This window comes from Arvicanthis niloticus, chromosome 6 (genome assembly GCF_011762505.2).
Source record: "Arvicanthis niloticus isolate mArvNil1 chromosome 6, mArvNil1.pat.X, whole genome shotgun sequence".
Lineage (NCBI taxonomy): Eukaryota > Metazoa > Chordata > Mammalia > Rodentia > Muridae > Arvicanthis > Arvicanthis niloticus.
The window spans coordinates 42,895,905-43,039,133 of record NC_047663.1 but is presented as its reverse complement, the minus strand read 5'-3'; the positions used below and the strand labels follow the sequence as shown (position 1 = coordinate 43,039,133).

Here is a 143,229-nt window from a genome sequence, read left to right as displayed (position 1 = left end):
GTTGATAAAATGCTTGCTGTACAAGCATCAGGACCAGAGTTCAACACCCAGAAAGGCTGCACTTATAATCCTAGCATTGGGGAGACAGAGACAAGAGGATTGGGTATCCCAGGTTCCAATAAGAGGACCTGTCATAAAAAAAAAAAAAACAATAAATAAATAGAAGCAGAACAAAGTTTTATGGACCACCAGGAAGGGCAAGCAGTTCTCCATTAACAGTGACTACAGTGATGTCACAAGTAAGTGGAGGCTTGATCCAGATCCTAAGCCAGAGAGGAACGCAGCAGTGGGAATTAGGATACTAGCTGTGGATTAGGTATCGGTTGCATTGATGCTGATTTGTCTGAGTTTGAGTACTGTGGGTACTTCAGAGGGTCCCTCTGTCAGGAAACACACAGTGAGGGTTTTAGGGGACAAGGCATAGTGCCTGTAACTTACTTTAGAAGATTCTATAGAGAGGATGATACAACCAGCAAGGCAAAGTGTTAACAACGGGAAGGTTGGAAGCTCTGTGTACCTTTCTATAAGAAATCACTTCTAGGGCTGGGGAGACGGCTCAGCGGTTAACAGCACTGCAGCTCTTCCAGGGGATCCAGGTTCTATTCTTGGCCACCTGTGTACTGCATGCATGTGGTTGGTACACAGACATACACACAGGCAAAACACCATGCCACAAACAAAATAATAAAAATTTAATAATGTCATACGAAATGATTTCCGGTGCTAGAGAGATGGCTCGGAGGTTAAGAGCACCATCTGCTCTTACAAAGGTCCAGAGTTCAATTCCCAGCAACCCCATAGTGGCTCATAACCATCTATAGTGAGAACTGGTGCCCTCTTCTGGCCTGGAGGCATACAAGCAGGCAAACTGCTGTATACCTAGAAAGAAATCTTTTAAAAAAGAAGTGATTTCCAAATAAAAAGCTAAAAATTGCATCTCATACAGATATGTTGTGGTGGCACATATCTTTAATCTCAGCGCTCAAGAGGCAGAGGTAGGTGGATTTCTCTGAGTTCAAGGCCAGTCAGGTCTATATAGTGAGTTCCAGGCTAGCCAGGACGACATAGTGAATTCCAGGCTAGCCAGGGCTACATAGTGAGATCCTGTCTCGAAAAGTAAAAGAGAAACAGTGGTAGCAATAGAGGCTGAGGGGAAACAGAGGGCAGTGATTAGCTTTGGAGCATCGAGGGGAGACTTCCTGGACAGGCGCGGGGTGGGCTCCTGGGACGAGCAGAAGGGTGAATGTAGGGTTGGGAGCACAGGTAAGGGAGGGAGGACTTCATTCTTTTGGAAGAACCCCGAGGTTCACACAAGTGAATTCAAATCTCAGGTCACTGGTCAGAAGACCCGCAGGATTCCCCAGGATCATTTGGCCCTGTGCCTTCTCTCCCTTCCCCATCGCTTCTCCAGCACCAGCACCTAGTGGTGGCGAGGCCACTCCCTCCCCAGAACACTTTGATCGGTATAGATTCCTACCTGAGCAAATAAAACCCAGAGATTGTGGTTCCCTCTGGCCCAGATCACCTGCCAAACAACCTGTGTGCCCAGTGGCTGGGTCCCCTTTTCATCCCCTCTGCTGGCTGCACAGCCAGTTCTGCTGAGAGACAGACTAGGGCTCAAACAAACACTGCTGTCTAAGAGCAGGGTGGGCTGGATGAGCACACCTCAGCAGGGCGAAGAGGTGACCAGTGCCCCACAGTCTCTTGAGACTGGGCTATGAAGCTCTGAATTTCACTTGGCCGTGTCTTTTTATTCTGAAACTTACAGAGTTTCCGAGTTCACTCAGACGAAGACAACCCCGAGAGAATCAGGCAGATTATTAAAAGAGCCATTGAAGATGCTGACTGGATCATGAACAAGGTAAATGGCTCTGGCCTTGGCTTGTGCACTGGAATGGAGATGCTGCAACACCCTTGGCCATTAGGGAGCGATTGTACATCATAGTTGAAAACGAAGGCACCTGCCCTCCTCCCAAGTAGGAGGATAATCTCTTACGATTGCTTCCCCCTCCCTCCCCCCCCAAGGTGAAAGGGTCACCCTTAATATTGAAAGACCAATCACTGCCAGGCAGTGCTGAGTGAGCTGACCTGGGCACAGGGACTGTTGTGTTTCCCTGAAAAGACAGCTCTTCTGTCCAGCATGGCATAGCCGTATCTGGCTTAGAGGGAGGCTGTCTTGGGGGTGGTGTCTTAGTTTGCTCTCTGTTACTGTGATTAAAACGCAGACAGAAACCTCTTTAGGGCAGGAAAGGGTTTATCTGGTTTACAGGCTACAGTCCATCTCCAAGGGAAGCTAAGGCAGGGACTGGAGCAGGCCACAGAGGAAGCCTGCTTGGTTCCCATGGCTCCCTCAGCTACCTTATTCACCCCTGGACCACCTGCCTGGGACTAGGCTGCAGTCTAGGACTAACACCTAGACTGTAGGTGGGAAAAGGCAGTCAGGAATGTGCAGAACTGGAGTGTACCAGCAGATCCTTGTCCTCCTAACTCAGATGCTCCAGATGTAGGACTTAAAGTCTACTTTGTAAAAACCAGATTTTGACAGGGCATTGACCTCAGTGATAGATTGCTTGCCTAGTACAGAAGCCCCTGGGGCTGACAGAAAAAAAAAAAATCCCTGACAGAAAAACAATCAAAAAGAGAGAAAAAGAAAACTTCAGTGATTGGCTGGAGACCCTGGGCTTCTGAGGGTCTCCTCTGCCTGGAACTTTTCTCCTGCAAACAAGATTCAGAATAAGGACAAGCTCTGGTGAGCTCCATGCTCAGTCCCAGCGCCCTCAGCCTCCCAGCCTTCCTCCCAAGAGCCCCTCAGCTTTTCCAATAAAGAAGAAGAGTCTAGGCACCAACTTAGGACAGGACAGTGAAGGGCTTCCCGGTGGAGTCTCACCACCTCCCAGAAACCACTGCGGGGATGGGAAGACCTGTGTGACACAACAGAGCCCTCCTCCATGGCTTCTCTCACCTATTTCTCATCTCTCTGTCTTGCAGTATAAGAAGCAAAACTGAGTATCTGGAGCTCACAGTGCAGCGCCCTGGAGACTCTTGGAACTGAGAAACATCTCTGATTTTGGAACTAAGGAGCAGCATCAGTTCCAGAATATTCTTTGACCTTGTTGGCTGAAAGCAAGAAATCCTCGCTGACATTTGGTCAGGTGGCTCTCATCATTGCCACCATGTCTCCAGCATCTTTTATGTCTGCTTTTCCAGACAGAAACGATATGCAATTTGGGGAGAATTTGGTGTTCTTTTGCTTCTTCTCTGTGTTTCTCATTTTTGCCTATCTCTTCTTTTACTTTGCTCTGAAGGCAATTAATTTATTCTGGAGGTCCCGTTACCCACCTCCAAGCCCCAGAAGAGATGTCCCCTCAGATGACCACCTGTATAGAAAGAAAAGAGTAGGCTTGAGAACCAGGCAGGTATGGATCTGAATCCCAGCTTCTGTCAGGTGCCTCCTGGGTGAGCCTGGGTGAGGTGACAGTGATGTGCCTCACACCAGCTTCATGCACAGGGACTTTGCCAGGAAGCCGCTGCGCTGCCCTTCCCCAGCTCCTCGTCCTGTTCAGTGACTCATCTGTGAGTTTGTCTTGTCCCCTCTCAGAGTCCCAGGAGCTCTCTTATCTGTGCCATGCTGTGTCTGTCAGTCTGTTACGTAGCTGCTCCTCCTGACAGTCCCTCCCAACATGCTCCAGGCAGAAGCCCTGGCCCTTGAGGTGGGGAAACACCTACCACACGAGACCAGCAAAAAGGTGCAAGTGGTCAATGTAGACACCAGCAGGTCCAGGCTTCTGTGCTCCACAGTGTGTCCTCACAGGAGAGGAGAGCGGGTCCAAGGAGAAGTGGCCCAAATGGGCGAAGTAGCCAGAAGATGCAGAGAAGCCACACTGGGAGTTGAATATCCATGGGGCACTCAGTCAGCAGGATGAGCTAGCGCCTGCCTGTGTCCTTGCAGTTATGCGAGATGATGTGACCTCTGTCTTTGCAGAAGTGACTGACAGTCCTGAAGCAGGTGTGTCCATTTGTGAAGCTCACAGTTTTCTTCCTCTTCTTTCTATTTATTCAGACAGGATCTCATTGTGTACCCTGGCAGGCCGTGAACTTTTGAACTTTCAGCAGTCTTTCTGTCTAGGCCTCCAAGCACCTAGATACAGGTTTGCCATAACACCTACAATTGCTGCTGCTGCTGCCTCTTGTTGTTCTCTTCCTGCTGTTCCTCCTCTTCCTCTTCCTCCTCTTCCTCATCTTCTTCCTCCTCCTCCTTCTTCTTATTATATTTTTATTTATTTGTATGTATACACATGTGAGAATATGCAAACCATGATAAATGTTTGAGTCAGGACAATTTGCAGGAGGCATTCACTTCTTCCTCTGTGTGAGTCCTAGAGATTGAACTCGGGTGGACAGGCTTGGTGGCAAACGCCTTTATCTGCTGAGTTATCTGTTGGCTCTCATTATTTCTTCTTTAAAAAAAAGAGAAGATTTTTATTTATGTGTGTATACCACGTGTGTACAGGTGCCCTCAGAGGCCAGAGGACATTGGGCTCCTTGGAACTGAAGTTACAGGCAGTGTGAGCTGTCTGATGTAAGTGCTGAGAAGTAAATCTGAATCTTCTGCCAACAGGTAGCGCTCACCGCTGAACCTTCTCTCTAGCCCCGTATTATTTCTTCTTGACTGCTATTCTCTGAGTAGGACTGTTCCCTCACCACATGCTGTCAAACAGCGCTAAGGATTAGGGTGAGTCAGGCACCCACTTGCCAGGAAGGATCTTTCCTCAGAGATGACCAGGCCCACAGGTTTGCCCTCCCAGATGACTGCAAGGCCCAGGCACCTCCATCCCCGCTGCTGTCATCCAGCCCATCTGAGCCCAGGGACCAAGCCTCACTTTTTGGTAATCGCAGGTGTGGAGTAGCTGCCTGTGCCACCACGCCTGGCCCTAGGCAGAGTTGTTCATTAGAATGGGGCTGAGGAGAAAGAACTCACACTGACTTGAGGAACTGGGGCTGCCACTCACACAGAGTGAGTGCATGAGAGGTGTGGGGTCCCTTTGTTATGAGGGTGGTTTCAGAGGACAAGATACAAGTCAGTGGCCAGGTTGTCCCTATGGCATTAGATATCAACCTATATCTAGTGGGATGTCCCTTATGGTAAAATAAGGGCTGGGAGACAGGCTTATTTCACTTATTGAAAGCGAGGGAAAAAAACTAAGTGAGTCTCCATGAATGTGTTCCTATTATTTTATCCCTCTCCAAGGTGTCTTCTCCAGTCTTGTGTGTGTGTGTGTGTGTATGTGTGTGTGCACATATATATGCAAGTTCCTGTGTATACACCTACACAACACAACTGATGTTGAGTTATCTCCTCTATTGCTCGCTGCTTGACATTTTGAGACAGGGTCTCTCCCTGAGCCTACAGGTCACTGGTTGACTAGACTGGCTAGGCAGCAGATTCCGGGGATCTAACTCTTGCTCTCTCCTGCCACACACACACCACCCAGGCTTCAGGTGTGTGCCAGTGAGCCAGCTTTTATGTGGGCATGGGGGGGGGGGGAGTCTGAACTCAGATCTTAATCATCTCGCTGAGCTGTCATCCCCAGCCTCCCCTTCTTGTTCCTAAGGAAGTGGTAGCAGGTGGAAATCTGACTTCAGAGCTGCTTTGGATTGCTGGCCCCACCCGACGGGATGGGGACAAGAGCAGTGGCATGGGCTCTGTCTGCAGACAGTGGCAGCATCAGTTTGACTTGGAAATGACAGTGTGGAGAAGACACCCTCCCCAGGCATGTTAAATTAGCATAAGACTGAAGTCAGCAGAACAGTGGCCAGTGATGGCTGCCCGAGTGCCAGAAGCCAGGCACAGATGGGGCAATATCTGGTGCCAGCCTTCCCTAGGTGCTCTTCTCACAGGGTGTGGACATTCTGCTTCTTTAATATGAACTTCTACTCGTCCTGGCTATTGAGATAAGTGTAACAAGTAGAATCCAGGAGCACCCCCCCCCTTTGTTCGGTTAATAAGAAATCTAATTCTCTCTGGTTTTCTTCCAATATTGGCCATGGAATTTAGTGAGAGTGGTGTGTAGGGAAGCCAGTTACTGTGTCTCCTGTGGTTTTGAGGGCTTTAGTTGAAGATTGTAACGTGACCTCATGGTAAACAAAGCCACTCTATCAAGCAATAGATATAATTGGCTCCTTCAAGACTTAGCTCCTAAGGGGCTGGCAAGATGGTTCCAACAGGTACAGGCACTGCTGTGCAAACCTGATGACCCCAGTTCGATCCCCTGATTCTGTGTTAAGGAGCAAAGAAAAAAACCAATGCCTCTCACCTCCACATGAGAACCATGGCACACATGTACCCGCATTAACATATCATGCACATACACAATGATGACCATAAAAACAATAGCAGTAATGTAAAGCATACACTATCATGAGGCTGGAGCCATAGCTCAGTAGCTAAGAGCACCTACTGCTCTGGCATTGACCAGAGTTAAATCCACATCTGGTAGCTCACACCTGTTGTAACCCCAGTTCCAGAGGGACCTAACACCTCTGACCCCAGCAGCCACCTCCACTCAGGTGCACATACCCACACACATACAAATAATTTAGAAAATTATCAAAAGATAAAGGAATTAATTATACAGCATGCATATACCAGTGTGTACCAGCGCTCCTAGTTTTATTATAAATGACTAGCCCAGGTACAGTGAGTCCCCCAAAGCAATCTCTTACAACACCTTGGTTAGTAATGTAACTAAGACTTAGACAATCATCAGTTTTGGAGGAACTCAGCAAGAGATGCAGCCCAGGGAGCTAGGGAGATGGCTCAGAGATCAAGCACACTGGCTGCTCTTCCAGAGGTCCTGAGTTAAATTCCCAGCAACCACACGGTGGCTCATAACCATCTGTAATGAGATCTGGTGCCCTCTTCTGGCCTGTGTGCATCCATGCAGACAGAATGCTGTATATGTAATAAGAAAATCTTGGCGTGTGTGTGTGTGGGGGGGGGGGGGAGGGAGGTGGGGGGGGGATAGGGGGAGGGTACTCAACTAGAGCCTGGACTGGGTATTTATTTATTTATTATCTATGTATCTGTCTGTTTATTTTTATTGAGTGTTTTATGCACCAAAGTGCTCAGGCCATCAGGCTTGGTGGTAAGTGCCTTTATCCACTAAGCCATCTCACTGGCCAGAGCTTTGTAATCTCCTATATCAATTTGCCTGACTTAGTAGCCATTCCATTGATGTCCCTTGAAGTGAGTTATTGCCACCTATTTAGGGACTTGTACTGCCCGAAGGTGCAGTAAGGTTAGATCTTACTGCTTTATTGGGGGAAACTTTGGCCATCAACATTTCCCTTTTCACCCAAACAGCGGTGTGGGCTAAGTGCTAGGAGCCCACCCTCGGAACATTGAAGGCCATCTTTCTAATTGTGGGGCTCAAATAAATAAGGTCCATGAGCTCACTTTGGGGGCAGAGCTGTAAGGAGAGTGGGCATTGCCTCTGTGGCACAGTAGCAACACTAAGCACTTACTGTATACCTGGACTTTCCAATACCTTTTAAAGTAAAACTACTACTCTCTAACCCATTTAGCCTCTGATAACGGAAATGAACATCTCTAAGTCTGGTTGATCTGGAATGGGTTTGCTCACTGATCTTTACACACTGGTGTCTACAGGGGTCCACAGAGGTTGGGAACTTGGTATCTGGATTTCTAGTTTGACACACTTACAGTGTAATGTTGGGAACAGTCAACAGGAGGATTGGTACTTTGTCAGTCCCCAATAAGCCAGTGATGTCTAAACTGTCTGGATTTGGGGTCATCTCTGAGTTTCTATATGTTTCTGTATGTTGTCCCAAGGTTAGTCTGGAAACCTTGATAACTAGCTATTGTGTGTCTTTTCCTGGGGAGACACAAAGAACATCTTTTTATCTCAGAGAAAGAGAATGCAGACAGATCGAAGAAAGGACTCAGCTTGGCAAGCCGATGAACTTATCTGGGTTATGTACTGAAGTGTTACCAGAGTAGGTGTCCCATGCATGTTGTGATGCCCCTTTATAGCTCAACCAAATGATGGAGTAAGATACATGTTTCTGGGGACTTGGGATTCCCTTTTACTAGTTCTTTGTCATGTTGATAAAAGAAATTTTAAACAAAGGCAGAAGGAAGCTTGAGAGGAAAATGGCAGGGCAAAGTATAGTTGCTGGCAGAGACTTGGAGCACAGAAACGCATTACTTCCAAGTTAGGATCAGCAATGGAGGTCAGCAAGCAGCTGTGGGAAAGGAGGGTTCTTCAGAGAAGCGTGGGCAAGCATCCTTACCCAACTGTCTCAGGAGCATGGGCAGGTGAATCACCATTGGGAGGTCCCACTCTCAGTGGCTGTGATTGGAATCTCAGGGGTCTCGTCGATACCCTTCCTTCCTTGATGAAATGTTGATAAGTCCCCTCTTGCAATGGTCTAGTGGGATTATCACCAATACTCTGCTTCAGAATGATGACAGACGCGTTTGACCTGGAGGAGATACATTACACTAGCAGCCCCTGCTCTTGAACCATGCCACCTCTCCTATCCCCCGTCCCATGTACCCTGGGTCACTGGGTATAGTGTTTGTAAAAATGAAACATTAATCTGGATAGGTCCCAGTGTGGGGAAGTTAAGATCCCCAAAGCTAACCTAGTTTTCTGTTTTTGTTTTAAATGTATATAAGAGTGTAAAAGGCTTTTCTGAAGCTGGGACTTGTTCATTTGTTGTGGAAGTTTTCAGGTAAAAGACTAGACACTTACAGCTGCAACAAGTCTTCGTCACCCATCCCCAATAAACCAAAGGCAAGTTATTTCTTCAACCTAGAACTGACCTTAATACTTGCATGCAATTTAAACGGTATAAAAGCAAAAAAGGAGGAGGAGGGATGGGATAGAGGGTTAATGGGGAGGGGGGATGGGGAAAGGAGATAACCTCTGAAATGTAAATAAAATATTGAATAAAAAATGACAAAAAAAGAAAAGTCATAGTGCAAAGCAGAGGAAAGTTTAGTCAGGGTGGCCATGTTGGGAGGGACAGCAAATAAAGCAGCCTAGTTGTCATCAGCAAAAGAGACACATCTCCAAGCCCCGATGACACCAGCCTGAGGGATCCATTTTGGAGAACTCCACCCTGGCAAAACCTGTGGCTTTGACAAAGAAATGAAGGTCAGGGTGAGCCAAATATGAAGCATAGTTGAATTTATTAAAAGCAGGAGAAAAGGTGCTAGAAGGGGGAGAAGGAAAGAACCTGAAAGGAGAGTGGCTTCCCGGGGTCGGGGGAGATGTCTTTCCAGTGGGGATAGATGGAGGACTTTGGTGGCTCTGAGGTTACATCTTTAAAAGTTAAGAACCCCTCCCCCCTTTGCCCTTTAACACTGCTTAAAGAGTGTACCTTGCAACATGGCTAAAACTTAAATAATTTCAGTTGAGCATAGTGGTGCATATCTTTGGTTGCAGCACTTGGGAGGCAGAGGCAGGTGGATCTGTGAGTCCTGCCTCTCAATGACCTCAAGTCCATCTTCAGGATGCTGACATGAGATTACTTTCCAGTCAGTGTCCAGAGGTGTGCATAACTGAGCAGTTGAAGTCAAGATGTGGTCCAGCCCATCATTGACTTAGCTCTGTTCTGCAAGGTGATCCAATAGGTTGTGGTTAATCAGTCAATCATCTGTTCATTGTTAAGAGTTCAGACACTGTGTGTGTGTGTGTGTTTGTGTGTGTGTGTGTGTGTGTGTGTGTGTGTGTGTGTAGTCTGTCTTTAAAAAAGTCACTCTTCCTGGAACTCACGATGATTCAAGAGGAAAAGTTAAGGATAGTAATGTATCTCTCTGCCTCCAAAATCCAGACACTAAATGAAACAGAGATGCCAGGCTTTTATTAGTATAACTAACATAACCTGGGGTCATAGGCTCTACCCCCAAGAAGCCAGGTTTGACCACCTGTCCTCCAGAAGCAAACAGCCAAACCCTAGCAAAAATCAGAAGATAGAAACTAGAGATATGTCATAGTGGTTAAGGGTGCTTGCTGCTCTTTCCAGAAGACCTGAGTTTGGTTCCACAACCCATATCAGGCAACTCACAATCACCCATAACTCCAGTTCTGATGCCCTCTTCTGGCCTCTGTGACTACCTGTGCGTATGTACACACCTTAGAAAATTAGAAACAACAACAACAAAAATCTTTGAAAAGCAGAGTACAGCTGGGTTGCCTCATTCCTGAGTGATCACTTAGATGCTGTCTTCCGTGATTTATTGGTTTAATTATGCTCTTTCTTCTACCCAGTTACACAGCAGTGCAAAGCTTCATTTTCTCCCTCAGACCTCCTGAATGTGGTCCCATTTTAGGGTATCCGGATGGTCTTACAAAGTAAAAACAAATTAGGTGTGGTGGCCCATGCTTATAATCTCAGCCCTTGGGACGTTAAAGCAGGAAGATCAAGAAGTTCAAGCATAGCCTGGGCTACACAAGACCCTGACTGAACTAACAGCAAAAGGAAAATAATCTCAGCCCTTGGGACGTTAAAGCAGGAAGATCAAGAAGTTCAAGCATAGCCTGGGCTACACAAGACCCTGACTGAACTAACAGCAAAAGGAAAACAACCAAACTCAGCAGTACAAGGTGTTTTGAGGACTTACTCATTTTTTTATGTTATGTATGTGAATGTTTGCCTGTGTGTATACCTATACACCACCAGCATGTCTGGTGCTCACAGAAGCCAGAAAAGGACATCAGATTCACTGGAAATGGAGTTACAGACCATCCTGAGCCACCGTGTGGGTGCTGGAAAAGAACTGAACCCTGGTCCTGTGTGAAAGCAGCCAGCACTCTTAATCTCTAAGCTATCTCTCCCGTCCTAGTGTAAGGTGTTTTAAAAGCAAAACCAGTTGAGTTTAGAGCCCTGACTTACAGAGACTGGACTCCCATCGGTGGCAGCACAAGGTTCTGGATCTCATGCTGACAGGTCTCAGCTGGATTGTTCTAGGATTATAAGGGACCACACAGTGAAACCACCAAACTAGACCTCTCATGGGTAAAAAGAAAGGTTTATTGGGGACCGAACTACCTCTGGGTGGGGACAGAGAGAAAAGCAAAATGGTGAAAGGCAAGCAGATTTTGTATGACAGTCAGCAAAGGTGGGGGACTTTGAGAGATACAGGCATTATTGACCAGGAACTAGATGTTTTTGCCTGAGGTAGTTGACCCTTGTGGTAGATAAGGAAAGATCCTGGCAGATAATGGATTAAGGGAGGTTCCTGGCAAACCGAAACCTACCTTTTGTCTTATGTTTTTCTGACCAAAATTCTTCAATATAGAAAGTTTGTCACCAGCACTGCCATTGAGTCAGTGTGTGTGTGTGTGTGTGTAACTTTGGACCTGATAGCAATCAAGAAATTACTTTCCCCAAAGGCTGTTCAGAGGTTATGAAAACAGACAGACAGGTTTGTGGGAAATGAGAGCCAGTGTGGAAAGGAAGATGAGACAGAGACAGGAAAAAAATATAAAAATAAACCACAGCAAGGGACTTTCACATGCCACCTTAACCCAGGATGACCAGTCTTAGGGAGGTCTGCCTTTTGCCACCTCTTGACTTGAACACAGCAGGGCTATGGTATTCTAACTTGTAGGACATTTGATAGCAAGATCCAAAAGGGACAAATCCGGTACCCCAACTCCAACATCACAGGCCAGCATCTTGTGACCTAACTTGAGTGGGAATTAAGAGAGAAGAGGAAAGAATTCCAGAAAAAAAGTGGGATGTGTTCTTTCTACTCAGCCAGAGTCTAGAAACTCCGGGCTCCAGGGACACAAGCTTTGGAGTCTGCCTCTACGGTTCAGATCTCCTGTGGAGTCTGCTGCTATGGTTCAGATCTCCAGCTCTAGGAATTCCCCAGCTACCAAGAAAGGCAAGAAAAGGGTGTGGCTTATGCACTTTGTTATCTGGAAAGAGGGAAAGGGACCGGTGGGGTAGAGGGAGGAAGGAAGGGGGAGAAAGATATGGATCACCTGCCTTTGCTTCTCCCAGCATGGGACTTCTGAGGGAATTTCCTTGGGACCCATAGTCCAAATATTCTAATGAAAGGAGGGGCACTAATGTCACTCTCCTGCTGGGGACATTACAACCCTACTCTGGGGAAGAGCACACCAGGGAGGTTGCTTAGCTGCTGGAGGAGATGGTGTCTGGAGGCCTGAGGTCTAGTGCATCGAACCTGCCCTGTCATCATGTCCCACACCCACCAGAATCACCAGATGGTCCCGAATGCCAGAGAATCATGTGATCATGTGATCATCCCAGTGATCACAGAAACAAAAAATGGAAGCTACAGTACCAGCAGCCAAGCAAAGGCTTAATTAGAAATAGGACTAAGGAAGAAGATACAGCATGGGGCTGCTGCTGACAGCAAGGTGGCCAGAGGAGGGCTAGGACTTTGGGGACTGGCTAGGACTTTATAAACTTCCTTTCTCATGGTGGGACTTTCTCATGTAAGATGGGTCAATGGCCATCTTGTCCCTGAAGACATCATAGTGCCATCCTGTACCTAGTTGGGTTTTCCCTTGTGATATGATATCAGGAAATAGAGGCAGATGTGCATCATACATTGCTTACTAAGGAGGAGAGAAACTCAATGGTTAGAGCGCTCAGTGGATTAAGGGCGTGAGAACTTTGCCTCTTGTTCCTGCAAGTGTCTCTGTTCCTGTTTTATCAGTACTTAGAGTTTTGATGTAGTATCAAGAACACTATCTGGAAGCTGAGGCAAGAAGTTGCAAGTAGCTCAAACCCAGCCTAGATTACAGTTACTTTCTATAAAATAAGCTACTATGTAGCAAGCTTACTTCTATTATAATTAATTAACTAACTAACTAATTAATTAATTAATCAATCAGGGGTTTCAAGACTGTTTCTTTGTGTGTACCCCTGGCTGTCCTAGAACTTGCTCTGTAGACCAGGCTGGCCTCCAACTTGGAGATCTACCTGCCTCCTGAATTCTGGGTGTGCCACCACCACCTGGCAAGATTTATTCTTTATTTTAAAAGTATGAGTGTTTGGCTCGTATGCATGTTAAGTGTGCCAAGTTTGTGAAGGGCCTGACTATAGCTACAGACAGTTGTGAGCCACCATGTGTATTCTGGGAACGGAAGCTGAGCCCTCTGCTAAGAGCAACAAGTGCTTATAACTGCTGAGTCATTTCTCTATCCTCTATTTATTGTTTTTAAGTGACATTTTATTTATAATAATAACAATAAAATAATAAAATAACTGTTACTGTTATTGTTGTTGTGCTCCTGTAATCCCAGCCAACACTTGGAAGTAGAAGTAGGAAAATCAAGAGTTCAAGGTTATCCTCAATTACATGGTATCACTTGTCTGTCTCAACCTGCCAGCTTCCAATAATGACACAAACACTTCCTGGCTTTTTAAGGTGAGTGGGAGCTAGGATTTTTGTTTTCCTGTTCTTTTTAAATTATTTTAAAAGAAAATTTATATTTATATTTATTTATGTATATATGTGTGTGCCTGTATGTCTAAATGGATGCTACTTGCATTTAGGTGCCCACAGAGGCCAAAGAGGGCATCAGGTCCCTTGGAACTGGAGTAATAGGTAATTGTGATCCACCACGTGGGTGCTGGGAACCACATGTGGTTCTCTGGAAGAGCAGCAAATGCTCTTAACCAGTAACCATCTTTCCAGAATGTAATGTTGATTTTTTTTTTTTACTTTTATGTATGTGTGTGCCTACATTTCTGTATGTCCACCAAATGTGTGCAGGTGCTCGCAGAAGCCAGGAGAGGGCGCCAGTTCTCTGAACTCTGGTCCTCCAGAGGTACACTAAATGCTCTTAACCACCGATCCCCCTCTTAGACCCTTCCTGTGTTTTCTGAAATGCTAAGACTGGTGTAGAGTATTTTGGGTCCTACCTCTATTGTCAGAACATGTCACAGCACTAGTGTAGCTGCAAGGGGGGAAAACAGACTCTATGGCTTGAGGAAGGCGTGAAATGCACATATAATGAAGAGAGGTGGCAGTAGGGCCACTTTGGCCATCTACCACACATGGTGAGCAGGGGAGCCATTTCGAGACGAGTAGAAATAGGACACTTTAGTCAGTCCTTAGGCACTGGGTGAGGGAACAACTATTTTGGAAGCAACACTGAAGTACAACATTAAAAACACTCCCCCCATCTCAACTCTAAGAGAATCTACTTTAACAATCTTGGGTCAGGACTTAAATAAAAGATAGAGGGTCTTAGGCTGATTTAGAACCAATGAGCTTTCTGCTTCTGGCTCCTGAATGCTAGGATTACACGTGTACACACCATGTCTGTCTAAGAAAAGACAAATATCAGTGGTGGCAGGGACAGAGGTATAGTTCCACACAGCCACTCACAGCAGCGCCAGAGTTCTTTACAGAGATCTTCATTCAAACAAACCTAGAATTCTTAGCAGAAGAGAATTTTAGGACAAGCCAAGTATGAAGCAGAGTTAGGGTTCATTAAGACACTCCTGCTATCCCCCCAAGACAGGGTTTCTCTGTGTAGCCCTGGAATTTGCTTTGTAGACCAGGCTGGCCTTGAACTCAGAGAGCTGTGTCTGCCTCTGCCTCCAGAGTGCTGGCACTAAAGGAATGCACTACTGTAGCCAGATCATTCAGACCTTTTTAATGTTTTAGGTTAAGGGAAAATAGACGCCAGGAAGAAAGTAGGGAGAGTTGCTTACTGTTCCCATGGCCTGCTTGCTGTTATGAAGTGTACCATGGAGGCAGTGGGAATAAGAGGAGGATACCTGGGGGCATGCCAAGGTGTCCCACTGAGAAATCTCGCCCCGTGACAGACCTAGTATAAGGGAGGTTTATTGTCAGGGAAGGTAGTAGATCGGGGGCCTGGAGAAGGGGTAGAGGCAGACAGCGCCATGAGGGCAGAGAAAGCAGGGATAAAGGACAGAAAGATAGAGGCTTGTGGGAACAGAGAGAGAGAATGAGGGAGGGGAGAGAAACAGAAGGAAGGAGGGAGGGAGGGGGAAAGAGAGAGTGAGAGGTAGGTGGGACAGGGAAGCAAGCAGTCCTCTTTATAAGCTGCCACACCTGGCTAGCGCCTGGCAGGCAAGGATGGCAGGTGATGACACCAGCTTTTGCTAGGTCACTGTTAGGAGGAGCCTAGCAGAATTGTCTGTAAGCCAACACTTGGGAGGCACAGGCCAGAAGATCAAAAGATCACAGCACACAGATGGTACCCATACATGCAGACAAAACCACTCACATACATAAAGTGAAAATAAACAAATATTTTTAAAAAACCTATGAAATCTTTATTTCTTATAAATCTAGTACCTTCTTTCTACCCCTAACTCAGTAAGACCTGGTACAAAAGAGAACAATTTCTTAGAAAGAAATTTAAAGTGATACTGTGTAGCCACTTAGTTTTTTTTTTTTTTAATAAAGTGATAATCCATCCATTTCTCCAAGCTGTAATCTGTTGTAAAACCAAGATCATAGGACAAATCAAAGTATTTATTATGATTATTTTCTCATTATTATTGAGACAGAGTCTTATGCATTCCAGGCTCTTCTCAGCCCTTCTGTGTAGCTAAGGAAGACCCACTTGCTGCTTTAGCTACATGGGATCCTAGGAACAAGCCTTCCTAGCTTATGGTGAGGACATGAAATGTATGGCTTCTACGTGAACACACATAAGGCTTAGTCAACAGGGGAAACTATAAACTGAAGTTCCCAGAAAAGAAAAGCCACACCTATGTTAAAGATTCTCCAAGATTGATCAACTGATTAACTTATGGAGTTTGGGGTGTTAACAATCCAGAACAATTAATTAGCTTATCTTTCTTAATGGCCCTTGATAGCCGTTGGTTGCCCAGCTCTGTCTAAGCTGACAACTTCGTCATTCTCAGGTAAAACTTCTGAAATGTGTTCTTAGTATTAACTTCTACCAACCCCAAAGCTAAGAATGCCATCAGATAGCATTAACCAGGGTTGGTGTTTCTGCCCTGGTGTAACCTGCCGGCCAGATCCTGTCGTCTGTGTATTTAGAAAATGCCTTGATTTGTGAGTTTCTTTTGCTCTATAACTATACAAATGCCATGGCATTTGTGATGACCTGCATCCCTGGGCCATGGTCACTTACATTTGGCTCACGGATAAATTGTCTTTTATTCCCTTTGAGACTAGAGTGGTGTTTTGTGTCCACTGGGGCTACACTAGTGGACTGAGGAGAGTGAGGAGAGTGACTGAGGATCAGGTTCACTCCTGGCAGTGAACCTGAGGATGAAGGCTTTCTCTTAAAGGGCTCAGCAGCTGTGGCTGTGACCACTAGGTGGCAGCATGGAGGTGGCTTTGGCATTTGTGGCTGAAGATGGAATCCTGAGTTGGATTGAGAAAAGAAAAATGAGAGGATCTGGACCTCAGTGCCTACTGACCATCTGAGTCCAACCACTGCTGGTCCCACGTGGGGAAGCATAGTGTATTTAGGTGCCAGGTTGTCTGGGGGAATCACCCTGTCGAGCAAATACTTTAGAGTAGGATATATGAGTGGGGAAATTCTTTAAAAATACTAATGTCACACTTGCTTAGAACTGGAGTTACAGACAGTTGTGAGCAGCAATGTGGATGCTGGAATTTCCAACTAATTAATAAAAACATGTAATTAAAAAAAACAGATAAATTGTCCCCTCACCCTGCCCCCCCCCCCATATACCCTGTAATTTTGAACCAGTTAACTTCAAATTTCCCTAAGAAACATCCAAGGGTATCAGAATATTCTCCTCAGGGAGTGCAAATAGTGGAGTACCACTCTGCAATCCAAAAAAAAACTTGCTATATGCATCACTTTAAAGAACCCCCAAAGGCATTGTGCTGAGTGAAAGGAGACATTCTCAGAAGGTCACATCTGCAGTGATCCCATTTCTGTGACCATTCTGAGAAGACTAAGCTACTACAATGGCCAGAGCTTGGGCCAGCAGGAAGGTGTGACTAAAAATATATAGCATGGGGCTGGAGAGATGGCTCAGCAGTTAAGAATGCCTACTGTTCTTGCAGAGGACCCAAGACCAGTTCCCAGGACCCAAATGTGGCCACTTATAATTGTTAGCTTCAAAGGAGACTCCAGTTCTTCAACTCCACAAGGCAGTGGAGAGAGAAGCGCAGTCTGGACTATGGCGGGACTTCTGGTAGTTAGATAGAAGCCAGCATTCCTCAGGAATTTGTGAAGCTGGTTCCCTTCTAAAGGAGCCAGCTCCCTCATCACTGACTGAAGGAATAAACAGATACCTGTGCTGCTTATCAGCGTAGCAAAGCATATGCTGGCCTCCAGCCTCTCTTAGCACCACAAGCACCTTTTATGCACTTCAAAGTTAATGTTAGTTAGCATCCTGGCCCTTCTTACCTCTCCCCTATCCCAAACCTCCTCAGCTAATGGGGCTTCCTTTCCTCTCCCAGCTACTCATTTTTCTTATATTCTCTACTGCTTTTGAGTCTCTCTGTTTCTCTATTGCTCCTTCTCACTGTCTCTGCTCTCTCTCTCTCTCTCTCTCTCTCTCTCTCTCTCTCTCTCTCTCTCTCTCTCTCTCTGTGTGTGTGTGTGTGTGTCTATGTGTCTGTGTGTCTGCGTGTGCTTTGTGTGTTGCTTCTCTCCTGGCTAGGTCCAGTCTGCTGGCCATGTACAATCTACTTCTTTTTTCTCTCTGTTCTAGACTCTTCCAGATGCTTCTGGATGTCTCTCTCATCCATAATAAAAACTTGCCCTGTAGCCTATGGGGTAGTCATGTTCTCTGTTTAAACATCTGGTACCCAAACCAGAGAGGGGCACAAATGGACCCCTTTCCAAGGGACTCACTTCTAGCCGAACCAAGTTGCTGGTGGGACTCTCCTAAGATTTGGATCATCTGTTTTGTCTGGATTCTGTTGTCAACTGTATTATAGTCAACTCTAAAGTTTAGAGTTCACCTCCTTAGCTGGTTCTTCGCTCCACCTGCTTTCTCTTGCTACTTAGGCAACTGTGACCTGGAGTTGCCTGCTCTATCTCCTCAGCTCCTGGGTCCTCCTTGCTCAGCTCCTTCTAGGATCTTACTTTGTCTCTAAAAAAAGCCACACCAAAGTTTCAGGCAGCTTCTCTAGCCCTATTGGCCATCTGTCACCAGGAAAGGGACACTTCTCCTTTGCAATTGGAGACATTTCTTTGTGACAAGTCCCTTGACTCTGCTTGGGGACACCCCAGATTGAAGCTCTTGTTGACACACCTCTCTCCCTCCCAGCCCGTTCTCAGCTCCCTCCAGGAGCTTGCTCTGTCTCTAACCTGTCTTCTCTAATTCCCTTTCCTCTTTGGACTTAGAGCATCCTTAAGCTTAAATGTATGCAAACAGCTCGGCCTCAGTATAGCCAATAGCCCAAGATGGCATGCTAGTTTTTCAAATTCTCATAGATTTTAACAATCTGGCACTGCACAAACAAATGGTGCCAATATCTCTTACTTATAAACCTTTTCTGCTCTCTACTCTCAAAATGGACTCTACCGGATTGAGTTAATATTAGTCACTGGGCCAGGAGCTGCCCTATGCCTTGCCCATCACCAGGGCCCTGGCCAATGTGGACACTGTTAGGTTGACCACCCTGCTCTGCCTCTCCAAGGCTGGTCAGTGCTTCTAAGTTCTAGCTACTTTTATCACATTCACAGCCTCAAAAGTTGAAATTTCCTTTGGTTGTTTTCTAAATATAGACTTAAAAATGCTACTCATTGCGCTGCAAATGTCTTTGACATATACGTGTGTGCATATGCATGTGTATTTCATATATATATATATATATTCATATATATATATATATGCATTTAGATCTCCAGCCCTCTGGAGGGAGGAAAGAGTGTTCATGCTTTTAACCCTGACTCATCTTTTTGAGGACTCAAGCTTTTGCTATGGCTCAAATGCATGAATCTACTCTCATTGTTTACAGATGCTAATAACTGCTTTTTCTGTAATGAGGATTCCAGTGCAGATTGAAGACAGTGGTCCTGCTAATACATCGAATACTTTTATCTTTTTTTTTTTTTTTTGTAAACTTTTAAAAAATCATATAAGTTTCAGGGAGTCACAACTTAGATTCATTTGTCACAGGTTAAAAGGACTCTAGGTAAGTATTCCTGTCAGTCAGCAGCTGACACTTTCTCGCCTACGGCCTATCCTCCCTGGTGGGTTCTCTTTTTCCCCTGTTTTTGGGACTCTTTCCACCCCACCAGGACCACAAGCCTGGAAATTTCAAGTATGTACCTGTTGTAGGATTTGAGAGCTCAGCTTGGATTATAACTAGTTAAATTTATTAAAACGGCAAGCAGGACAGCAGTCTCTGAGCCACACTAGAGGCTGCTGTGCAAAGGGTGGTGAAGGAGGAATGTTCAAAGGCAAAACCCACAAGAAGACCTTGAGTATCTGTACAGGCAGGATTAGGTCGTCAAGGCAACCTCAAAATAGCCCTTAAACGTCTCCACAAGCAGGTTACAGAAGCCAAAAATAATCAATTAGTCATATCACAACAAAGCGGATGGTCATGGCTCTCCATTTCTGGGTGAGGATCACTGAGTCAGGGTTACTGGGAGCTTATCTTCCAGGGACTGGAGTCAGAGACAAATGGCTGATGGGTACCAGAATGGATTCCTAGCATAAAATGGAACTTATTTGGCCATCACAGACCAAGATAGAGATTTTCTCCACAGCTCCTGAGCTTTACCTTCTATCCTAATCTATACCTGTCCCAGCAGATTTCCACTCAGCTGATAGACACAGTCCAGGAATCAAACTGCAGGATGCAAACTGCTCCAAAACAGCCTGCAACCTGCCAGCCTCAGGTGGTCCCACAGAACCAGCAACTCTTGTGCTTGCTGAAAATCTGATGTAAAACTAGTCTGGCCAGGCAGAAGGAAGGATTAAAGCCTTACATGAGATGGCGAAAACTCTATGGCTTCGAGGGGCCAACTCTTTTGCAGAGCTCTCATGTAAATCTCCCTGGACCCCTGTCTCTTATGTCGCCTTGGCCACTGATTTTTATACTCTTTGTAAGAATGATCGTTTCCTATCTTTTCAGATTATTTCAGGAAAGACTTGGTAAAAATCACCCAACAGTATGTAAACCACATGCTTCTGACATAATTTCCTCTGGTCTCTACCATTGCCTATCTGCCTAAGCTCCTTCTTTGGACCAGCATTCCAAACATCTTCAAAGTAGCCTGTGCTTTGCTACCTGAGGTGGTCCTGAAGAAAATCACATGTACCCAGCTATTGCTTGACTCCCTTTCCCAATCCTGGCCTTTGACGGGAATTCCAACCTTCCCGAGTCCTGACACCAGCGATCTGATCTCGGCTGAGAAGTTATAGAAGAGATTATGCTACCCCTTATCATCAACAAAAGGTTGGAATGTCAGATCCAAAGGAGACTCCAATTCCCCAAACTCCAAAAGGCAGCCCAGATTGTTACGGTTTAAGTGGACACCACAAAGTCACACCATGCAAGATCTCACAGGAGAAGTTTATTGGGGAGATTGGGGTGGTATACAGAGGCTACCTCAGAGAGAGGGTGGAAGGGGAGAAGGGTATGAGAAGAGGAAGCACTGGCTTTTTGTAAGGGGATGTAACATACACATGGGGAGGGCACAGGGTTCATGGTGACTCGTGGTGACAGGGGAAATGCATTGCGTCTCGGCAGATGGTGATTATGTGTCCTGCTGTCTTTAGGTTACTGAAGGTGAGCTTAGAGGTGGGGTTTTCCAACACAGATATCCAGAGATGGGCTCAACCTGGACAATAAGAGAATTTCCAGCATTACTCAAATGGCTATCTGTGGTGCCTACTAGCATAGGACATCCTAGCTTCCTGACTCCCTCAATACCACAAGTACCTGTTACACATTTCAAAATCCACGTGAACATCCTGGCTCTTCTTATCTCCGATATCCTAACCTCCCTCCAGCTCACGGCTTCCCCACTTTTTTTTCTCTGTATAGCCTTGGCTGTCCTGGAACTCACTCTGAAGACCAGGCTGGCCTCAAGCTCACAGATCAGCCTGCCTCTGCCTCTTGATTGTTGGCTTTAAAGCTGTGCATCACAATGTTTGGTTTGACTTTTTTTTTTTTTTTAAAGTTTTTCTGTTAATAGTCTTTGTTTTTGTTTTGAGTACACTGTCACTCTTTTCAGACACACCAGAAGAGGGCATTGGGTCCCATTACAGATGGTTTGTGCCACCATATGGTTGCTGGGAATTGAACTCAGGACCTCTGGAAGAGCAGTCAGTGCTCTTAACCACTGAGCCAGCTCTCCAGCCCCTGGTTTGACTTTCTAAAAAGAATGTCCAATTACCATCTTTTTCTGTGGTACTGAGGGTTAAGGCATCACACATGTTAGACAAGTGCCTTTCCCTGGGTTACCTCTCCTGTGCTATCAGCAAGATGGACTCCCTCTTGCCTCAGCCTCTTTCACAGCCCACGGAGAGGGACCAGGTTCCTTCTCTGTCTCTGGGGACTAAAAGAAGATGCATGAGCCTTTGCTAAGGACATGGATTTTTTTAATGCTTCTTTAAAGAAATTATATATTTGTCTTATGAGTCTAAAAACATTAGATATATTATAAGAATATGTTTTTGTTTTATTCTCAGGTGTGGGAATATGGGTCTGCTGCATAGCAGCTGACTATGATTTGCCTCATGCTTTAGCAGAAGAGTGATTTTGCCAGCTGCAGAGTTTCTGCAATTGTGTGATATTTGGAATTCTGGGGTCTTTTCAGAGGGTACATAAATTCTAGGGCCCTGAGAGGTGGGGTGGGTTATTTGTTGTTGTTGTTGTTTTTTGGTGGGTTGTTGCTTATTGGCTGATTGCTGTTGGTTGTTGTTTGTTAAGTAGCCATGCATGAAGAAGAAAGAGGAGGAGGAAAGAAGAAAAAAGAAAAAGAGGAGGAAGAGGAGGAGGAAGAGGAGGAAGAGGAGGAGGAAGAGGAGGAGGAGGAGAGGAAGAAGAAGAGGAGGAGGAGGAGGAGAGGAAGAAGAAGAGGAGGAGGAGGAGGAGAGGAAGAAGAAGAGGAGGAGGATGATGATGAGGAGGAGGAGAGGAAGAAGAAGAAGAAGAAGAAGAAGAAGAAGAAGAAGAAGAAGAAGAAGAAGAAGAAGAAGAAGAAGAAGAAGAAATAATTAGGTATCTAATTATCTTGATGGTAAAGATCAAATGTCCCCTAGGGAACTCAATGCCCCAATCAGCAGGAAGTAGCCTAATGATAACATCACCCTCTTTCCTTTCTATCCTGTTTTCTCTCCTATTTAGTGTCAGAGGGTTGAAAGGGTAGAAAAAGGATGGAGAAAGGTGTAAGAAAGAAGAACCCACAAAGTAGCAAAAGACAAGCTACATCTGGGTCTTCTGGGAAAGTAGCCAGCATTGTTATCAGCAGTCCTCTCTCCAGAATTTTAAATGCTACTTTTGCAGAGTCTGCAAAGAAAACAAAAGTTAGCAGGCAGCAGAGGAAATGGGAAAAAGAGAGAAAGAAGAACTCTAGAATGAAGTTTATAGGTTATATATATTCAAAACTTATCCCTGCCAGATGCTTGGCTTGAAGCTCTTACTTCAAACTTCTCCAAGAAGTGTTACCAGTGACCCTGGTTTCCAGATGGAAGAATCAAGGCCCAGAGAGATGAAGCAGTTCACTTAGGACCACACAGCTACTGAATAGTGGTGCTGGGATTGAATGAAAGGTCAATATCCAGGGACTGGAGAGATGGCTCAGCCATTGAGAGCACTTGTTTCTCCTGCAGAAGACCCAGGTTGGGTTCCCAGAACCCACGTGGTTGCTCACAACCATGTGGAACTCTACTTCTGCTCTCTTCACAGGCACCAGGCACACATGCAGTACTCATACATAAGTGTAGGTAAACACTCATGAACATAGTAAGTAAAAAATAAATTTAAAATAAAGTCAGTACCCAAAGAACCTGTGCCACACCACACCTCTCGTGCAATCCTTACACTGTGGGCCTTCTTTCTGTAGAGACTTGAGGCTTCTGTGTAGGTTCCTCTCCTTTTGACCTACAGGCTCCTCCTCTCTCCCGCTCTTGTTAAGCAATCCTAGGCTGGTATTCTGGTGGCTCTTGGGTGAGGTTTGGAAGGAATGAGTGTGGTGGTAGAAGTGGCAGCGAGCAAGTAAGGACTTTGATGGACAGGAGATGCCGATGTGGGCTTTGATGGACAGGAGATAGTTTTCTTCTGTTAAGCTTGTAGATCTCCTGTCTGGCATTATGGGCCACTGTTCCGTCTGGACAGGAGGGTTGGCTTCTGAGTCTGGAGGCTGGTAGCTGCAGCTTTACCATTGCTCTCCGACCTTCCTTCCTTCCTTCCAGTAGGTTGTCATTGCTTTTTTTTGGAGACAGTCTCTCTCATGTAGCCTCCAGACTGGCCTTGAACTCCTATAGCTCAAGACAACCTTGAATTTCTGGCCCTCTTGCTGCCACCTTCCAATATCTGGGATGATGGACATACAATCTATGCAGTGCCAAGGATCATAGCTGTGCTTCATGCAGGCTGGGCAAGCACTCTTCCAGCTGAGCTACACCCCCAACCCTTTCAGGTGGCTCTTTCCGCTCTCATTTCTTATAGTGGATCCTCTTCCTAAAATGCCAGAGCGAATTCGTTTGTATGAAGTCCTGGGTACAGAGTCTGTGGCCTTGTCCTCTCAGATGAGCCTCTTTAGAGGTTTGTTATGAAAGACTTTACTGGAGAACTGAGGAAATGGACTTAGGGGCAGGAAACCACGTGCTGAGTGTCTCGGGAGCTTCCCCTTGTCCTGTGGCTTTTCTGGAGACCCATAAAAGAAAAGTCTATTCACCTCCAAAAGAAAGGGAACTCACTGACCAATTAATGATACATTATAAGGGTTGTGGATGGGTGTGACTCACTGACAGTTATGAAAAATCCCACCCCCCCCAAATCATGTTTTTACCTCATCTTTAGCATGTCTAAAATCATCTACAGTTAGAATCTTGTGGTCAGGGGAGAGTCTTGTGACTCTTCTGTAAGAGGGAATTCGAGCCCAGTCAATACAACCTAGCTGTCCCTACATCTTTCTGTTTCTGTCTTTGCCATGACTGTGGGCTGAGGTCTGATGAGTCACCACAGCCACTGTTTATCACGATGGTGATGGTCATGTCTTGCCCCAGGAAGCAGCAACACTACTGTCCTTGAAATTAGGGGACAGAGCCTGCTTCTCTGCTTCACATTGGCTGGGGACCTGCCTAGAGTTAGGAACTCTCTAAAGGATCATAATCATCCAACAATCCTAGTCCAGTGAGTCTTCAGGCCACCTTGCCCCTTTCCCTGGCCATTCATTGACTATCTCTGTGTGAAAGCAACACAGGTTATTGTCCCCAGAGCAAACAAAAGGAAAACTGAAGCATCGAGATGCCGTAATGGGGTAGTCTGTGGCAAACATGTGAAGAACTAGAGAAAGACAGAAAAGTCCCAAGGAAGGTGGGATATTGTGAAATGATATTCCTGGTGAGACATGAACAAACATCCACTCGCCCAGATAAGGAACTGGTGACAAAGTATGAAGTCTACCAAAGTCCAACTTGGTGAAGCAATGACTTTTATTGAGATTACTCGCAGGAATATGGGTGAGGGGTTACTTATAGGAGCAGAAATGGCTCAAAGACAGCTGTGTCACTAGAGCCCACCCCAATATGGGTGACAGCTCACAAAAGCTGGGAACTTGGAGCACACTTTATAGCCTGCAGGCAGCTGAATGGTTGGACAGTGCCCCTTTCAGGTGGCTCAGTTTGTTTGAGCCTCCCGGCAGGCAGCTCAAATATCTTGGTTTCTTCTATGCTGCTTGGTTGGTATCTGCTTCTTTTCAGGCAGCTGGGATTGCCTGAGACTTTTCAGCCTGACTTGTCTAAGAGTGACTCTCAGCAGTTTTACTGTTTACTCTTAAACAGAGGGGGACTTGGTGAATCTAGTCAGTTTTAGGAACTTCCTGAAGCTCTTTTGTTGTTGTTGTTTACTTCCCATTTTACAGGGCTTCTCTGCAGGATGAACTGTTTGATTTCTCCTACGGCAGTTCTCAACCTGTGGGTTACAACCATCAGGGAACACATATTTCAGATAGTCTTGGGAACCCCCAACCATAAATCAATCTCTCTCTCTCTCTCTCTCTCTCTCTCTCTCTCTCTCTTTTAAAGACAGGGTTTCTTTGTGTAGCCCTGGCTGTCCTGGAACTCACTCTATAGACCAGGCTAGCCTCAAACTCATAAAGATCCAATAGCAGTCATGTTTACAGTCATAAAAAATGTGGGGAAGTACATTAGCCAGTACATCATACTCATACCCACTGGGGCCTGTGACTTCCATGGCCATAGAATTCATATAAGCTTCCAGTATTGATCTCTGTGGAAGAGAAATCCCTCTGTGGAACTGTCCTTAAGTCCAATGAGAAAGCCAATTTCTCTATAACTATTTGTGCCATTACTGCAGCAGCTGACCTAGCCTGTCTGGAACTTCCATCATGAAGCATGCAGAATCCACTTAAGCAGGATGTTGGGCTGTGATTCTCTCCGGCAACCTTAGTAGGACTGTTTGTTACTGTAAGAACTAGAGAACAGGAAGGGGGCACTTCCATCTCATACCTGATCTCTTTACTCCAAGTCCTGTAACCAAAGTCAGGAATCTTTGGCAATAGAATCTGGTCATGCAGTTCTGGAGGGCAGCCAACCGCAATGGCACTAGGCTTTACTGCTTTACAGGCCTCCAGGGCCTCGGTGGCACTAACTCCTAGGGAGGTGACTCATCCTTAATACGGGGATTGTTTTTAACAACAACAAAAACCTTTAGGATTTTTGGAACACCCGTTCTTACTCTTACAAGGCCCCCCTTGAAAATCAGTTTCTAAACTCTATTTTTTTTCTGGTGCACTTACCCATATTCTCAAATGTGTCCCTAAATCTGTAAAACACTAAAGGGATGGACACCTACATAGACACTCACATAGACAAACACACACACACAGACACACAATCATACCACACACACACACACATCATACCACACACACACACACACACACACACAGACACGCACACACAGAGACACGAACACATGCACATACAGACACACAACCTTTTTAGAGAATAGGCAGAACAATTCAAAGTCTTCAACTGCTGTCCTGTAATAAGAAGGGGGTTATGGAGACAGCCTTAGTGAAGCATACTGAAAGTCTGCCTGCTGGCTTCTGTTCTCAGCAAGCATCAGGTAACCTCGGAAGTTTGTATCTAAGGAGGTGCTAATGTAAATGGCTAGAAAAGCTGATATGTACAGCATGAAGAGATTTTACCTGTTTGTATTAACTATCTGGTTGTCTCATCTGGGGCCCTCACAGAAGCCTCCGTTTATTTCTTTCACCCCTGATGAACCTGATGGAGCTGCCTCTAGCTGATTAGTCTAGCCCAGGGCCAATGGAGGAGTAGTCACTTGTTTCTTGGCTATGTCTACACTCATTTCCTTGGTTGGGTGAATAATTGCTGCATCCGGGAGAGAAGTCAGCTGTCCATTTTTCAATCAAATTCCATATTACTTTATATTTCCGTTCACCTACTGTTGGGAAACCCTGCTACTTAAGGTCGTAGTCTACCATGTCTGGATAGCTCTTCTGAGTTTGCTAAGTGGAAACTTCCCTTTTCCAGCAGAGATTCCCCTTTTCTGATCTTATCTGGGGAGCCTGACTCCCACATCCTCTACCTGAGGAAGGTCACATAGTCCTTGAAAAAACCTACAGGTACAACCCCTGCCCCTGTAAGAACCCACCCAGCAAGTACCTGGGATTCCTGGGATGCCTCTCCATACAAATGAGGCATTCTCAGTACTATAAACTCTAGCCAGTGATTTACAGTCACCCTGAAAACTCCTCCCACTCTCCAAGGCTCATACTTAGCCTTTGTACGGCACTAGTAAAGTGTATGCATACAAGCTGTGCCTCTGAATATCTTCAGAGAAGAGCTTCGTGTAAAACAGCCCTAATACCGCAGCCAGACTGGGATCCAGCAGACCCCACCCATGCTGGGCTCGGCTTCATCCTTCCATCTGTGTACAGCAGCATCTGGACACCCCGGGGGAAAGCAGAACCTGGAACCACAACCTACTGATATTTATTGCCTTTGAAGCTCCTGGAAGCCACCAGAGACCAAGTCACACCTGCTTCCAGATTCACCAAAGCCTATTATCTTCAACAGTAACAGAAGACCAATAAATTCACAACTAAGTTACTGATGTTTAACAGAACTTACATTACAAAGATCACGTCCTACCATGGGACTCACCAAAGCCACTAAAACTGTATCTCAACCCTGAGGCCATTGATAAATTGGCCTTTTCCTCAACTCTTGGGATCAAAGTCAGGTTGTCAGGTTTGGTGGTAAGTACCCTTAACCTCTGAGCTATGTCTCCACTCCTGAAAATAGGTTTGTTTTTTGAGACATGGCCTCACTATGTAGCCTTGGCTAGCCTGAAACACCCTATGAATACAGGCTACATACTATGTAGTGGCGCACGCCTTTAATCCTAGCACTGGTGAGGCAGAGGCAGGTGGGTTTCTGTGGATTGGAGTCTAGTCTGAAAAGTTTTTAGTAAAAAGAAAAAGAAATGCCCCATGATATGGTATATATTCCTGAAAAGTAGCTCACAAAATTGAATGGGTAGCGAAAACAGTTGCTCTACAAAACCACAAAACCAACTTGCCTCATGGAGAAAAGGAAACAGAAGAGAAGGCAGCAAGCTGAACAACACTGATGAAATTAGGAAGATTTTTTTGGTCAACATTTCTTTAATATTAAAAAAACCTTTCTCCTTCCTTCATAGGACAATACCACAACTAGATGTCATATGCTGTAAAATGAAGCCTCCTGAACTATAATGGGTTACCTTAGAGTTATTGGCCAATGGGGTCCCATCGATTCCTAAAACATGTAGGCTACTGCCATTGCTATTAGTTACATCCAGACTTGATAGTAAAGGCCTATTGCTGAAAACACTCCATTCCTGAGTCACAGAACATGGAGAAATCTAACTGGTTCTCAGCTAGAAGCTTCATCCCATTGATTAGCTTTCGTAGTGCTGGAAAGTGCAAGGTATGCCACTGGACAGGAAAAGGAATTATCAGCCTCACACAGCTACGAGTTCCGTGAGTTACAACAGCAGCCTGTCTGACAAGACATACCCACTGGTGCAGTAGTGATACAGATGCTACCACAATAACCAATCATAAAACAAAACAAAACAAAACAAAACAAAACAAAACACCTTATCTATTTGTATGTATACAGCGATCTGCCTGCATGCATGCCTGCAGGCCAGAAGAGGGCACCAGATCTAATTACAGATGGTTATGAGTGGCCATGTGGTTTTTTTGGGAACTGAACTCAGGACCTCTGGAAGGGCAGACTGTGCTCTTAACCTCTGAGCCATCTCTCCAGCCCAACCAATCACCCTTTTAAAAGTTGGATCTAAAGCCGGCTTCAAGAGATAGAACCCAACTTTGACTCTGTTAATGAGATGAAGAATGTATGGCTGGGTAGGCCACAGGCATTAGGGGAAACCTACCATTATTCTGCTTAAAGCCACAAAACAGCTCCCAATGACTTACTGCTATAACATGATCAATTCATCATCCACCCTTCATTAGAGAAGCTGCTTCTTGGAGTAGATGGCAATCAACACAGAAACTCGTCAATGTGCAGAGAATGAGAGGCAGTGACACAGGCTCAGCCCTGTATGGGAGATCTGTGTCACATCCCTCCCCTGGAAACTCAGGGATCCATGTGGAAGAGGGAGCAGAGAGATTGTGAGAGGCAGAGATGGTGGATGACTTCAAAGAAACAATGCTTTCCAGATACAACAGGGCAGGTGCACATACAGACTCCCAGGGACTGTGTGTGATAGTGCACACAAGATCTACCCACACTCCAGCTGGACAAAATCTCAGTGTGGAGGAGGGAAGGGGAAAATGCTTCTCTCTCCTAGCTGGGAAGCTTGTGGCATTGAATTGCTCCTGGAAGAGGGAAAGTCAGTTTTCTTCAATGGAGTGACACCCAGTTGTTGTGTTTTATAAAAAGCCAAGGATATGTTTGACCAAACATGCTGAGGCATCTCTTCCCCACCTAGCAGGTACCAGCCATATGACAGGGGTCTAGTATAGAATAGAGTTTATTTGGAGGGCATGGGAAGGAGCGTTGAGAAGGAAGTAGAGGCAGAGAGAGAAGGGACACAGAAGGTTAGAGAGAGGAAGAGAGGAAGGGGCCAGTGGGAACGCATGGAGAGAAGGGGGAGAAAAGGGGTCAGGGAGAGAAGAGAGTCAGATCGAGACAAGGAGCAGAGAGAGCGAGGGGCCAAACAGCCCCTTCTATAGCAAGCCAGGACTACCTGGCTGTTACCAGGTAACTGTTGGGCAGAGCCTAGAAGGAATGTCAGCACTGATACTCTGTTATTGTTCTATGGCTGTGAAGAAAACACCATGACCAAGGCAATTTTATTTTTAAAAAGCATTTCATTGGTTGTTTGCTACCAGTTTTAGAGGGTCAGTTCATGATCGTCCTGGCAGGAAGCAGACAGGAAGGATCTTGGAGCTTTACATCTTGATCTGTGGGCAGCAGGCAGAGAGAGGGGGTGGGGGTACTGGGCTTGGTGTGGACTTTTGAAACCTTGAGGTCCACTGCTAGTGATACACCTCCTCCAAGATAGCACCTCCTAATCCTTCTAATCCTTGAACAGCCCTACTCTCTGGTGACTAACCACTTAAATACATGAGCCATGGTACCGTTCTTACTGAAACCCACATCTAGGGCATCAGCTACACTCCAGGGCAGGGCCATGCCCAGGTGTCATCAGATGATACAAATTGGACTTGACTTTTTTAAGAGAGAGAAAGATGAGAGAGAGAGAGAGAGAGAGAGAGAGAAAGAGAGAATGAAGTTGGGTGGGCTGTGAGGTAGAGGAAGGATCTGGGAGGAATTGGGCCGGGGGTATGGGGCATGAATATAACCAAAAACCTATTTTGTGTTTTTGGTTTTTGAGACATGTTTTTTCTGTGTAGCCCTGGCTGTCCTGGAACTTGCTCTGTAGACCACACTGGCCTTGAACTCAGAGATCCACGGGCCTCTGCCCAAAAAAACATTTCATGTAATTATTAAAGAATAAATAGAAACGTTGTTTAAAAAGAAACCAGTGAATGAAGCAGGAGGACGTAAGAGTTAAATATTAATTGCTGACTCAAAATTGGTACTTCTGGGCTGCAATGTAGCTCGGTGGTCAGGTATATATACCAGGCACAGCAGAGGTCCTGGTTCCATTCCAGCACTACAGGGGAGAGGAAGCTGGTACTTCCGATTTTATTCCAGTTGCTCCAGAGCAAGAGAAGGGCGTCCTGGCTATAACCTGGGTCCTTGCTAGTTGAGAGTCTCAGATATGGTTCACACACCTCCAATCCTCGGTTTTCTCATCAGTAGAATGGATTGGAGAGAGGGCAGTACAGAGAAACAGCCACAAGCACAGGTTGAAAGCCAGAGTACCCGCCCCACCAGCTTGTTTCTAATGCTCATCTCAATCCCTCAGGGACCTTGTTGGTGAGTCCCTACCTTAGACCTGTCAGTGGGACTCCAGGGCAGAGTTCCCAATGACCTTGTCTTTCTGGGTACCTGGAGCTGCCCCCAGCTCTGAGAGACAGGGAACTTCCTTTGGAGGTGAGCTTCTGACTCCCTTTCACCTTGGCTATCAGACCAAGGTTACCACCCGTGTCCCTTCTGTCGTCGTTCTTACCTCATTGGAATGTAATTAGAACCAAAGGTGTTCTGCTTTATCTTGCTTCCAGCTGCTACTTCTGCTGCTACCCATGTTTTTCAGATGTGTCATGCGATGCAGGCAAACACAAACACAAGACACACCTCCTCCTCCCCACCTCAGCCTCCTCTTTCTTCTGAGATAAGCCCTATGCTGCATAGGCTGATCATAAACTTAGTATATAGCCCAGTGCTTGCCTCATGCCTTCCTCAACCTCCCAAGTGCTGGAAATGCACTTGTACCTAATATTGTACTGGCTGGTTTTGTGCATCAACTAACTTGACACAAGCTAGAGTTGTCAGAGGGGAAGGAGCCTCAGTTAAGGAGATGCCTCCATGAAATCCAGCTGTAAGACATTTTTTCAGTTGGTGATCCATGGGGGAGGGACCAGCCCATTGTGGGTGGTGCCATCCCTGGGCTGGTAGTCTTGGGTTCTATAAGAAAGCAAGCTGAGCAAGCCAGGGGAAGCAATCTAGTAAGCAGCACCCCTCCATGGCCTCTGCATCAGCTCCTGTCTCCAGGATTCTGCCCTGGACAGCAGTGAAGAATGTGTGGAATGTAAGCCAAATAAACCCTTTCCTCTCCAACTAGCTTTTTGGTCATGGGGTTTCATCATAGCAATAGAAACCCTAGCCAAGACAAATACCATGGCAGGCTAGAACACCAGACTTCATAGTCAGTCATGGATTGCTGTGTGGATGAGATTGCATCTCAAGGCACCAGTTGCCTTGAAACCAACAGTGAGACGTAGAGGTTTTTGGGGAGCCTAATTTAAGAAGCTTGGAACTTTTCCAAGCTGTGCTTGGGGGGGGGGGGCTAGGAGGGGTCCCAAGATAAGCATGGTTCCAAGGGTAAAAACAGACAAAACAGACTCCATGTCTGGCCCAGTGACAGCCCATATCTCTAATTTCAGAGTTCCAAATCACAGTGAAGACAATCTTGAATTTGAAGCCATCTTGAAATGCATACAGAGATTCTGTCTCAAAAACAAACACACAAGCAAAGAAAACAAAATTTTCAAGTAAGCCGAAAGGACAGAGGCCTTTTGGTGGGAAGGCTGCCTTAACTAGAAGAGCTGTTTTCACCCCGTCTCCTTCCAAGAGGCTTCTGTGTTCATGGAGTCTGCTCTGGGGGCTATGCCAGGAACCAAAGTTCCCAAACCCTTTTCTAAATAGCAGAAGTCATTTAAAAAGCACATTGATTTTACAATTCCTTTAGTCAGTAAATTCTTATTATGAAACTTTCTTTTGTCATGATCCTGGACGTGATGCACATGACTGTCACCCCGGCACTCAGGAGGTGGAGGCAGACAATATGTAAGATAAATTCCTCTAGGGGAAGTTGCTTGGGAAAGAGGTACGTATATTGGTAACTCTGAAAGATATGGTGAAATTGCTGAACGTAAAGGATTGACCAATTATACTCTTGGTGGCAACATCTCAGAGCCTTGTCAAGACACGAATGTTCTGTTGTCTACGATGTTCCGTGTCTATTTGAATGATTACCTTGGTGGCCCCAACCTTTAATGGGTTCCCTTTAGTATTTTTGTCTGTTTGTGTTTGTTTTGAGGGTTTTTTTGTTTGTTTGTCTGTTTGTTTGTTTTTGAGATAGAGTTTCTTTGGCTGTCCTGGAACTCACTTCATAGACCAGGCTGGCCTCAAACTCACAAAGAGCTGCCTGCCTCTGCCTCCCGAGTGCTGGGATTAGATGTGTGTGCCACTACCACCCAGCAGGTCTTTTTTTAAATCATGGTTTGTTTATATTTTGTTTGGAATGTGTCCATGCATGTGTGCCCATGTGTGTCAGTGTGTCCGTGTCCGTGTGTGTGTGTGTGTGTGTGTGTGTGTATAAACATGCACAGAAATGTGTGTCATGTGCGTGAGTAGAGGCTCAGGAGTTGTGAGTCCCAGGGATGAGACTCAGGTCTGCAGGCTTAGAGGAAGGCACATTTATGCACTGAGATACCCACTATCGTGCCAGCCCTTCCCTTGCTCTTAAGGTAAAGAGGCATTAGCTAGGGTAGACTAGACTGCAGTATAGACGGAGTATACCAATCCTCGGTACTCCAGCTAAGACCTCCATCCAGAACAGCTGGCTCCTGAGCTCCCTGGCCTCTCTCCCAGCCAGCCTCTGCCTCTGGTACATTCACCTTTCATTTGGTTTTTCTGTAAGCTTGGTAGAGTGTTTTGAATCTAATTGCCTCATGCCTTGAAGGCTTTTTCCCCTGTCTGCTTCTTTAACCTCTTCCTTCTTTAACCTTTCTGCTGTAGGCTCAGTCATCATTTCCTCCAGAATCCTTCCTGAGTGCCCCTCGGGAGGTGAGCTTTTAGATGTGACTTACTTCTCCTGTAGGCCAAAGGCTCTTAGCTCTTTTCTTCTGCGGTCAGTGATGGGCCTCTCTTGCTGGCCTGTGAGATCCGAGAAGGTAGAGGTTCAGTCTATTTTTCTCTCTATATTTCTCCAAAGTCTACACTGTGTCTGGTGCTTAGTAGGCACTTTAGAAAAACTTACTACACACACACACACACACACACACACACACACACACACACGGACTTTTAGCTATTTTGTGGGTTCTTTTTTCCATCCTTCACCCCTTTATTTTTTCCCTTTCAATCTCCTAATAAAAGGTAGAAGGAAAGAAGAATTGGGGGCAAGGAGGGAGAGGGAGGGAAAGAGAGAGAGAGAGATCCCCGAATAAAGTCAGGGGTAGGAAGGTGGGGGACGATGCTGTTAGACTACTTCTTACTGATTAGGGCATTGAGTTCCTTGGGGCAAGTTTGATCTTCACTGTCAGGATATCTAATTTCTTCTTGTTTCTTCTTTGTGCATGACTACTTGACAAATGGCAACCAACAACAACCAACTAGCCACCAGCCACCAGCAACCCATACTGGGGCTCTAGCATGTATATCTCCTCTGAAAAGTCCCCAGAATTCGAAATAGCACACAACTGTAGACACTATCTGCAGCTGGAAAAATCGTGCCCCTGTTAGAGCACGAGGCAAATCATAGTCACTTGCTGTGAAGCAGTTCCACATCCCCACACCTGGGTTTAAAATGAAAACATATTCCCATAATATCTCTGTATTTTTTAAAAAAAGAAAACAAAATTCCCACTACAACACACACACACACACACACTGGACACAGGGTCTCTCTCCCTCTGGAACTCATGATCTAGCTCGACAAACTTAAATTCTGATCATCCTGTCTTTACCTTCCAAGTAGTAGAAACACAGGTATTACAGGTTCCTCTGTGCTTTTATTTATTTTGGGGGGCATGGTCATTCTGGAAAAGCAATCAGAGCTCTTAACGATGAGCCATGTCTCCAAGCTCTTATTATTAAATTTACAGATATTTTTCTAGATAATTTTTGGTTTTATACTGTTTTGTTGGAGAAGAAGAGGAGGAAGCAGAGGAGGAAGGAGGAGGAGGAGGGAGAAGGGGAAGGTAGAGGGCATGACAACCGATCCTTAAGTCCTTAAGTCCTTAAGTCTCCAGTTAACACAAGAAATGTCAAGGGAGACTCAGAGGGGTGGGGCAAGTGGTATATGAAAGGGAGATATGAGGAGGAATGCAGAGCTACAGGAAGCCAGCCTGTGGAAAGATGGGGTCATCCTGGTGACCTCATACTGTGACCACAGCCAGTGTCCGGAACAGGACCTCAGGCAGTTCCTTGGCTCCCAGCACGTCTGCCTTCTCCGTCAGACACAGTCTAATCTTTCAGTTTTCTTTTCTCTAAACTTCTCAAAGAGATGGCCACACCTCTCTTCCCTCTGTCTTGCAGACCTTCTTTTGACCCTACTTCTCCTCCACAGCAGTGACTCAGCTGCCAGGCACCCAGGCAGATGGTCCAACACCCAGACCCAAAGATGGGCTGCTTCCTCCAGCCCTTTCCCCTGGAGGACCTGAGAAATTGAGAACAAAGGGGAAGATCAAGTCTTAGTTTGAGAGTGGCAGCCGGTCTCGCGAGTCTTGAGCCTTCTTCTCTGTGCCTTCCCAGATTATGCTATATTGAGGAGAAGGACAGTGAGCCCTGTTCCCCTGACTTTACTCTTGGGATGCAGGTCAGCTAGTTAGTGTCGATCCAGGAATCTCTCCTGGATCCCAGGCTTCCTGGAAGCTTTGCCAGGCTGACTTGGCAGTGAAAGGTGACATTGTGTTCTAAGTTGGTCTTCAGTAGAGTGGCCAGCCATTCCAGGCTTTGGTACAGCTCAGTTGGGCTAGAACCCTGGGGCACAGGACTGGAGTCTTTTCAGGGATGGGGGCTCCATGACTTTCATCTTGTCCAGGCTGGTTTCTCATTTTGGTGTTGGGCTCCTGTGTGCACCTCGAGTTGTGGGTACCACAGGGACAGAAGCTCATCCTTGTCAGAGGGCTGCAGGTTTTCCTGGGTATTCTCCACTTCGCCAACTCCCTGCTCTGTTTACTCATCAGTGTGTCCAACCCCCCTGCCCAAGTAGAGGTGGGTAGTAATTCATTCCCAAGCCACAGCAGTGTGTGCCGAGGGCTGTGCACCCCACAAGGCATCTCTAAGCCCTGCACAGACGCATCACCACACCCGGAGCCAGGCTTGCATGCCAGTTCCTGGCAACCTTGGTGGTATGGGGCAGCAGTTGGCAGATCTTCCTCTGAGCAGAGCAGGCAGAGGATGGCTTTGTGACCCCAGCTCTGTAGCCCCACAGCAGGATAGCCTTGTGGCTGGAGGACAGAGTGCCGAGGGTGAGGATGGGGCTCATGAAGGGAGTATGGACTCAAGGGTTGGCTGTAGAGGACCCAGTGTTAACATCCGGAATAGCTTGTAGACCAGACTGGGCGGGCTCAAGGTCACATTGGTACCCAGACAGGCAAGGACCTAACCTAGAAGTTAGTGAGCATACTGGGAACCAAGTGAGATTGGCCACGAAGGTGCTGCCGAGCATTCTTGGCCCACCCAGCAGTGAGGCAGGGGGATGAGCAGTTTTATTTTATTTTTAATATGTGTATAAGTGTCTGGGTGTGAGTGTGTGCATGTGTATACAGTGCCCTCGACGTCCAGAAGAGGACATCAGATCTCCTGGAGATGGAATTACAAGTATTTGTGAGCCTCAGGATATGAGTGCTGGGAACCAAATTGATGATGGGATAGAAAGACAGGGGAAAAGATGGGAACATGGGAGAAGGGAGTACACACACACACACACACACACACACACACACACACACACACACCCCTCTCCATTGAGCCTCTCGACAGCTGAGAATCCAGACATCCAACACTGGGCTGGAGAGATGACTCAGTGGTTAAGAGTAAAGGCTTCCCAAGGACCTGGGTCCCAGCACCCACACGAACATTTACAACAGGGAGACAGTTCAGTGGTGGAGGTCATTTCACTCCTAAAAGGAGAAAAATTCCCAGAGTGGGTTATGGAGGGCTAGGTTGAAGATTCTAGCACTTGGCAGAGTTCTTTGTCCTTAGACCTGCTCTTTGATTGACAGATTTATGGATGGGGGACTTGTTCTATGGCTTTCCTAGAAAATCAGTTTCAGGCTCTCACCCTCAATGTACCACTTAACAAACAAAAGGGTTTTTTTTTTTTTGGGGGGGGGGCTTTGAGACAGGGTTTCTCTGTGTAGCCCTGGCTGTCCTGGAACTCACTCTGTAGACCAGGCTGGCCTCAAACTTGGAAATCTACCTGCCTCTGCCTCCCAAGTGCTGGGATTAAAGGCGTGCGCCACCACTGCCCGGCCAAACAAAAGTTTTAAAAATAACTCTGTGTGTGTGTGTGTGTGTGTGTGTGTGTGTTGAACTGAGTGCAGGTGCCTTGGGGACCAGAAGAGGGCACCAGATCCCCCAAACTGGAGTTACAGGTAGCTGTGAGCTGCTGGGTGTGAGTACAGGAACTGAACTCAGGTCTCAGTGCTCAGCTGTCTCTTCAGCTAATTCTGCAAGACAAAAACAGTGATGAGGAAAGAAACCAGGCAGCAGCACAACTGCCTGTCAGATTTCTGAATTCAGAACAACCTGCAAAGATTAGAGGGGCAAAGGGAAAGGCAGCAGCGGGCTTTGTTTCCAATCAAAGGCACTCCAAAGGGAAGACTGTTTGCTCCCTGCAAGACATCAAGGCTTGGCTGTTTGTTTTTTAAGATCTTTAAGGTTTTAATTTTCTCTGTTATACTTGAAGTGTTTTCCCGTGATCCTGTAGTGGTTTCAGAGTTTTAGGTCTTACCTTCTGGTCTTTGATCCATTTAAATGGATTTTTGCACCAAGTAAGTTTTGGTTTCTCTCTTCTAAGTATATCTACTTTTAGATACTAGTTTTATAAACTAGTATATATCTATATCTCGTTTTAGATACTAGTTTTATAAAGTAGTACATATCTAGATTTTTAAGCGCCATTTGCTGGAGGGGCTATCTGTCTTCCAGGATCATTTTTTTTTTATTACAATTTTACTTGTCTATCCTTCATGTGCATTGGTGTTTTGCCTTCGTGCATGCCTGTGTGAGGTTGTAAGAATCCTTCGAACAGGAGTTACAAGACAGTTGTGAGCTGCCGTGTGGGTGGTGGAAATTGAACCCAGGTCCTCTGGAAGAGCAACCAGTGCTCTCAACCTGTGAGCCCAGTCACCATAATCATTCTTATTGCTTCTTTTAGGAGTGGCTGTGTTATAGCTGTTGTGTTGCCATGGTTGCCAAAAGCTATTAGCACTGCTTTTCCGAGGCAGGACGGTGGGACTGTGAGCGAGGTTGCAAGGCCTTATATAGTGGCTGTAAAATTGTCATAGGAGAAATGCTAGTCGGCAAAGAAGAAGGCCGGAAAATCCCAGCTGATGATAAGAACTGACTTGGGTCTTTTAGGAAGGCATTGAGTTCACAAGGTGACCTGTGGCTCAGGATGACATCTAAGCACACAGCACCTAGGGTGGTGATTAAGATGCTAATGATACCTGTGATGCATGAAGTTACTACAAGTAACAAAACACCTGCCCTCCGTATCCAAACAACCCTGTCTGCTGTGGGTACTGGAAACCAAACTTAGGTCCCTGATGAAGAGCAAGTACCTAAACTGGTGAAACAGCTCTCCAGACCGTTCTAAATTCTTTTGCATTTCTTCCCCCACCCCTCAAAAGTATGCTTTATCTTTATTTTATTCTTTTATTGCCATTGTTATGTTTGTATATGTGTGTGTATGTGTGTGTGAGTGCAGGCACATGTGTGCATATGTGGTCAAAGGACGACTCTCTGGAATTGGTTCCTTTTTTCCCCTCATGGAATCTGGGAATTGAACTCAGGTCATCAAGCTTGTGCACTAAGTGCTTTTGGCTTCTGAGCCATTCTCATTGTCTTCAGAAGTATACTATACTTCAGAACAAACTGTCTGCTACCAACTCCAGGTCTCTGTCCCATTTCTTGTTCCAGGACAGAGAATCTGGTGCCTCCCTGAGGTGCTCATTGGCGCCCTCTCCCCCCCCCCCCCCCCGTTATCTGCTAATATCAACAGTATTCTCATGTTATTGGAGTTTTAGGGCAAAAGTGCCAACTCTGGGAGTTTCTAGGGACAAGGCTCAGCTGCCCATATTAAAGGGACTAGTAATGATGAAAAGTAGACACAGGACATTGAATCCACTGAGAAGAGGAACCGATAAAAGGTCCCAGTGACCGCAGGTTTATCTTCAGAGCACCGACATGAGCTGTAGGAAGAAATGGGCCAGGCCAAGGTCTACATGATCAAGATTCTAGCTCAAGCCTTGGTCAGGCTGATCACCACCCCAGTTCCTCGGCAGTGGGGCCTGAGAGAAACAAGCGTTTATTGCTTAAAGGGGGCGTGCTGAGTCCTAAAATGGTCATGCTTGTTTCAGGTGCAGCTTTCCCATCACCCACGATTCCCCTGATGCTGCTCCTTCGGGTAATTTCAGTTGCTGGTCATAAATATGTGTAGTATCTGTCCTGCTTTTAGAATCCAAGATGACCACAGGCTTGGGGTGATGTCTACGTGCCAGGACACGTACCTTTTAATTGCCTTATTGTAATTTCTAAGCACTGGGTTCTGAGTTTTCTAACAAGACTGCCGTGTTTCTTTGCATGCATGTGCAGGTGTATGTGTGTGGTTTAAATCCATATGGAATATATTTCACTTATTTGTATTAATAGCCTTTTAATTTAATAAACTTTACTATTAAAAAAACCTTGCAAATAAATAAAAACATCACACACCAAAATTAATCAGATCCAAAGTATATTTAGCTCAGGGAACCTCTATAAAGTTAGGCTAGGCATTTGAAATGGAAGCTATAAAGCTCCTATTATCGATACTTTTCTGGTATAAAATATATTCTATGCACTTATCTACCACTCTAACAAATCTGTGACAGGGTCAGAACTAAAACAGTAATTAGCTTTATAACTTCTTTCGTAGCATGTCCCCTCCCTCTGTTCAGCCCTTCTTCACCCCCTATATTTAACCTTTCTCATTTGCTCATGTTATACTGTACACACAGTCCCTCCTGATGCACTTATCACGGTTCCCAGTGTCTCTGAGGGCATGGTGGTCCCATAAGCCCAGCATTTGGGAGGCAGAGGCAGTTGGATTCTTGTGAATGAGGCTAGTAGCTTGGTTTACTCCAAGTTCTAAGCCAATCAGGGCTACAGAGTAAAATATTGTCTCAAAAAACTTAAATAAAATATGCACTTGTTGACTTATTTTTTTTTAAGAATTTTCTTCTGCAAATGATATTGTAAGGTGATTATTTTATTTCCTTTTATTGAAAGTACTTTTCTCATATAATATATCCTGATTTTGGTCCCCCTCCCCTCCCTCCTCAGCACTCAGGAGGGACCGAGTTTCTCCCGATCTCCGCTCCCATCCAGATCCACTCCCTGTCTGTCTCTCATTAGAAAAGAACAGGCTTCTAAGAGATAATAATAAAACATAACAAAATCAAATATAAGATAAAACAAGAACTATTACACTGAAGTTGGACGGGACAAACCAACGGAGGGGAAAGAGCCGAGGCACGAAGAGTAAGAGGCCGGCTTGTTCAAACACTCAGGATCCCATACAGACATTAAACTGGAAGCCATGAGACAAATGCGCCCGGTGCAGACCCGCGCAGAGCCTGTGCTTGCTGCTTCCTTTCTGAGTTCATGCTTGTTTGCTCCTGTTCATTTAGGGGGCCTCGTTTCCTTGATGCCCTCCATCCTCTCTGGCTCTTGCACGTTTTCTGCCTTCTGTTCCATGGGGTTTCCTGATCCCTGAAAGGAGGGATTTGGTGGGGCCATTCCATTTAGGGTGGAGTGTTTCAAAGTCTCTCACTCTCTTCATATCTTCATATCTGGCTCTGGGTCTCTGGTGCAGGTGGAAGCTTTTCTGATGATGGCCGAGCAAGGCACCAGTCTATGAGTCTAGCAGAATGTCATTAGGTGTCACTTATCACTACTTTTTTTTTTTTTTTTTTTTTTTTTTTTTTTTTTTAAGGCCAGTAGTATTTGGTTTTATTCTAGGTCCCTGAGCTATCTAGTCTCTGGTTCTTGATCACCTAAAACACTATCAAGTATGGCTTTCCATCTCCTGGAATGGATCTTAAGTCAAATCAAATATTATTGATTGGTATATTAGTCAGGGATTGTCTAGAGTAATATAATTTATAGAACATACACACACACATACACACAGATATATATGCATATATTTCTGCAACGGCTGGCTGTGGATACATACTATCCCCCCAAATGGTCCTTAATTTTAGCTTCTCTCCCCATATTCCCTCCCTCAACCCTCTCCCCTCCCACTTGATCCTCCAATCCAGTCCCGCCCCACCCCCCACCCCCATGAAGTACATTGTTTAGGTTTAAGAGTTTGAGATGGGAGCTGATAAGGTTAAACTCAAATCCACCAATGTCTGGCTCTAGGTCAGCATAGTTTGTTATTTCCTGCAGCCTTTTGGAGATGTCTTTGGGAAGACAAGTGCTCTCTCTGTTGGTGATTTTGATGTTATTGGCTGTGTTGAACTTTCTTGGTTTTCAAAACAGCAGAACCCCAAAGTGAGGGACTTCTCTTTCTCTATCCTTTCATTTCTCCTGTCTTTTTCCTCTCTGCATCCTATGTAGCCCAGGCTGGCCTCAAAGTTACCACAAGGATAATCTTGAATTTCTGATCCTTCAGCTTCCCGGACCTCCTGACTGCTGGGATTTCAAGTTCATCCACCCATGCCTGCCTAGTTTTATGTAGTGCTTGGGGTCAAGCCCAGGTCTTTGCATGTGCTAAGCAAACACTCTACAAAATGAGCCACAGCCCAGCCCCAAGTTTTACCTTTATTTGTTTGTTTGTGTGTGTGTGGGCATATACCTGCCATGCAGGTGTGGAGGTCAGAGGTCAGCTTGAGGAAGTTGATTCAATCTTTCTACCATGTGGGCCTGCAGATCAAACTCAGGATGCTAGGCTTAGTGGCAAGTGCCTTTGCCACTCACTGACCGTCTGGAAGCTCAGCTGTGCTATTTTTTTCTCTAAAAGCATACGAGTGGAGGTCAGAGGACAGCCACAGGAGGCTTTCTCCTTCCACCATTGCAGATCCCAGGAATCTAACAAACTTAGGTCAAAAGCTTTGACAGCAGCCATCTCCTCAGCCCAGAATTTAGTGAATAACAATAAAGTTACAAGCTATGCCAGATTTTCCATTTCTCTGAGCCTGACCTGGGGATGTTTTTTTGTGGTGTCCATTGGTCTGAGGCACTGGAGTCTTTGCCATGGCGATGCTTATGTCAACATCACACTCAGGACTGCATCTGACCTCACACACTCACTCAGAGCTCCCTCGGACCCTCACAACTGACAACAAAAGGAGGTCAAAGGGATACAGATTGGAAAGGAAGAAGTCAAAATATCACTATTTGCAGATGACATGATTGTATACTAAGTGACTCCAAAAATTCCACTAGAGAACTCCTAAACCTGATAAACAACTTCAGCAAAGTGGCTGGATATAAAATTAACTAAAAAACGAGACAGTTTTTAGAAAGGAGGGGGTATGTCAAACTTTCATTAAACCATTGCTTGCACATGAAATTGAGGAAAGGACTATTCTTCAAGGCAGGGTCTTCCAATCAAACCCAAAACTTTCTCTGGCTAATCTCACTAGCAAGCCAGCTTGCTCTGAAAACCCCATCTCTGGCCTACCAATGTCAGAATTATGGGTGGGTCACCACACCCAATGGGCATGCATTTCGGTTTCTGGGTCCAGTTTACTTGCTTGGGAAGCAAACATTTTAACTGAAACCATCTCCCAGTCCTCACGATTGATAGCCTAAGGCCAGCTAAGCCATGCTTAGCAAGATCTTGTCAGAAAGAGAGGGGAAGGGAGGGGAGGGGGATTTGATTCTGGGCTTCTTAGAACTCAAGGCAAGAACAGAAATGATGGCATGTAAATCTGTCATCAATTTAAAAATCCGGCAGAGCAGGAGGGGTGCATACTCTTTCAGAAGCACTTTTAGTGGGAGGAGCAAGCAGGCACTCAGCAGATTACTGGGATGTTAGACCCCACAGGTTCTTCACTTTTTTGTTTGTCTTTTCTTCAATTTCTTTAAGGGATTTTTTTCCCTTTCTTTCTTTCTTTCTTTCTTTCTTTCTTTCTTTCTTTCTTTCTTTCTTTCAGGACCTCTATCATCTTCATAAAGTTGGTTTTAAGGTCATTTTCTTGTGCTTCACCTGCATTGAAATGTTCAGGTCTTGCTTCTTGATTTCTGTTTCCTCTTTGGACTTTGTGGCATGCATTTTTGGCAGCCTTTTTGACCTCTGAACCACTAGGGAGTCTCTGACCAGGTTCGAGGCTGAACTTCTGGTAATTTGCCTGGCCTTTGGTACAGCAGAGGGGTCTTTGTTTTTCTGATGGGTGTGGCCTGCACCTGAGCAGCTGGAGTCTGTTCTTCTGACTGGTGTGGCCATGGGCAAGCCAGTGAGGTGGGAGCGGGGAGGTAGTAGAATAGGTCTGAGGGACCCAGATCTAGGGAGTGAGGCAGCTCAGGTGGCAGAGGTTCACTTACCTGCCCTTCTGACTGCGGTGACTTGAGCAGCTGGAGTCTGCCAGAATTGGGGACAGGGACCTAGTCAAGGAGTGGGCCGCCTCACAGATTCTCATGTGGCCCCTCTTGCCCAGAGGCCTGACTGACAAACTGTGGTTTGGTTTAGGCCTTACCATGGAAATGAGCCTGTGGCATCTAAGGAGGTCATTCACTTCTAAATGATCACCAACGCCTAGCATGGGCCCAAGGCTCAGACACTTTCAACATCAGTTCAGAGGTGGTATACCTCAACTTGACTTCCAGAAAGAGGAGCTTTGTGAAGATAATACAAGACACCCGAAACCCCCCAGGGAAGCTTCCTTCGGCTGCAGCTTGCACAATGCTGTGTTACCCCAGTGTGAGGCTGTGGAGAAAGAGAAAGTGAAAACACCAGCGTTGAAGGCAGTGCCCGGAGCAGAGGCTTCCGCTGGAGGGAATTCCCAGCCTGTTTATTTTGGCATTCCCACAGTGTACTCCTGCTGGGTAATGGAAAACAGCCAGGTCTGACATCTCTAGTAAGAGTCATCCCTCCTCAGAGGCAAACAACTCGGCTCTAGGCTTTCTTTTCACCCTGAGCAGCAGACAAGCTGGCCCACTGCAATGTTTGATTTTGTATTCAAAGACAGAGTGTTTCTAGGGCACTTTGGTTGGGATTCAACTTGCTTATTTTGTTGCCTTCTCTCCTGATTCTTTCCCAACTGCCGGTACTGTAACTGCCTATGCAAAGGCTCAGCACCACATCAACCCTTCTATGAATCCTTAAGGGCATTTGCAGGTGGTCTTCCAGTCTCTTTGTGTTAATAAGTTCTGCAGCTCACAAGGGAGGAGCACAGAATCAAAAACAGGTATTACATCTCTTGTTCCTAGCCTCGCCTCCCCCACCCCTTTCTTTCTCTTCCTCTGTTAGTATTGGGCACAGAATTTAGTTTATAGCTTCATGAACTAGCTATAAACCATCTCTTTTGAACTAGCAGCTGGAGAGATGGCTCAGTGATTAAGATCAAGGTTTGGTTCCCAGAACTCAGTGGCTCACAACTGCCTGTTATTCCAATTGTTCCAGGGGATCCGATACCCTCTTTAGATTCCTCTGGCACTGCACATATATGGTGCACACACATTAAATAAATAGCATTTTAAAAATACACGAGTATTAGCTGGGCAGTGCTTGTACACGCCTGCATCTCAGCGTGCTCAGGAGGCAGAGGCAGTCAGATCTTTGAGTTCAAGGCCAGCCTGGTCTACAGAGTGAGTTCCAGGACAGCCAGGGCTACACAGAGAAACTCTGTCTCTAAACAACAACAAAACACAAAACCAAATAAAATAAATAAAATAATGAGTAACTTGAGATGTCACTGCATATCCATATAACCAGATTGATGTGGCTAATTTAATCTTCTGGTCATCTGTACAAACTAAAAAAAATAAAATTTACTGGGACGATAGCTTAATAATTAGAGGAGCACTTACTTCTATTCCAGGGGAGGAGAACCCAAGTTTAGTTTCTAACACTCATACTGAGTGATTCACAACTGCCTGTAACTCCAGCTCCAGGGGATCCAACATCCTCTTGTGTTCTCCATTGGGTGCACACACACACACACACACACACACACACACACACACACACACAGGTCACATACATTAATATAGACATATTACATACACGCACTTACACACACTCCTGCGCAAAGCCATTGTGGTGGTGCACATCTGTAATATCAGCACTGATAGGTGGAGGTAGATCTCTGAGTTTGAGGCCAGCCTGGTCTACAGAGTAAGATCCAAGCTACCCAGTGCTACATAGTAAGACATGTCTAAATTTTTTTTAATGTAATTACATTTATATATCTATTTATGACATATGTATACACACATGCATAGTAACCACTGATCCATCACCCTGTATTCATCTCCCTGTCCCTGTCCATTTACTGGAAACAGAGTTTTACCATGTTGCCCTGGCTGGCCTGGAATACCTTATGTAGATTGGGTTGACCTTGAATTTGTGCCAGTCCTTCTGCCCTTGACTCCAGGGCACTGGAATTACAAGTGTGTGCCACCAAACCTTGCCCATCAGGGATGGAATCTTTACAGTGGTAGGGCCCAGGCACAGGTGCATTCTTAGCCTGCTGAGTGAGAGGCTGGGAGGAAGAGTGTCCTCTTCTACCTGAGACAGCTGGGCAGTTTCACAGTCAACAGGAGGTCATGTAGGGGCAGGGGCTATGCCCTTACCATCTACACCAAGTCAAAGATAGGGAGCAAATCCCCACTTAGTTTATGGGGCTGGGGCATTGTGCAGCAGCCCATGAAGTTCTGAGCATGGCAGCTCTGGGGTTTTCCATGTCTGCATGAGATATATGATTCACTTTTCTGTCTCATTTCCTTTCTGGACTCTTGGCTCCACTCTTGACTTGGTCTTTTAGAAAAAGAACACTTCTCGGAAATGGGCATCACTTGACCAAGCCACTTACAGGGAGTTGGATCTTCATTCATGCATGGATTAAATGCATTTAAAATAAGCTCCAAGTTACCAATAAAACATTAGTGTTACTAATTATGAAAGAAATCAAAGCACTCCCCTTTGGTGTCATTTAACCTAGAACAATCCCAGATTTGAATTCTCTACTTTAGACTCCCTGTGTCTTCTGTCCTCTTGTCTGTCTGTTGTATGAGTCTGAATCTGTGCCTGCTTGGAAGCTGTCTTGTAAATCTTGTCCAGGTAACAATTTTAAGATGCCAGGCATCCCAGTAGAAATTAGGGTTCCATTAATATTCTCTTTCAGTGGTCTCCTGTCTGCCATTCTCACCCTTAAAAATCTTCCAATTCTGCATCAGCTCTGAAATGGACATGGTTTCTATTGCCCTGGACCTTGTGGAGTGAAGTTGAGTCATGAGTACAGTATGCATAAGGCCCTGGGTGAATTTACTCGAACAGATGGGGAACTAAAAAAGCATTGTGGTCTGCATGCAGACAGAGAGAATGATGGGACAGAGAGAATGATGGGACAGAAGGAGTTGATAAGGTTAGGATTTTAACCTAGATGCAGACCAATTTCATCTGCCCCATAACACAGATGGAAATGAGGTAATCACTGAAAAATAACATGTGGCAACACCTATGAAGGAGAAGCCATTGTTCCCATGATCAAATGCAAGCAAGGCAAGAGGAAGAAGGCCAGTTGCCCAAAATTGGCCATAGCCACAGTCATGGGAATATCGGATCTCATTCTGGAGGCAGACAGACACTTGAGAGCCACAAGAAGGAAAATGCTGCCATGAATAGGAACAAGCCACCTACCCACAGGGACATCAGCAGCCTACCTCTACCCCAGCTATCTGAGGGTGGGATCAGAAAGCAATAGGGACTAGCTTTGGGTGAAAATACTGTGTTTGAGGTAACTTTATGGCTAATTATAATTGAGAGCATTTTAAAATTATACAATAAAAACACAAGTACATTATATTCTTTGTTTTCAAGTGCTCTGAAATTTTAAATACTCTGATAATCCTCAAAGGGGGTAAAGAAAATTCTGTAAAGTCTCCTTCATTCCTTCCCCCCATCTGAGGCTTCTGGTGCTGTTCATGCACTCCAGCAGATCATACATGGGGTAGGTGTTAGGGTGGGCCAACTCAGTGCCCTGATCTGGACCTGAGTGGAGGCTGCCAGCTCTCTCCTACACCTGTACCAACAGGACGAGATCTCCAGCACTGCCCTGGCTAGCTCACCCAGTACTGCAGCTGACAAGGAGCAGAGTCAGCTCTCCTGCTCTCAGGTCCTCAGGGCTGGCTCAGCCATGGCTTCTCTACCAGGGCCAGTCGTACTGTGCTGTCTAGGTGATGTGCACGGCCCACTCTCCCAAACATTTTACCATGTTGCCCTGGCTGGCCTGGAATACCTTATGTAGATTGGGTTGACCTTGAATTTGTGCCAGTCCTTCTGCCCTTGACTCCAGGGCACTGGAATTACAAGTGTGTGCCACCAAACCTTGCCCATCAGGGATGGAATCTTTACAGTGGTAGGGCCCAGGCACAGGTGCATTCTTAGCCTGCTGAGTGAGAGGCTGGGAGGAAGAGTGTCCTCTTCTACCTGAGACAGCTGGGCAGTTTCACAGTCAACAGGAGGTCATGTAGGGGCAGGGGCTATGCCCTTACCATCTACACCAAGTCAAAGATAGGGAGCAAATCCCCACTTAGTTTATGGGGCTGGGGCATTGTGCAGCAGCCCATGAAGTTCTGAGCATGGCAGCTCTGGGGTTTTCCATGTCTGCATGAGATATAAGATTCACTTTTCTTCTCTATGGAAAAACACTGAAACAGATGTCTATAAACTATTGTAAACAGGCAGCTTTTGTGGAAATCTACCAGCTTGAGTAGTTATAGGCCTTGTAAATAGGCAGCCTTGGCGGATAGTACCAACTTAGATAAGGACAAGTGAAGCATAGGCAGAGTCATAGTGACCTGACCCCTGAACCTTCACCCAGCTGATACCCTGTTCTGAAAGACATCTGTACTCCCCCTGAACATCTATGCTCCCACATCCTGCATTTTTGTATTTATAACCCTTGTGTTAAAAAGTAAAAATTATGATTTGATAATAAAAAAAAGAAAAAAAAAAAGAAATGAAAAGAAAAGAAATAACACACAGTGTCCCCCTGGCTCTGCTGACTTAGCTTCTGACAATCCATTTTCTTGTTCTCAGAAATACTTTGAATTATAAAATGTTATTGTGGTTTTTGTTAGTATGCTGGGTAAAATAATTTTTATTGATTTCATTTTAAATTTCAAAGTTTGTAGTGGGTTAAAATGTCCTTCAACATAATTATAGGTCATATTTATTTTCATATTGTAAAATGCAAGTTAATCTGTTGAACATTTTATTAAAAATGGATTCCTTTTTGAGAAGTTCATATATGAGCATTGTATTTACATAATTTTTTTCTTTCTCTCCTTCCTCCCACTCTTCCCAACCCCCAATACTTTTCAAATATATCTTATTTAATTATTGTTAATATATGTATGTATATATGTATACATGTATAAGTATGTATATACAAATACTGATAAATAAAGTGTTTGGGGGAAAACAAAGATTCACTTTTCTGTCTCATTTCCTTTCTGGACTCTTGGCTCCAACTCTTGTCTTACCTGGCTGCACCATCTAGCTCAGTTATAGCTACTTGAATGTCAAATGCCCAGACTTCACCCCATTTTACAGAAATCTTTAAAATGGTTTCACAAGAGATTAAGTCACTGACTTCAACTGACCTAGATAATATGCAATAATACAAACACCATTGTTTATCCATCAATAACCAAATGTTGTATTCAATATTTAGGGTGAGTATTTATTTTAGAAGGGCACTTTCAACCTGTGTATTTGCTGTTTTCAACAAATGATACACAGGCATTACTCTGGGTCAGGGACATGGAAGAGTACATAACTTGAGCTTACAGCTATGCATTAGGTTGTAGAGGTTGATTACATGGAAATCCAAGGCAAGTAAGGTTAGTTTTACATTGCTCTTTTAAAGGCAAATTAAGCAAGCAGGCTGAGTACACAGTAGGATGGCTCAAGGTGTATTATTAACATGGCTGTGAGGCCCAGCAGGAGCTGCAGTCTCTTAGAATGTAAGAGATCTCTTCATCACAATGCATTGCCGCAGGTGTAGACATTCTCTAGGTTCTTCGGGGGTCCAAGGAGCACCAGTAATGTTGGTAAGGATGACATGAGGGTGCGGCTCGCTGGTAGAATGCTTGCTTAGCATGTGTGAGAACAGGTTTAATCCCAAACATGCTTGGGCACACACACACACACACACACACACGAGTGTACATGCACACACATGTGTACACACACAAACACACATGCTGCAGTGCACGAACATGCACGCATACATGTGCACACATACATGTGCACACATACATGTGCACACACATACACACATGCATGTGCTTGCACATGCACACTTGCATGCACGCACACACACACAGCTCTCCCTTATCTGGCTATATTCCAGCCTCTTCCTACACACCTTCTCACAGTTTCTGTAATTTACTCACAGGATGCTTACAGGGGACGCAGGTGAGCTGGGTCGTAGTCCTCATCTGCAGATGATGAAACCTGGGAAGAGACACATTTGGACTTGTCCAAGGTTATAAAGTGGTGGGAGATTCTTTGGACCCTCTACTTTGTTCTTCTTGATTTAAAAACATTGTTTTATTATATTAAGCATTCTATGTTTTTTCATTTGTTGGTTCATTCTTAAAATTATTTGGGGATTTTTTTTTTTTTTTGTAGTTTTCAATGTTGAAGTCTTTTACCTCTTTGCTTAAATCAGTTTCTAAGTTATTCTTCCTTTCTTCTTGTCTTTCTTTCTTTCCTTCTTTCTTTCTGACTTTCCTTCTTTCTTTTTTGTCTTGTTTTTGTTTTGTTTTGTTTGCGACAGTTTCTCTGTGTAGCCCTGGCTGTCCTAGAACTTACTGTGTTGACCAGGATGACCTCAGATGAAAGTTAGAACTTCATGCTTGCATGGCATATACTTTACACACTGAACCATCTCTCATTCCTGTTCATGGCTGGTTGTTATGTCACAAAGGCATAATTAAGTAATTGGGAAAAGACTGCATGGTCATATATCTAGAATATTTACAGTTTTCCTACTTCTGGTCTTGACTACATCAGGTCCCTCTACAGAGATACTAGACTTTTAATTGAGGTTGCATCTAATCTCTAGAACAACGTCAACTCATTCTATCTTTCATTGCCCCAATGCAGTACTGCCAATTATTTATATCTTTAGTTTGTATCAATAATATTTAATTGATGTAGTGTCTTATCATGTATCCTTCACTGGCCTGGAACTTGCTTTATAAAGCAGATGAATTCAAACTATCAGAGATTCCCCCTGCCTCTGCCTCTCCACTGCTGGGATTAAAGGTGTTTTGTGGTATTAATGGAGTTCATCTTCTAATAGATTATTCTAAGGCTCATGATTTTTTTGATATTACAAATTGTATTATTTTGTAAAAAAAAAAAAATTAACTGTATGACTGTTTTACCTGCATGTGTCTGTGCAACAAGTGTGTTCCTGATGCCTGTAGGAGCTAGTAGAAGCCATTGATACCCTGAAACTGTTACAAATGGTTTTGAGCTGCCATGTGGGTGCTGGGAATTGAACCCAGGGTCCTCTAGAAGAGGACCCAGTGCTCCTAACTGTTGAGCCATCCCTCCAGCCCCGACATGTTATGTTGGTTAACATGTTATGTTGTTAACTTGATTTGTCAAGATGCCTTAGAATCACCTGGGAAAAGAGTCGCAATAAGGAATTGTCTACACTGAGTTGGTTGGTAAACCAATCTGTGAGGGATTATCTTAACTAAGCTAAGAGGAGTGAAAAGACCCAGCTCACTGTGGTAGGCATCATTCCCTAGGCAGAGGGTCTTAAACTGTTTAAGAGTGGAGAGTTGAGCTGAGCACAAACAAGCAAGCAAGCCAGTGAGCAAGCAAGCGAGCAAGCAAGCAAGCAAGCAAGCAAGCAAGCAAGCAAATGAGCATGCAGGAATCCATTCTTTCTGCTCTTGATTATGACTAGCTTTTTATCACTAGATTATGTGACTAGCTGTTTCAGGTTCCTGCCTTAATATCCCCACAATGATGAACTGCAGGCTATAATCACAAACTGAAATAAACTCCTTTCTCCCCGATGTTGCTCTTTGTCATAAATGAAACTGGCACACCTTTTATATATAGCTATGGGGAATCCATCATCCATGCTGGAGTGAGATTTTAGGTAGTTGCTTTGGGCACCACCCATGCAGTTCCTCAACTATAGTCTGTAACTAAACCTAAAAGAGGTATTGATTCCCCATGCTGGACTTTGGTGTGATCATTATTTGGCTTTGGCTTGCCACTGATGCCCTATCTAGGGTGAGTAGACATTTGTTCACATCTCTACAGGAAAAGCCCATGCAACAGACCCACTGACATGTGTACTATCAGTCAACCAATGAAGTAGATGATAACTACAAAGAAAATTTTATCTTTTTCTGGGCATTCGGGGTCCAGATTCAGATCCTGCTTTTGCCTCATTGTTCATTCATTCCAAAACCCATGGTTTCCTTCTTAACTACCCAGCCTCAGGGTGTGTTGCACCTTCTGGTTTGAAGATGAAGGCTTCTTTGATGAATACTTGTCTGGAAATGGATGTTGAATAGTTCTGCATTCTTCTCATCATGTCTGCCCTCCTACGGTTTGGCTTTGCCCCTCCAGATTCTTGACCATGCAGCCCTAATATTTCTCCAACAGTGTCAATAGTATTCCAACAACAGAAAATTTTTTGTCAAATGGTTTAGAAAGTGCCTTTTCCTTTGAGTCATAGATACATCAGTATTACATTTTTTTTTTTTTTTTTTTTTTTTTTGGTTTTTCGAGACAGGGTTTCTCTGTATAGCCTTGGCTGTCCTGGAACTCACTCGGTAGACCAGGCTGGCCTCGAACTCAGAAATCCGCCTGCCTCTGCCTCCCAAGTGCTGGGACTAAAGGCGTGCGCCACCACCGCCCGGCCCAGTATTACATTTTTTAAAGATTTGTTTTATTTTTATGTGTGCTTTGCCAGTTTATATGTCTGTGAACCATGTGCATCCCCAGTGCCCAAGGAGTTCAGAAAAGGAACCCCTGGAACTGGAATTATGGATAGTTGTGAATCACCATATGGGTGCTAGCAACCAAACCCAAGTCCTCTGGAAGAGCAGCCAGTACTCTTAGCCACTAAACCATCTCTTTAGCCCCAAACACCAGTCTTTTAAAGGTTCTCCTCAGGGAGATAGAAAATGGTTCAACAATTAAGGCCACTGGCTGCTCTTCCTGAGGACCCAGATTAGTTCACAGCATCCACATGGTAGCTCATAACTGTCTATAACTCCAGTTCCAAGGGATCCAAGGGATGTAGGGGATGCCCTCTTTTGAATTCTTCAGGCACCAGGCACTCATCTGGTCCACTTACAAACATGCAGACGAACACTTATACATATAAAATAAAAATAATTTTTTTAAAAAAAGGTTTTGCTGAGCTCTGCAGTAAATAACCTATCTAATTTCACTGAAACCCCCAGGGCCCAGGCACCTATGTGCACATCCACTTATACACACATCTGACCTGGGTGAGGTAGATTTGAACCTGGACTGTATAAAAAGAACTCACTGGTCACAAACTCACATTTCAGAAGAGCAGTTATGAGAAGTTTGGTGGGAAAACAAGTGTTTCTTGGAACAGAGTTTGGAAAATTCTGACTGACATAACAAATCAACCTCTAGGCTTGAATCAGAGACTTCGTTGTCTGGTCATTACAGAGTCTATTTATCTAAGCTTTGGTGTATCAAAGTAATCTTCTCACAGGGTATTATTAGAATTCAAATAAGATGCAAATCCTTAATGGCAAACAGTTGCTGGGTGCTCCCGAGCTGGGCACACGGGCCTACCCCCCAATCTGTCAATAGCACGCTCAGTGCACTCCTGTGTGGTAGATCCCGTCATCGCATGTGACAGTGCTCCTCACCAGCTCCAGAGCTGCACAGCTTTACCTGGAGAAGCCAGGGTTTAAACTAGAGGGCCCAATCTAAAGTCTACACCTTATCCCATTGCCCCTTCCTGTTTCCTTATCTGTGCTCTTCAGTTACCAGGAGCCCTGGGAGTGTGGCTCAAGCTTCTACCTATTCGGTTCAGCCTTGGTTACTTTAGCCCAAAGGCAATGACAACCTTTGAGCACTTGGGCTGCACCAGCCTGTCATGGAAATTCCACATTGGCACAGCACAGCTTTCCCACCCTGGGTGTGGCACAACTTTAAGACAATTTGTTCCTACCACAGGCTGAGGATGAAGCGGGTAAGGAGGAAGCCCACGTGGCACTTGACATCACTGTGGCTCCCCTCCATCCTCCAGGCCTGGGCTTATACTTATTCTGAGTCAAACTTGCTTTCCAGAACAGACCCACCTGAGGATGCTAGGTCAGACCCTTTCTTCTCTTTCCCTTGTCTCCTCCTCCTCCTCCTCCTCCTCCTCTTCCTCCTCCTCTTCCTCCTCTTCCTCTTCCTCCTCCTCTTCTTCTTTTGTTCTGTTTTTCGAGATAGGGTTTCTCTGTGTAGTCTGGCTGTCCTGGAACTCACTTTGCAGACCAGGCTGGCCTTAAACTCAGAAATCCACCTGCCTCTGCCTCACTGGGATTAAAGGCATGCGCCACCACTGCCCAGCTTGTCCTTTCTTCTTAACTTTAAAGTTTCTAATAGATAAAATGTATGCCTGGTAAATACATCAAATGGTGCCGAATACACACTAAACACTGTCTTGCTCCCAGCTGGATGCTCTCTCACTCACACCCTGCTTCCCTCCTGAGTCAGGCAAGTGCTGGGTTGTGAATTTCTGATGTGTAAGAACACTGAGTAATGTTTGGAGGTGAGGCAAGAGGATCATGAGTTCAAAGCCAGTGTGGACACCGAATCAAGACAACATTTATTTAACAACAACTGAAAAAGGCATGCAACGTGCAGGTGTGTCACATACCTCTCCACTTCTATAAACCTATGACTCTAATGCACTTTTTTTGTTGTTGTTGTTAAGGCAGAGACTCAAACAGCCAAGACTGACCTGATCTCAGTATGTAACTGAGTCTGACCTTGAACTCCTGACCATTCTGCCTCTATCTCCTGAGTGCTGAAATGATAGGCTTACTCCAGCACACTCAGTTTATGCTGTTCTGGGGATAAACTCAGAATTCATGCATGCCAGGTAAGCATTCTATCGACTGAACTACATTCCCAGTCCTATATCTGTTTTGTAAAAGTCCCCGTTTAGCGGGTATCATGTCTTGCTGGGTTTTGTGGGCACTCGAAGGGGGTTCCAGTGGTTTATTTACTGTGCTTTGTCTCGTTCAGCTCTTCTGGTACACTCCATCATTCAGCTTGGCTAGCCTTGCCCACAGGCCCCAGCTCTGGTAGCTCTGTGTACATCCACACACACACACACCTGAGCTGGGTGGGACAGTTTTGAACCTGAGCCACTCAATAAAATCCTGTAGGTGAGCTGGGAAAGACTGAACCCGCAACTGGTGACCAGATGTGGATGGTGTAGGACCTCTCTAGATAGCCTGCTTATCTCACCCAGAAGGCTAGGCTCAGATGCCAGCAGGCTCTAGGAGCGGCATCCACATAGCCTGCTCATCAGATAACATCTTCACCCAAACTTTGCTGGTTGAGACTTTCATATCTTGTACATGGTCCAGCATCACAGAGCCCACCTCTCCTCTCTGCTACCCCTGTCTCTCTTGAATCCTCTACCCCTGCGTCTTCCTCTGGTTCTCTTCCCTCACAGTGTATCTCCAGAACTGCCCATAGGACTTGTTAGTGAAGAAGTTTTTTGCCTCCCCCACACCCTGGTCTTGAAAGCAACTGAAACTGAATGGAGTCCATGAGATGGGTAAAGGCATTGCTATGAAGCTTGAGCACCTGGGTTGGATCCCTAGGATCCGTATGGCAGGAGAATCCACTCCAGCAAGCTGTTCTCTGATCTCTACTCCACGTGCATAGCATGTGCACACCCATGTGCACACCCCAAAATAGATAATAAAGATAAAAATCTTGAGAGAGAGATACTGGAAGCTTCATTGGCGCCGACAATTGGAATAGGATGACTGGGTCAAGGGGCATTAAATGTGCTGAGTGGGTAAGAGAGTGCCTGCTATGCAGTGCCTCGTTGAGAAAAAGTTAGTCCCTGCTATTGCTACAGTTATCTCAGTACAGTCCCTGGGATGGGAGGGCTTGGCTCTTTTCTCCTTCAGGAAATACTAATTTAGGGCCAGCATTTGCCCACTTTTTAAGAACGGAGGGAGGAAGTTGGCTGAGAGACACTCTGAGGTCCTGTCTTCAGACCTGGGGTTCTCTAAAGTGACTTTTTGGGGATACTGAAATGGTTCAGTGGGTAAAGGGGCTTGCTGCCAAGAAAGACAGCTTGAGTTATGTTCCCGGGACCCACATGGTCAGAGGAAGCAGCTTTGTCCTCTGCCCTCCACGCCCTCACACTGCTGTGTATCTGTGAGCACCCACAAAGTGAGAAAACAGCACAGATCTTCCTTAGTTCTTAAAAACATGGATGGGTGGAGAAGTTGCAAGCAGACAGGTGCACAGATCTAAATGGATGGAGTTTAATTACACGTCTGGAACCACTAACTTCAAGCAACCGTTCACCATCTCCATGAACATTATATAAATGGAAGAAACAGATGTAGGCTTATCTTTGGCCATTTATATATACTAGAAATAGAAGCAGTTATTGTTATTTATTTATTAGGGAAAATAAGGACTAGAGGGAAGGCTCAGGGGCTATGAGTCTGTGCTGCTTTTGCAGGGGGCTGAAGCTCTGTTCCCAGCAATGAAGCTGAGTGGCTCATGAATTAACTCCAGCTCCACGGGATCTGTCTTAGTTTGGGTTTCATTGCTGTGAGGAACCACCATGACCAAGACAACTCTTTTAAAGGACATTTAACTGGGGCTGGCTTAGTAGTTCTGAAATTCAGTTCATTATCATCAAGGCAGGAGCAGGGCAATGAAGCAGCTGGGAGCTCTACATCTTGTTCCAAAGGCAAACAGAAGACTGGCTTCCATGCAGCTAGGAGAAGGGTCTCAAAGCCCACTCCCACAGTGACACACTTCTTCCAACAAGGACACACCTGTTTCAACGAGGACACACCTCCTTATAGTATCCATGTGGGACAAGCATTCAAACACATGAGTTTATGAGGGACAAACCTATTCAAACCACTACAGGATCCAACTCCCTCTTCCGGCCTCCCTGGGTACCTGTACTTCTGTTCAATGTCCCTTCACAAAACGCATGCATACACAAAATTAAAACATTCTAAAGGCTGAAGGCACTCATGAACTGGGCACTGTGGTGTATGCATCTAGGGAGCAGCACTCAGAGGGAAGAGGTGGGTGGAGCTCAGTGAGCTCAAGCCCAGGGTGCTCTACATAGTGAGCTCCAGGCTAGCCAGCTTTACAAAGTAGGACCCTGTCTTTACAAAGGGGGAGGGAGCAAGCACTTCCAAGAATGGAAGTGTGACACTTCCATTAAAACTTTAAAACAGCCGGGCAGTGGTGGCACACGCCTTTAATCTCAGCACTTGGAAGGCAGAGGCAGGCGGATTTCTGAGTTCGAGGCCAGCCTGGTCTACAAAATGAGTTCCAGGACAGCCTGGGCTACACAGAGCAAACCCTGTCTCAAAAAAAAAACAAAAAACAAAAAAACAAAAACAAAAACAAAAACAAACAAACAAAAAAAAACCCAAAAAAACAAAAACAAAAAAAAACTTTAAAACACATTTATTTGTTTGTGTCCATGCATGTGTACAGTGGTGCAGGTGTGACGGTCAGAGGATAATTTGTAGGCATCACTTCCCTCCTTCCACCATAAGGGTTCCAGGGATTAAGTTCAGGCCATAAGACTTGGCAACAAGTGCCCTTATCCTCTGAGCCATCTTGCCAGCCTTCCTCCATGCTTTTACATGAATTAAAAGTCCATCTTTTCACACTCTGCATACTGGGGCAGCAAACTTTTGTAAAGGGTCAGGGAGTACATGCCTATGTTTCTGTTTGCAAATGCACATCTTGCTATAGGTTGGCCATCTGTGGTTATAGAACTGGCATCTCTGCTGTGCAGTGCCTCCTTTGTAGGACAGATTACCATGTATTTAGTTGTCTGTTCTCCAGGGAAGGGCACTTGGATGCTTTCTATTCTTGGATTCAATGAGGAAGGCGGTCTTGTGTGCTCTGTGCTTCCTATCTAAACTGTTGTTAACCTGCGCTGGAGTCCTGAAGGCGGTTCACCATGTTTCCTTCACAAAGCTCTCTTTGCCTTTACCCCTGCCTTTACCCAGAGTGATCCCTCTGGAATGGAGCTTCGTGTTAGGTGTGAAGTAGGGGTCACATCTCATTAGATTCCATCTGGAAACCAGCCATTCTAGAACCATTTCATGAAAAGACCATCCTCCTATGTGGAGAGCTTTTGGGGCTGCTTGGCAGGAATCTGACTTTGGCCAAGGACAAGGAAGTAAGTTCAGGCAGGAATCTAATTTTAGGTTACAACAGAGAAGTAAATTCAGGCAGGAGTCTAATTTTAGGCTAAAACAGAAATAATTTCAGTCAGGAATCCAAGTCTTCGGCTAGAACAAAGAAGTAGGTCTCAGGCATGAACATGACTGTGGGCTAGGACAGGGAAGTAGGCTCAGATATTTTTGTCATCCTGATGAGCCCTTAGAAACAGCAATCATGAGAGTGATCAAGGGAGTGATCAGGGAGTGATCAGGGACTTTGTATATTGGCTTGTTTGTTCCCTGACTGTTTGTATCTATTGTAGTGTTGGTTCCTCAACCTAGAACTGACCTAAATATTTGCATGTAATTAAAAGGGTTTAAAAGAAAAGTGGGAATAAACAAACCTGCCTTCAGCCTCAGAACTGGCTGGGGTCATGCTGCAACTTTGTCTAATCTTCTCTTTTCTTTTACTCTTCACTCTTGTGCTGGAGAACCTGTTGATTGACTGAGCGGGCTTGGTCACTCCTATGAATGGATACAGTGTGGGGCTATGGTCTTACTTATTTGGTTGGGGATTTTGGTGCTGAGGCTGGAAAAGCTGGTGATTTCCAAGAAACTTCCAGAAAAAAAAAAGAGAAGGATCCCAGACTGGAGTTACTGTGTTTTCATTATTCTTTGTCCTTCTCAGGCCACACTTATGATCCGGGAGGGAATCTGTAACCCACAGGAGACTCTGGCCAGCTTGTGCTGGCAGTGGTGGCAACTGGGAACGTCCCATCTATTTCCAGGCCCCACACTGTTTATTTTTGTCAGGAATAGAGAAAGTGTGTGGGCTCAAGTTCCAAATACATCACACCAAGAGCTCAAATTTTCCAGACAGATGTCTTGTTACCAGGCCTTTCCCGACCTCTCTCCCAGGGCTTCTTGCTGCTATGTGAACCTAGGCGGCCACTCTGTCATCTGCAAGGGACAGGACAGCTAGCTGCTCTTGCACCCAGGATGAGGCAGAGGGGTTGTGTGATTTCTCACCCATTCCACAGCAGGAGCAATGTGTCTGGAGGCTCAGACTTGGCTAACACAGAGTGGTGGACATGAGAGACACTGCTCTTAAAGCTGAATGAGCGTCTTACTCTTGAACCCCAGCCTTCAGGCTGGCATCACCTGGGCATAAGACACCTTCAGATCTCTCAGCTTTGCTAACCCGGGCGTAGTGAAATTAGCAAATTATTCCTTCTCTGCCATATCAATTCACACATTCACTCAACAACTCTTTGTGAAGGTACTGAGTCGTCTATATCAGTATGCGAGACAAACTCCCCGCTCCTGGGGGCTTTCATTCTAGGGGGGCTGGGAAGAAACAGTGGACTAGTGAGCAAACTACCCAAGGTGGATTGGGCGGCTCTGGGGAGGATGCACAACACAGGGTCAGGGAGTGAGGAGGATCAGGCAGAAGGGCTGGGATTTTTAAATAAGGATGGCAGGGAGACTAGGGTGTAGCTCGGTGGTGGCACACTTCCCTGATGTATGTTAAGTCCTGGATTCCATTTCTGCTGCTAAAAAAGAAATGACTGAGTGAGGGAACAAATGTGTATGCCAGTAAAAATTAACAAGGAAGGCGGGGTTGGCCTCCACAGAGAGGTACTAAATGAACAAAGATGGTGTGCAGTGAGTTGTGGGTCATTTAGAGGAACAGTTGCTCCTTCACAGGTTAGCCGCAGAGGCCTCAAGGCATGGGCTTACCCTAACAGGGTGATGCTAAATCTTAGTGACGTAAAATCAGGGTCTCTAGCCTTCACTTCAACTCCCTTTAATTGGGTACCATTTGTAGATCAGCCTCTCTTGCTCACTACCTTGAGAGCCCAAAGTTGAACTCTCCATTTACTAAAACAGGAGCTGGACATCTTCAGAAGCCCCTCCCCTACCTGTTGTGGCAGAAGAGAGAGAACTGAGGATGGATTGGGCCTCTCTGGTGTTAGAACCCCAGGGGTGCCCCTGGAATGAAATTGACTTGGAACATGTTCATTCCAACTAGGCTCGCTTCATCCATAACCCCTGTCTTGGCTGGTCTTTGATGGGCACTTTAATTAAGTTCTGAAGAGTCCTTTGTCTCCAAGGGGGACTACAGCCTCTTCTCCCTCCCACTTCATCCTGCTCAGATAGGAATGTGCCTCCTTCTAAGCAGAGTATTGAGAGGCAGGATTCCACCCTGGACCGTGGGTCCTCCCTTTAACAAGCCCCTCCCCAAGGCTCAGAGAGACTTCACACTTCTGGCCCCAGACATTGTTCTTTAATAGAGCAGAGCAGGCAAGAAGGGTTGCTGCGTGGATCAGGGAGTGAGCACTGAGCCTGTTGCTTAGGCCTTCAACCCCATTACTGCCATGAGAGGTCACAGGAGTAGCAAACTCCCTCATTCCATGGTGTGAAATTTGTATGCCACGTGGCTGGGCTCTTGACCCTGGAGCTGCCATTTGCTAACGGCGAGTGTAGCTGGGCAAAGGCATCCTTCGCTGTCTTTCCCAGGGATCTTAGCCAAGCCCGTGGCCTCCCAGAAGCCCCGTGACCCTGCTAGTAGGGCATTTCCTACCTCAAGCTCCCTTCCTCCAGTCTCATTTGCTTTTGTATTTTATCATGGGAACTGGAGGCTTCCTCACTAAAGCAGGAGCGCCCCTACTGGGCTGCAGATGAAGGGTCACAGTCTTCCCGTAGTGTGCCTAGTATAGATAGGTACCTCCCAAGACTCTGAGGACAAAAGGAGCCTGCAGAGTTGGGAACACACAACCTGTCTATTTAGACCCATAACCACTCAGTTTCTCTCCTCCTTCTGGTCTGACCCTAGGCTACCTGTAAACTTCAATAGCTGTTCACAGCTCACATTCCAGCACCTTGCCAGCCCTCACTACCCGTGTCTCTGGGCTGGAAGGCTTTTCCAGAATCCTGGAATGCAGGTCTGTCCACAGCAGGCCTTGAGGAATGACCTCTCCCGGCATCCACAGCCTCCTTCTATGACGCTCTATTTGGGAATAGAGGCCAATGCCATCCTGAAGATGGGACTGCTCAGCCCTGTGCACTGTGTCACTTCATCCTCCCCCTGTGGGCTGCTCTCTATCTGCCTGATGGTAGATGGTCTACAGGGAACCCCTCCTGACTATATGCTCCCACCCCGTTTCCCACTCTCCTACCCATCTTTACCTTCCAGATAATCTGCCTGCACCTGACCTTGAGCCATTGAACCTCAGATGTCACCTGGTTATTAGTCCTCAACCTTAAGGGCCAGTGGAGAGCAGGCAGGAGAGCTGATTTGGGAGAGGGTGTTGATAAGAAACTGGGCTCTTAGCTGGGGACAGAACACTCACCATCCAGCCCACGTGAATCTGTGAGTTCTATCAGTCACAGCATAAAATAAAATAAAAGAAATTGGCCCTTAGAGGCATACCTGGCTGAACCCCCGCCACTGGCTGGCAGGCTGCCTGCCACATCCAGTCTGTAAGCAGTCCATGCCAGCAGCACGCAACACAGGCTAGGGACTCAACAAGCAAGAATTAACCATCTTCTGGTTCAACCCGGGGCTGCCAACCTCAGAACAGCTGCCTGGGCATTTCCTATAAAAACCCCACCTTCTCCACCAACTCCAAGTCATCTAAGATGACAGAAAAAGAGACTTTGGTTGCAAAAGTTTGTGTGACTCAGGCCCTCAGCTGGTCATCCAACAGATGACATGGGCTCAGATGCTGGGGCCCAGAAAGGGAGGGCAGGTACGGGGCTCCTAAATGAGTCAGGAAGCTCCTTGGAAGTTGCTATGCTCTGCCTTTTTCTCTTTTGACAGATGAGTAGGATGAGGTTGGGACACATGACATGCCATAGGTCACACAAGTGTAGAAATGTCTCCTCTACTTCCCCTTAAGTTCTGTTTTCATAATTAAACATTTCTGCATTTTCTTTATTTATGTGTTTGTGTGTACACACAAGTATGTGTGTGTGTGTGTAGGTGTTTGTATGTATAGGTGTGTGTATGTGCATATAGGTGTATGTGTGTATATAGGTATGTGTATGTATATGTATGTGCACATATAGGTGTTTATGTATATGAGTATATAGGTATGTGTGCATGTGTGTGTGTGTATGTATGTATGTATAGGTGTGTGTGTATGTATGTATGTATGTATGTATGTATGTATGTGTGTATAGGGGTGTGTGTGTGTAGATAGATCACAGGACAACTTGCAGGAATTAGTTCTCTCCTTCTACCATGTGGGATCTGGGGATCAAACCCAGGTCTTCAGCCTTGGCTGAAAGCACCTTTGCTTCTTGAGCCATCTTGTCAACCCCTTAAGAAAATATATATCTGAAAAGCATTTGTCCGTTGTTTTTGAGACATTTAGCCCATCCTGAAGGAGCTTCAGGGGATCTTAACTGACAAAAAGGAAGCTCAGAGGGTTCATGCAACCCAACCAAAGAGGCACAGCCACTTACGGAAAGCCAGGGATGCACAGTCACCTAGGAAGGTTGAAGGCAGCTGTGACATGGACCTCTTGCCTTAGCTTCCTAAGCTAAGTTTCCTTAGCTGAGATTATAGGTGTTCGCTACCATGCCTGGGTCAAACTGTCTTTTTCCATAAGTAGAGAGTCAGCAATTGCCACAGACAGTGATCACATCAAGGGATATTTCAATTATCAAAAATTAATATTCCACGTGTCACTTACATCTCCTTTGTATTGCTTTAGGCACACTGACCGTTCTATGAGGAAGCAGTTATCTGACCAAAAGAAGCTCAGGCATACCCAGATACTGACGTCACAATTAATGTCAACAGTAAGGGAATCTACTGAGTGCCTACTGTATACAAGGGGTGAAGATATCGACAGGCAGCTGTATACCACCCACAGGAGATGGTAGTGCCACCGGTTACTGATGTGCAGGCATCCGGGAGGCTGAAAGAGGAAAGCAGTGGGAAGGAGCCTAGCAAGAGGAACTGGGGACAGAAACCAGGATCTATCAAGTGCTTGGGACCTGGCAGCCCTCACCTCATTTAGTCCCTGAAGGCCCTGCACTGAAGCTTGCCTGTCCTACTTTTTCAATTAAAGAAACTGAGATTGGGACTAGGATGGAGAGGGACTCTGCCAAGTTCACCTGCAGGGGGGGAACACAGGCCACACTGACTCCTCAGGACATCTGCACAGAGGATGAGCCAGATGGCAGTGCTTACAGAATTGTAAGGCAGCCAGCTATGGGACTACAGGCTGCTGTGAGTGGCCTGAGCTAGGGATGTTCTGGAAGCCAGTAGGCAGCATGAGGACCATGTGACATGGCCTTCAAGAAGACCCTGCAGCTTCATGACCCACTTTTTTGTTGTTGTCATTGATGTTGTTAAGATAGGACTTGCTATGTAGTTTAGGTTGGCCTTGAACTCATAGCAATCTTTCTATTCTACCTCCCCAGTGCTGGGATTATTCAAGAGCATCCTTGGTACATAATGAGTTCCAGGCCAGCCTGGGCTACATGAGACCCTATCTCAATAAACCAATTTACCAAACAAACAAATGAAAACTGATTTCAGATGCTGATTGTACCTGTTCTCAAGGGCATCTGAGTGGCTTAGCCTGAGGTCAAGGGTCACAGGGGTGCATTGCCTCACAGAGGGTCATCTGGGAATTCCCTGATGTTAGAGCAGTGAAGTAGTCACCTGTGGTCTATGAACCAGCAGGCTCTCCCTTTCCCTGTGCCTCAGTGTTCCTCCCTCCTACAAAATGGGACAGTAACATAGCCTTACTGGTTGTCCTGAGACTGGGTAACATGCCCTGGTCATAGCAGTGTGTTGATCCTGGGTGTTGTACAAGCTGAACATTGCTAGACCCACAGGAAAACCGAATAAACATGGCAGATGCTTCTCCTCTCAAAGCCTGGGTAGCATGGGCAGAAAGCCTGCATAGATGAGGCTGACCTGCCTTCCAGTATCACCATGAAGATTCGAGGAGATGATCATGCTGAGTGGGTCCCAACAGGCTTCCTATAAATACACACATAGTTCTAGGTTCGAAACCTGGATCTCTGCTCCTTCGTCCCTTAGGGACTCAGGCCTTGCTTGTCTGGAGGTGTAGATCCCTTTGCAAATTGAAAGTGAGGACAGTACTTTGCCAAGACAGGCTCTGGGAGACAGTTCCTTTGTCCGCCACCTGGATAAGGAGTCTGTCTGTCTGCATCTCTTTTTATAATGTCACACAGAGCTGCCACCAGTGGGGAACATTAAGAGGTGTCACCAGTCCCTCAGTCCCACCATGGACTGAGTCCCTCTACTGTGTGCTTTCATGCAGTGAAGTGGGCACACGAGTCAGGGAGTCCTCTGGGTGTCAGCAAGGATCCTAGGCCTCAGACCTGAGTTAAGCCTCATTTCTACCACTATAAGCTAAGAACACTGGGCTGGTGGCACACTTTTCAGTGTTACTTTTGTTTATGAAATCAGAGGAACAGCAGCACCCATGGGTGCAGGGTTCAGTCAATGAATTGAAAGCCAGGCTTGGTGATATTCACTTGGTGAGTACTCAGGACATGGCACTTATAAGCATTCTAATGATTGAAAATTATTACTGTGGGGGTTATGCCAAGAGAAGCAGTTGGGGCGCACCAGGGTGCCAGCCCTGAACCCAAGCAAGCTACCTTCCTTCAGGTCTTGTCCTGTCTGTCAGAATAAGTTTGAGAGACTGGAGAGGGAAAAGAGAGGATGCTAGTTGTGATCTGGGGCTTTGCCTAACTTCCCCAATTCTCAGTATTACGTGAGACGAGTCACAGTAACCATGGGGAAGGACTGTCACGTGACTTAAAAGGTGGTAACGTTTAAGGTCCTGCTCAGCAAGCCTTAGCTGCTTGGTCACTGTTTTGATTTTGCTTTAAATTTTATTTGTGTGGGGGGTATATTATGTCCATGAGTGCAGGTGTTCAAGGAAGCTAGGGGTGTCAGATCTCCTGGAGCTGGAGTTACAGGTGGCTGTGAGCCATCTCACATGAGTGCTGGGATTCCAGCCTAGGTCCTCCAGAACAGCAAATACATACTCTTAACTGCTGGAGTGTCTCACCAGCCTTCTGGTCACTGGTTTTTCGCAGAAAGATCTTTGAAGCTGTTGATCAGAGAAGGCCAGCTAGTACGTGTCACCTTCAGATCCTGTCAGGGACAGGTCCACTTTATTTGATAGACACCTATCCTAGGATGGAGGGGCTGAGGGACTCCACAGTTTGGGTACTATTGATGCCATGCCTGAGATGCCTAGGTGGTGGGGGAGAGGGTATTTTTCCCTGGCTGTTTACCCTGGGGCTCCCAGTGCCACCCCCAAGGGGCCTACCTTTCTCCACCTGCCCTTCAAAGTACACTTTGATTTCGCCCCCGCAGAGTTCACCTGCCGTATCCATCATCAGAAGAGGTCCAGGAATGCTGCTTGTTATGTGAGCAGTGCCAAGGGAAGGTGGCTTTTCAGGCCCAGAAGCTGTGGGCGATGGGGAAAGGGGAAGCTGTGATAATCTCCACCAGGCCTGGACCTGCTGATAGAAGCACTCGGGGTGGGGAGTGAAGGGGGGTGTAACAGAAGCTCATGGTGTCTTCTGCCTCACAGGCTGGATGCTGTGTGACTGTGGTGAGTTTCTCAACCTCTCTGTGCCACCATGGTCCTTATTGCTATTTTTTACTCTCCTCTTCCTCTTCCTGTTCAGTAGTTAGAACAGTAGAATTGTGGGGATGTCCATACAACATCCTGAACACGGTGTGTCCTTTGCCTCCACGGGCTCCCCATCCCCCAAATCTACCAACTGTTGACCAAAAAGAAAAATGAAACTTATATCTCTAGCGAACACATAATCCCTAAAGAATATGGTATAGCAATGTGACATGTGGCATTTACCCCAAATTTAGTATTAAAAATCAGCCCTACCTAGGCACAGAGGGGACACAAAAACAGAGAGCACAAACACGGCGATCTAGGGATGTCTCTCAGCGACAGAATGCTCACTTAGCATGGGGAAGGCCCTGAGTTCAATTCCCAGGTACCACACACAAACAGGAAAAGGGTGGGCTGGTGGCTGCTGACACATCAGGCAAATGGTTGCTGTCACTCTTTGTCACAGGAATGGCCCAGTGTAGAGAGGAGGGGTGCTTTTCTGAGCCTACATAGTTGATCTGACATGGAGCTGTCACTAGAATCCAGGACCCTTCAGGTTTATCTAGCTATGTCCTTAAAGCCTCAGGGGACACAGTTATCACAGACCCAAGTCCTGTCTCCTGCACCAATCACCACGGTTCCTGAATGATGGGTGGGAAAGCACTGGAAGGGGCACAGTGACTAACATGCTCAGGCCGGTACATGACCAGAATCTAAAATAAGAGAGGTGGGAGGAGAAACAGCCACCAAGCACTTACCCTGAGCCAGCACATCAGAGCCCTGGCTGGCAGCAGTCATTCAGGTGACAAAACAGATTCACCTAACCTCCAGGCCTGTGGGTCTCATGCCTCCAGAAAGTGAGGAGTCAGAAGGCCACAGGCTAGTCACCACAGGAAGGCAGCCCTAACACTGTGCTTTGGTTAGTGGGTTCCACACAAGCCTAGGTTTCTTGTGTGTGTGTGGGACATTAATGGCACTGGACAAGGCCAGGGAGACACTCCCCACCCCAGATGTGAGTGTCTGTCTAAGAGGGTCAACAGGGCACAGTGTTGAGCCCACATCCGGGAACCTCACTGCTCATGGCCCTAAATCTCTTCTGTCACAAGAGCAGGTTTTTGGACCTATTAAACGACAGAATTCAGCCAAAGTATTCCAATGCAAAGTAGTCAAGACTCTGGAAGGTTCTATAGATGGGACGTTACAGTATCTATTTCATAGAGTTTAGGGGTTGATACATATAATTCGTTGCAGGCATAGCTATAATATTTGGAAGCATAAACAGGGGCTAGGGGTTCCATTGTGCCAAACTTCTAAACTTCACCCTAGTGAAGTTGCTCCTGCATGTGTTCATCCCCTGAGTAACATGGACCAAGCTCCTTCAGGACCAGGCTGTCCCCATCACTCTGAACTTTAATCATCCATTCTTTTTTCTAGACTTTGGGTTCCCCATTTGGGCTCAGTCTTTCCCAAGTATTGGGGTTTGCGGGGAGCAGCTTGCCTGGATGAAGCCTGAAAGGAGGTTGACTTTGATATGCTGAAGTCCATAAGCTCCCCGCCCCCTGTGTGTGTGTGTGTGTGGTATGTGTGTCTGTGTCTGTGCAAGTGCATGTGGTGACTGTGTGCAGGTTCGCAGGTATACAAAGGACCAGCCTGGAACCTGCCTAGTAGGCTAGGCTGGCTGGCCAGCAATCCCCAGACACTTTCCTGACTTTGCCTCCCCAGATCGTCACCACACCCAGCATTTTATCATTGATTGATTGACTGTGTGTGTGTGTGTGTGTGTGTGTGTGTGTGTGTTATGCCAAGCTTGACTGTAAGTTCTTTAACCTGCTGAGCTATCTTACCAACCCATGACCAGCATTTGAGCTTAGGTCCTTGTACTTTCAAGCCAAGCACTTTACCAATCGAGCCATCTCCCCAGCCCAATTACTTGATTTGTAATTCATTTATTCAATCAACAATTTATTTGTTCTCTCAACTTTTGAGGCCACACACTTTTTGGGTGATTCTTAGTTTGTGTACCTTAGACAAAGGCAAAACATGAGGCTGAGCTGAATTTGGGAACCATGGGAAGATGAGTAGACGCTGGCAGGATGTACCAGGGGGGATTTTCCCTCTCTCTGTTTGTTCCTTTTCCCCCTAATACTGTCAATATTTCACTTTCATAATGGAAAATTCCATGTCATGTACGAATGCTTTATTCAAAGCATTGTAGGAAACTATAATTTATTTGTCTTTGTTTGTTTTTCAAAACAGGTTTTTTTTTTTTTTTTTTTTTTTTGGTACAGCCCCAGCTTGTCCTGGAACTCAAGACCAGACTGGCCCAAACTCAGGGATCTGCCTTTCTCTGCCTCCTGAATCTCAGGATTAAAGGCATGTGCCACCACACCCAGGTAGGACACTATAATTCTATATGTAAAAAGTCATACATAATGGCACTGGAGGGAAAAAAAGCTTCACCCAGCTCAGCCCTACACACTATGGTGCCCAAGCTAACTTACTACTAGTGGGGAAATGCCAGTCAGACGACATCCCAGGGGCCCCTCTGTGCCCACAGCTTGCCTTCCATCCTTTCTAGAAACCCTCCTGATGAATGTTTTCCTGGGCGTGCTGGAATATTGGCACCATCTAACTTCATTGGTCTGGTTGTCTGGAACCTGGACCTCTTTTTCCATCATGTTCCACACTGCCAGTTTTCCTAGCTCTCTAAACTCCTGCTGTAAACTGAAAATGAGAGAACTGACAGAAAACCAGAGAGCTCCATGTGCCCAGAACAAAATCCCCCAGCAGCTGCAAGCCAGGGTATGTGGTTTAGCTAAAGAAAAGCCTCCCTCCCTAGTGAGTCCCAGTTTTGAAGTGACTACCTGCTGCCAAAGGGCCACCACTGCCTTGGACCAGGGACCAGGAAGAGGCAGCCTTGCTGAGGAATATACCACAGAGTGACGTAATAGTACACACAGACTAGGAGTGTCCATCGTGAATGAGCTAACTTGCACACTCAACTGGGGACTGTCCCTTTGGGACCAGTGACTTTATGCAAAGTAGTTCTGCATGGAGTGGGTATAAATACCTGATGGCTGCTGCCAGGGCCACAGCTTTACAGGGAGCTGAAGACTGAGACTCTGGCCCCACGGAACACAGTGTCACTGGTTTCAAACTTCTCAGCCACCTTGGTGAGAGGACTGGGTTGTCAGAGATACTTCTGAGGTTCCTCAGGCTTGGGTCTTGTTCACTCCACAGAGTGGCCTAGTCAACTGCGAGGTGAGTCTTGTGTTTAGGACAGCTGCTCTTAGGAGTGTCTTCCTGTTTGGGCAAGCTCAGAAAACCAGGCTTTCTGCCCCACCTCCCCGCTTTTGTGGATGGGCTGAAGCTGATATGGAAGGTGTAGGAGGTGCAACCACAGGACGGACAGGCTGCCAGTTGAACAGGGAGTGTGGTCAGATTTCTTCTCCACAAATGTTTACTGTGGTAATTACACTATAAAGCTTTCTAGAAAGTTCAGAATGAGGGGAGGGGACACCCTGCTGAGAGTTTCTAATGCACATAGCTTACTTTGCTAATCTTTTTGGGATGTATCCCTTCCCCACCCCAGATCTGATAAGGTGGATATTATTAATCCCATTTTAGGAGTGAAGAAATGAGTTTCAGTTAACTAACTTGATTTAGATGAGTAACTAGAAAAACTCAGAGTAGGATGCAGGTCATCAGGACCCTGAGGTTCACTGTCCCTCTTACATGGGTTCTTGTCCTCACTTGTATCTTCCAAGTATATCTTTCCTCAGGGAGGGCATTGGCCTCAGAGAAGCCAGATACCCCAGGGCAGTTTCTCTTTCTATTTCTTGTCTTTTTTCTTAAAGGATATGACCTCAACTCTTGAGAGTTTAATGCTCTATTATACAAATCATTGACTTCTGTTCAAATAATAAAGAAGGAACATGGACACAGTGTCTTTGGCTTAGAATGCATAATGACTCCCAAATCAAAGGAAAGGTGGCCAGGACTTGAGTGCCAGCCCCAAGTGCAGGTCCAGAGGGAAGGTTACTAATGACAGCTGCTTGCTTTTCTCATCAGCAAGTGGCAGGAAGGGTCAGTCAGGTGCACACATTCCCGTTTCAGGTTCCCAGCTCCTGCCCACCTTGCTGAAAGCCAAGGAGTAACTCCTGCCTAGAGTAACTGCATTCTCCTAAGGGGGCTTGTGGGTGCTTGCTGTCCTCGGTAGGTGGCTATGTGGCATCCCAAGTCATCCCTTTGGTTTGTTATGTGTCTTTGCAGAACAGGAGTTTGTCCCACAAGATTTTAACCCCAAGTAAAAACCTAGAGTGCAAGCAAGCATGGGGAGAGAGAGCATCAGTGCAGGCCTTACCTGGGCTCTGTCTCTATTCTCTGGGACACTCGCACCTGTGAGAAGGCTCTGATCTGTTAGGCACTCCTTCAACCCCACCTCACAGCCTTCCCCTCTCCTCAGTCCCACAGAGAACATTGGATTTGGAGCAGAAGTACAAAGTTGCAGACATGGCTTGCCCTTGGAAGTTTCTCTTCAGAGTCAAATCCTACCAAGGTGACCTGAAAGGAGGAAAGGATATTAACAACAACGTGGAGAAAACCCCAGGTGCTGTTCCCAGGTGAGCAACCTCTCTTCCACCTCCAGCCATCTCCTCAGGGCCCCCAGGCCCCTGCCGGCTCTCTGTGTTCCCAGCCTCCTAAGAGAGTCTGGTCTCCAAGGTCCTGCTTATAATTCTCTATTGGAGTCTGGTGCAGCTACAGTGTGTACAAGGAAGACCCAGGACTCCCCTGCTGCTCCTAAGAGTGTCTAGACTCTCTGGAGGAAGAAGAGAGGGGAAATATGTGAGAATGGAGACTGGAGAGTCTAGTGGTCAGCTCAGCTCAGCTCCTGATTGGCCAGGGCATGTGGCTCACCAGTTAGCTATTTTGACTATTAAGCAACTGAAGAGTATCAAGATGGCCATTTAAGAGGCTTCTTTGTCACCAGGACTACACAATGCACACACCTACACTCTTTGAGCTTGACCTTCCATGGGCCTTTTGTTATGATCTCATTCTGCAAGTGAGGCTCTGGGAGGGCAATGTCTGGGTTGCAGGACTGCTAATGTCAGTTGAAATCTGAGGTTGGCCTGGGGCATCTTAGAATTGAACTGGTCCTCCAGCAATTTATAAGGATGGGCTAGGAGAATTCTAGAGAATGCTAGGAATCTAGAGCCATAGGCAGGGACTTGAGGCTAACTAACGTAGAAAGATGACGTGACACACAGAATTGCGTCTAAGCCTCATCCTGTCCCTGGCTCAGACATTTGCAGGACTACAGTGGGCAGCGCCCCCTGGAGGCAGTAAGCAGGGAATCTCTAAATTTTCCTGTCCTGGTGCTGCCAGATTTAGAAAGAGAGTTTAGGCAGAAGAGAGTAGTAGATTTGCCACTTCATAATCCTGTGGCGTTTGGGATGTCCCTTAGCCTCCAAACCCCTGTTTCCTCACTTGCAGGAAAAGAGCCATCATGTCAGGAGTAAAGGAGACAGATGGCCAAAATCTTGGGTAGCTGTCACCACACTGAGACTTGATTCTGCCCAGAAGGGGACTGCACTATCCTCCCACTTTAGGGAAGAGGAGACAAAAGTCCACCATGCTTGAGTCTTCTTAAAATCTCGTGGCTGGCAAGTGGTAAAGCAGGTATTCAAACTGTACAGTCTGGCTTCCGGCTATCATCCTGGCTGCCACACTGTAGGTCCTGAATGAGATTCATCCCATTAACAAGGAAGGACACTTGAGGCTTGCTCACCTGGCACTATGCTGCCAGCTCACATTTCAACAAAGCCCTTCTGGTTAATCAATGGATTGACTGAACCATTGATTAATTGCATACACAGCCACAGGTATTTTTAGTGTCCTTAATACTATGTCAAAAAACAGGCTGAAACTGCTTTTATCTTGTCTCATGAGGTCAGTTTCTAGAAAGTGGAGGCGCTGAGATTTGAGCCAACTCTAAATTCTACACCCTGTGTGCTCTTTCTCTGAGGACTTACTGCGGACTGGGCTGAGAAAGAGAAAGACAAATCCAGTTACTAGGTCAGAGAGGAAAGGGGGGGGGGCTGCGGGGTGGGGGGTGGAGTTTGAGCACGGGGAGCAACAGTTTCCTCTCTGTTGGGGGCAGTCTTGGCAACGTAAGAGAGGTTTGGGGGAGGGGGAGGGATCAAGCAAGGGAGAGGTAATAGGAGAATGTGTTGCTGAGCCTCCTAAGGGCATGCATGGCCCGGCTGTGGGGTCAGTAGGGGCTAATGGGCTGCAGACGGCTTTCTTAGAGGAGGGGGAACCAGCAGAAATGGGACCGCCCGGGAAAGGTGGCAAAAGGATGTTCCTGGAAGAGGAAGCAGCTTACAAAGGGGATTTTGGTCTGAAAACAACGGGAGCCCGTTATTTATTTTTATTTTAAAACATAATTTTCAAATCTGTGCAAACCAAGAGCCTGTTCCTGGTGACTTTAACCTTTGTGTAAACAAGAGATTCAGAAGTGTGCAGGGTGTGTCCATGCATGTGTATACATGTGTTTAGAGACAAAAGGTAAATGTGGGACCATTAGGTGACCCACAGGGAGTTCAGAGCACAGGGTTTCAGGAGGAAAAAAAAAAAAAAAAAAAAAAAAAAAAAAAAAAAAAAAAAAAAAAAAAAAAACCACTCCTCGCCATCGTGTTATTGGGCTTGGGGGTTCATTTGCTGAAATATTAGCCAGAAGGGTCCCTGAGGGCTGCAGTCCTACTTCACCTGAAACAGGGAGAAAGAGTAAAACATTTCCTGGGGAGCAGTCTAGTGAAACAGAGGTAGAGGTGGCCCTAGGACTATTGTGTGGCCTCGAGCAGGACTCTCATTTCTCTGGTCCCCAGCTTCTGCTGGGGGAAAGCAGAGGTAGTAAAGAATTTCTTTCTTGGTTGGATTTCATTAGGAGGTGAGGGAATGGGGAGTCTGGGTCGCGATCCTTACTGTCCCTGCGAGAGGAATACACTTAGGCCATCCTGCTTGTCCAGGGCCACTAGGAGCCGAGCCCTGCTCGCAGCGGGAGGGCGGGCGCTACGGGGGCGGGCGCTGAGGGGTTCCGCGGCGATAAAGGGACAGCGCCAGAGAGGAGCGCTGGCCCAGCTATGCGCGAGGGGCTGAGCAGCGCTTGCGACGCCGCCCGGCCGCGGCTCTGTCGCTTCCTGCGCAGGATCTTCGGCCCGAAGGTCGCCAGTCGCGTGGGTCCAGCCAGGTACAGCGCGGGAGACCTGGGGAGGCGCCCGGGTGGCCCCGCTGGGACGCGAGAGAGGCCGGACAGTGCCCACGCGGGCAGTCCAGTAGGGGTTTTTGCACCAAGGAACTTTTTTGCGTTGGATGCTTTGAGACAGGTTCTAGTTATGTTGATTGGTTGGCATCAAACCTGGAAACCCTCCTGCCTCTGCTTCTCAAATGCTAAGATTACAGGCACGTGCCACCGCTTAAAGTATTTTTATTTTTATTGGCAGTACGGGGAACTGAACTGCATTTAAGCAAGTGCTCTTCCACTGAGCCACACTCCCCCTTCCCGCCTGGCTGTGCTCTCCCTCCTTACTGCGCTCTAAACAAACAAGGTTAAGAGGTCAAAGATGATTTTTTACAAGACACATGGGCTGGCTGGTAGCAGTGTGATCTCAATCTCAGGACTCAAGACCCTAAGCCCCTGCAGACTGGATTCTGCACTCACCCTCAGTATCTAGTTCTGGGACACTGTGACAGCAGATGGTTCTATGGGCCTGAGAAAGCCACCACAGTTCCTTTTGCCCGAAAGTTCATAAAGGTCCTTCATCCCTGCAATGGGTCAGTCAGGTCTCAGCAAGACTGTGGGTTTGGAACTGCAGTAATTTGGAACCAAGGGTCCCATGCCTTTAAGTGCTTACCTGATATCTGGTCCTTAGATCCCGTTTAATAGGCAGCACACGAAATCAGCTAACAGGACATCGTAGCTGGGGAAAAGCTCTGTTTATTTATCGTTGTGGTTTGTTTTTCCCTTAATCCCAATTATAAAAGTACTTGAAAAATTATAACAATTCCAATTATAACAAAAACGTCAAGATACTTAAAAGTTAAAAAAGAAAGAGATTTAAATAGCCAATGGCTTATCCCATCGTGCTCATCACTGTGAACCTTGGCCGGCATTTCCCCTAGCTGCTTTCAGGCCTGCCTGAGCCCACATAAGCACACATTGTATGCGTGCACTAAGACAGTCATCATAGCGTCAGAGATATCTAGGCTGAGGCATTAGGTACAACCCTAGGCTGTGGACCCTGAGGCCAGCATAACTGTGGCTCGTGTCAGCAGTGAGACTTCAGACAGCATTAAAAACATTTTGACGTTTAGGGGAAGCACTTGAGTAGGTGGTGACATTGTCTTTAAGTCTATTACTATAGCCCAGGGGATGTTTCTGATCTAATTCTATCTCCCAAATTGTGAAGCCCAACATGGGCAGGTATGCAGGGGGATTGTGAGAAAGCAAATCTTGGCTTTTTTTTTTTTTTTTTTTTTTTTTCTTGTCTCCCTCTTTCTGGTGAGGCATACCAGTCCAGATCAGAGGAGTATGTTAAAGAAAATATTATTCAGATGGGTGTGGTGGTACATGCCTATAATCCCAGCATTCAGGAGTTAGCGGCAACAGTTCAAGGACATCAGCAGCAGAATAGTGAGTTCAAAGGCAGCTGGAGGAACATGAAACCCTGTTTCAAGCAAGGAGAGAATTGTTCAATGATTTTGTTGGTTTGCTTTGGTGGTGGTGGGTTGTTGTTTTGTTGTTTTGTTTGTTTGTTTGAGATAGCCCCTCACTATACAGCCCAGGCTAAGCAATTCCCCTGCCTCCTTCTGAGTGTGGGATTTCAGACACCAGTCAGCATATCCCTCTTTAATGATACTTGCTAACATACCACAAAGATGACTTTACTGAGGACTGTCTCTCAGGTAAGTACAGGACCCACTGCAGTCTTGTAGCAGAGGGAGAGAGAAGGTTTCACCCAAACACAGATGATAAAGTTGAACAATCAAACCTCACTGGAGATGAGGGACCAGGGAGTGAGTTAGTACTAAAAGACTAAGCAGGGTCATTGTTTAAACTGGAGTTTGGGGGTTTTGCTTTGTTTTAGATTTATTTATTTTATGTGTATGGATGATTTGCCTGACTGTATGGGTATATAGCCATGACTGTCCTGGAACTCTGTAGACCAGGCTAGCCTCAAACATAGAGCTCAGCCTGCCTCTGCCTCCTAGGTGCTAAGATTTAAGGTGTACACCACCATAACTGGTTTTTAAAAAATATTTTTTTTCTTTTTTCCCCACTAATTATTTTAATTTTATTTTTATCTTATTTTTGAAACAGGTAGCATATAGTCCAGGCCAGCTTTGAATTTCCTACTTAGCATAAGGGTAACCTTGAACTCCTGATCCTCCTGCCTCAACTTTCCAGGTGTTAGAAACACAAGCGTGTGCCATCCGTACCTGCCTTTGTTCCTTTCACTCTTTACAAGATAAATACCTGGAGTAGCCAAGCACTGGGTCTTGAACCTGGAATCTCTGCACTCAAGAAGCTCTGGCAGGTGGAATACCTCAAGTTGGAGGCCAGTGGTGTACAGAGTAAACAAACTAAATTAAGGGTTTGGGGTGCTTCGTAGGTTCTCATGGAGCCCAAACTGGCTTTGAACTTTCTTTGTAGTTGAGGTTGGCCTCGAACTCCTGACCTTTCTGTCACAATCTGCCAGATGCTGGGATTCCAGGCATGTACTTAAAATGCCCAACTTAAACTATGAGTTTTAAATAAAAGGGATGAGCTGGGCCTGAAGATGCATGCTTTTAATCCCAGCACTCAGGAGCCACAGGCAGGTGGATCTCTGTGAGGTCAGGGCCAGTCTGGTCTACATAGAAAGTTCCATATCTCAAACAAACAACACCCACCAAAATGAAAACCTAAAATACATAAGATAAAGTTTGCTAAGCCGGGTGGGTGGTGAGTGGTGGACCCTGCTGGCCTGGGTAGTGAGTGGTGGACCCTGCTGGCCTGGGAGGGCTGGGTTCTCAGAGCTTTTGCATTTGACTCTCTGAGTCCAGCATCTCCCCAGAGCTTGTGTGTGTGCCTCTGTGTCTGAATAGTTTTGGCTGGCTCCTCTCCTACCATTTTGGCTTTAGGTGGTCAAAGCAAAGATGAAGAGGGAAGTGGGGACAAGATTCTCTAAGACTGGCTCCCTCATCCTCCCTGACTGGAAGCCGGGAACAGGTCATTCCCACCTCTAGCTCTCAGTGCCCTGTCTGCTAGATCGGGACCCACAGAGGCCACTCAAATCCCCTCCACGGCCAGACTCCATCTCACAATGAGTGTTTCCTTTCACAGCCCAACAACACAGGATGATCCTAAGAGTCACAGACCTGCCAAGCACCAAAATGGTGCCCCCCAGCTCCTCACTGGGACAGCACAGGTCAGTGGTTTGGTCACACACCATATGGGAAGCCCTTCATCTTCTCCTTGGTAACTTCAGGCTAAACAGCCCTTTGGAGGCTGGGCAGGAAGACACAGGAAGCCAAGGGCTGGGGAGTGAATGGAACAACCCAGATGTACAGAGGGAGCCAAGGAGGTTGCAGACAGTGTGACAGTCTTGATACTCACCAATGGAGGTCCCCAGGGTGCACTGGTACCCAGGTAACTTGCCTGGTGGTTGACAGAATAGATGGGGTAGTGCCTTAATTAGGGCTCCATTGCTGTCAGGAGACACCATGACCAAGACAATTTTTGTGAAGGACTACATTTAATTGGGGCTGGCTTACAAGTTCAGAGGTTCAGTCCATTATCATCAAGGTGGGACATGGCAGCATCCAAGCAGGCATGGTGCAGAGGAAACTGAGACCTCTACATCTTGTTCTGAAGGCAAACCAGAGAAGACTGTGTCTTCCAGGCAGTTAGCAGAAGGGTCTCAGCCTTCACCCACACCCAAAGTGACACTCTTTCTCCAACAAGGCCACACCTATTAGCAGTACCATTCCCTATGGGCCAAGCATATTCAAACCACCACAGGTAGTTTAAGAACATTCTCGGAATCAGAGGAGGGACAACTTTCCAGAATGATCCTAGACTCAGCTCCTGAGTCCCTAGTATCAGCCCCTGGCTTCTGGCCATGTATCCCATCTTCCTTTCCATCCTAAGGATTGTAGAGAGGTGGCAGAGAGATGGAGCATGGAAAGGTGTCCCTGGGGAAGGAAAACAGTAGAGTATCTGTTAACTTCCTGGCTCTGTCCTTGGCAGCCCCGGCCACAGCATCAGCCCTCCCATCAGACTTGAATTCCCCTTATGAGCCAGCACTGGCCAGGCCTTGGTAAGGACAGAAGCCTGGCCTTGGTCCAGCCACCTGCAGTGCTCAGCTGGCACTGGCCCAACTTCTGGGAAGGGTGGAACACTGAGGACTGGCCCCTTGCCTCGTGTGCCCACACAGAGCTCTGTCCCTCACACAAGCAGAGTACAGAGACCCAGGGGACACTTGTATGGTTGTTGGGGTTACAAACATTTGGAAAACCCTGGATGTTTACCCATTTTAGAATGTTCCAGAATCCCTGGACAAGCTGCATGTGACTCCATCAACCCACCCACAGTACGTGAGGATCAAAAACTGGGGCAGTGGAGAGATTTTGCATGACACCCTTCACCACAAGGCTACATCGGTAAGAAGTCTGGGGTCTGGAGAGCATCACCTTTGTCCCAACTAAGCCACCATAAGGGCCCATTACATATTCCCTGGACTTACTAGACAGCCATCTTCTCAGATGAAAGATGTTAGAAAGTCTGTCTTCATAAATTACAGGAGGAAGTAGGTGAGGCAAGATTCCTGTTAACTACCAGCTAGACAGCAGATAACCTAAGAGGTCAGACAAAAGGCTACAGAAACCAGTTACTATTTTCTTAGATTTTGAGAGTAGTTGAGAATTGTCTATTTGAATTGCCCAAAACTGGACTGAACTGGCAGAGGAAACTTCCTGTCTCTGTAAGGACAGCAAGGTGACAGTGGTTCAAGCAGCCAGTGAATGAAACTAACGATCCTTTCAGGTTCCTTCCTGCTTTTAAGTTCCTTTCTCTGACTTTAGAATTCATGCTATGAGGCTGAGCAGTGCACACCTTTAATTCCAACATTTGGAGGAGACAAGCAGATATCCATGAGTTTGAGGCCAGCCTGGGCTACATAGTGAGTTCAGGGACAAGCCAGAGCTACACTGTAAGACCTTGTCTCAAAACAACAATAACAGCAACAAAACATAAAACATAACACAAGCCAGGTGTGGTACATGCCTTTAATCCCAGCATTCAGGAGGCAGAGGTAGAAGCAGAAAGGCAGAGAGAAGCAGAGAGGCAGAGGGAGAGGCAGAGAGAGAGGCAGAGAGAGAGGCAGAGAGAGAGGCAGAGAGAGAGGCAGAGAGAGAGGCAGAGAGAGAGGCAGAGAGAGAGGCAGAGAGAGAGGCAGAGAGAGAGGCAGAGAAAGAGGCAGAGAAAGAGGCAGAGAAAGAGGCAGAGAGGCAGAGAGGCAGAGAGGCAGAGAGGCAGAGAGGCAGAGAGGCAGAGAGGCAGAGAGAGGCAGAGAGGCAGAGGCAGATGGATCTCTTTAGAAAGGAAAGCAGATAGATATCTCCTAGGAGGAAGCCGTGGAGTTTTCTCAGAGGCTGTTGTATCGTTAGCTGCCTGGAGAACAGGGACAGAGTGAAGCCAGCATACACCCACTTGGTCTGAGGAAAGGAGAAGGAAGCTAGGCTTGGAGAAAGCTTGATTGACCCCAAGGAGAAGGAGCCTATGTAGGGTCATTGTGAGCATATCAGACAGAGAATGGCCAGGCTTATGACTGGCTTGGGGTATGGGGGTCACCATGGGATGGAGTGAGGAATGGGACCCTTACTCACCCCTGTCTCTCTTTCTAGGATTCTACTTGCAAGTCCAAATCTTGCTTGGGGTCCATCATGAACCCCAAGAGTTTGACCAGAGGACCCAGAGACAAGCCCACCCCACTGGAGGAGCTTCTGCCTCAAGCCATTGAATTCATCAACCAATATTATGGCTCCTTCAAAGAGTAAGTCTGGCTTCCGTCAGGGTGATGTCCCCTGCCCTACTCCCTGGGGCTGACCTGTTTCCTACTGTTCCACTCTGACCTGTGAACTCGGCAGTCTCCAGACTTGCTGGGGTTCTAGGCCCAGAGGAGAGCCTAAAGGAGGCTTAAGCACTGCAAACATGTCTGAAAGTTTAGAGGAGCGTGTAACTGGCTTTGGATTCTGGCTCCACCAGACCACTGCTGAGTACTAGAAAAATCCATCGGGCCTCAACCTCCTCATCTGTAAAGTGGGCATCTTATAGCATGGCTCACCAGACAGCCACAAATGTGTGCAAATTAGAACAGTGTCCTAGCCTAGGGGCTATAATACAGTGACTTGGAATGGATCCTTTTATCCTGAAATAGACGGAAGTTTAGAGACTTCCTTCTGAAGAGGAAGAGGTCTGGTCAGACCTCTCCTCTTACAAAGGTGAGCAAGATTCCCAGAGACAACTCTGGCGTCATGCTAGTCTAGCTAGAATTCAGGAGACCTGACTTGGTGGGGTGCTACATTTCTGGAGTACTGGCTTCTGTGAGTCCAGTGCCCAGACTCATTTATTCTTAAGTCCACCAAGTCAGTCACTCCAAGAACCAAGTATTGTCCAGCCTGGAATACAATTTTTTTTTCATTGCCAATTGCCAGTGTTGTTGGCAATACATTCAGTCGCAATCACAGCAAGGCTGTGTGGCCTGGGTAAGAGTTGGGGTCCAGGAAGCCATCGTCTGGGGTTCAAGCCTGGGCAAGCACCTTGGTTTTCTTGCCTCAAAATATCTATTGTAATGCAGCCACCTTGTAGGAGTTTATATGAAGATTAAATGAATTAGAGGCTACAAATATCCAGGAACAGTGTTGGCCTGTAACGAGTGCAGCTGAGATGTTGGCCATCTCCTTCCACAGTGTGGATTCCTGGGGTTGACTGAGGTCATCAGACTTGGTGACAAATGTCTTTACCTGATCAGCCGTCTCTCTGGTCCCTCATCGTGTGTTTTTGAGATGGCATCTCGTGAAATAGTGAAGGCTGGCTTCTACCTACAGTTGTTCTTTAGAGTGCTGGGGTGATGGGCATGGGTGATGATGCCTGATTATAGAGCATTGCTGAGTGACCAATTTACCCATCCAGTTGTAAGAATGACTGGCAGAGACAGTAAATGTCTGCTCTGGCAGCTAGGGACTGTGGCAGTGTCACTTTGTGGCACAGCCTCACTCAGCAGTTCCACTTTGGGCATGAGACACAGAAGGGTATCTGGGATCCAGAGCAGAAATTGCTGTTCTCGATGATACCTGTACCACCTCCGTACAGCCCTAGAATGCCAGAGCTGGGAGGGTGCTTGACAAGAGGCCTCCATTTTCTAGAGCAGTGTTTCTCGACCTTACTTGGGAGCTTGCAGAACACTGATGCCTCGTCCCCGGGGCCAAGGTCAACCATCTTGGGAGGGGCTGTCTGTGGTCTTGTGAAGGGTGGAAGCCTATGGGGGTACTGTCTTTTATCCTGAAATAGAAGGAAGTGTAGAGACTGTCTGGTCATATCTCTCCACTTACAGAGGTGAGCAAGATCCCCAGAGGCAACCCTGACATCATCCTAGTCTAGCTAGAGTCCAGGAGACCTAACTTGGTGGGGTGCTACATTTCTGAAGTGTTGGCTTACCCACACAACAGACAGTGTGTGTAAATATGTATCTGGGGCTCTGTGGCGTTGAACTTCAGTGTCCTTGATCTTCCCACTCGGTTAACAAGTGGCCGTTTAGGGGGCTGAGATTTTTCTAGATAGGCTTCATCTGGCCATTTTTTATTTGGCACCAAGCACATGAAAAACATGGAGTTGTTGGGTTAACTCTAAGAGCCAGGTGTAGTCAACACTGCTCCCTAGAGACAAGTGAACAGATCTAGGGAGGAGGTGGGGTTTGCTAGAAGACGGACATTTGGAGCTGCTGGTGCTGAGACCCTGGGTGTTAGCCTTAGCACTCTGACATATAGTCCTTTGGCCCCTCAGGACCCTGACTCTTTTTGGAGTTGGGACACCCAGCTGGCATTCCAAAGACAGTTCGGTAGACCTAAGGAAACCTTGGAAGGTTAGCAGGGCTGTGCTCAGTGACTGGGCAAATGTTTTTGCTTTTTATTGCCTACAGTTACAAGTCCATATCTCTGTCCCCAGGAGGTTTGGGCATAGGGGTGATGACCAATAGCTTGTCCCCACAGGGACACCAGCAGCGGTGGGCTTCCAGCAGAGTGGGCTGAGATATCTGTATATGCAGAGCATCAGGACCTTCTGAGCTTCTGACTTTCTGAGAATGACCATCCAATACAGATGTTGATGCCAAAGCCACTCCTTTTCAGAGCTAAGAGATGCCACTGCATTCCCACTCTTGGGTAAAGGGCACCAAGTTTTCATATTTCTCCTTTACACAGTGTTGCCATAACCGTGGACCCCCACTGTTTTCGTGTTCAGGTACAGAGTGGGGGTGTTTCTAGAATCTTCTTCCTCTGACAATGAAGGACACTGACCTCACCTAGAAGTTTCCCCTTGCAGGGATCACTGAAGACAAACATCGCTGAATGTTTTGTCTTCAAATCTTTCTGTAGTCAAAAAGGAGTTGCCCTGACCCTCTGCCTGCCCCAAAGGCTGTTTCATTCCAAGTCCTCCTGCTGACCTTAATCCTAAGTTCATTCTTTAAATAATTTTGTTTGTTGACATTTCGAAAGCTTCTGGTGATGCAGGTTGGAAATCTCAAAGTTGCTATGGTGTGTGTGTTTCAAAGTTTTTGCAACCAACCTTCTCTCCCTTGACATTATTTTGAAGTATGCTTAAATCAGTGAGTATAGCTCTGTAGGGTGGGCTCTAGGGTCCTTCAAGTTGAGTCCTGACCTCAGGTCTTGTCTGGGCCTGCCTTGCTTTTTTGAGGAGCCCTCAAGGCTTATAGTCTCCCCTTGGGTGGAAGGTGGGAGGTGGGAGGTCCTATCCACTGCAGACAGTTTGGATCCTGGGGTTGACAGGGAGACCATCTGGGTCTGTGTCCTCTCTTTGTTACTATGTTTGTGTTCTTGAGCCTGCTACTGTACACCTTACAGTCTTAAGACTGCCTAGCAAACACAGCAGTGGCTCCTAAGTTACTTGTGATGGCATGCAGCTGCAATCTCGGGTATTTGAAAGAGGGAGGACAGAGGGTTAGAAGTTCTAGGCTAGACAAGACCTTGTCATGACAACGACAACTGGCAGGGTCCAGTGTAGAAGTGGAAGTGTGGTTTTCTCCCAACAGGACCAAGAACCTTCAAGATGGAGATGGCAGAGTATTAAAAATCTGTCTCTAGTAAGCTAAGAGTGGGTCACAAAGCCAGCCCTACAGAAGACAATGTCCCGAGGGACATAATTTGCCCTTCTGGTGTCCAAAATCAGTTCTTACTTTCTGGGGATTGAATTAATCCCCATGTAAGGTCCTGCTATTGTTGATCTTCCTGACAATTTCCTGTCCCCAGGGCAAAAATAGAGGAACATCTGGCCAGGCTGGAAGCTGTAACAAAGGAAATAGAAACAACAGGAACCTACCAGCTCACTCTGGATGAGCTCATCTTTGCCACCAAGATGGCCTGGAGGAACGCCCCTCGCTGCATCGGAAGGATCCAGTGGTCCAATCTGCAGGTGAGTCTTATGGGCAGAGCAGGAGGAGGAGCAGGGGTGGGCAGGCCCTGAGACAGAGCAAGTGGCCAGGGCTCTGCCGGACTATAGCCAAACCCTGAGGTGGGGTATCCCAGATCCCCTTCTAGGAGTCTGGAATCTCATTTTAGCACCAGGTTCTCTAAGTGACCCACCCTCATGTAAAAACGTGGGGGACCCCACATGCCATCATGAGACAACCAGCAACCTTGGATGTCTTATTCCTGAGGCCTTGGTGCTACAAGTGTTTGCTTCCAGTGTTTGTGTTCCTGGCCCTAGAGAGTATTTTATTTATCCTAGCCTCCTAGGCCATCGTCTCCTTGGAGGGTCATTTGTGTGGGGGGGGGGGGGGGGCGGGGGGTAGGGTCCTATTGAGTACACTTGGACTGAGAAAATCTAGGAGCCTCAGTGGTGATACACACTCCCATGGTGACAATCCAGGCTGGGGCTGTGGGGACCCTGCCTTTTGGTTCTTTAAAGCCAGACTCTCTTGGTAATTTGGTTTTGCTGGGGCCTTCTGAATGGGATTTTCTGATCACCTGTCTGAGTAAAGCAGCATAGAGACTGGCATGGGGGGATGCAGAGAGGAGGGTATGGCCCTGTGAGAGAAATGCTCTCTGTCCCCAAAGAATTTCAGTCAGCCCCCCAAGCCTCTGTCCTCATGGTCTTCATGGTGTGTTCTGGGTGGGCCCTGTGCAGGTTTTCGATGCCCGGAACTGTAGCACTGCACAGGAAATGTTCCAGCATATCTGCAGACACGTGCTTTATGCCACCAACAATGGCAACATCAGGTGAGGCACCTTTCCCAGCTGTGCGGGGCCCATTCTACCACTCTCAGGCAGAAGAGGCTGGAGAGCATAGGAGAGGGGCCTCTGGCTCCAGGAGAAACTAAGAAGAGAGAAAAGAGCAAGGTTTAGCTTCTCTGGGACGTGGAATGGTGAGAGTGGCCTCCTCCCCATTAGCCTCTGTTATAGGTCCAGCTCTCCTCCCCCCCACCTTTTTCTAACTTAAAATTGTGGGGCTGTTATATCCATAGGAAGCCACTTCTAGCAGGCCATAGTGACACATGCCTGTTATCCAAGCACTTGGAAAGGTAGAAGCAGGAGGATCAAGAGTTCAAAGCCATCCTTGGCTACATAGACATTCAAGGCTAGCCTTGGCTCCATGTGTTCCTGCCTTAAAAACAAAATAAAACAAAAACAAAGAAAACAATTTTCTTATTTGGGCATGGTGGTACATAACAGTGATTTCAGCAGTGGACGGACTGAGACGGGAGGATTGCCATGAGTTCCAGGCCAGTCTGGATCACATAAAACCTTGTCATGTGTTAAAAAGAACCCACTCAGGAGGCAGAGGCAGTTGGATCTCTATGAGTTCAAGGCTAGAAAGTTCCAGGGCAGCTAGAGGTACAGAGTGAGACCCTGATTCAAAAACAAAAGCAAACAAACAAAATAGAAGGACCTTCTTCCCTGTGTGGGAAGGAGACACTAGTTTCCTGGCTTTGGTTTTGCTGGGGGATTTTTCTTACATGTGAGAGTCACTGCTTGAGCTAGTCACACCACGGACAGGACGGAACAGTGTGCTCAGTCTGTCATTCACTGTCATTAAAAACAAAAATCAAAATCAAAAACAAAACAAAACAAAGCAAAAAATACTTGGTGCACACCTAACAGGGATTCGGCACAGGGCTAGGCCAGGGGCCAGGGAGAAGGAGGTGACAGGGTGAGATACAGAGATGATTGAGACCATCAATCATCCAGCAGTGAAAGCACGTGGGGGTAGCGTAGGGTGGCAGGGGGAAGGGGGGCTTACTGTGAGTGTGGGAGAGATGTGAGGCTTCCAGAGTAGTGGGCCCTTGTTGGTCTTGATGGTTATGGAGAAGCTGGATGGATGGAGGAGGCAGGTGATTTTGGGGATTGGGGTGCAGGGAAGAGTGGAGGGAGTCTGGCTGGGAGTTCCTGCCCCACTCACCCCAACCAGGGACAGTTGGTAAACTACTATGTTCCTGTCTGGGGAAGGTCGGCCATCACGGTGTTCCCCCAGCGGAGCGATGGGAAGCATGACTTCCGGGTCTGGAATTCGCAGCTCATCCGGTACGCCGGCTACCAGATGCCCAACGGCACCATCAGAGGGGATCCTGCCACCTTGGAGTTCACCCAGGTACCGATCCAGCTTCTGATAGATCCCTCTGGGCAGGGGACCCATAACAAATCCGGAGCCTGGGCCTGCAGACTTATTGGCTTCTCTGTCCCTCAGTTGTGCATCGACCTGGGCTGGAAGCCCCGCTATGGCCGCTTCGATGTGCTGCCTCTGGTCCTGCAGGCTAACGGTCAAGATCCAGAGGTCTTTGAAATCCCTCCTGATCTTGTGTTGGAAGTAACCATGGAGCATCCCAAGTAAGTCACCAAGGGTACAGGTTATGTGCCCAGACTCAGGCAGTGGCCAGAGGACAGTCATTGCAAGGTCTCTTTGCCCTCTGCAGCAGCTCTGGCCTTTCCTTTCCAGCCTCAGCCTTCTGTGGAGCTGCTGATGGTTACTGAGGGGACAGCAGCCTAGCAAACAGGGTCCTGGGAGAGTGGAGGCAGTGCCTCAAGGAAAGCCCTTGAGCTTCTGTCTGAGCAGAGCCAGGTTTTTTGCTTGCCTCCCAACACTTCTTAAATTTTTTTTCTTTCATTTATTTAGTGTGTGTGCAAGGGTGTGTATGTGAACGTGTGTATGTGTGCATATGTGTGTATGTTAGTGTGTGTGGTATGTTTATGATTGTGTATGTGTGTGTGTGTTGTTTGTGTATGGTGTGTATGGTGTGTGTGGTATGTGTGGTGTGTATGTTTGTAAGTGTGGTGTGCTTGTATGTTTGTGTGTGTGATGTGTGTGCTTATGTGTGTGTATGATATGTGGGGTGTGTGTGGTTATGTGTGTGTGGTGTATGTGTGTGGGGTATGTGTGTGGGGGGGTATGTGTGTGTGGTTATGTGTGTGTGGTTGTGTGTGTGTGGTTGTGTGTGTGTGGTGTGTGTGGTTATGTGTGTGTGTGTGATATGTGTAGTTATGTGTGTGTGTGGTATATGTGTGTGGTGTGTGTGTGTGTGGTTATATGTGTGCATGTATGTGTGGTCAGAGGTCAGTTGCAGGAGTCAGTTGATTTGTTCCTACCTTATGGGTTCTAGAGATTGAACTCGGCTTATCAGGCATGGTAGCTCGAGCCTGACCTGCTGAGCTGTCAGCTTTCTTAGGAAAAGGACACCCGTCCCAGACATAGGAAGTGTAGGGCCACAAGGAGTTTAAGAGCACAGCTGGTTGAACCACTGCAAAATGCCTCCATATATGGAGATTTACTAGCTAGCAGGTACCGGGCTGACAGCTCTTGTCCTTTGAACACACTGAACTCAGTCCTGGCTCAGGACCCCTGTTCCGCTTCCTCTACCTGATGTTCCCTTTCCTCAGAATTTTGCAAGGCTCCTGTTTTCTCATCAAAAAGTATTCCCTATGACATCACCGCGCCTCTGAGAAGTCTTTCCTAACTACCTGTCTTCAACCCCAGACCAACTTTTCTCACTTTCTCGCTTGTGTATTGTTTACCCTTCTGTAGTCTATAGTCTGTGGTCTATAGTCTGGATGCTGGGCTGCAACTTTGGGAATAGAATCTTACTTTTCATCAGTGTATCCCCGTTATCTATAAAGTGCAAGGCACATGATAGGTGCTTAATTATAAATATTTGTAGAATGTCTAAGTATCCAATGAATGATACTATGTTTGTAATATTCCCGTGTGTTTGTTGTTATTGGCTCTATGTTGATGATGGGGATACCAAGGCTCTGAGAGGCTAAAAATACCCTAGTCAGTGCTTGAACACCAGTTATCTGGTGCCAGAGTCTTAGCTGCTGCATCATGTCGGAGTCTCAGCATTTAGTCAGGCATATACCTGACGCATTTGCATGAATGACATCTAAAGAGATGTCTTCTATAATGAATGACTCTTGGCGTTCTGTGTTATCTTTCCTGGTCGGGTGACTGAGATCATCTCTTCAGAAGGACTTTTCTAGTCTGTGGCTCAGTTGAATATGATTGCTCAGCATGCTTGAAGACCTAGCTTTGATCCCCAGCACTGCAGAAACTGGGTGTGGATGATGCATGCCTGTAATTCTAGCACTTGGGAGAGAGTCAAGAGTTCAAGGCCATCCTCAGCTACATAAAATCAAGGCCAGTCTGGGATATGAGGCCCTGTCTCAAAAAGCAGAGAAAAGGAAGGATTTCTTTGGTTGACCCTTTTCCTGGAATTAATTATTTTTTGATTGGGGAGAGAGGGCAAAAAAGATGACCCTAATTTCAGCTGACTCTGCTTCCCTACAGGTACGAGTGGTTCCAGGAGCTCGGGCTGAAGTGGTATGGGCTGCCTGCCGTGGCCAACATGCTGCTGGAAGTGGGTGGCCTCGAATTCCCAGCCTGCCCCTTCAATGGCTGGTACATGGGCACCGAGATTGGAGTTCGAGACTTCTGTGACACACAGCGCTACAACATCCTGGAGGTGACAAGGGTTACCCGGCTGGGCCAGCTGGAGGATTGGGCTGGTGGGTGGGGGAGCCACCCCACAAACCGCCTAACCCTCATCACTTGGCTTCTATAGGAAGTGGGCAGAAGGATGGGCCTGGAGACCCACACACTGGCCTCCCTCTGGAAAGACCGGGCTGTCACGGAGATCAATGTGGCTGTGCTTCATAGTTTCCAGGTATGCCAGGTGTCTTGGGGGTTGGTAGATGTTTTAGCAAGGTCACTTGATCCAGGCACCTGTCTGGTGCTTTTGATGTCTCTTTTACAACATCACTCATTCATATGTGCATGCATTCTTGCTTGCTGGGTGCTGAGACCCAGCGTTTGTGCTGGTCTAGCTCTAGGCGCCTCTGCCTCCGAAGGCTGCCTGTTCCTGCACTTTAGCACATCACTTAGAGACCGCTCCTCCCGGCTGCATTTCCAGGGCCTCCCTCCTTGCCTCATCATTCCCACTGTGCACAAATTGGCTGTGCTGGCTGCCATCTGCGAGACAGACGTGACCAGCTAGACAACAGTTCCTGACAGTCCCTGGGCTCCTTCTCATTCTCCTGCTCCTGTTACAGCCAACGAGACCCATCTCCTCACACTGCCTCTTCCTCGGCCACTCCGGCCTCATTTTTTGTCTCCCTGGGTCGCCTGAAATTCTTGCAGGGTTCAAAAACTCAGCAAAAAGGGATCCTAACACAGGACCTTAGCGCTTCTAAATGCCATGGTGTGTGTGTGTAAAGGTCAGAGGACAGCTAACAGGAATCTGTTCTCTGCTTTCAGTGTATGGGTTCTAGGGAATCAAACTCAGCTTGGCCAACTTGGCAGCAAGCCCCTTTACCCCTTGAGCCATCTTGCTGGTCCCCTTACTTTTCCTCCCACCCCAAATCTACTTCCTTTAAATCACCCCATGACCAGGTCCTTCTCTCCTTGAAGGCCTCAACCATTCATTTTCTTTCTTTCTTTCTTTCTTTCTTTCTTTCTTTCTTTCTTTCTTTCTTTCTTTCTTTCTTTCTTTTTTTTTTTTAAAGACAGGGTTTCTCTGTGTAGCCCTGGCTGTCCTGGAACTCATTCTGTAGACCAGGCTGGCCTTGAACTCAGAAATCCGCCTGCCTCTGCCTCCCAAGTGCTGGGATTAAAGGTGTGCGCCACCACCGCCCACCCGGCAACCATTCATTTTCTTAAAGAACCCCTCCTGGACCAGGCGGCTTTGGGCAGTGCTCCCCCTCCCCCACTGTCTTCTTTCCTTCAACCTCCTTTAACTTGGTTTTAGTTAAGTGGTTTCCCGCATCAGGTTGTAGGTCAAGGACCCTGGGTGGACACAGGAACTGGTTCCTGTGTGGACTGAACCTTCTCTCTGCTGTCACTCCTCAGCTTTGCTTCTGTGGTTCTGTTTCCTGTAGAACCTAGATATGTGAAGAGGCCGGGAGTCCAGACCATTAGGCAGAGTCATTCATTCTTTCAATGGAGATTTAATGGATGCCTGGCCTGCGTGTGCCAGGCATTAGAATGTGGGCAGCTGTCAAAAGCTATGGATGGGATCACACAATGTTCTCCAGGGCTGGGTCACTCTCAGATTCATCTTGTACTCACCGGAGTAAGGGGTGGTGAGCTAACACAAAGAAGGAAGCGTCCTAGCAAATCCACAGAGACCTGGCCATCCCCTGATGGTGTCCCTCTACTGTCCAAGTCTCCAGGCCATTCTTGTCACCATCTTCCAGGATACCCTTCAAAAAGACATGGCCTTTTTTCCCTTATAAAGTAAGGACAATAGCCAGGTGTGGTAGAGAATGTTGTAAGTCCAGCATTCAGGAGGCGCATGCAGAAGGATGGTGAGTTCAAGGCCAGCCTGGGCAACTCCATGAGTTATTTCTCAGAGAGGGAAACAAAACAAAACAAAACAAAACAAAAATGGAAATATCACTTCCCTTGCTGAGTCATTGCTAGGATTAACTGACCATAAGACACATTTGGAGCTCCCTTGTTCCCTAGGCGTGCCCGGCACACACGCTTGGTCCATCTATCTATGCTTGTCATAGTTACCATCATCTGCTCCTGATATCCAAGGGCACTGTATATGTGCACAGATAGTCCCGGCTTATGGTGGCTCCACCTGGGAATTTTTTTACTTGGGGTTTTTAAAAATTCTTCTTCTTTTTTTTTTTTTAAACTTTTTTACCATTACACACACACACACACACACACACACACACACACACACACTTTCCATTTTATTTCATGTGTATGGGTGTTTTGCCTGCACCAGCTGTGTGCAGTACGCGGCCAGAAGAGGGCATCACATCCTCTAGGTCGGGAGTTGCAGAGGATTGTGAGCTGCCATGTGGGTACTGGGAATCAAACCCAGATCCTCTGGCAGAACAGTCAGTGTTCTTAACCACTGAACCATCCTTCCAGCCCCCTGCTTGGCTTGGTTGTTTGGGATCTTGATTTTTTTTTTTTGCTTTTTATTTTGAGACAAGGTTACCCAGGCTGGTCTTCAGTCACTTTGTTGTCTAGGCAGGCCTTAAACTCAAGTCAGCCTCCAGAGCATCTGTGCTTACAGGCCTGTATGGCTAACTGCATAAGGAATTTCCTGGACTAACGACGGTGGCCGGATGTTCTTTCGAAGCTGGGCAGCAGCAGTAAGCGACAGCCTCAGCCAGCTGCAGCAACCACAAGGACCAGAAGCTGACACTGCAGTGTACTATGTAGTCAAGCTACGATGGTTAGGAGACAAGGTGCTTTATCAAAAAGGCTTGAGATGGAGTCTCATGTACCCTAGGCTAGCCTCAAACTCACTATGTAACCTCTGATCTTCTTGTCTACTTCCGGAGTGCTGGGATTACAGGTGTGAGCTACCACCTCTGGGTCGTTTATTTATTTATTTATTTATTTATTTATTTATTTATTGTTTTTTGAGACAGGGTTTCTCTGTGTAGCCCTGGCTGTCCTGGAACTCACTCTGTAGGCCAGGCTGGCCTCGAACTCAGAAATCCGCCTGCCTCTGCCTCCCAAGTGCTGGGATTAAAGGTGTGCGCCACCACCGCCCAGCTGGGTCATTTATTTTTTAACGTAGTACTAGGCATTGAACCTCCAGGGTTTGGTGCATGCTAGGCCAGCATGCTAGGCTAGCTGAGCTACTCCCCCGTTCCTATTCAGTGTATTCTTGACTGGGGATACTGTCATCTTATGATGGGTCCATCAGTATGGAGCCCTACCGTAACTCAGGCACAGCTGTATATGAGTTTAAAGTGTGACTTGACTTGTGAGCCTGACATCAGGTGGCTGCTGCCAACCTTGGCTCATCCTTCCCCAGGAATGCCCCTCCCCTGGCCAACTTGAAACTATCTCTGAAGACTTGCCCTCTCTTTGCAGCTGTCCTGACTCCCATCTCTCCTCTGGGTCTATCCCAGCCACTAGGCTTTCCCCCTCTGTCACTCCCAAGCAGCCTTTGCTTGCCTCTGTCACAAATCCCACGAGGCCTTATGAAAATGGCGGATTTCCTTCAGCCTCCCCAAGAGGTTTGCTGTTTGCTGGCAATACACGGAGACCTTTCTCGGTACCTGACAGATAGACAGGAGCAGATACGACCCTTTGAGAGCATAGGATGCTTCACCATTGGCTCTCTCCTTCCACTGTGTCGATTCCCAGGATAAAACTCAAGTCTGGCTTGGTGACGAACGCCCTTATCCACTGAGCCCTTCCTCCAGCCGTAAACAAATTTCCCTTGGGTGAATGGATCTCTGGACTTTGGTGGGGCAGCTGCTTTTACTGGATCTTTCCTGGCTAGTTTAGACCTCATGGCCTCTAGTTTTAAGATATGGATGGCCCGTCTCCCCTACACTCTGGTCCCTACTGTTCCCACAGATGACTCCAGTGGTTTTGTCTTTGCTTGTTTTGAACACAGACTGGCCTGGAACTCCCTATATAGCTTGAACTCCTGACTCTCATCCTGTACCGTCAGAGAGCTGAGATTACAGATGTGTAGCGTTTCTCATATGTCAAGCACTCTGTCTACAAGTGAGCCTCCTTCAAGTCTGTATTTTCTTTACCTGAAACAAGATGGTGCGGTGTGAGCTGCCCACACCTGAGGCTCTCTGTCTGCTGGCAGTGCACGGAGACCTGTGCGTTTGAATTTCTGGATGCTGCTCCTAGTGGTTCTCAACATTCCTAATCCTGGGACCTTTAATACAGTTCCACATGTTGTGGTGACCCCCAGCCATAAAGTTATTTTCGTTGCTGTAATTTTACTACTGTTTGAATCATAATGTAAGTATCTGAAATGCAGGCTATCTGATAAGTGACCCCCCCCCAAAGGGGTGGAGACCCACAGGTTGAGAACCTGGGAAACTCTCATGTGACTACGGGCTGGCTGCCATATGAGGGGTTGTGGTGATGGCCTGGGTCACTAACTCTGTGGACTTGGACCTCTGTGTGTTTCTGCAGAAGTCAGTGAGAAGACTAGGAACAGGGGCAGAGCCATGGCATACATCACTGTCCCTCCAGTGCAGCCACTCGCCCGTCTCCTCTGCTGCTGTATCTGAGCCCACTCCATTTTCTTCTCCTTCAGAAGCAGAATGTGACCATCATGGACCACCACACAGCCTCAGAGTCCTTCATGAAGCACATGCAGAATGAGTACCGGGCCCGAGGAGGCTGCCCTGCAGACTGGATTTGGCTGGTCCCTCCAGTGTCCGGGAGCATCACCCCTGTGTTCCACCAGGAGATGTTGAACTATGTCCTATCTCCATTCTACTACTACCAGGTCAGGGAGAAGCCTCCCGCACGCCCCATCTTGTAGCTTAGCTGTGGAGACTATGTAGTGGGACGACCCAGGGTTGTACGTGCCAGCTGAGTACCACCGTGTGGTCTCTAAGGCATCCAGATATATGTTATCTAGTGTACCCAATAAAAAGATACTAAAAGCAGGTGGGCCTCTACCTTCTGTGACCATGACAAAGGGAGCCAAGTGCCCAGTGTTTTGTGGCTCGTGTGGGGCCTAGGAAGCACTACCCTGAGCTTTGGCTAAGCCTTGGTGAGGTGGGCCTCTATGAGTGTAGTAGAGGGCCCTCTGCCTCTCCAACATCCCCCAGCCCAAGCCCAGCCAGAACCCCACAATCAACTCTCCTTCCTTTCTACAGATCGAGCCCTGGAAGACCCACATCTGGCAGGACGAGAAGCTGAGGCCCAGGAGGAGAGAGATCCGGCTCAGAGTCTTGGTGAAGTACGTGGAAGTGGGCGTGTCCTTCTGTGCTGTGTCCCTTCTACTGAGGCAGCCTTCCTGACTCCACCACGAAGGGCAGGGCATATGGAGAGTGCTCTTTATGATGTGGGCCCCCAGAACTCTAGACACCAATTCTGAGACTGATTTGCTTCTGTAGTTCCGAACTTGCCAAGGAGACTGAGTCGGGATGCACAGGGGCCACCAGTCAGAAAATGAGAAGCAGAAGCTCTTTCCCCTACCCCAGTGCTACCCCTGTTCCATCCCTTCTGGAGGCTAACTCACCACTCAGCTGTCTGTATATCTGTCTGTTCATCCCCACAGAATGGTGTTCTTTGCTTCCGTGCTAATGCGGAAGGTCGTGGCTTCCCGAGTCAGAGCCACGGTCCTCTTTGCTACTGAGACAGGGAAGTCCGAAGCGCTAGCCAGGGACCTGGCAACCTTGTTCAGCTATGCCTTCAACACCAAGGTACCCACTTAGGTGGAAGGAGCCTGGGGTGAGTATGAGGGGTCCCCTGGGAGCTGAGGGCTGATGCCCACGCTGTGTCACACAGGTCGTCTGCATGGACCAGTATAAGGCAAGCGCCTTGGAAGAGGAACAACTGCTGCTGGTGGTGACAAGCACATTTGGGAATGGAGACTGTCCCAGCAATGGGCAGGTGGGTGGCTGGGGACACTGATCATCTGGGGGCAGAGGGGCTTAGGAGGACCAAGAAAAGTGTCCAGGGGACTCAGCGTGACCTGGAAGTAAGTACTCAGGCCACTCTTGGTTCTTAGGCCATTTTCCCAACGTCACACAGTGCTTTCCTGTGAACTGACCAACTCTTATTTATATGTGTTTAGATTACTTGAGGGGATTCATTACGTTTACTTATTTATATTTATTTTGTGTGTGTGCGCACCCCATAGTTTGCATGTAGAGATTAGAGGACAGCTTGCAGGAGACACTTCTTACCTCCCGTAATGTGAGTTCCTGAGGTTTTCGAGCTTGGTGGCACTTTTACCTCCTGAGCCATTACTGCAGCCACAATCTACTTTTTAAAAAAAATTCAAAAATTCTTATTTAACTGGGCATAGTGATGTTCACTTGTAATCCCAGAACTTGGCAGTAGAGGCAGGAGGATCACAAATTTAGGCCCAGCCTGGACTCCATAGGGAATCTTGACTCAAATTCTCGCTCAACAAGGATTCCTATGTAGGGGCTGGAGAGATGGCTCAGAAGTTAGGATGGATTGCTGCACTTCCAAAGGACCACAGTTCAGTCCCAGCACCCACACCAGGTGGCTGACAGCCTCCTATAACTTCAGCTCCAGAGAATCCAGGATTGTCTTCTGACCTCCCTGGGAACCCACACTCCTGTACATAGATGCACTCTTCTGACACAAATCTTTCTTTGAAAAGAATTCATACTTTAAAAACAAAGTGTAGTGGGGCTAGAGAGATGGCTAAGCGTTTAAGGGCACTGACTGCTCTTCCAGAGGTCCTGAGATCAATTCCCAGCAACCACATGGTGGCGCACAACCATCTGTGATGGGATCTGATGCCCTCTTCTGGTATGTCTGAAGACAGCAGCAGTGTACTCACATACATAAAATAAATAAATAAATAAATCTTAACAAATAAATAAAAATTGTATCATTCTCAAAAAGGGAAAATAGGCCAAGCACAAATTTTGTCTAGCTGGCCTCGTGCAGGCCTGCTTAGCCTTGTGCCTTGAGCAGAGGCAAGTATGAGCAAGATATTAAGGCTTGGTTAGCACCAACTTGAGTTCATCTCTCCAGTGTTGGAAGGATGAAAAGGCTATCAAAAAGTAAGTACATAAGAAGAGATTACAAAAGGCTTAGCTTCCCACAGTGTGATGGGTCCCATGCTGCCTAATACAGTTTTCTGGAAAATCAGTTATTTTAGAGAATCTGTTGTTCCTAGCAACTTCCAAGCAAGAAGCAGGGTTCATATTCTGTTTGAGGAACCTTGTGTTCTTCCAGAGCTAAACGAGAATGCCAGGGACTTCTGGGTCTTCTACTGAGGGGCAGGGCCCCATATGAGCTGGTTCAGATGGAATGAGGGGCAATCTGGTCTTGACCAGTGGCTTTCCCCCTTGGATCTGGATTCTGTGCCTGCTCTGTGGCCAGTGTTTGGATAGACCATCACAGTAAAGGAAAGCAGTGGTTTGTAGCTCCTGGCCTGAGAACTCTGGTTCCTTGTCTTTTGTAGACTCTGAAGAAATCTCTGTTTATGCTGAGAGAACTCAACCACGCCTTCAGGTGAGGCCCACATCCTTGCTTCCTGGGCCCAGCATGGGATCAGACTAAGGAACAGGGTGTGCACAGGATGTCTTCTCATAGATGTCCAGGGGCAGACAGAGTTCTGTTCTAAGGTTTGTCTTCTGAGGATTGAGGATCAAGACATAGAAACAGATTCCCTCTTGCAGATTTGGGGCTGATAGTCCATTGGCCACATGACCAAGGAAGGCCAGACTGTGATGTGACTCGATGGGCATAGGTCTGTTCTTTGTAGACCATGGGCACTGCTGCCAGGCAAACTGAATCTCCATGTGTGTCCTTCTTGGCAGATATGCCGTGTTTGGCCTTGGCTCCAGCATGTACCCTCAGTTCTGTGCCTTCGCTCATGACATTGATCAGAAACTGTCCCACCTGGGAGCCTCTCAGCTTGCCCCAACAGGAGAAGGGGACGAACTCAGCGGGCAGGAGGATGCCTTCCGAAGCTGGGCTGTGCAAACCTTCCGGGTCAGTTTCCAGCCAGACAGGCTGTAATGAGTTCATGCCAAACACATATGGGCCTGGTGTCCTGGATGTCATGGCCTCTGCCAGGTGTGGGTTGGGGGGTATGGGCCTGACATCTCAGGTTAAAGCTGCTTTCCCAACCCCGACTCCACCAAGAAGAATGTCACTCCCGTGTGATGCTTCAGGTGGGAGAAGGTAGCTGGTTAGCTCCCTGCCCTGACCTTATGTCTCCAGGACTCTTCCTACTGATAGACTTGGGCACCTAGGAATAGTGAGGTCTTCCTTCAGCCTCCCAGCTCTGTAGAGGAAGGGACACAGGACACACTGCTGAGCTCTTGTGACCTGATTTTATCTCCTTAAATCTCTACTCTCTGGGTTCCTCCCTTCTGGTGAAGAGAGCTTAACACTGAAATGGATGGAGAGCAGTGGGAAGCCCAGCAGACTTGGTTCCAAGACTCAGGTCTCCTCCATGAGCTTTTCTATCAGGATGAGGAAGCCCCAGACCTCCCTCGTTATGTGGGAAGGGATAAATATATGATGGCAGTGTTCTATCCGTTACAGTAGAAATAACCACTGTGTGCCAAGCCTGGGATTCTCTGAGCTCTTCCAGCCCCCTTCAGATGGCACACTGAGGTGTTCTGTGATGCAGCCATTCGGTATTTGACCCATGGTGAGGGGTAGTGACAGTGATGATAAATGCCATTCTCCCTAACTTTTTAGGCAGCCTGTGAGACATTTGATGTTCGAAGCAAACATCACATTCAGATCCCGAAACGCTACACTTCCAATGCAACATGGGAGCCACAGCAATACAGGCTCACCCAGAGCCCAGAGCCTTTAGACCTCAACAAAGGTAACAGCCCCTCTGCACCCTACTGGTCTTTCCTGCTTGAGTTGAGGCTATCTGAGCACTGAACCAGTAGTCAAGGAACCCACCGTGCCCTTCTGAATGAAGGCAGTCACCCTGGTACTGCCAGGCATCTGTCTCCCTGGTTACAGAGCCTATTGGTACAGAGCTTTGGGCTCTGAGGGACAGTGGGTCAGGAGCCCTGGGAGAGTGGTAGTGAGCACAGGGAGCCAGCATCAGTGGGTGGGTGGTGGCATTAACTCTGCCAGGCCCTGTGCCAGCCTCTTGGCCCACAGGAACTGCCCGCCAAGGGCAAAGGTAGCATGCGGGAGTGCTTAGTTCAGCATACGGGGCTTCCCCCAGCACATCAAAGGGGCTGTGTACCACCTCTGTCTGTCTCCCCAGCCCTCAGCAGCATCCATGCCAAGAATGTGTTCACCATGAGGCTGAAATCCCAGCAGAATCTTCAGAGTGAGAAGTCCAGGTAAGGATGGGCAGGGATGCTTGGCTGGTACCCAAGATTGCTCTGGAGTTCATAAAGAACCAGAGAGAGTTGGTCTGTATGTGGAAAGGGGAGACATGCCCGCCAAGAATTTCACCATTTGGGACGACATTCTCTGCTAGTCCTTGGCATCTTCTCTGAACTCTCACTACAGGGAGTGACCAGGGGACACTCAGACCATTTGAGACTTCAGACCTGTTGTGCGAATGTTTGGCAAGGATAGGAATTTCCCAGCCAGGTGGAGGAGGGTTGTGAGCGATCTGTGATTTTATCTGTGTTTTCCCTCCTCTCCTTCCCTCCTGTCCTGGGGGAAAGTGGCCTCAGTTCCAATGAGAACATCATTTGTTCTGGAGACAAAGAAAGGCTACCTCTGGTGCCCATACACTTTGAGCAAGATGCTTCTTGTGGCAGAAGCATGGCCAAGCCCACCATGCTCCCCACACTGCTAGGGAAGACTGTAGCCAAACTCCTCCAGGAAACTGTGGAGTGCTGAGGGTCCCCAGCTGAGAGGATGTCTTGTCACAAACTAGCTGGTGACCAGGCTGGTGGCAGGAGAACACTTGTCCTGCGGAAGCCGGCAGTTACTCATGGCTCTCTTTTCTTTTGTAGCCGCACCACCCTCCTCGTTCAGCTCACCTTCGAGGGCAGCCGAGGTCCCAGCTACCTGCCTGGGGAGCACCTGGGGATCTTCCCAGGCAACCAGACCACCCTGGTGCAGGGAATCTTGGAGCGAGTTGTAGATTGTCCTATGCCACATCAAACTGTGTGCCTGGAGGTTCTGGATGAAAGTGGTGAGCTCCTGGGCCCAGACAAGCCTCTCTTCTCCCTCCCCCCCATCCCTGAGGACTGGCCTGTGTCTGTCCTGATCTACTCCTGTCCCACCTCACAGATGAAGCTTTTTGGCCTTCACTGGTAGTGATGCCTCCCCCTAGCCTTGGAGGAGGCATTGGAGAAGCAAAACCTGGCAGTGTCCACCATCATCAGGGGAAAGGGAGTCAGCCTGAAACTTATAAACAGGAGACCTGAGGCATCCTTGGGGCTGGAAGAACCCAGATGTGGTCCTGATGTGATGCATTAATAATAAAGTCCTTGTCCCTGGAGGGAACCAAGGGGAGAGGAGAAAGCAATATGTTAACATGCACTGAATACCTCTGGACTAGGGAACAGGCACTGTGCCAGCGACTTCCCAAATGTGGCTTCTACTCATTGCCAGTGCCAGCACAGACTGTGTCATCATGTCTGTTTCTCAAGGAAGCAGCTGGAGGCCACAGCAGCCGAGACACTCAGCTGGGAAGTGGGAGCCAGAATTTGCACCTGGGTCATGCCACACCTCTTTGCATGTTGTCTCCAGGGACTCCTGAAGCCCATCCACCACAATTTATACTGAGCTGTTTACCCAGAGCCTCTTGCTTCAACACCCCAGGAGACTGTAGCCATAAAACTCCCTCTAAAGAGCAAACCAGCCTCTGGGGTGTGCATCAGTCTCCAGTGGACTTAGTCACTAAGTTTGAGGTTCACCTGGGGGTGTCAGAGACTCAAGTATGAGGCACAGAAGGATGTGCTTTGTCTGTCAGGACAAAGTCAATATGGGTACCCACTTGGGAGCAATTGTTCAGCCTATCCTGGCAGCCCTGTCTCAGCACCAGCTCCTGATCTTTGCTCTTTCTTGAGCCAAGATGTCAGTCATCTCTCCCTTGCAGGTGGAGGATAGGCATTGTCTGAGAGACCCAAGTAGGGCCTTTCCTCACACTGACACCTTTCTCACTTCCATTCAGGAAGCTACTGGGTCAAAGACAAGAGGCTGCCCCCCTGCTCCCTGAGCCAAGCCCTCACCTACTTCCTGGATATCACTACCCCTCCCACCCAGCTGCAGCTCCACAAGCTGGCCCGCCTTGCCACGGAAGAGGCTGACAGGCAGAGATTGGAGGCCTTGTGTCAGGTGAGGGTCTGACTGGTAGATGAGGCAGGGGCATTTCATAGAGTGGAGGGAACAGTGCCCAGAGCTGAGTTCAACCTCTGAGACTCTCCTCCTGAGTCCCTAGGTGTGCCTTGTCCATGTCTGCTGGGGGCTCGGCATCATCTGTGCCTCATCTCTAGCACACAGTAGTACCGAGTGGATGAGTTTCTCTGGGAGTCAGTATGATGTAACCTGTATTCGTTATGTGTCCTACTTCTGTGGATAATGCATGACAGAAGGATGGTAAGGGAAGGAGGGTTCATTTTGGTTCATGAGGGTCCAATCCATCATGGTGGAGTGTCATGACAACAGGAGTGTGAGTGACAGGTCACACTGCTTCCAGAGCGAGGAAGCAGGAAAGGTAGATGCTGATGTTAGTCTAAAGTCCCAGCCCATAGAAACTCAGGGCGGGTCTTCCCCAGTTAAACCTCTAGAAACACCTTCACCGAGGTGTGTTTCCATGGTGATCCTAAATCCAGTCAGGTTCACAGTGAAGAAGAATAGCCAAAATGCACTTCCTTGGAATCTGACTAAGGGAATGGCCTTTGTCTTCCCAAATGTGGAAAAAACTTGACAGTGGGTAAATGGGTGTAATGGCAGGTGGAGGGGCTGATTTAACGAGTTAGTGGGGTGATGCATTAGGTCATTTACAACTTCCAAGTCCATGTCTTTGTAAAAGGCACCTGATGCAAAGTCACGGAACACATTGTCACCATCTCAACAACTCCGTGTGAATGGCTGCATCCTCCCCACTCCACGAGGACTGGGGTTAAGCTAGGAGGGACATCTGGCCGTGATTTGAACCCAGATCCAATTGGCTCCAAGTTACAGTGTAATAAAGAAATTAGCCCAGCTGAGTATGGTGGTGCATGCTTGTGATCCCAGCACGCAGGAGGCTGAGGCAGGAGGACAGTGAGTTAGAGACCAGTCTGAACCAACAATGAGTTCAAGGCCAACCTGGACTATGCAGCAAGGACCATGTCTCTACATCCTCTCCAAAGAAAGAGAGCATTGAGCCCTGCCCATGAGTTGCTGATGTTGGGGAGGTTTCTGTGTTTTAATTTTTGTCTTTGTTTTGTGGGTGCTAGTGTTTCCCCTCAGAACTTCACACGTCCCAGGCTCTACCATTGAGACAAACTCCTATCTCTTCTCTTCTTTATTTGGAGGCAGGGTCCCACTAAGTTAGCCAAGCTAGCTCTCAATTTGATCTGTAACCCCTGTCGGCCTGAAACTTGGAATTCTCCTGCCTCAGCCTTCTAAATAGCTGGGGTTGCAATCCTGTCTCACTGACATCTTAATCCTACCCATAGTAGAGTTCTAGGCACAACTGAGAAATGCTGCTAGCTGCCCCAGGTCCAGTCTCAGCACCCTGGACAGCGCCCCGTCCTTGCCGGGCAGCTCCTTCTCCTGCACACTGCAGGTCTCCCAATCCCTCACACTGCCCTTGCCTTTCAGCCCTCAGAGTACAACGACTGGAAGTTCAACAACAACCCCACCTTCCTGGAAGTGCTGGAAGAGTTCCCATCATTGCGCGTGCCCGCTGCCTTCCTGCTGTCCCAGCTCCCCATTCTGAAGCCCCGCTACTACTCCATCAGCTCCTCTCAGGACCACACCCCCTCAGAGGTTCACCTCACGGTGGCTGTGGTTACCTATCGCACCCGAGGTGAGACAGGCGGACTCCAGTGTCATCTGCACAGGTCCTTCTAGGGGCAGCTGTCCTAAACTGCTTTCTGTTGCTGTGACCAACACTATGGCTGCCACCATTTTAGGGGAAGGTCCAATTTAGGGGTTTAACTTATAGATTACAACTGTCACCAAGGGACGCCAAGGCGGGAGCCATGGAGGAACACTGCTTATTGGCTTGTTCCTTCTGGCTTGCTCAGCTACCTTCCTTATACAGCTCAGGACCCCCTGCCCAGGATCAGAACTGCCACAGTGAGTTAGACTCTTCCCTATCAATCAACAGTCAAGAAAGTGCCCCACAGATTTGCCCATAGGCCCATCTATTGGGGACTGATGACGAATCCCCAATTGAGGGTCCCTCTTCCCAGGGGTATCAAATTGATGGCCAAGATTGACCACCACAGCAGCTGTTCAACACCTGGGGCTTTGTCAGTTACATGTTTCAGTGACAGCCACCTGCCAGAGTTGTCAGTGACGTAAGATGCTGTGTAGGGCACAATGCCGCAAAGCAGGCATGAAGCTTGCTCCTCTGTTTATCGTCCAGACCTGTGGGAGATAGATAGCTTCCATGTGTATTTTTACAAGGGAGGAAGAGAGTCATGGAGAGGTTAACCAACTTGTTCAGAGACACCTGTTATTAACTAGCAACTCAAACTCAGGGAGTTTAACTGCCGAAGCTGAGACCTGGACCACTGTTCCAGTCTCCGACTGTTGAATAGGCTCAGACGTGAAAAACCTTGAATGTGCAGGGAACCCGGTGATTTCCAGTCATCCTATGCATGTAGCTGGATGCAGGGAACTTTTTCTCGATTCCCTCCGTGTTCCCATCCTGTGATGGCTGTGTCTCACCTCCATGCTAGGGGGCCATGCTTGGTGTGGAAAATGCAGACAGGCCCTGCTCGAACAGAGCAGCCAGAAGGTCAGAAAGAGTTCAGGCATGGACCTACTTTGATGTATGGTGTGGGTGCCCAGAAACCCCAGGTATCACGAGAGAGGGAGTGGGGTATTGCGAAGCTGCCATAGCCTAGGAGGTCCAGTGTTCCAGGCTTGGATCCTCCACTGGACGGTCCGCCCTCCCTGTTCTAATCTCTGTAACTGAGCTCTGTTTGAGCTGGAAGGGCTGGAAAGGGTCCACAACTCTGAGATCTCTCTCCTTGGCAAAGAGCACAATTTGTAAATACTGGACAGAGCCTGTTTGTGTCTGTCCATCCTCACTGACCATTAAATGAGAGAGGAGATGCGGTGAGCCCTGAGAAGGCTGTTTCATGCAGAACAGAACCAAAAACTACTGCAGTTGCTAAAGGCCTCCCTTACATGGTCAGGCCATGGGGGAAGTGAATGAAACCCAGAGGAAACTGGGGCACCCACAAGCCCAGGAAAGGCTTCTGGGGAAGGCTGGGATACCAGAACAGAAGGGAAGTGGAAGACCATTCCTCATCCTATTTGTAGGAGTTTCTATTGGCAAAGGCCTCCTTCATGAGGACAGTCAGCAATGGCCAGCCCTGCAGGATCATTTCATACTGCTGTGGGCAGAGCCTTGGTGGAGCGAGGATGCTGGGAGGGTCCCTAGACAAACACTTAGGAGATGCTCTAGCTTAAGATTGAGGAGCATGAACCCGAGTCCACCATGACTTTAGTCACCCACTCCCTTTATCTTCTCTGTGACTCAGTTTCTACAATGGGCATTTGCTTACCAGCTCCCTTACTTCCTTCCCTGATCCGTGTAGACAGTTGGGAGAGAAGGTAACTCCTCATTCGGGAACTAACCACCCATCGGGGCTTGACACTGTAGGAAGAACGCCTAGCTGGGTTGCATGAAGGCTACAAGGCTTGTCAGTCAGGCCTGTGCTATCTTTGCAGATGGTCAGGGTCCCCTGCACCATGGTGTCTGCAGTACTTGGATCAGTAACCTGAAGCCCCAGGACCCAGTGCCCTGCTTTGTGCGAAGGTAAGCCCCAACTCAGGGCCCTTTAGAGCCCCTGGCCCCTGGGGATTCTGTAGTGCAAGGGAAGGGTCTAAGACTGAGTCTTCCCCTGGCCCATAAAGATTTAAGTGTAACTCTCCATCTCCTCATTTTTTGCCATCTGGCTACAAGGTATAGTGGAGCCCATGGCAAGGATCCAGTGATGCTTGTGGTGGGACCCAGTGAGACTGGCCCAGTGTGGGGAGATGCTGTCCTTGGGCCAGGAAGATAAAGCTGTACACAGGGCTTGGGAATCAGTGTTTCCCGCCAGGCGCCCAGGTCCCCAGCATGTGCTTCTGGCTTGGGGTATCTGAAGACCAAGGTCTTTCTTCTGTCTCCCTGCAGTGTCAGTGGCTTCCAGCTCCCTGAGGACCCCTCCCAGCCTTGCATCCTCGTTGGGCCTGGTACAGGCATTGCTCCCTTCCGAAGTTTCTGGCAGCAGCGCCTCCATGACTCCCAGAACAGAGGTACAGCTCTCAATAGGAAGGGAGTGTGCCTGTCACCAGGATCGATCTGATCATTACACAGGCACATCAAATTACTACACCATATCCCATAATTAGGCACACCGTTTTGGAGTGTTTGACCCTGCCACTCCATTTCTCCATGTTTCCTTGTTACTTTTTAATGTATCTAGAGGAATATGTGTGTGTCCTGGGATACATGTGGAGGTCAGAAGTCAACTTGCTTCTCTTCTTCCAGGAGTCAGGTTCAGTTTGTCAGGAGGCATGATGGTGAGCACCTCTCCCTCCCGAGCCACCTCATTGGCCCATTTTGCTGGGTTTTAAATGCTTGCCTCATTGTTGGTATCATCCATTAAATAACACAGAGAGTAATAAGCCTGTGTAGAGGTCCCTAGGGTTAAGAGATGAGAGTAACAGATTTTAGATGAAGACATTTTCTTTTCATTTGAGAAGTAGCTGAGGACGAACAGCTCTGTCAGGAATCCTCCGGATGAGGCTTTTCTGGAAGGAACCCTTAGCAATGTTTGACCTTCAAGACCCTGAACATGAAGTCCAGCACAGCCAATAGCATTAGGAGGTTGTTGGGATATCCTGGATGCCTGAGGCCTCAGCACCTGCATTTAATGTAGCACCTGGGTCTGGGGAGATGATTTTCATAAAAGAAGGCCACGCGTTTCTGATATTCCACTAAAAAGAATGTTCTTAGCAACACACACACACACACACACACACACACACACACACACCCCTATATGTATTTGAGACAAGGTCTTGCTATTGTAGCCCTGGCTGGACTAAAAACTCCCTATATAGACAAGGCTGTCTTTGAATTTGCAGGAATCAATCCTCCTGCCCCTAATTCCCAAGCACTGGCTATATTATTTTCAAAGAAGTAAAATTAAAATGCAATATATCAAATAAAAGAAAGAATAATATGTGGGCATAATCAAAACTGATACTGAACCTGTTTTTTTCCTGAACCATGATTTTTAAGAGTGCCTCCATTAGCTATAAAACGGGGATAATGCCAGATCAGAAACCTACCCATTGGGCACCTGGTGGTCATGGGCTGCCCTCTAGTGGCTATTGTGGTAACTGCAACCTTCTGCGTGTTCAAGGGTTCAAAGGAGGCCGCATGACCTTGGTGTTTGGGTGCCGACACCCAGAGGAGGACCACCTCTATCAGGAAGAAATGCAGGAGATGGTCCGCAAGGGAGTGCTGTTCCAGGCGCACACAGGCTACTCCCGGCTACCCGGCAAACCCAAGGTAAGTATAGCTACCCAGCAAGCTGGCAGAGAGCATGTGATGGCCACTGCCCAGGCTATACAACCCTTCCTCTCCAAGCCTTCACCTCTGTTCCACAGCGAAGACAGTTGCACAGCATCAGGGAGATGTGAGGAGCACTATGACAACACCAAGCTCACTGTAGTTTAATCTCCACAGCGCAGCCACCTGCAGGTGCCTAGCAGCTCTGGGACACGGGGCTGTGCCAGGCTAGCTTTATGCTGAGCTCAGCAAAACTGGAAGGTGGAGCTGATCCCACAGGGCCCTCAGGTGGGCATCCTGCTCCAGGGGCATGAACAGTGCATGCAGACTCTCCATTCAGAAGCATGTGAACATTCCCTGAGGCCCCCTTTGTATCCTATGGCTGGATGACCAGTGGGCCATCTTATGTGAAAAAAAAACAAAAAACAAAAAACAAAAAACAAAACCCAAAACAGACTCCCAGTCAACTGCAGGACCTTCTTTATAAGTGGGGAGCCTAGAAGCCTATATCCAAGCCACAAATCAGAGCTGGGACTGATACATACTGGGAAGCCTCCTCTTTCTGGGGTGTAGGCAAGCAGATCTCAGAGCTCTGGGCAGAGTTATAAGCTTGATGTCTCTGGAGTGTGGTGAACTCAGGGAAGCTCTGTGGGTTCCACTGGCCAGGAGGACTTGTGTATCCTGAGCTGAGGTCCTGACTGAAGCCCTCAATGGCCCTCTTCTCCTCCCCATAGCCAGTATGCCTGAGCACAGTGACATCAGCATCCAGGGCTGGTACCACCGTGTCCTCTGCTTTTAGGTCTATGTTCAGGACATCCTGCAGAAACAGCTGGCCAATGAGGTACTCAGCGTGCTCCATGAAGAGCGGGGCCACCTCTATGTTTGTGGAGATGTGCGCATGGCCCGGGATGTGGCTATCACTTTGAAGAAGCTGGTGGCCACCAAGCTGAACTTGAACGAGGAGCAGGTTGAGGATTATTTCTTCCAGCTCAAGGTATGGGAGCTGGGGTGGGGCCCTCAAGAAGGAAGTAGGCCAAGATCACATGCCTTTGGAACCAGGACCAGAGTAGCAGACCTGGGGGGTGCTTTGAGACCTCCTGCACCACTGCAGAAACCTGGGGCAGGCTGGGCTCCTGGAGCCTGTGGACTTTCTATTCCACAGTGGTTGCCAGCTAGCTGAGAAATCAGACCAGTGTGTTTTATTTCTCTATCTGTGGGATGAAAGCAACAGTCTCTGCTCTCCACACTCCTGCATAAAAGCCCACAGAGTAGAACAGGGCCATGGAGGCCTGTCCCCTACTGGCTATGGGGAAGATACACTTATTTGCAGTAGGCTGCTGCTGGGTGCCCTCATTTCTTGCAGGAAGGACTCTTGGTAGCTGGGCCTGCTTTGTGCCAGATGCCCATCAGTAATTGTCCTGTGACCCTTCCTTCTGCCCTTCTAAGGGCTTTATGAGGGATGAATGACTGTTACATCATTTTGCAGATGGAAGGGGCCCTGGTGCACTAGCAGTGAATGTGAGAGCCCAGTCACACGACCTCTCTCTGTCTCTCTGGTCCCTGACCCTGCCTTTAAGGCTCGCAGTTACGCTCCACATTTATATTAGGCACCTACTATGTGTTAGAGATGAGAAGCAACTAACAAAACAGGTGAAAAGTTTGTCACTATCACGATACATTACAGAGCACACCTGTATCATCAGCACTGGGGAGGTCCCAGGGTCAAGAGTTCCAAGACTGTCCCTTGGTTTCATAGTCAGTCCAAGGCTACATGGGATCCCGTCTCAAAGTACAAAAGCAAAAAGCCTACCTAAACAGAATTTCTATTCTGGCAGAGTTGTTAAATCAAGCACACAGGATGTGCACTGCTTTGGGTAAGAATTACGCAGAAAAACAGCTCAGAGCTGGAGTGTTCATGGTTTAATGGAGAGGTTTGGGGAAGGGGGTCACTGGAAGATGACATTCGAGAAAAATACCTGATGAAGATAAGGAAGAAGCCTTGTGCACACTGGAGACAGAGGCAGAAGCATGTTCAAAGATCCTGGGATTTGGACAATTCTGACACCTGTGATGACCAGCAAGGGCATTATGGGTACTTTCCAAAATGTGTTCAGTGCTTGCCAGATAGTTCATGGATGCTTGACATCTTTAACTACTGTTAAGGAGCGGGTGGGGCAGAGGCAGTGCACACCTGTCAGTCCTAAGGCTTTGGGTAAGCTGAGGCAGGAGAGTGGTAAGTTCAAGTCAGTATGGACTACCTAGGGCTGCAGAAATGCAGAGGACAGATCTATAACTTCAGCTCCAGGGGATCTGATACCCTCTTGCCTCTCAGGGTACAGCATTCATGTACACACACACACACACACACACACACACACACACACAGATGTGAAAATAAACTTGTAGCCAGACATGGCAGCACACGCACAGCTTTCATTCCAGCACTCAGGAGGCAGAGGCAGGAAATAAATTCCTTTACTTTTTATTTATTTTAATTTAAAAAGAGAAAATGAGTGCTGGGGTTATAGCTCAGGCCTTGCCTAGCCTAGTATATAAAAGGTCCCAGATTTGATTTCTAGTACTAAGGGAAAAAAGATTCCAAGGCCAGATCATTGGTACACATGACCTCGTCCTCAAGGAGGAACGGGTGTCTTTACTGTAAGACTTCTCTCGGGGCCCTCAGTCTGTTGCTGATTTCAAGCCTGGAAAAAGGGAGGCACACACAGCCTGCCCTGCACATGCTGATCTCAAAGCTCACCTCTGATGTGGGATGAGCCCTAGGCAGGAAGTGGGACTGCCATCCATCCATGAAGTGTGGGAAGAGGCTGAGGTGGGCCACACAGGGCAGAGGAGAAATCAAACCCGGCACAATGGCAGCAATCCAGACAAGAGAAGACACCAGGCTAGGGAGCACCTGTGTCACTAGGAAGCTGTGGCAGCCCCAGGGGTTTGTCCCAGCCTGATAACTGAGAGGTGGCTGGGCCAGCAGGGTGACACTTTGGCCTCTCTTTCCCCTCACAGAGTCAGAAACGTTATCATGAAGATATCTTCGGTGCAGTCTTTTCCTATGGGGCAAAAAAGGGCAGCGCCTTGGAGAAGCCCAAAGGCACGAGGCTCTGACAGCCTAGAGGAGTTCCAGCTTCTGGCACAGAGTAAAATAATGGTGAGGGGCTTGGGGAGACAGCAAAATGCAATTCCTCCCCCCAAGCCCCTCATGTCATCCCCCCTCTCTGCCCTACCAAGTAGTACTGTACTATTGTGGACTACCAAATCTCTCTCCTCTCCTCCCTCCCCTCTTCTCCCTTCCCCCTCCTCTTTTCCTCCCCTCTTCTTTTCCTCTCTCCTTTGCCTCTCACTCTTCCTTGGAGCTGAGAGCAGAGAAAAATTAACCTCCTGACTGAAGCACTTTGGGTGACCACCAGGAGGCGCCACACCGCCTCTCTTGATATTTAGCTGCACCGTGTACAGATATTTATACTTTGTATTTAAGAAAACAGATACTTTTGTCTACTCCCAATGATGGTTTTGGCCTTCCCTGTATAATTCCTTGATGAAAATATTTATATAAAATACATTTTATTTTAACCACCCTGGGTGTTTGATCAATTTGTTTTTTAGCGAAACCATTCTCAAATAATATATGGGTTGGGGTTGGTGGGCCCCATAGTCTGGACAGTGATGCTCCCACGAGGGAGCATGCTAACCAGATCCCCAGGGGATAGCAGATAAAATTTGTGTTTGTCTGCCTCCATGATCATGGCAAGGCAGCCCGGATCAGAGCTGTGCTTCACGTTTGAGGCCCCTTCTGCAGGGTGTGGTGAGTCCTGTGTTCTTCATGAGAGCCAGCGTTGCCTGAAGACCTCAGCCCTCACCCCATCTTAAAAAATGATGTGCCTGGCACTGAGGATGTAGCTCAGTTGGCAGAGTGTTTGCCCAGCATACACAAAGCCCTGGGTTTGATCCCCAGCACCGTATAATCATAGTCATAGTGGCACACCCTTGTAATCCCAGCACTTAGGAGGTGGAGGCAGGAGGATTTGAAGTCTAAAATCATAGACCTCAAATACAGCTACATAGTGACTTGGAGACCATCTGAAAGGGAGAGAAAGTGTTGGCTATGTTCCATGCCCCTGTTGGGGGAGAGTTTAGCCAGTCTGGATCTATGCCCTTCCCAGCCTTGAGCCGACCAAACAGACCTTGTTCGGCCCTTAACACCTAGGTGAAGCCAGCCTCTTTGTTTACACTTGCAACTTCCTGCAAGAACTTAGAAGAGACTGTCTGCTGAGCCTGCTTTGCAACAGTATCCAGCTGAAACAAAGGACAGGTTCGGGTGGGCTTCCCCTATATAACTACAGTGCTGAATGTTAAACTTTGAGCCTTGATCAGAGAACTTTGCTTGGCTTCATGCTTCTTTCCCCCCTCCGTCTCCTTTTCATTTCCAGCCACCCTTTCAGGTGAACCCAGTTGGTCCATGGCCGCTGGACAGCTACAGTGTTCTGGTACCTGAGCAGGACAGGTTTAGTTCTCTGCATGTGACACCTTGCTGTGAGGGGCACCACCATCCTCACCTGCTGTGGAGGTGAGCGCCTGTTGGCACCAGCTCTTTCCAGACAACCTCATTGCTGGTCTCTGCCCTGCACCAGGATAAGCCAGCTCCCTCTTCCCTTTCCACGGCTGCATCAGATAGAGCAGAAGAGGCAGGGGTGAGGGCCCAACAGTCTCTCGTTGCCCATGGAAACCCCCTGCCCCTGCCCATCCAGTAATTTTGGTCAAGGTTTCCCACATGCTCAGGTGCCCTGAGTCACCTGGGGAATCCTATTAAAATAGAGGCTAGAGACTGGGGGCTGGGGAGATGGCAGTTGGTAAGGTACTTGTGATATTTTTGGATTCCCAGAGTCCACATAAAAAAGCTAGCTATGGTGGTGCGTGTCTGGGAAGGTAAAGACAGGCAGACCCCGGGAGCTCACTGGCCACAAAACAAGTCAATCAGTGAGCATTGGGTTCAATGAAAGACCCTGTCTCAGAAGATAAGGTGGACAGAGATTAGGGAAGACACTCAGACTGGGTGATGGTGACACACGCCTTTAATCCCAGGATTCAGGAGGCAGACGCAGGCAGATCTCAGAATTTATAGCCATCCTAAAACACATCCTGAAACACAGTGATGTTTCAGGGCAGCCAGGGCTACTCAAAAAACAAAACAAAACAAAACAAAACAAAACAAAACAAAACAAACAAACCAAAGATCCTTCTTCTTCATCTCTTCTCTCTGCCCTTTCTCTCTTTCTCTCCCAACCCCCATATCCCTATGGCAACTCCCCTAGCCGCAACCCTTGGGGCCAGTGAACTAGCCTGGGAGCAGCTGCCCAATAAACTTGCCTTTAATAAGATCTAAAAAAAAAAAAAGAAAGAAAGAAAGAAAGAAAGAATTGTCCTATGACCACCATACACATTTCCATTCATTTGTATGCATGGAAACATGTACATACCACACACACATGCAAACAGATATCACACATACATATACACCACACATACACACTCTCACACACATACATATACCACACATACATACAAACTGCACACATACACACCACATATATATACACATGCTATACACACATATACCACACATACATACATACCACATCCACATCCATACATACCAACCACATACATACACACCACATCCACATACATACATACCAACCACATACATACACACCACATCCACATACATACATACCACATACATACATACATACCACATATATACACACCACATACATATACATACATACACACATATACACCATATGCATATATATACATACATACACACCACTCACACATACACACCATATACACCACACACACATCACATACCACACATATCACACACACATCACATACCACAATACATACATCACACACACACATCATATACACACACATACATCACACATACACATCATATACCACACATCTCACATACACACATATCACACACACACATCATATACACACACATACATTGTACACACACATCATATACCACAATACATCTCTCTCTCTCTCTCTCTCTCTCTCTCTCTCTCTCTCTCACACACACACACACACACACACACACAGACACACAGACACACACACACATACACACATACACACACACACACACACACACCATATACACAGGTTCTGGCTTAGGAGGACTCTGGCTGCTTTTTCTTTCACTTGTGTTTTGTGAGACAAGGTCACACTGTGTAACCTGAGCTGGTCTTGAACTTGCCATCCTCCTGCCTCAGCCTGCCAGGTGAGCTGCTGCATTTCTGACCAGCTCCCAGGTGTTGCTGATGCTGATGATCTGAGGTCTCCACCCTGGTTCCTGAGGGAAGGGAGCCCCAAGGAGTTAGCAGCATTTGGGGATCCCTCATATGGCAGGTCCCCACCCCAAGCCCCTCTGCTGAGAGGCCTACAGCAGGCCAGCTCCTCCTGACACCATTACCTCTCTTCCCACCCAGCATAAGCTGCCAAGGGTCCCACGCCTCTGCCCAGCACCTCCTCCACCTCAGAAAATGAGGTCATTCCCTGGTTTACACCGAGGCTGGCATTCCTGTCAGAGCCCCTGAGCCCCTGCCTGCACCCAGTTACAACAGCACCTTGTGGGGTCTGGGAGGAGGAACCCCTGTAAGCAGGTGTGGACACAGACCTGTCTCCTCCCATTCCCTTTGGCAGGTTCCAGAATGTCCCCAGACCCATTCAACAACACAGCCATCGCACATGTGTATGTAGACAAGCATTATTGTTTATTTTATGGACACAGGGCAAGAATGGGGAAAAGTTAACGCAGACATTCTGGGTCAGCTGGAGGCCAGTGGGATGATATCAGGGTGGCCCTCCTGGAGGGGTGAAGAGCAGGAGGGATGAAGGAAAAGGGCCAGAGAGGGGGTAAAGATCAAAGAAAGGGGCAAATCCAGGGGGGGTCACTTCCCTCAGTATATAGCTTGGGAGCCATGGCTGGGACTGGTGGGATTTGGGGAGCCAGGGCTGAGACAGGGGAGAGATGACAAGACAGAGACAGAGTTCCCCCCAGCCTTCATCCCTAAGCCAGAGACCTTGCCTATGTCTGCACGTGGGTCAGCTGGATATCACCTTCCACTCTTAGCCTGTTGATAGCTGACAAGTTCTTCAGGCGGTGGTCGTATTCACACATGTGTTGACCATCCACAGCCACCTTGAAGCAGTGGCATTCACATAAGATCTGCATCTGGGCAGAGACAACAGGGCATTTGAGAACCCAGGCTTGTGTCTTCTTCCTTAGAAGCCAGCCCCAAACCTGGCCTCTAGTCAGCCTGAATGGTCTGCCTTCCGCTAAACAATAGCATTCTCTTGGCCTAGTACATTCGAATAAGCTGTTCCCAGCCCCAGATTTCCCTCTAACGAACGTCCTCCTGTGTCGGGAGCCATAATGGGACAAGCTAATAATGAGCAGATGATCATCCTGAAATGCTTGCCTCGGATTATTATATAATCTGCGACGAGTGTGCCCCATTAGCAAGGCTGTGGTGGACGTGATTTTAGGAAAGATTCCTGCTATTCATATGCTTTTCCCATTAGTATTATTATTAAACATATACAACTATCACTAAGCAATAGCACTCCCCTTTGTAGCAGATCTCTGCAGATCCACGAAGATGTACTGCCTTGTAGTGATGCTATATAGACAAATAGATGACTTCTTAAGTCTTAATGATGATCTTATAAGAATTCCTAAAATTATATCAGTGATTATTAAGTTCTTTTATATCGGGACTGCTATTAAGTCCTTTAGGCATAGTCAAACTGCAATGAGAACTCTGCCAGTCTCCTGAGTGTTATCAGTTAATTGCCCCAAGAGAGATAGTAACTGGACCTTCTCCTGCCCAGAGCACATTCCAAGAGGTCATAAAACCATTAGCCTAGGTTACTAGAGGGAATCCACAATTTATTATAGGTACCAGGACAGAAGAGAAAATATTGCCTGGGTTTATCTATACAAAACTTCACTAATTTCTTAAGTTATAGTTTCAAACTTTCTGCGAACCTGTGGAGCTAGACAGGTGATGAATGTCTAGTTAGATAATTACTCCTAATGGATATTCATGTAAACATTCTGTGTTGTAAACTTCTATTTCAATTTATGACTTGAAATTTGGTGTGAACTTGTGATGAACTTTGTAACATGTGATCATGTACTCTGAATGGCATATAAATACTGAAGACAAAGAGTTGGGCAGCGCGCGCGAATTAGGAATTAGTTAGCTAGGACCCCATCGCCCTTCTCCCCCCCCCCCCCCACCTAAAATTTTTCTCCCTTAGAATTTTACTTTGTTAGAATCTTTTCTTCTTCCCCACTCAGGACCTTTCCACGTTTTCCCTCAGATAGCTTTCATAGGATACCTTTTACACTTAATAAACTCTATAGTAACTTTTCTAAAGTGTCTTTTCTTCCTGCAAGTTAGAGCCCAGCAGTTCCTGCTGAGATAGAACAAAGGCCACGTTGCCTAATCCTCTGCTGTTAGGCTACAGGTGTTAATCACCCTAGCCTGCAGTCCATTTACCCTCAGAAGAAGTTTTTAGGATAGCACAGGGCTATTTACTTAACACCTTGCTGGTCTTAGGGCCAGGATGCTGACTGCAGGTCAGCTACAGTAGCATAGGGGCTGCCTCGGAGAAGAACCGGACGATGGGAGGAGGAGAAGAAAGAACCAGCTGCATCTCTCTCTCTCCCCTTCTCTCACCCCCAAGCCGGGGGCGAGGGGTTGGCTCCCGGCACTCCTGACTACCACCCATTCCCCCAACCATCCACCCAGTCAGTGTCCCCACCCCTATCTCACTCTCCAGATGAACCCTAAGTCATTAGTGATAAGAGCTGGCTCAGGCTGTGTCTCCAGTGTTCCATGCCTGGTCTCCACCAAGTCACTTTCAATGAAGACAGCTGACACAAATGTTAAAGCTTGGTGGCCCTGGGTCACCGCTAACACTCTTATCACACTGTGTGAGAACCAGGCTAACACTCACGTCACTGTATGTGGGCACTCTCCAAAGAGTGCTGCAGACCCCACCACATTCCACCTTCCTCTCTGTGAGATTCAGCTTTATTTGATCTGGGTTCTCACTAAATTGAAATCCAAGCTCAGGGAGCTGGAGAGATGGCTCAGCAGCTAAGGACACTGGCTGCTCTTGCAGAGGTCCTGGTTTCATTTCCTAGCACCCGTAGGGCAGCTCACAACCGTCTGTAGCTCTAGTTCCAAGGGATTTGACGCCTTCTGAGGGCCTCAGGCATGCATGGACATCGTATACATTCATGCTGAAAACATACATTAAAAAAAAAAAAAGCCAGGCATGCTACATGTCTGTGATTAATTACAGCACTTGAGAGGCAGGAGGATCAGGAGTTCAAGGCCAGCCTTAAATATATAGCAATTGTGAGGCAAGCCTGGGCTACATGTCTCAATAACGATAGCAAAATGTAAGCTCGTTTTATGACATCCAGCCCAATGCTCTATGTCTAGTGGCAGAGAATGTTGTCATTATATTTCCAAATGATGGCTGCACATTGCCCCAGAGGTAGGGTCTCAGCATTGATTTTTCTTATTTAAGCTCTTTGGGTAATTTGATGTCATAAACAGGGTGGATGAGTCCTGCTTGGGGGGGGGGGGGATCGGGCTTCCGACCGCAGCTCTACCCCAGCTCTTCCTCCTGAGTAACACATGACCGCCTCGGTAACACATGGCTGCGTAAGCAAACAAGCAAACGGCAGTTCACTCCTGAACTGATTGGCACAAACTGGCTATGTGACCTCATCCTCATGCAAGTGGCCCATCCTTGTGAGTTTATCTGCCCCTCTATAAAGTGCAAGGACAGCTAAGCCCCAGAGTACAGGGCTGTGCGCTACCCTAAGAAGCTGAAGCAGCAGGGAACGTTCAAGATCAGCCTGGGCAACAGAGTGGGTTCAAGACTAACCTTATTAAGACCCTGTCTCAAAATAGAAGGAAAGAAAGAAAAGAAGAAAGGAAGAAAAAGAAGAAAAGGCAGGGAAATGGGCATGGTGGCTCGGGCCTGTGACCCCAGCAAGGTAGATGGATCACCTGAGCTCAAGGCCAGACACCCTACAGAGTTGTAGGTAAGCCTAGGCTAGAATGAGTCCCTGCCTAAAGCAAACAAACACACAAGGGCTGGGGACACAGCTCAGCGCTACTCTGCTTGCCTAGCATAAGGCTGGCTGTCAGTCCCCAGAACAGGGGGGAGTGGGCATAGGAGATATGAACCCTTATGTGAGCAGGAACAGTACTCAGGAGATAATACCAATTTGTACAAGATTCTCTCTTCTTTGGGATGCAGCCCTCATATCCCAGGCACCTGTCTGTATCCCATCGCAGACCCCTGCAGCCTCCTCGTGCACCCTAGCATCTTACTGAGAAGCTCTGCCCACGACTGAAGGGCATTCTCCCAGGCAGGCTTCGCTCTTCGGGCCCCCAGGAGCTGTTGATCCGAGTGTTTCGGACCACAGCCTCCTCATCGAAGCGGGGATTCAGGTGGAAAGCGATGTTACACCCAGAGCAAAGGTCGATAGAGAACCTGGAATAGACAGTTCACAGAGACCCTGTTTGGCTACTGAGCTCTGGGCTCAGCCCCTACCCATCACCCCAGGTGGCTCAGAACCACAGGCTGGCCAGAACAACTCTAGGCAGCATCTGTTCTAGGAGCCCCAGAGGCCTGTCTTACCTCTGAGCATCTGGCAAGACCCTGCCTGATATGATGATGCACTTGGACGGGTAAAGCCCATTTGGGATGGTGGTTAAGTAAGGTATAGTCTGTAGAGAGAACAGAATATCTCCAGTTGGGCTGCGGCATCAGCAGGGGACCCAGCACAAGTGCCTAAAGACTCCAAAGCCTGGCCTGTGAGCCCTGCATCTTCTGGAGGGAACCCAGTTTCCTTTGCTTGTCTCATTAAATGTCAAAACAAAAGAACCCTTCCAGTGTTTCCCAAAATACATCTCAACTATAATGAGGGGAACATTGTTAGGGCACAAATGGCTTATTTGGGGGTGTTGGGTTTAATGAGAATGCCCCTCCCACCACCACCACCCAGAAGCTCATAGATTTGAATAGTTGGTCCTCTGTTGATGGAACTGTTTGGGAAGGATTGGGAGGTGTGGTCTTGTTGGAGAAAATGTGTCACTGGGGATAAGCTTTGAGGTTTCAAATGACCTGTATCATTCCCAGCCTCCTCTATCCCTCAACCCCCACCTCCTACAAAGTGTGAGCTCTCGGCTACTGCTTCAGTGCTCTGCTTGCCCATCTGCCTCCATGCTCCCTGCCGTGATGGTCATGGACTTGTAAGCCCCAAATTAAAGCCTTCCTTCTGTAAGTTGCCTTGGTCACGGTGTTTTATCATATCAATAGATAAGGAACTAAGGCGGGGCTACAAGTTGCTCGTGCTGAAGGGACCATTTTAAAGTTGAAAGCTGTTTTCAACTGTCTACTGATGGATATTCACATGGATATTTGAACTGTTTACCTGGATGCAGGAACCTTCAGTGATCATGTAAGTCAGAGAACTCTTCCACAAAGCCACCCTTCACCTCAGTCTACCACAATTAACATAAGCCAAAGCTCCAGCTCTCCATAAGAAACCACTTACATAGGCTTTGGTGGGGCATGCCTTAGGAGGGAATCCAGGAGTCTGTGGAAGAGACACAGGTGACACACACTTCAAGGGACCTCCAATATCCAGCCCTCCAGGCCTCCCATCCCCCTTCTCTGTCACACCAGCATTCACAGAACTTCCTGCCGCTTCCCTGAACCCCATGATGGTTCCCTGCCTTTTAGCCACTTTCCAGGCATCTCCATCAACTTAGGGTTCCCCACCTGCACTGTGCTAGTAGAAGGACAGATAGACTGGCTGTTAGTAATGACCTGGTGGGGATTTGAGCTTAGTGAGCAAGCTAGGGTCTGGAGCTACCATACTCCAGCCTGGGCAACTGGAGAACCAGTGTGACTGACAGTTATATTCCTATAAAGACTGTTTCTGAGTCTCCGCTGTCCCAAGGAGGGTTTGGGCTCTTCCTAGCAGAGGGTCCAGCTGCAGCTTTCTCCATGTCTGTCCTAAGCACTTTGGTTCCAACTTTGTGACTCTAGGGAATTCTGCTTTTGACTAAAGGAAAGTGGTGGGGCCATGAGATAACCCAAAATTGTAGACTTACAGAGAACATCTGTCCAGGGACGCTGTGAATTGTATGGATGATAGTTTGAGCCTGGGAAAAAGTAATGGGTTCTCACGGGTATAAGGACTACTACCTGCCACCAGAGGGCGCTGCATAATATCCACCCATAAGCCTGAAGCTTGGACTTTAACCAGGCAGGTCCTTCACCACAGCCCCTCCTAGACACCCATATACACTAAGGGTGGGAGGGACATTTCTCTGTTGGAGGGGAAGATAGATTATGACTGGAGTTCTGCCCACCAGCCTTGCCAGTGATTGGACTACAGCTGTGCACCATGCATTGTTTATGGGATGCTGACAAACTCAGGGCTTTGTATGTGCCACTGAAACGCACCACTACACCAACAGAATTCACCCTCAGCACTGTTCTCTGTTTGATCAGAGCCAGCCAAGCACACCGGCAGCCCCCTTCCACCAACATCCCTGAGGCCTGGTGGGTAGGGAGTGTGTGTAGTCTTGTCTGCCCTTATGGGGGATGCTGAGCCTCCTCCCTTTAGTCCACGGCAAGAGCCATAAAGAAGAGGTTCTAAATAAAACACACAAAAGAGCAGAGGACTTACCACGTGTGGCTGGTGGGCAGGCCGAAAGTTCTGAGCCTGAAAAGGATCAAGGAAGGGGGCATATCTCTGGGGTCACGTGGGATGAGAGGTGACCTCTTGTGGTCAGTTTCACCTCCTTCCTGAGCCTGCTGCACCCAAATTCTCACCCTCACAAGGTTGCACAGGTGAATCAGAAATGCCCCCTGGCCCCTTGAGAGAGGATTCAACCTGTCTGACCAGATCGCTTCTCTGGACCCACGGAGGTGAGAACAACATTCCCACCTCCCCACTTTGTTAGCATTTAGCTTTGTTGGGTGCTGAGCACACAGCTCCAGTGCTTTCAAAGGAGGGCGGCATCTTTGACTCCCATCCCCCTGGTGAGGTCCGAGGCTCAGAAAGCTTAAGAAATTTGCCTTGGGCCGGCCCAGGCACGGAGTAAGAAGATCTCAAATGGAATCTAGCTAAGTCATCGTGTATCTACCACATCTGATATCCTCCCAGGCCAGGGTCAACGTTGGGCTACCCTGCAATGGCTTCCAGCTACCCGGCCAGTCCTAGAGTTAGTATGGCAGAAGGCAGGTGCCATTCTGAGCCATCATGAACCACAGCTGCCTGAGTGACCACAGGGCTGCTGGCCTTTGCCCCCTAGGCATATCTCACCCTCCTTTGTTAGCTTCCTGTTTTTCCCTATGAGGAAAAACCCATGTTCTGGGTCTCTATTGCGTGTCAGCACCATGTGAGGAGCTGGAGAGACATAAGTGAACAAACAAGCCATGGTGTCAGTCTCCCAGGAATCCTGGGAGTGGAGAAGGTGGGGAGAATGACGAAGGTGCTCATGCAAAGGACGTTGTGACCCACACAGCACAGACAAGTGACAAGTCCACCCTAACATGAGGTGGGTCAGAGAAAATTCTTAAGTATTATTTAAACAAAGAATGATAGTGTAATTATTAGTTTGACAGGGGCGAGGTGAACAGAAGGGACAGCCTGTGCAAAAGAGAGCTGGCTTTGAGGTGAACCATGGAAGTGGCGTGACTGAGCAGAGGTAGGAAGTGAGTTAGAGCCAGGCGAGACAGTGCTCTGTTGTGTCTTCTGTGGGGATCTGAGCTTGTGTTTAGTTATTATTTAGCTTTTGTCTGGTTTGGTTTGGTTTAGACAGGGTCTCACATAGTCCAAGCTGAGGGTGATTTTGAACTTCTGATCCTTCCAGGCTCTGCCCCCAAAGGACTAAGATTGTAGGCATCCACCAGGCTTTGTACTCTGTTTAGAAAGATTTTCGGCCCTAACCCTAAAAAATTCTACAATGGGAGAGTGAGAGATGGAATATACTAGTGAGGTCACTGTGCAGTGGTGAAAGGAACCAACCCAGCTGACATGTGAGGTGTTTCCACAGGCTAGACCCAAGAGTGGCTTTGGGGAGGGAGAGAGGTGCTTAGAAGAACAAAGCCAGGAGGGACACAATTCTGGGCAGCTGGTGAATGTGGGGATCCTGGGTTGGTTTGCTGGGGTCTGGAGGCCCCTGGCTAGCTTGTTGATTGGACCTGACTCTGGGCTCTATCCTTTGAAACTCCTGGCCAAACACTTAACTCACTTGGTGTTTGTGCCCCTTGGGGGTCCGTGGGAACTTGACTGGCTGAAAGAATTGTACTGTGGAGAAGACAGGCTGGACAGGGGCTGCAGAGTTCTGTTAGAACAAAAAGCATGTCTGGGTGATGGAAGCAGGAGTCTCTGACAAAGCAAGGGCAGGCAAAAAGCAAGGGCTAGCTCCAGCCAGGCAAAAAGCAAAGGCTAGCTCCAGACCCAGAGGAATGATACCAGGAGAGAGTTAGGTTGGCATGAGCAAGGTCAGGTGCCTCTTTACTCCCTCCCTCCTGCTTCTGATCCTGTGGGAAGGGTCAGGAAACAGTGGATGTGAATATCAGGCCAGAGAGAAAGGGGCCGATTTTTCCCTCAGTATCTCTAGAAAGTTATTTATTTATTTATTTACTTACTTACTTATTTACTGTATTTGGTATTTTTGTGACAGAGTCTCAAGTAGCCCAGGCTAGTCTTAAACTCACTATGTAGGAGAGGAAGATGAAGACCTTGAACTCCTAACCCCTCTGCCATTGGAAACCTGAGATGCTATGCCCAGCTGGTCTTTCAGATCTTGGCAACACATCAAAAATTCCAAAACAAGCTGGGCAGTGGTGGCGCACGCCTTTAATCCCGGCAGAGGCAGAGGCAGAGGCAGAGGCAGAGGCAGAGGCAGAGGCAGAGGCAGAGGCAGAGGCAGAGGCAGAGGCAGAGGCAGAGGCAGAGGCAGAGGCAGAGGCAGAGGCAGAGGCAGAGGCAGAGGCAGAGGCAGAGGCAGAGGCAGAGGCAGAGGCAGAGGCAGAGGCAGAGGCAGAGGCAGAGGCAGAGGCAGAGGCAGAGGCAGAGGCAGAGGCAGAGGCAGAGGCAGAGGCAGAGGCAGAGGCAGAGGCAGAGGCAGAGGCAGAGGCAGAGGCAGAGGCAGAGGCAGAGGCAGAGGCAGAGGCAGAGGCAGAGGCAGAGGCAGAGGCAGAGGCAGAGGCAGAGGCAGAGGCAGAGGCAGAGGCAGAGGCAGAGGCAGAGGCAGGCGGATTTCTGAGTTCGAGGCCAGCCTGGTCTACAGAGTGAGTTCCAGGACAGCCAAGGCTATACAGAGAAACCCTGTCTCGAAAAAAAAAAAAAAATTCCAAAACAAGCTGGGCAGTGGTGGGGCACATCTTTAATCCCAGCACTTGGAAGGCAGAGGCAGGTGGATCTCTGTGAATTCAAAGCCAGCCTGGTCTACATAGCCGGTTCCCCAAACAGCCAGGACTGCATAGAGAAACCCTGTCTCAATTGTTTTTTTTTTTAAGATTACATAGATAGATAGATAGATAGATAGATAGATAGATAGATAGATAGAGTAGCTGTCTTCAGACATACCAGAAGAAGGCATCAGATCCCATTACAGATGGTTGTGAGCCACCATGTGGTTGCTGGGATTTGAACTCTGGACCTCTGGTAGAGCAGTCAGTGCTCTTAACCACTAAGCCATCTCTCCAGCCCTCAATTGTTTTTTTAAACACAGATGAATGTGACTGTAATCCCAAGCATTAAAGAGGCTGGAGGCTGGAGGATCACACTGTAGAGCAAATCTGGGTTACACAGAATTCAAGACCAGCCTGAGCTGTACAGTTTAAAAAAAATCAGAACTAGGCCTGGTGTTACACATCGGTAATCACAACATTGAAGAGATTAAGACAGGAGGATTGACACAAGTTCATGAGACACTGTCACAAAATAAATAAATAATTTGTTTTCAGAGCTGAGCCTGATAACATATATCTTTAATCCCAGAACTCAAGAGGCTAAAGCAGAAGAATCCTAAATTAGAGGCCAGCCTGGGCTACAAAGTGAGATTCTGAAAAAAGAAAGAAAGAAAGAAGAAAAAACCCAAAACAATAAAAACCACATGCACACACAAAATTTGTGTGTGTATGGGTTTAGTTCCATGTTGGTTTTGTTTGTTTTTAATATTGAGGTCAAACAGACCCAGGCTGGACTGCAGGAGCCACACTGTGCCCTCTAATTTGGATTGCATTTGGTTCCCTAATCACAAGCCCTTTTAGAACTCCCTGGTCACGCAATAGACAGTTGCAGAGAAGGCGGGGCTTTGACATCTTCACCAAGGTAGATGGTTCATCACAGAGAAACCAATGCCAAAAGGGACGGAGACATCAGGCAGATAAGACACCGAATCAGCAAACCAGGGCAGCTCCAAAGCTACCTGGGGAAGATGCTTGCTGGTACCTTGTCGAGTGGGCACAAGACAACTGGTCACTGTCCTCTAACCCTGGGTCAGGTGCCAGCCTTTCTTTACCTGGAAAGTGATATAGGTCAGCTTCAGGCTGCCGGAGACAGCAATGGTGTCCACAAGGTGGTAGGGTACACGGTGTGAGTACATCGTGAAGACTTTGTTGTTTACCATCACCTGGGGGAAGAGAGTCGCTGTGGGAGGAGTGTCAGGCGAGGCCACACCTGAGCTTTCCTTTCAGAAGTAAGTATCTGCTCCAGCCCAAGGCAGGAGCATCACCTGCAATGCCAGGCCAAGGACAGAGTGTGTGAGCCGCCCACTCAGCCCCACCACCCTCTGGGCTCCTGTCTCTCACTGGCAATCAGTTATTTAGTCCAGGCTTTTTAGCATACTTTTAGAGTTATTTTATTTCACGTGTGTATGTGGTTTTTTTCCTGCATGTATGTATGTGCACCACATGCATGCCTGTAGTGCCATAAGACAGTGTCGAATCCCTTAGAACTGGAGTTACAAATGGTTATGAGCTGCTATGTGGGTGCAGGGGACTGAATCTCTGGGCCTCTGCAAGAGCAGCCAGGGCTCTTAACCACTGAGCCATCTCTCTAGCCCCTAAGTTTATCTTTTCAAACTTGGTTCATGACAGGTAAATTTTTTTTTATGTTGTTAAAACAGGATCTCATGTAGCCCAGGCTAGCCTCAAACTTGCCATGTAGCTAAGGATGACCCTGAACTCCTTGATCTTCTGTTTCCATCACCCAAATGCTGGGATTACAGGTATGTAGCACTAGGCCTAGTTTATGCAGTGCCATGATCAAATCCAGAGCTTTGTGCATGGAAGGCAAGGGAACTAACTGTATCCCAGCTCTCTCCTGGGGTAATATTTACGTGTGCATTACGGGCAGCAACAGAAAGACAAACTCAGGTTGTGCTTGGAGGGCACGAGAACCCCAGCGTCCCAGAGACAAGCTCAGGTCCCACTCACTCCACCCTGGCCCAGAGGCAGTGCCTGGCCTGTAAGGACACTCTGCCTTTAGTAGAACCTGAAGAAAAGTTAGAGCAATGTGTTTCAACAGATCTATGTTAAGACAGGGTGTGGCTCAGGAGCAGAGCACTGGCCTAGTACCCAGGAGGCTAGGCGTGATCCCCAGCACCATGGAGAGCAGATGTTACTGGCTGTCTGCATAAGAGGTCCCACCTTGCTTTTGACAGTTGTTAGCTGGGGGAGGGAAAGTCATAATTTTTAGTGCTATGCACACTAAGCCCATAATCCAGAAAACAACCCCACACCCATGTACACAAAAGCAACTGTAATAAAGCCCAGTGGGTGATTGGGTGTGTGTGTGGGTGGGGGGCGGGGGAGATACATAAAAGTAGGAGAGGGGACTGGGAAGACAAGGGTTCCAGAACGAGTGAAAGGGGGATACGATGCGGGGATAGGAGGTGTGTATAATATTATCAAAGAAAAAATACCGGGGGTTTTGGTGGTTGTTGCTGTAGTTATTGTTTTGTTTTTAAGACATGTGGAGCAACTTGGTGACAGATTGAGGTCTTATTTTCTGAGAAATAAAAGCAAGAGGCACATCTGCAGATTACAGGCTGTTTAAATGTGGTTCGCCTAGGGAGCAGGTTGGGGGAGGGATTCCCCACTCACCTTGAAATCTGAACTCTGCACTAGGAAACAAAGCTCAAAGGGCATCCCCTTTTGGAAGGGCATCTGCATCTTCCTCTCCTCGGGCCCCCACTGCCCATTCTTCCTCGTGTTGCAAACCACATACCCTCCTTCCTCAAACCGGGGATTGAAGTGGAAGGGAATGTCATTTTCATCCTGGCCGGTCTGAAAGTTCACGACAATCCTAAGGGAGAGACACAAGCATGGCCAGGGTCGGGCAGAAGTGCCTCTGACTGCCTGGTGTGTTCGCACATTTTGAGTTCATCAAATTTAGACATGATACATTCTGTACAGTTACTGCTTCCTGTGCTCCTTTCTTTAAAAGTAGACAATTAGTAAGGAAAACCAAGAAAAACCACGCATCTTTCGCCACAGACTCTGGCCACAAGATGCAGAGAAACCGAGCTAGACCTGGGCTCGCCCTTGGCAGCCGGCAGTGCTCACAAGGTGCTAAGCAGGCTTCTGGGGATCGGCTGCCTCACTCAGTGTGCGCCTCCACTGTCATTGTTGGTTTCAGTTGTTGACAACATCTGGGAAAGGGAAAGCTCAACTGGTGAATGACCTCTGAGAACTCCCCTAGGATCGTGCCAGCCCATTGTGGGTGGTGCAAGCTAGCCAGTAAGCAGCATCATCCCTCTGTGGCCTCTACATCAGTTCCTGCCTTGGCTTCTTTCAATGACATAACCTAAATAAACCCTTTCCTGACCTAGTTGCTTCTGGTCGGAGTGCTTTATCACAGCAACAGAGAAGCAAAGTAATACAACTATCGTCTGGCCAGGCAAGATGCACCACTGGCCAATAGTGGCAAGTCTGTTAGGATGGTGGCAACTACTTTGTGTGGATTTGAGACCCATCCCTTGGGTGGGAGTTCACTGTAAAGCTGGACAAAGGCCTGTGGCTGGAAGGTCTTGGGCCCTAGTGGGAAAGCTGACAGTACTATTTTACTAAGTGGATACAATGTGCACATAGAAATACCTCTATATTTATGTCTGTTATACTTTTATTAATTAAATTAATTATTCATTTACTAATAATGCTGCTGTCAGCTTCAGTCAAGAGAAGCTTCTTTTTGCGATGGGCATTGGTAAACTGAGGGAAACGTGACATCTATGCATGGGCATAAATAGTAAAAAACAAATAATAAAAAACATAAACATAAGTGGGCCATCTCTATCACCCCCTCCAAAGTTCAGAGACTATCTCAGGAGAGAGGACAGACTGAGGGAACAATGCCCAGGGAGGGGGTGAGCACTGTGGAATACTTCTCTTCCAGGTGTCACCTGACCACTGCCCTTCTGAACTCAGAGCAGCTACAGTATTCCAAAACAGTATTTTCCTTCAGGGGTGTAATCACATCACTTAGTGCTTATGTTCCTATAAGCACTCAGTAACTCATAAGCGTGAAGACGAGCTTGATAAAACCCACTGGGTCTCTCTCTCTCTCTCTCTCTCTCTCTCTCTCACACACACACACACACACACACACACACAGAATAGTTGCAAAGAGGAAGGGGTTCAGCAGGAGTGGGAGGGAACAAGAAGAGAGGGTAATGGGGGGGCAAATATGATCAAAATACAGTATATACATGCATGAAAATGTCACAAGTAACATACGCTAATAAAAACATTCCAAACATTAAAAGCAAAGGAAAAAAGAAGGCTGTTTTAGAAATTAATTATAGAAATTAATTGCCATCAAAGATGAACATTAAGAATTCTGCCCACTGGGGCTACAGAGTGGCCCGGAGGTTAAGAGCACCTTGTGGCTCTTGCCAAGGACCTCGGTTTGCTTCTCAGCACCCACATGATGGCTCACAGCCACCTGTTACTCCAGTCCCAGGGGACCCAAAGGCCTCTTCTGATCTTCATGGGCAACAGGCACACATGTAATATTCAGACATACATGCAGGCAAAACACTCATATCCATAAAATTTTAAAATATTAAAGAAAGATGTTTTCCAGGAAAGTCCTTTGCATAAGTGTTTGGAAGTGGGCACTGTTGAAAGCAGCCCGTAACCTGCTCAAACTCAGCACGGCTGAGGTGGCTCAGCAGGTAAAGGCACGTGCAGCCAAGCCTGACCACCTAGGTTCGATCCCTGGGATCCTCACGGTGGCAGGGGATAACTGACTCCTGCAAGTTGTCCTGGCAAGAGTATGTGCTCATGCATACGCATACACACAGCTCACATACACACAGAGTGTAATCATTTTAAAAAGATGAAAGAACCAATTCAAAAATCATGTGAAATTGTTCTCCAGGCATGAAAAGCCTTCACTCCTGAGTCTGAGAGACATAGATGTGTCCCTCATAGGAAGTCAAGCTTAGATCCTGATCCTAGCTCCAGTGTCACCAAGCCTTTCAGTGACCCTTGACCCACACTAACTTTGTAAGTTCCCCTTTTACCAACAGTGGAAAATTCCCATTTATGTCACTTTCCTGGGAGGGAGCCCCTTCCTCATAGTCACTTTTGAAGCACAGCTGGGGCTCCAAGAGGAACAGTTAAAGTCACAAAAGTTCAGGACAGTCAGGCTCACCAAAGGAGCACAATTGGGGTTTGCCCCGCCTCTCCGCGCCACAGCCAGGTTAGATTCCAGAGATCCAAGTTCAAGTCTGAGACTCTCCTCCCAGGGGCCTCAGAGTCCAGTCTTCCCTTCCCTGAACTAAAGTGGCTGCTGCCTGCTTATCTAGTCACTCTGGGCTCCTTTCATAGTCCTCACAGGGAGCTCTGTCACCTGCACTCCACACAGTACCCTGCACTGTGCCACACTCAGAGGCAGCCCCTGACAGACAACCCATCAAGCTCCTCTCACATGGGAAGGACTGTTCGAGTTTTCTGTTGGAAGATGTGTTCTGGAACAGTCTAGGCAGCAGAATGCTGACAAGGTCCTCAATGACTTGATGGCTGATGCCTTAGACGGCAGGACCTATAAGGAGCTACTGTGGCCCTAAGGCAGGACCTGTCCCAGCTGGTCATATGTTTGGGAGGCTTGAGCAGACACAGGATCACAACACTGAAGCCTTAGTCCTTTTTTGAGGTCTCATGTACCCCAGCCTGGCCTCAAACTTGATGTGTAACTGAGGATGAACTTAACTGCTAATCCTTCTGCTTCTGCCCTCTGGATCTTATATTATGATTATGTGCCGCCACACCTGTTTTGGTTTTGGTCCCTGTCCTGCTGCCCTGAGCCCCACCCTCCATGCCCTGTCCTAGGGTTTGAGCCTAGGACTTGTGTATTAGGCAAGCATTCTACCAACCCAGCTATGACCCTAGCCCCCTTATTGGTCTTGCATCAGACAACACTGCTTTCCCCAGGATGTATTTCTATTTGGTGCATTGTAGCTTCTATCTTGTGCTTTCAAAGTCCATGCCTGAGGAGAGGATCGCTCCTAAGCTCCAAGGGAGAGGCACCAGCTTTGGGAGGGAGAAGGGCAGTCTGTAGCAAGCGCTGGAGTGGGGCTTTCCCGGTGCGGGTCCTGCATCTCCAGCTAGGAGGTTGTAGGACAATCCCCTATAGCACTGCAGGGATCTCACACAGGCCTGGTAGCTAACATGGCTGTGACTACCCAGTCAGACAGCAACGGTGGGAAAAGCTAGCTAGAATCCAAATAGTTGGAGTGACATGGAGAAGACTCAGGAGGAGACGTCTTCCCAATGTCCCAGTTAAGGCCACGAGGGGCTGTTGGGGCTGGGATGGACAGCGGTGGCTCTCGTGGGAGGTAGGCTGACTCTTTAGTTGGCAGATGCCACATAGACCCACCAAAATAGATGAAAGCCACACACATCTCGATTAGCAGAAACTAATCAAGCTACAAGAAACCCGGGAGCTTCTACAGCCCTTGAGAACACTCCTGGGTGCTTCAGTGCCCTGGCCCTCTTTATTTTTTGAGAAAAAGTCTTGATAAGTTGCCTAGGCTATCCTTGAACTTATTCAGTTCAAGGCCGAGGAAGGCCTTGAATCTAGGACCCTCCTGCCTCAGCCTTCCTCAGAGCCCAGCTGATAGACCCATCAGGGGCTTACTTTTCCTTTTAAAGGTAGGACATCATGTAGCCCAGGCTAGCCTTAAACTCCTTATATAGCTGAGGTTGACTTTGAACTTTTGTTTTGTTTTGTTTTCAAGACAGGGTCTCACTATGTAGCTCTGGCTGTCCTGGAACTTACTATGTAGACCAGGCTGGCCTTGAACTCAGAGATCTACCTGCCTCTGTGACTTTGAACTTTCGGTCTCCCAGTGCCAACCTCTCCCATGCTTGGATTACGAGCATGCACCACCACAGCCAGTTAATGTATGCTGGCGTCTAACCCAGCGCTTTGTGAGTGCTTGGCAAGCACTCCACTAACTGAGCTGCATCTCCATCTCTGGGACTGCCCTTGACAGAAACTTTAAAATATTTCCTATGACACAAAAATCGATAGAGACACCTGGACAGACAGAGCTGGAGAGAATGTGCAAGGGTTAAGAACATTCCCTGCTCTTCCAGAGGGAAGAGCTCGGTCTTCTGCAACCACATCAGGCAGCTTCCAACTATCTCCAGCTCCAGGGGGATCTGACAGTCTTCTGGCCTCCTCAGGCACCTGTACACACACACACACACACACACACACACACACACACACACACACACACCACACCTATAAAGAAAATTAGACACAGCTGCTGTGGGAACTAGAGGGACTTCTTTCTTTGTAACACCGTGTCACAGTGTCAAGAGTACAACTGTGGCCTGCGGTTCTGGCCACTTCCCTCCTCAGTCTGTGAGCTCCTGAGAGCAAGATGCTCAGGGCCCAGGAGACTAGTGAGTTTGTCAATGGTGCCAGGATGGCAGGAGGTATGGGCAGGGCCAGCCCTCCATACCCTGCTGCTCCACAGTTACTGAGGCTGGAGATTAACATCAATGCCATCCACATACCTATCTGGAAAATCTTGGACAGTCCCCTGGAGGGTGATCTGAAGTCCCTCCTGCAGCCCTCCTTGGATTATTCCAGTAAAGGGGATGACCTGCAGAGGGAAAGGGAGAGATATCAGTTGGCTGACACATACCCAGTGTGACAGTACTGTTAGGGCTGGGGAGAGCACAGCCACCAAGGAGCTAGAATCCCAGCCACACAGATCTTAGGGTCCCTCATAGAAGTGGGCCCAATCCAGTTGGTTTTACACAGTCATTCTGAAACGATCAGAAGACCGTCCGGTTTCTGAGGCTTGGCTGGCAAGTGACCTCAAGTCACTTCCTCCCACAGTCTGTAGGAAGCGACATCTGTAGAACCTACCAGAAGAGAACAGCATGCAAAAGGCCTAGAAAGTAAGAAACTAGAATCATGGTGAGGGCTGCTGGCCCCAACCCAAGTTCACCAAAGGCCTCAGGGGCCTGACTAGGGACTTGGGAGGCCAGAAGACCCATCATTCTGTTTTGGAATTCAAGCCCTTTCCTCTTAAGAGAGGGTTGAGAGGAAGGTATCCCCCAATCCCCACCACCACGTAACAACAGTGGCAGCTTGGTTGTTACTGTTAAGAATTTGGTTAAACTTAAAAATTAACTGCCCCAGGACACATCCTGGAAGGAGCATATTCCTTAGTCCAAGGACACCTACTGGATTACCCTGCTGGATTAACTAACATTCAGAGGAAGAAGGGATTAACATTCCTCAGACCACAGGGAAGAGAACCAACCTGTGGGGATTGCCCAGAGCATGTAGACACATTCAGCAGGACGGACTAACCCTTGACACTTACAGACAAGGGAGGTCCTTGCCACCTCATTCCCCAAAGACCAATCAGTTTAAAAGTCACACTGTTCTGTCAATCATATTGTTCCTAGTCACTGTTTCTGTAGCACACCCCTTAAGCTGTATAAAAACTACTCTTAACTTCAACTCAGGGTTCTCTTGCCTACAATGCAAGGGAGCCCTGGTGTACCAGTATCATTAAACCTTATGTTGTTACAGCGAATCCTGTCCGTGTGAGTTTCCAGGGGAGTGCGTTCCCTGGTTTTGGATTTTACAGTCCAACATTACATGCTTGGTTCTCTGCTGCAGGTTGTTGGTGGCAGCCTTGCTCTGAAGCTCTCAGCTTCTGTTCCTTCCCTAGAGCCAACCCAGCAGCCTGTGAGCCCAGTGCTTGCTCCATCCCAGGGCCCACCAGCAATCTCTCCATCGGGTCTCTTTCTACCCTCCCTAATGTGTCCTAAAGGGGCCCTGGATCTCACTGAGAGTCATGCTGCTTTAGTGTCAGAAGGGTCCCAGGTCACTGATCAATATCTGTGCGGCCTTAGAAAACTTAGTCTCTCTTTGCCTCAGTTTCTTCATTTGCAAATGGAGATAAACCATCTCTCCTGCTCCCAGACTCAGCTCCTTCACAAGGCTGGCTGGTACCCACTCTGCCCCAACTCATCTTGCCTCATCCTCTCAAACACAAATCCCCAAATTGGTGACTTACCATCTTCCAGAATGCCACCCTTTTCTACCAAGGGTGGCTCTGCCGCCTGCGGGGCTGTCTCCTGGTTGATTCTCCTTTCACATTCCAGGGTGTTTAAATGGCTTTTCTACACCTCCTTTGGGTCAACAGCCTATGTAATTAAATGCTCTAGGAGTCAGAAATGTCTAGAGCTGAGTGATGTGGGATGGGTAGGGATTGGGACAGAGCGGCCTCACACTGTTTATCTGGTGGAGCACTATACTCAGCTCTAAGGAACAATCAGCATCCAGGCCCAGTGCTGGGGGGGGGGGGTGGTGAAGCGGGCAAACACAAGAGACAGTCTGGTACACTGGGACCCTATTTGGTTTGGGTTTATGCACATCCCAACCCTTTCAATAAATTCACAAGGCAGCCTCCTTCCTTTGCCTGCACTTACTATGCACATGTGTATATGCACATACACAAACAAAGCAGTCAGAAACCTCAGTGCTGGGAGCTCACACCTGCACCAGGCTACACCACTCCCACATGGGAACAATAAGGTAAATTTCTCTGCCCCCAGGTAACAATCAAATCCCAAGCAGCTTGTATTCAAATACGTCCCCCAAGGTGTTCAGGTAGGAAGGAGAGAAGGGTTCAATCTAGTCTGGACTGGTTTGGGGTGTGTATGCAAGGGGGCAAAGTATCGAAAGGGAGACGCTCTCATTTACCACCACCCCCAACCCTGGCCTCTGTGTGAGGGAAGGATCGTGCACAGTAGGACAATGAATGTATGAACCAAACTATTAAAACAGAGAACCACTTAAACCAGGCCCCTTAGTAACCAGCTCTTTCTTCTCTTGAACCCTGAAAAAAGAAACCTCGAGCCACAGCTGAGCCCTTGGAGTACATGGGCACACCTGGCCCACTGTCAGTTCTGAGTGTCTCTCACGCTAACCTGTAGCATTTCTTCAGATAAAGCCGTGTGGCTTCCTTTGAAAATCCCTGTGAGCCAAGGGATCTTATTGAGTAAGTTGCCAAGAACTTGGAAACACCGACCATAAGGCAGGGGAGCTGCCAAACTTTTGCAAGAACACATATCTGAGCCAGGAGGATGCTTTTATGTTCTAATTCTGGGGTGCTCGGAGCTCCTTAAAAAGGAATAAGAATTCTTGTCAGGTGTGGTTCTACACACTGTGATCTCAGCCTTAGAAAGTGGAGGCAGGAAGACCTGAGTTCGAATTTATTTAATGTTAAAAACACATCCTGTAATGCAGAGATATGTGAGAGAATATTTTCAGTGTAATGTGTCAGGCGTTGTTTTGGAATAACCCGAGATTGGAAAGGAAAGTAGGCGGAGGTATGAGAGAGCAAGCAAGGTATGTCCTGGGATGGCTGGCCACTTAAGACAATTTAAGGCAAGCTCCAAATAAGTTGTCACCCAACAGCCGGAGAGAAAACACCCACCCACCAAATTCAACCCACTGGCTGTTAGAAGGTAAACGCTGGACCCTGGAGGGATCTGCCAGGCCTTACATCCTAGCGAGGACCTTCCCCACAATACAAACCTGCTAGCGTGTGTCAGTTCTAAAGGCAGATAGACTACAGGATTGGCTTCCTAGATATGGCCTTATGGCTATTGAGAGCACTTACTGATCCTTCATCCTAAGCAAAGAGATCCCCTCAGTACTAAGCTCTGATACCTCTTCATTCTAAACTTAGACTCCCAAAGACTGCCCCTTAACCTCACCTTCCACTCTGTAGATTTAAAGAACTTCCTTTATCCAGTGGCTTGCTGGTCTTCATTCTAAATTGCTGTTGGATCTCCATCCACCATGTTCCTCCCAGCTTCTCCTGTTGTTAATGGCTGGCATTACTAAGGAATTTGATCCTGTTTATCGCTAACCAACACCCCCTCCAGGTTCTCCCTCTTTATCTGTCACTGCCTTCTGGCCTTTAGGCTGTCTGGCTGTCCAGAACCTATGGAAGCCTGTAATGGCTCCCTAGATGCTCCAGGTCCATTTGAACTGACCCCACTGTGACCATTTCGGGGAAATGCCTTCTCACATCCCATGTTGAGTCTGTCACTGAGTGTTTCTAACCTGAAACAAATCACAGCTTGCCTGTGCCTGAGTTCCTGTGTTCACACCCTCATTCACGGCTCCCATGCACATCTGTGGAATATGAGAGACCAGTCAGCCTGAGGGAATTGTGGATTGACCTGTGGGAAATGTGTTGTTATTATTTTGTTTCTGTGAGGCTAGCTAGGGATTAAAGCCAGGGTCTCAAACATTCTAGACAAGAATAGTTCCTGTGTCCCTAACCTGACATGAGATGATCTGTCGGAAGGGTATTGATTGGAAATATTCTTCAGGGGCAGGAGAAATAAGAGCATAGCCTGCTCTTCCAGAGGACTCAAGTACAGATCCCAGGATCCACCCCAGGCAGCTCACTACTGGAAGCTCCAATACAAGGATCTGATGCCCTCTTCTGGCCTCCTTGGGCACTATCCACACATGGCACACACTCACAGAGACATACACCCAAACAAAAATCAAAATCAGTCTTTTTAAAAATAAAGAAAAGAAAATTTCTCCCCTCTCCTGAAATTGTCCTTAGAACTTTTGCTGGCAGCTGAAGGCTTGATACTTAACCCGCCTGCACTCCTTGGAGACCACCAGCTGTGAAGATCAGGAAGCATGTGTGATAGCTGTGGGGTCATATGTGTGCACAGAAAGTATGAGAGAAAGAGGCAAACGAAGAACAGACATAAGTCATGGGGGCAGGGCAGTACAGATCTATTTCTAAAGTTTAAAAAAAAAAAAAAAAAAACCTTCGTGAGACTTCATGTCTTTGTTTGAGACAATCTCATGTAGCCCAGGCAGACTGAAGCTGGAGATGACCCTTGAACCTCTGTCTCAAGCCCCTACGTGTTGAGAAAGCCAATGTATCCCACCATCACCAGCTTAGATTTTAGTTTCTTAAATGGTGTCCCTAAATTCTGAAATGCATTATTTTAACATGAGTGAATCTTATAAACAAAAATACAAGAATAGCAAAAAAAAAAAAAAAAAAAAAAAAGGAAAGGACCTAAAAGTCCACTAAAAGGAAAAAGTCAGCTTATAATACTGGAAGCAAATGTTTTATTGTTGTTGTTGTTGTTGCTTTGCTTTGTTTCTGTGATGCTAGGGATTAAAGCCAGGGTCTCAAACTTGTTAGACAAGCACACTCCCTTGTATCTCTATATACATGCAATAAATAGCAATAAATAATGCTATTTGCTTACGATGGCTCCAGTATAGAAAGGATGGAGGTGGGGATGCCAGAAAGGTACCACCTGTGGTCAGTTATTCATCGTTGTGAGGTTGAGGAGCTCAGAGGACAGCATGCAGGAGTCAGTTCTCTCCTACCACTCTGTGGACTCCAGATCACCAACCTGAGTGGCAAGAGCCCTCACCTACTGAGCCCGAATGAGGTTATTTGTATAGAAAGTGGGAGGAGCTATTTGTACTTGGCTACTAATTCATAGATAAACTATCTCTGGAGAAACTCTCCAGGACCGAGAGACTTCAGGGAAGGTCTGCATGGCACACCTTGTCCTTCCCTCACCCCCAGCAAAGGCCCAGAATCTGGGATTGTGTTGATTTAAGTGATGAAAGGGATTGTGCTGATAAGCTGAAGTCCCTGGACATGGAGAGATTGCTGAATTACCCAGGCCAGCCTTACAAAATCACCGGTATCCTTATAAGAAGGGAGTCATGAGGTAGGGCACTGAAATAGACTGTGTGTGTGTGTGTGTGTGTGTGTGTGTGTGTGTGTGTGTGTGTGTGTGTGAAGAGATCTGTTCTAGTGAGATGCATCAGTAGCTAAATGCACTTGTAACCAAGCTGGATGATGCAAAGTTAGGATACTCAGGACCCAAACGGTAGCTAGAAAAGTCTGCTCTTCCCGGAGTTGTTCTCTGGCCTCTGTCACACACATGCACCACAAACAAGCAAGCAAACAAAAACAAACACACAAATACATTTCGTTTAGAAGAAGCATGGGCTGCTGCTGCAGGGGTTGGGGTGGCGTTTGCTGCTGGGTATTGAAACCAGGTCCCTTGCATGCGCTGAGCAAACAACGCTAAATCACATCCTTAGAATTCGAACTTCTGATGTTGAGAGTTCTGCCCTCCCTGATCAGTGACAGAACAAGGTGTTGAGTTAAACATGGGGACCCCGTGGACCTCAGATCTTCAGTGAGTCAGTAAGGCAGTTCATAATGGGGCCTGTATCTGATCCCTGCTGCTCCTGGGAGTTGGTGGTGTTTTTCTTTTTCTCAGGATTTATGATCCAAGAGGTCTTGGCTCTCACCTCCTTATGCTAGTCTGGACCCTGGGCAAGTCAGTCATCTATGTATGATGCCCTAGTCCCCACTGGGACTAGTGGGGCAGCAATGGCAGTGTGAAGCATTCCTGGGAAGATGATGCCAACAGGAAGTCCCTGGTTCAGGGGACCCTTGATAGGGCAACCGTTCACCCTAAGAAGAACACACCCTCCTCCTTGGCCAGACTTGTCTTCTACCCATAGGCTAAGGTCTTTTGCTTCCCTTTCCTACTGGGACATGCAGAAGGCAGAGCCTACATCCAGAGTCTCACACACACTGGGGCACACAGTCCAGGCACCAGCAGTGTCTGGCATATCTTCAAGCCAGAAGTCCTAGCCGTCCCATAAGTTCAAAGACACTGACAATCCCTAAAGCATCCTAACAGCCTTGGTTTTACGTCTTTGTGGATAAGGAAACAGAAGTGCAGAAAATTAAGTAACTTGCCTGAAGCTACACAGCTGGTTAACTACAAGCCTGGGGTTTGAACATAAAACTAACGTTCTTAGCCATAGGTGATATAAGCTCTCTTTCATGAGGAGACACATAAATGTCCTTGGCCCCTGGCTCACCAGGGTCACACAAGAGGGTCATCCTGACCAGCTGCATCTTCTTCGGAACGAAGCCTGGCCCTGGCATGGCCCTTAGGCTATTACCACATTGTTCCTCAGCAGGACAGGAGTCACATGACTTTTGCACAGCGTCAGCACTTCAGTGGACATGTGGCCCATAGCTACAGAAGTCAGTGGGTCACTGAGACCAGGCCAGGTAGAAGGATCTGTGATCCCAGTGCTATGGGGATGGGTGCATGGCCTCCATGTCTCCCATCAGGACCTGCCCCACCTCTTCTCTCCTGCGGGAGGATTCCCCTTCATATTTGAAAATATTGCTTCCTCCTTCATTTTTTTTGTTTGATTGTTTTAAAGACGGGGTTTTGTCATATAGCCCAGGCTAACCTTGAACCCAGTATGCAATCCAGGCAGGCCTAAAGTGCATGGAGATCCTCTTGCCAACCTCCCAAGTACTGAAAAGTCTACTTTCTAAAACAAAGTTGTTAGCCCTCCCTGGTGGGAAACCAGATTGGGTGTCTCATGCCCCTGTGGCACATCCTGCCCTTGAAGGCCCCACAGAGGCACTGGACAGCCCCTTCTAACTTTTCCATCTATCTTCCGTGCAGATCCCAAGTCAGAAGCCTCAACAGTGTGGCTGAAGATGCTGGCAACTTCCGGTAGCCCCAGCGAAGCCCAGAGCCATGCTAGAGTTGGCTCTGAGGCTGGGCTCTGGCAGCCAGCTCACCTACAGCACCCTGCTGTCCCCTACCTGCACACACTGTGAGCACTACAGACGCTTCCTGGGAGCACTCACTTCTGCCTTCGTTACTGCCGTCTCCCATGAGCATCTCCTCTTCTGGGAAAAGCACTTGCCTTCACTCTCACCTACCATCTGAGGACGTGTGGCAAGGCCTCAACCTTTCAAAGCCTCAGTTTCTCCACACACAGTGTGGCTACTAAGCTTCCTAGTGTGTAAACAAAACCACCTATGGTCAGGTGGTCAAGAGGAGCCCAAGCCCTTTGCACACTGCCCTGAAGGACAGTCCCTACCTCCTTGTCTGTCTACACACACTCTGGAGGTATTCTAGGGTGAACTGACGTGGCCCTTAGCGGGCAGATGGCTTTTTGGGAGAGTTTCCCTGCTGTCCTCCCGCCTTCTCCCAAGACATCTCCATGTTCCAGGCTCTCTTTAAACATCCTCATGTACTATCTGCTTTCTCCTTATCTTAACCTCCGGAGACAGACTCAAGTATTATTTCCATTTTACAGATGCAGTAGCTGAGGCCCAGAGAGGAGAAAATACCGCGTGTGACATAATCTAGTCTGTAAATGGCTGAACAGAGATCTTTTCTAAAGCAAAGATACTTTAAGTATCATGTGGATGTCTGATACCTCTCAACCCCCCCCAAAGCCCACCTACATCACCATATAAACCATCTCCTTTCTAGATGCTACCAGACAGCATGGAACAGGCACACATCAATCCACCTCATAAATCATGGTGAGTGGAACCCTTGGGTCCCCAGAGGCACAGTGAGCCTATCGTGAGACAAGAGCTGCATTAGGATTGCATGTCTGTCCCTGTGTGCAGCCAGCAGGACACCCCACCACTCTCTATGCTGCTCCATTGTTTCCCCCAAAACCAGAGCAACTTCCCCTGGATGTGGCAGTTAGCTTTTCCTGAATCACCCCACAACTGCACCCCACAACTCACTGGGCTTATGTACGGACGCTGGGCGCTGAAGAGAGCCATCTCTTCTATCTGAGGAGAACCAACACTGTCTTCCTCACTCGCTGGACAGACTTCTATACCCGGAGGGGCTCAGCAAGGAAACTGAAGCCTCAGCTGCTTGGCACTTACTCAAAGGGGAGGAGCCAGGAATCAGTGGCTGAAGGAAGTGCCTAGAGAAAAATAAAGGTGATGTCAGGGAGGAGGGCTAAAGGTGGGACTCCGCGGGAGGACACTGGGTGCTCCCCACTCTGTCTTGCCGTCCTCTTCCTGTGCTCTGCCCAGAAAAGCAGTCATAAGGCCAGAAGGAGTTTCTCAACAGGCTCGGACAGAAGTGGTTATATGCTTCTGAGCCTGTTTCGTCATCCCCATCTAGCAGAGCTGAGGCTTTGCTTGCCCTCTCTGTGGGCATCCGTGGAAAAGACCCTCTTCAGTCCATTGTATGTGCAGGGAAAATGATGCTCAGAAAGTCCAGGGGCAGCATGAGGAAGTTTACATAACTCCTGACGGGCACTCTAAAACCTCTATCATGATTTAGGCTTTCCAAGAAGTATTTCTCCCTTGTGTAAAAGCTTAGCCATGGAGAGCTCTTTTGCAAGAAACACACCACCACTGAGCTTGTTAATGTGGACTATGTGGGTACCCTGGGAACTTTATTTCCATATGCCTGTGAGTTTATCTGTTCTCATTGTCTCTCCTCCTTTCCTCTGGGGGTAAAAAGAGGAAAAATACCTCAGACACAGTAGAATATCCCAAATGACAAGGAAGGAAACCCAAGGAAATATTTGAAATAGTTTTCAAGCCAAGCGGGATGGCACATCATGAATTCCCAGCATGCCTCCCCCTTTTCTCTTCCTCCTCCTTCTCCTTCTCCTCTTTCTTCTCCTCTTCTTCTTCTTCATGTAGACCAGGCTGGCTTTGAAACCAGTATGTAGCCAAGGATGACCTTGAACTTCTGATCCTCCTGCTTCTACCTCTAAATGCTTGGATTTTGGCTATGCCTCACCTGATGTACCTGATGGTGCTGGGGTTCAGACCTAAGGCTTCCTATGAACTAGACAAGCACCCCACCAGCTGAGCTACAGAACCAGCCTTTCTCTGCCTAAAAACAAAACACAAAACCAAAACCCTGCTCTTGTGGTTTAGTTACCACAATGGTTACCAGTTAAGGGAAAGAATTGATGAAGCAAAGAATTGCAGGATAGGTTTGCGGGTGGGGGTGGGAGTGGGGAGCCAGGACAACACACTTACCTAGACTCACTCAGGTCTTTGGCCTTGCACTACTGCTAGTCAGGAGCAGGCTTGCTGTGAGAAGCTGTGCCAATATTCCCAGAGAAGCACGGGCTGCAAACTTATTCCCACAGCATCAGTGTTGGGAAGTGTGCCCAGCACTGTGGGAGCTGATTCGGTCTGGGGACTGGTCCTCTTATATGGACTGGTGTGGCTTAGCAGAAGACGTGCAGCTGCAGATTTGATCTCTTGCCTATATCCTGCCTTCTGGCTTCAACCATGCAGTCATCAGATAGTATCTTGACTTGTGCTTCCCTGCCTCAAGGTAGGGAGAAAGAAACATACATTCTCTATGAATCAGCCTCAAACATTCTGCTACAGTGTCACAAAATGGCCTTCCAGGTGCCAAGGGGGAAGCCAGTGATTTGCCAGCCCAGGTAACTTAGCTGTGACATGCTTTCCTCTTATACTCAGCTAAGACACCAAACTTTGCAAAGACTAATTCTTAGATATGCTTTCTTAGAGGCCACGTGTCTCCTTTTACCTTTGTCCTAGTTATAAGTGCCTTACTCAACAGGAACTGACTGGATTTAAAGAGCAGACTATCCTGTTGGAGCAAAGCCGGAAGGAAATTCTTCACAGTCCTCTGGTTATCATAGACACCTAGGACAGTTTTGTCATACTAAGCAACTACCAATGGGTTGGGATTTGGGGCAACTAGAACCCCCATTCTCTGCAAGTTGGCATGAACCCAGCACCGGACTGCTGCTTCAGCTATGATACAGCAACCATGTGCTTCTCCTATGTCACAGCTGTTCCGTGAGCATTTTCCCGAGGGAAAGGAACACACAGGTGGCTGGTCAGAACAGTTCTGAGCATCACAGCTCCGAAAAGGAAGCAATTCACAGTCATGTGAGAGAGACATCAGGGAACTTGTACATTGAAGAGCCCTTGGCTCCATGGGGATGTGGAATATATGAAAGAGCCACATACAGTCAAGCCTGCACTGTGGCAATTCCATGCACATCAAATCCAGCAACAGGTTCGCACTGGGGTTGCTGTCTGAGAGAGGCACAGACTTCTGATGGCAATAAATGCTCTGGATCTCGGTCTGGGAGGTGGTTCCCTTGTGCCCTTTCCAGCCTCGAGCAATCTGAACAGACCTTGTTTGCCACACAGGACCTTAACACCTAGGTGAATCCTGCAGTTTTGTTTACACTCGCAACTTCCTGGAAAAACTTAGAAGAACAGACTGCCTGCTTTGCAACTGAAACAAAAGATGGGTTCAGGTGGGCTTTCCCTATATAAACACGGGGCTGAACATTAAACTTTGAGCCTTGATCAGAAAACTTTGTCTTGGCTCCATGTTTCTCTCACCCCTCTGTTTCCTTTTCATTTCCAGCCCCCCTTTCAGGTAAACCCAGTTCGTCCTTGTTGGGGGCCGACTTTTAGCAGAAAGCGGCTATCAGCTTTGCAGCCATCTTGAGCCATATACCCTGACAAGAGACTTGATTACAATAGCCTACAACAGCTGAGCACACTCTGATAATCTTGGTTTATATACCTTGGGTGTGTGAGATTAAAGGTGTGTGAGATTAAAGGTGTGTAATTTAAGAGTGATTTAGAAGTGTAGAGATCAGATTTAGAGACAAGACCTAAGGGCATGATTAAAGGTGTGACCAAAAGGTATGGCTTAGAAGTGAGACATATAAAAGTGAGAGGCAGAAGAAATGAGATGAGAGAATCAGACACTTAGAGGAAATATACTCTTTAGGGAGACTCTTTAGAGAGTACAGCTAGACTTGGGACTTGGACCAGGAAGAGAGACTGAAGAATAAACGGGATTGAACACACTCTGTCTGGTCTCCATTCTTTGAGTCTGTCCTCACTCTCTCTCTTGCTGAACCCTGACCGGAGGACCGGAGTGGCAGCTTGGGCCGGGATACAGTGGCCGCCAAATTCAGGGCAGCCCGGGCCTCAACATTTTGCTCGGGCCTCAACATTTTAGGCCACCCAAAGTGGAGCAGCCTAGGCTCCAACATTTTTGGCGCCTAAACATGGGGCTAGTGCAGTTCCCAACATTTTTTGGCGCTCAACAAGAGGCAGCGAGAACGAGAGATCCAGTGAGGGACGTTGAAGAAGGATCTGTTGACTGTCACAGGAATCTGCCACGTCGAGAAAGGTAAGGAAATGGGACAAAAAATTAGTCAACCTGAATCCAACTCTCTGTTTTGGTTTTGTTGTTTGCTGCTCACATGTGTTAATTTTCTGCTTTTGTTCTTGAATGCTGTCTTTTTTGTTCAAAATAAAAAGAAGCATAAGTTAGAATCTAAATTACAACCAAAGGTTGATGATGATTTGTCAGAGCCAGATTGTGCTGACTTAGAGGAAGAGGCAGCTGAACATTATAACCCTGAATGGCCTTCTTCTGGAAGACCCCCTCCCTATGCACCTTCACCTCCAAATGCTACTGCAATGGAGACAATGGTTGTAGATCCCAAAAAGGAGTTACAGGACAAAACTTCTACCCTTAAACAACTGATAGAGTTAGAAAAAGAGTATCAGGACTTAAGTAATCAGTTACAGAAATTAAGAACAGGGAAGGAGCTGGAGAGGTGGCTCAGCAGTTAAGAGCACTGACTGCTCTTCCAGAGGCCCTGAGTTCAATTCCCAGCAACCACACGGTGGCTCACAACCATCTGTAATGGGATCTGATGCCCTCTTCTGGTGTGTCTGAAGACAGCGACAGTGTACTCACATACATAAAATAAGTAAATCTTTAAAAAACAAAAAAAACAAAAAAACCCACCACACTGTTAAGTAAATAAGGTACCACATTGAAAAGCAAAAGTAGAAGGCAATTAAAAAAAAAAAAAAAAAGGACAGGAAAGAGGTCTCAAGAGACCAACTGCGAAAATCCCCTGGATTTTCATGTTCCTCAACCCAGTGTCCAAAGGCAGTCCCTACCCTCTAGCTTTAGTTCAGCTACAGATCAGCCAGAGGAGGGAGACACTAAGGCTTTACCTGTATCAGAGACCAGAGACGCTCAAGGGGTTGCTTGGAGACATCACACAGGGTTTAATTTTCAAATTATTAAAGAATTTAAAAATGCAGTGTCTCAATATGGTGCCACTGCTCCTTTTACTCTTGTAATTTTAGAGTCTGTGTCAGAGGAGTGGCTGACTCCTAGTGATTGGAATACTTTAGTGAGAGCAGTTCTTAGTGGTGGAGACTATCTTATTTGGAAATCAGAGTATCATGAGAATTGTAAAGAGACAGCTAGGAGAAACATTCAGGCAGGCAATGGTTGGTCCTTTGATGCCTTAGTAGGAGAAGGGCAATTTGCTTCTAGTGGTAACCAGATGCAATATGACCCAGGTTTATATGCTCAAATTCAAAATGCAGCCATGAAGGCTTGGCGTAAACTTCCAGTAAAGGGAGACCCTGGTGCATCTTTAACAACAGTCAGGCAAGGGCCTGATGAACAATTTTCTGAGTTTGTTCATCGATTAATGACAACAGCAGGGAGGATTTTTGGTAATGCAGAGGTAGGTGTAGATTATGTGAAACAACTTGCATATGAAAATGCTAATCCTGCCTGCCAATCGGCCATTAGACCTTATAGGAAAAAGACAGACCTTACGGGATATATCAGACTCTGTTCTGACATAGGTCCCTCTTACCAACAGGGCTTAGCTATGACAGCTGCCATGCAAGGACAATCAGTAAGAGATTTTTTGGCAAGTAAAGACAGAAAGGCATGTTTTAAATGTGGTAAGCCTGGACACTTTGCAAGAGATTTCAAAGTAGAAAATGAGTTAACCCAGAGACAGCCCAGAAAACAGCCTGGGCTCTGCCCACGTTACAAACGTGGAAGGCATTGGGCTAGTGATTGTAGGTCTAAACAAGACGCACAAGGTAACACCCTTTCCCATAATCAGGGAAATGGGAACAGGGGCCAGCTCCAGGCCCCGAACTGACAAAAGCCAAAACAGGCTTATGGGGCAGTCAGTGTCCTACCAGCAAACACCAATCTCTTTCTGAACTTAGTCGAGCAATACCAGGAAGCGCAGGACTGGACCTCAGTTCTGGCACCCACACAGTATTAACCCCAGAAATGGGACCTCAGGCCTTACCCACTGAAGTGACTTTATCAGATCAGCACTCTAATTTGGATCAGGCCATAAAGGCTCATGAGTTACATCACCTTAATTCTAAAACTTTAAAAGGTATATTTAAAATTACCAGAGAATAAGCTAGACAAATTGTCAAACAATGTCAATCATGTGTTAAACTTTTACCAGTTCCTCATTTGGATGTAAATCCAAAGGGACTGATACCAAACAATATCTGGCAAATGGATGTTACTCATTATAATGAATTTGGCAAGCAAAAATATATACATGTATGTGTAGATACATACAGTGGTTTCATTTATGCAACATTACAAACTGGAGAAGCAAGCAAGCATGTGATCGCTCATATGCTTGCTACAATCGCTGTATTGGGTGTGCCTAAACAGATAAAAACTGACAATGGCCCAGGTTATACAAGCTCCAATTTCTATCAATTTTGTGAAAGATTGGGAATACTACATAAAACGGGTATTCCATATAATCCACAGGGCCAAGGTATAGTAGAAAGGGCACATCAAACCATTAAATGTCAATTTGAAAAAATTAAAAAGGGGGAATGATACCCTACCAAGGGATCCCCCAGAAATATCCTTCATCATGCACTCTTCATTTTAAATTTTTAAAATTTGGATTCTGAAGGAAAATCTGCTGCAGATAGATTCTGGCATCCTGATACCAAAAAGAATTTTGCAACAGTCCTCTGGAAAGACCCATTAACTGGAACCTGGAATGGGCCAGATCCAGTGCTTATCTGGGGAAGAGGTTCTGTTTGCATATATTCCCAAACTGCAGATGCTGCATGTTGGCTGCCAGAGAGACTGATTAAACAAATAGACAACAATAACAAATCCAGGGAGGAGAAACCCCCTGAGAAGTGTATTTTTTCTTCACAGGAAACATGAAGATGCTTCACAATTGCCTTCAAACCAGAACAGATCAACGAGTAAACCTGACTTGGGAAGTTATCAGTGCTGAAGGAGACATCACCACCTGAATCTCCAGGGTGGCTCTATTGGACTCTTGATTCCCCAACTTATGATTTAGTGGGGAACTAGATTGTTTTAGATTTAGTGAGAATTTAGATTGTTTAGACCCAGGAGAAAACCCACTACCACAGTTACTATAGTTGTTTTTGGGGGTTTGAGATTGACTAGAGCAGGAACAGGGATTTCTTTACTTGTTTTCTTTAGATCAAAGCTATGATCAGTTTTGTATTTCTATAGATTTAGATTCTGATATAAGACATTTATAAACAGAATAGAAGAAGCTTACACTTTTTACTCCTCTGATAGAGGGAGTTATCTTAAAAAAGAGTGTTGCTGTCATACTGACTGTTCAGGCATTGTTAAGTCTCTTGTCTCTTGGGTTGATGCGATTCAAGTGACTGATGGCTTTTGTATGACAACAGATATACGCTATTCAAATGAAACCCACACAGGTCCATTATTACAGGCTGGAAGTATGGGATTGTACCTTTGTCATCAAGACTAATGAGGTATATCCCCTAACTTACGCGCTAAGCTGGATAGTCAAAGACGGGTAAGAGAGCATACTGAGATCCTTGCCCCTAAAAGAAGGGAAACCTCACCATCCTAAGACAGGAGCTCAACCAATGGCTGTTGAGTATCCAATGATGGGAAAGAGAGGCTGGGGTCCTTTGTTCCAACCTAGGACAGGCACGGTTTCTGTGAGTTTTCCCAGCGTTCCCTTTTGAAAAAAAATTAAAAAGGGGGACCTGTTGGGGGCTGACTTTTAGCAGAAAGCGGCTATCAGCTTTGCAGCCATCTTGAGCCTATTGAACTAGCATCTCCTTGTTTCCTTCTAGGTAGATAGTACCTCAATAAATCACAGCTAAAAGGAAAAAAAAATCCCCTAGAGCCTTGGAGGACATGGGCCCAGCTGAGTTCAGGAAAACAAATTACTTAGGGGTGACGTTTGATCTGGAGGTCACAGTCAGCTGTATCACTAACATGTCATTCCCCAGAGGGGGATCCAGGACCTTCTGCCCGGTAAGGAGGGTCCACAGGCAACTCCACTGGCTAATGTATTTTTAGAGTAATCATTGTGGCAAGGAAATATAGTCAAGGCACTGTGCCAGTCTGCAGAGAATCCTGACTGTCTTTTATAACATACAAAAGCTACCTTCTACGAGCCGGTGAGATGGCTCAGTGGGTAAGAGCACTTGCCCTGGGAAGCAGGAGGGCCTGAGTTTTATCCTCAGAATGGAAGGCAGAAAGGGAGTAGCTGGGTACTGATGACACACGTAAGTCCCAGCTCTTAGAAGGCGGATCTCTGAGTTCAAGGCCAGCTTAGCCTACAAAGCAAGTTCCAGGACAGCCAGAGCTACACAGAGAAACCCTGTTGCAAAAAAAAAAAAAAAAAAATAAAAAAAAAAAAAAAGAAAAAAAGAAAAAAGAAAAAAGAAAAAGAAAAAAAAAAAGGAAAAGAAAGATGGAACTGACTCCTCCCATACTGTATTCTATACAGCAAGATACATTATTTACAATATGTAGCATGTATATATGTAAATATATAAAAATATATATTAGCGTGTATATTTTTCTGTTTTTTTGTCTGTGTAGTATGTGTGTATATGTCTGTGTGTGCTCATACATGTGTGCATGTATGTGGAAGCCAGAGGTTGGCAAAGGTGGCTTCCTCAGTTTCTCTCTCATCTCCTTTTCTGAAACAGCTCAGAGAGCTCACTGAGCCTGGAGCTCACTGATTGGCTAGATGCCCTGGCCAGCAAGCTCCAGTGAGTGGTTACCCTGTTTCTTCCTCTCCAACATTGGGTTTACAGATACGTGCTGGCTTTCCACATGAGTGCTGGATCTGACCTGAGGTTCCTATGTGTGATCGGTGGCTGAGCCATCTCTTCAGCTACTTTTCTGATTAAATAATAATAATCAACCAAATGAGATTTATTTTATTATTTTATGTATGTGTATATGTGTGTGTGTGGGGGGGGGGTGTACAGTATGTGTATGAACATTCCTGTCTAGTTCCACTGTTTGTCCTGGTCGTGCCTCCACAGTACCTCTGAAATGGCACACAAAGCTTCTGTAAAGCATCGGCCCTCAGGTCCCTCAGTTGCTTCATGGCTTTGGGAACACACATAGGCTTGCTGGCCTGCGCAGATTCATGACTGTCCCCAAGGAATATAAGGATGTGAATTTCTTGATTGTATGATTTTCTGGGCCAATCAAGTAGTGAACCATTTTCACAGTTACATAAAGACAAAGGACCTGCTTGCCTTTAATTTGTTTGTTTATTTCAATATTTTGATATTTTGAGACAGGATTTCTTTGTGTAGCCCTGGCTGTCCGGGAACTCACTTTGTAAACCAGGCTGGCCCTGAACTCAGAGATTCTCTGCCTCCCAAATACTGGGGTCAAAGGTGTGCACCACCACAGCCTGGCGGTTTGTTTGCTTTTTGAAGAAGAAAGCTGTTTTCATTATATTTAAAATTGCCTGTTTTATTTGGGGGTGGAGAAAATGTATAGATGGTTATATAAAAACAGTGGAATGTGCCTTTAATCTCAGCACTTGGGAGGCAGAGGCAGGCGGATTTCTGAGATCAAGGCCAGCCTGGTCTACAGAGTGAGTTCCAGGACAGGCTACACAGAGAAACTCTGTCTCGAAAAACCAAAAAAAAAAAAAACAAAAACAAAAACAAAAACAAAAACACAACAACACAAAACAAAAAAACAAAAAAACAAAACCCAAACAGTGGAATGGAGAGGTTTTACATTATTATTGCTTACCATGATATTTTTAGGTTTGAATTTTTATTTTATAATTAACCTAAAATGCATAATAAAATGATTTAAGCACCATGGTAGAAAAACCCCTCCAGTTCAGAGACTGCCAGTAACTGTTGGGAGCCGTGTGAGCGTGACAATATTCGACATTACAAGATGGCACGGGCATCCTGTCCTCCCACTAGTAAACAACTGACTGCGCAGGTGCAAAAGGCAAAAAGCCC

At 47.2% G+C, this 143,229-nt stretch overlaps 3 protein-coding genes across 4 annotated transcripts in view; 2 read left to right on the top strand and 1 right to left on the bottom strand.

Annotated features, from left to right (window-relative positions):
• Positions 1–4,339, top strand: part of Lyrm9 (LYR motif containing 9) — a 14,368-nt gene extending 10,029 nt beyond the window's left edge. Inside the window, exons 3-4 of the mRNA XM_034506094.2 lie at positions 1,769–1,861; positions 2,989–4,339. Of these exons, the coding sequence (XP_034361985.1) occupies positions 1,769–1,861; positions 2,989–3,006 (111 nt within the window). The 3' untranslated portion in view covers positions 3,007–4,339. The remainder of the gene's footprint in view (positions 1–1,768; positions 1,862–2,988) is intronic.
• A 63,368-nt stretch (positions 4,340–67,707) lies between these two features.
• On the top strand, positions 67,708–106,146 carry Nos2 (nitric oxide synthase 2). Of its 2 annotated transcripts, XM_034505777.2 has the most exons (27): positions 67,708–67,874; positions 69,079–69,235; positions 75,001–75,085; positions 76,197–76,319; positions 77,562–77,710; positions 81,201–81,363; positions 82,078–82,169; positions 83,397–83,538; positions 83,635–83,774; positions 85,729–85,903; positions 86,003–86,104; positions 90,482–90,676; positions 91,053–91,135; positions 91,457–91,601; positions 91,687–91,791; positions 93,347–93,396; positions 93,705–93,879; positions 94,597–94,729; positions 95,129–95,207; positions 95,835–96,016; positions 97,001–97,164; positions 98,638–98,845; positions 100,726–100,813; positions 101,174–101,295; positions 102,411–102,559; positions 103,359–103,553; positions 105,581–106,146. In XM_034505777.2, exons 2-27 carry the CDS (start codon positions 69,126–69,128, stop codon positions 105,677–105,679), a joined length of 3,453 nt encoding a protein of 1,150 aa, XP_034361668.1. In that variant the 5' UTR covers positions 67,708–67,874; positions 69,079–69,125; the 3' UTR covers positions 105,680–106,146. The 2 variants fall into 2 exon arrangements, with proteins under 2 accessions (XP_034361668.1, XP_034361670.2); XM_034505779.2 differs by lacking the exons at positions 67,708–67,874; positions 69,079–69,235 and adding an exon at positions 71,753–71,865.
• A 2,682-nt stretch (positions 106,147–108,828) lies between these two features.
• On the bottom strand, positions 108,829–126,993 carry Lgals9 (galectin 9). Its single transcript, XM_076935262.1, has 11 exons — positions 126,979–126,993; positions 125,753–125,841; positions 120,824–121,025; positions 119,239–119,349; positions 116,959–117,051; positions 115,389–115,424; positions 114,808–114,858; positions 114,246–114,287; positions 113,327–113,415; positions 113,017–113,179; positions 108,829–109,826 (listed from the first exon to the last, which is right to left on the bottom strand). The coding sequence occupies exons 1-11, from the start codon at positions 126,991–126,993 to the stop codon at positions 109,680–109,682; spliced, it is 1,038 nt and encodes a 345-aa protein (XP_076791377.1). The 3' UTR covers positions 108,829–109,679.
• Between the last annotated feature and the right edge of the window lie 16,236 nt (positions 126,994–143,229).

Coding starts and splice junctions, on each gene's coding strand:
- Nos2 (XM_034505777.2), top strand. CDS start 69,126: ATGGCTTGCCCTTGGAAGTTTCTCTTCAGAGTCAAATCCTACCAAGGT. Junction 90,677..91,052: donor CTCCATTCTACTACTACCAG/GTCAGGGAGAAG, acceptor TCCTTTCTACAG/ATCGAGCCCTGGAAGACCCA. Junction 91,792..93,346: donor ACTGTCCCAGCAATGGGCAG/GTGGGTGGCTGG, acceptor TGTCTTTTGTAG/ACTCTGAAGAAATCTCTGTT.
- Lgals9 (XM_076935262.1), bottom strand. Junction 121,026..125,752: donor GTCCAAGATTTTCCAGATAG/GTATGTGGATGG, acceptor TCTCTCCCTTAG/GATTGTCGTGAACTTTCAGA. Junction 117,052..119,238: donor TGACCTATATCACTTTCCAG/GTAAAGAAAGGC, acceptor TTGTTCTAACAG/AACTCTGCAGCCCCTGTCCA.